The sequence below is a fragment of the Panulirus ornatus genome, chromosome 22 (genome assembly GCF_036320965.1).
Source record: "Panulirus ornatus isolate Po-2019 chromosome 22, ASM3632096v1, whole genome shotgun sequence".
Taxonomy (NCBI): domain Eukaryota; kingdom Metazoa; phylum Arthropoda; class Malacostraca; order Decapoda; family Palinuridae; genus Panulirus; species Panulirus ornatus.
In genome coordinates, this window is record NC_092245.1 from 17587278 (window position 1) to 17731456 (window position 144179).

General features: G+C 42.8%; 1 protein-coding gene and 1 long non-coding RNA gene across 3 annotated transcripts; one reads left to right on the forward strand and one right to left on the reverse strand.

Moving 5' to 3' along the window:
* Nucleotides 1-11556: 11556 nt before the first annotated feature.
* LOC139756584 (uncharacterized) lies at nucleotides 11557-37041 on the forward strand. The gene is made up of 4 exons (XR_011714394.1): nucleotides 11557-11716; nucleotides 11936-12083; nucleotides 28606-28842; nucleotides 30132-37041. It is a non-coding gene; the product is annotated as an uncharacterized lncRNA (long non-coding RNA).
* An 8821-nt stretch (nucleotides 37042-45862) lies between these two features.
* On the reverse strand, nucleotides 45863-64992 carry Syx18 (syntaxin 18). Of its 2 annotated transcripts, none has more exons than XM_071676216.1 (7): nucleotides 64847-64992; nucleotides 62789-63064; nucleotides 60287-60484; nucleotides 58146-58287; nucleotides 56127-56398; nucleotides 50942-51067; nucleotides 45863-48066 (listed from the first exon to the last, which is right to left on the reverse strand). In XM_071676216.1, the coding sequence occupies exons 2-7, from the start codon at nucleotides 63062-63064 to the stop codon at nucleotides 47962-47964; spliced, it is 1119 nt and encodes a 372-aa protein (XP_071532317.1). In that variant the 5' UTR covers nucleotides 64847-64992; the 3' UTR covers nucleotides 45863-47961. The 2 variants fall into 2 exon arrangements, with proteins under 2 accessions (XP_071532317.1, XP_071532316.1); XM_071676215.1 differs by having other exon boundaries at nucleotides 56127-56410.
* Between the last annotated feature and the right edge of the window lie 79187 nt (nucleotides 64993-144179).

Here is a 144179-nt window from a genome sequence, read left to right on the forward strand (position 1 = left end):
TCGTGTCCTTGATGGACCAAGGACGTGTTGCTACTACTGCTGCTGCTGCTGCTGAAGCCAATTACGAGAAAGCAGATGTTGATGCCGCGTACGAGAAAGCAGATGTCAAAAGCAGATGTCAAAGCTTAGGTTTGGTTCCTGACCCACTGGACACTGTTGTCTGAAGTCATGATGGCCTGTGTTGCACCGTTTGCTTCATCCAGGGAAGGTATAGCTTCCTCCAGCAAACTTATAGCTTTCTCCAGGGAACTCATATAGCTTCCCACAGGTAACTTACAGCTTTCTCTCAGGAACTTATAGCTGCGTTAGGGAATTCATAGCCACCTCCAGTGAACTTCTCGCTTCCACCAGTAGCTTATAACTTCCTTCAAGGGAGATTATAACTTCAATCAAGGAATTTATAGCTTCCTCTAGGGAACATGTAGCTTCCTTTAGGGAACATATAACTTCTACTAGGGACCTTATAGCTGCCTTCAGGGAACTTAAACTCCTTTAGGGTATTTGTAGCTTTATCCAGGGATCACAGCTTCTCCCAGGAAGAATAGATATGCTTGACGCTAATGAATCAAGACGAAATGTGATCAAATGATCAATTACCACACTGCAAGCAACACACGATTGAATTAAGCCAAATATTTACTATGTACAAGATAAGGACCTTCGTGGTGTAACGGTTAGCGTTGCTGACCATTTCTCATGCCCAGAGTCGAGCTTGGCATAAGTTCGAATCCTGATGGTGGAGGCTAGTCTACAGTCGACCCAGCTGTTCATCCTTCCTTTGGGGTTTGGTTGATAATTTGGATACCCCGGCTTGAGCCAGGATGTGTGTGTGTGTGTGTGTGTGTGTGTTGTGTGTGTTATACCGTTTCAGCTTACATAAGAAAGCAACTTCTATAAAACATAAATAATAATTTCTGACAGACAATCATCACACATTATCTCACGGATGGAAACACACGTGAAAACACATACACACACACGCACAAGATCTAAACAACATATATTGTCACCCATGTGACCTGACCTGACCTGGGGTGGCACGCGTCCGTCATCCTATGGGTCAATCAATCATTGACGTCATCGACATCCTCGCTGAGCCCCTAGCCACCGATGTCTCTCTTATCTCTTATCTACATCTCTCGAGTCTTACCTCGAACTCGTACATCTATTGTCTCTAAATACCGTCCATGAAAGATATCCCTCACTGGTTACTTTTATCAGTCTGTCTTTTGATTGGATATGCTGTGTTTTGTTATGTGCCTCTCCCATCTCGCAGGTTTGGTGCTTTGATTCGTTATCTGTCGTATATATTTTTGTTTGGGTCTCTCTCTCTCTCTCTCTCTCTCTCTCTCTCTCTCTCTCTCTCTCTCTCTCTCTCTCTCTCTCTCTCTCTCTCTCTCTCTCTCTCTCTCTCTCTCTCTCTCTCTCTCTCCTCTAACTTGTATACATACATACATGAAAAAACACACATATACATGCATACATACATACATACATACACACTTACTTATATACACACATTGAATGACAACTAGAGAAGTGGAAGATGAAAGTGGAGATGAGAGTTTGAAGTGAAAGCAAGAATGAAATCAGGTTTAAGGGCAGGAATTAAGGCATAGGTGAGTTTAAGGGTTATGGCAGAGGATGAGAATATAGTGATGAGAGAAGAGCTGGAGGAACTAAAGGAATTTGGACAAAGTAGATCAATGAGTGAGACATGGGATGAATGGAGGCTTTGAGGGGAGCAGGAGGGCGAATGAAGATGTAGGGAGAGAGAGAGAGAGAGAGAGAGAGAGAGAGAGAGAGAGAGAGAGAGAGAGAGAGAGAGAGAGAAGAGAGAGAGAGAGAGAGAGAGAGAGAGAGAGAGAGAGAGAGAGAGAGAGAGAGAGAGAGAGAGAGAGAGAGAGAGAGAGAGAGAGGGTCAGAAGTCAGGACAACACTGGGAGATCAGAGAGGAAGTGAGAGGGATTAGGGGTGAGGCTGGAAGAGGGGGGGGGAGAGTTAAGAAGAGGGTGAGGAGGAGAGGAGGAAGAGGAGGAAGAGGAGAGGAAAGGGTTGCATCTGCTCGGGGTCTTCCGGCCGATCCATCACCACGTGACGTCACGGGGTACCTACTGGCTGCCTGAGCCCTTTGCTTGGTCTCACGGTGTTTCCCCTCCCTCACACATACTGACGTAGAGACGACCTTAAATCAATAGCGTAGTTCACAAGTCTTCAGAAAAGTAATTCAGACCCTTTGGAGCCGTGGGAAGCCCATAGGGTTATGCAGAATAAGGTGGACAATAGGGGGCGCTACATACACACACACACACACACACACACACACACACACTATCCCCCTCTGCTCCTCGTACCCACATCATCCCCTCTTATCCCTTGTATCGTGGGCTGGGGGTCGCCCATGACCAGGTCAGTCTTGCATAGAGAGAAAGATCGCCAATTGACAGGTCGCGATGGATGGGCAGCTGGTTGTTTTGCCTGCGCCCAGGAGGTCATCAGCCGTTACCAATAACCTCCCTCCCCAATCATAAAGTGTATTCGTTATCATAATTATCATTATTAACATTTATCCCTAGGGAGAGAAAGAGGAGATAGAATGCTATCCACGTATCTCCTGAGTGTCGCGAAAGGCATTTTGCGACTAAGACGGGCAGGGAGCCTGTGAAGTTTCTCCTTTCCTGTATTATCGCTCCCGAGAATTTAAAAGAGGATGAGCAAAGCAATTATATTTCGTCTCGAAAGGCCCAAAGTGTTTGCTCCTGACGCTACCTCGCTAAGGTGGGAAAAGAGTGACAGTTGTGAGATTATTATTGTTGTCATTATTATTATCATTATTATCATCATTATCATTATTATCATTATTATCATTATTACTATCATTATCATCAATATTGCCATTATCATCATTATTATTATCATTACCCACATAACACTCACCTTCCCCAAGGAACCACTGTGTATAGACTTATACACTAATAACATAATTATTCTAAGAGATCTTTAGTACCTATAGAATTAATCCCTCGACTGATGCTAAGAGAATTATCAAACAGTACCAACCAAATCCATTCAGTATTACCCGCTGTCAACCAAAGACGATTGCACTGACATAAGACATGATGCTGCCCTTCTCCTTCATCATAACACTGAGTACATCGAAGTACACAGTCAATCCTTTGCAGATTCACCCCACGGTATAGCCCCTCCCAGGTTAGCTCCCCGTTGCACGTGGGAGATTCGGTTTCCGGCCAATCCATCAGGGTCATGTGACGTCACGGGGTCAAGGAGGTGATATGAGGTCCCAGCTCCTGCTACTGATGCCTCCAATGATTCTTGTGTCTCTGCTTCCGTGTTGTAGGGAGAGGGGGAGATGATGCGTGGTGGGGGAGAGGTAAAGATAGACACGTATGTTGGGGAAGAGTTGGAGATATTGTATGCTGGAGGGAAGAGGTGAAGAGATTGTATATTGGAGGGAGAGGCGAAGATATTGTATGCTGGAGGGGGAGGTAAAGATCCTGTATGCTGGGGAAAGAGTTGAAGATCTTGTATGCTGGAGGTAGGGGTGTAGATTCTGTATGTTTGAGGGAGAGTTGGAGATATTGTATGTTGGTGGATCTAATGGTTTGGAACAGCCAAAGCTTGATATGCTAAAATGCGTAGCATTTAGTCACAATATACAACAAAGTTGAGTAATATGAAAAGGAATATGAAACACCTTTGAACATACACGTGCATATGCAGGCACACATACACATATATCAACAGCAAACACAAGCAAAACACATGCGACATGACAGGACCAAAGGGAAAAGCAGTAAAACCCATTAACCTTAAAAACTCTACAGCAACAGTGGCAACTGGAGTATTGCCGATATTCTGACAATCTTCTGCAAAAATTGTAGTGGTCTGTGACGAACTTGGACACTGGTCTGAGTTTCCTCTCAACATTGCCGTAAGATTTACGTTCTACGTCAAGGATGGTGGGCTTTGGTTTCGGTACATTATATATGACAAGGAGAGATTGGATGTGTGCAAATGAGGCCATTGTTCGTTTGTTCCTGACGCTACCTCGCTAAACTAGGAAAAGCAATTAGGTATAAACAAGACGTATGCATAGATAAATCATAGCTAATGGAGCTTGTAGTGAGAAGATGAAGGACCTCAGGTGATAGATGTACGAGCTGAGGCTAATAATTCTATAATCTTAGTGGTGATGATTACATTTCTTTTGTAAAGTCAAAAGATAATTCTGGATACCATTAGCATCCGTCTAAGTCATAAATGGAATGTTGAATTTGCTCACTACACCACCAGATCTTAACATCAAGTCTCCATACACAAAACAAGTATTGTAAGTAGAATCTGCATAATTAAAAAGAGAGAGAAAAAAAAAGACAGGGGGTAAATGTGAAATGGATTCGTTCAACAGATCAAAGAGTGTAGATTAACGACAAAACCACGATCTGCATTTACCAATTGATTTCATTGTACATTACAGTGTCGACTGCGTATCTCATCAATGTCTTTCCCTTTATATCAATTTGACACACTGATTCTCTCCCGTATAAGACGGTGGTAGCCTTCTGGCGACCCCATATATAATTCTTCTTGACATTCACGGATATGGCAACGGCGGCCATCTTGACAACACAATACTGTCTCCCTTGTTACTTGACGAGCAACAAAACAGCGTAGGTGCTCCTGGCGTTCCTCCCTCCTTCATCCTTCCCTCCCTCCTTCCTCCCTCCCTCCCTCCTTCCCTCCAGTTACCCCCCTCCTCCTCCTCCTGCGTTCAGGTCACATCCCCCAGCGAGGTCGCGTTGCATTAATGACCTCGATTACTGAGCCCATCCGTCATCACCTCGACATGCCGAACTTTGACGCGACCTAGTCTGACCTGGACACTCGGGATCCTTCGCTGAAAAGGTCAACACCGCCGGAAATTGGCTACAGACTTGGCTGCTGCTGCTGCTGCTGCTGTTGGTGGTGACAGTAGTGGTGGAGGGTGGTTGGCGGTGGTGGTGAAAATGTGGAGGTGATGGCGAGGGTGTTGAAACATCCGGGTGATTGTGGTGAGTGTGGCGGAGTTGATGGTGAATCGTGGTGGTGATAGTGGCGGATGTCTGGGCCATGATGGTGGTGGGGAAATTAAGCCAATGAGAGGTTTGTGGTTTGTAGTGAAGGCTATGAATGTGGACTTCAACGAATGGGGAAGCCCTATTTCCAAGATGTAAGATGCATTATGAAAACGACTGATTGAAAAAATACTGTCTATTGGAACTTTTAGAATTACTTCCTCCTGTAATCTTTTCTTTCAAATCTATTCTTTCAAACATATGTAACTCTGGTCTCTGGCCAGCCGATGTTAAGATTTGAGGTACACATTGGTGTTTGCTCATACGAAGACATTTGACTTAAGAACTGTTTCAAAATAAATGAGATTCTGTGAAATGTGACATCTTGTGATTTATATGTTACTGTCTCATCGGAGACCTGACGAATATGGAAGACCTGCAAGACATCGAAGACCTGGCGAATATGAAAGACCCACTTTAGATATTGAACACCTGAAGAATATGGAAGACTTGCAGAAAATGGAAGATCTCAATACCAGAGGCTGTCAGATTAGGGGGATATTTGCCAGTGCTGAAGACTTACTGAATATCAATTTAAAGACGATGTATCTGGCAAACTTTTGTCTTTCTATTTGCCAAGGATCTGGGATCATCCTCTCTCCATGAGCTGCAGTCACAGCCTGTGTTGTGCCCAGCAGGTAGCAGTCTGTACAGAGTTCAAGAAGTACTTAAGACCCTCACCTCACGGAGATGGTGTGATGGCAGATGTAAGACCATCAACACATTAACAGAATCTTGAAAGCCATGTGTATCATAACCCAAATATAATATTTTTTTTAGGCCATGGCTTTCACCGACTTTAGGCCATGTCCAAGAATTAACTGCTCTCAAACCATGGGTCCCAGACCCAAAGATGCGATCATTATCAAACGTTAAGTGATTACAGTATTTTTCCATGAATGTAAATAAAGGTAAATCAACAGAAAAAAAAATAGCATTATATCAAACCTAGACGGAGGGATGAGAGCGTGACGCAGGGGAAAGAATGAGAGAAAAGTAGTTGAAGATGTTGAGGACGATTGAGAATTTTACAAATGGGAGAGAAAAAGAATCGAAGGAGACAAGAGGAACTCAAACCCATATTTCCACATGGGTGAGAGAGGAGTTAGGATGGAAAAGTGTATGTAGCTATAGGAGAAGGATACATAAAAGAACAGATCTTTTATGCGCCATTCTCCTAAAAGATGGAGGATGCTGTCCTGTATAAAGAAACGTGCCACTGCAAGATCTACAGGTCCGTTTTACGAAGGTGAGTGTGAGGGATGTTTAAAAACAAACCTGTGCTACTCAGTACAGACGGAACTTAAGTCTGAAGGCGTCAATCGCAATCTGAGCGATATCGTACACTCCTTCAACGGACAAGTAGAACGATATTCACCTATCAACGATGATATCTGCAATATTCCCAATATCTAGCAATGCAAGTATAAGCTATATATAGCGACCACACACGCTAGAAATGTTTAGCGATTACTCACTCCTGCGAAGGACAGCCATATATACAGAAGTCGTAACTCGTAACGACGATCTTAAGCGATGTTCAGAGTTCGCGCTTGCAAGAAAGGGGGCATACGAGATCTAGTAAGGGAAGAGTATGAAGCGATATTTGTAAATCACGTTTGTAATAACTTCTAAGAGATGTTTGAACAACTTGCCCGAGAAAACGATTAATATTGGTCACTTGAGCCTCATTGCCTTCCAGACAACAGTGAGCGATCTTTATTTGTCAGACTCATACGAGAAACGTCAAATTTTGTAAGGGAAATAGATATTCAAAGGTGTTACCCATTCATTATCCAACCTTAACATGTAAATTGTTTTTAATGCCTTTACTAAGCCCGAGTCTCAAACTCTGGTCCACATAAACACAACCACATCGCCACGGAACCTCATATGAACTAATCGTCCTCTAAAAGCACAAAATATACATACCTATCTCTAATTGCATCTAACTGTAGATACAACTTATTTCCTTTGTTTTCGAATCGATCCATTAAAGAGCAAACAAACCCAAGGCAGTTGTAGCGCCACGCTCCTGTCGTCTCGTCCGAACGGAGGCAGACAATGCGGCCTCCGTCTTGAGGGAGGTGTGGAGGTGACAGGCGTACACAACACCTTCCCTGCCGCTCACTTGCCAGTGTTTACGATCTTGATCTCCCTCTCCTACGCAGAGAGAGAGAGAGACAGACAGAGACAGAGAGAGATCATGTAAAAGTATGATTCCCATTTTTCATTTTTCTGTCCTTAATAGAAGGATTTATATTAATCTTTGTATGGGTATCAGCAGTGTAATCTATTGTTTGGTGTGTGTATGCGTCCGGTACTCCGGGTTCAATTAATCTATATCAGAAATCTTTTTCCCTCACGCATATATCAAGTCGGCTTATTTAGCACCACCGTCCGAAACGCATCCCACACCTGTGCTAACACCTAGCTATAAGTCGAAATCTCCTTTCTCAACGCTGGTCAACATCTATAGCTCAAAAAGAACTAATCATAACACACAATTCTATTATCATAGATCAATATTCTAGCTTACAAGACGTATGTCGAAGCTTAGAAATCAACATTTCAGAGAAAAACGTATAAGACATACTTGAGACACAGCCATATCTCATGGCTGGGGGACTAGTGCCCACACATCAACCTCATTTGCATTGATGATATAAAAGGCAAGAAGATAATGGATGTGTTTAGCAGTAAGCAGGGCTTTATTCTCTTTTTTTTTTGGATGGATATAATCATAGCTGTATTTCCAGTCTAAAATTAGATGCTCCTTTTTTTTCTCTCTCTCTCCTAATCATACACGTATAAATGATGTTAGTATCTTCACCATCTTTATTTTTTTTATGTTAGATATGATTATGGCCTTTACTCTCCGAAGTGCAGAGAAGTATATAGTTTTCGAATCATACAGAGAAGAAGTGATGTTCAACCCCAAGCGTCTCAGATAGATCATGATGATAGATCCCACATTCTGACGAAATGATTTTTAAAAAAACATTAGCAGTGTTAAAATAAAATTGGGGTGGTAATGGTCTAAACATTCTAGCTGCGCACAACACCACAAACTCCACTAGAAGAGGCGTTAAGATGAAGAAGACGAAGGGAGTTGATGGCTAAGTGAGAGCAAGGGCAATAGACGCAATAACTCTACCAGGAGTAGCAGAAGAGAAGGGAGGATTAGAAGCAGGAACGGTAGCGATAACTCTAGCAACCGCTGGTGAGGAGGAACTTAGAGGCTGCTACAGCAACAGTGGTGGCTGTAAAAAGAACAGCAGCCAGGAACAACAGTATGACCGCAGCGGTAAATACAGCAACAACAATAGCAGCTTCAGGAAGAAACAGATGAGGTTGAAGCATCAATAACAGAATAAAGCCGCTGAACTAGACTCATACCAAATCATGTTTGTAATTGATGATCCCAAAGCCATAAGAGAATTGAGGAATGCACAAGATTACAAGGGAACCTAGACAATCACTTAAGTCGATCAAAGACGAGGTCATCATTAATAAAAGTCATCAGGATGAGACAAAGTGAAAGAAAGCTTCGATGCAGATATTGTCGAGTAGGATACAAGCTGTAGGAATCTCTGTGAGAGGGATTTAGCTGCAGGAATCTCTGTGAGAGGGATTTAGGAGTCGACACACTGTATCTAAATTTCCGCCAGAGCTACACTTGAGGATGGCTGTTGCGGAGGCAAAATCTGGCAGCACAGAATCGTAATTAAGTATATAGATCAGAAAATGTTTAGCAAACTGTTCACAGAAAAACCACAAAATACTCATAGCATAACAAGAACTACAATAGAGGATAGTGACACGCGAAGATAGTATGAAAACAAAGTAGCAAACCACCAAGGAAAAGACAAAGCAAGAAAAGAAGCCGATGATATATGAAGATACGAACATAACGAAACACCAAAGAAATAATACTCCAAGTTAACGAAATACCAAAGGAACAATACTCCAAGTTAACGAAATACCAAGACAGTGACACACCAAGATAATGAAACACCAAGGAAGAGACACAGAACAACAAGATTCCGACACATTAAGAAACCAAGACATAAAGACAACGACGCATGAAGACATCGACCCACTAAGACACCAAGACGCTGAGATACGAACGAACATGACCCTCTCTCCTAACACCCAAGTCAAGTGTTTCACCCATCTAAACCTCACAGATTTTCTCTTAAGTTTCTTATTGCTCATACGAAGCTTCCCTCAAGTCCATAGACATGGAGTAAACTGGCGTTCCTGAGGATGTGTAAACACTCCTCGAAAACTCAGCTGCACTCGGTCATTTGTGAGACTCGAGAGAGAATAAGAGGTAAAGCTCGAACGAGATTTGAAATACTAGATTCATTACAAAGTCTCGAACCGACGCGAACAACGGTTAGGAGCCTATGTACGTATATCATAATCAAAGTCTGAATAGCATTTCTAGAAAACAAATGCTATTCGCTTTGACGACGGAAAAAAAAAGTAGTTCATGTCGGACGTGCTGGTGTAAGAAATACGCATCACTCGGAATAGAGAAAAACAAGTGAACATCTGCTGGCGTTATTCGTCTCGACCGCCAACACTCAGACGCCGGGTGTCGAAGTTCGACCAAGACCCGCTTCGCTGTGGCTATCAATAGCCTCTCGCTGATGTAAATGGCATAATATCTGTCTATATAGGAGCGGTCCGGGGGTGTAACAAATGTCTATTTAACCGACGGGTACGGAAATAAGTGGGTATATCGGGGCGGCTTTCTGGTGCGGGTCGGCTGGAGACTGGTAAGAGGGGGCTGTCGATGCCTTTGATGGACGAGTCTCGAGGGACGAAGCGCAGGGCGTCGGTCTCACACACACACACACACACACACACACACACACACACCTAACTCTCTCTCTTTCTATCTATCTCTCTTTCTCTCTCTCACTCACTCTTCCTTTTCTCTCATTTCCATCATTTCATCCCATGTCTTCGGCTGCTACTGTCTAACGTCTTTGTTAGTGATAGTGTACATACTAAGAGAACTTTCGGTTGGTTGATCTGAACCGTCGAAGACCCTGAGAGGTTTGTGTTGGCAACTGTGTACAGTCCAGATGAGGAACAGTGTTGCCAGTCACTCAGAAGATGCCCGGATGCTTGTAATAACTGAAGCTTTGCCTCTCAAAGTCGAGACAGAAAGAGGCCTTCCGATATATACATAGATGGATAAATAGATAGATAGATAGATAGATAGGTAGATAGATAAACAGATAAATAGATAGATAGATAAATAGATAGATAGATAGATAGATAGATAGATAGATAGATAAACAGTTAAATAGATAGATAGATAGATAGATAGATACAGATATAAGCAGCAATAGACCACTAGGCCCTAACGGAGCTGTTTGTGGTTGCGGAAAAGAACAGACACTCATGGATCAGTGTGGTAGGAGTACAAAAACACACAGCAAGAGAGGCGAAAATAATGTCTGTTGCGGAAATGAAGCGAAATGTTTATCATGTCTATGTTCAGACGTATCTATAGTACTGCTCCAGACTACTCTGGTTGGTTAATGACATAGAAAGGTAGTTTGATGGGTAAACATTGCAAATATCTTTTCTTTTTTTCCTTTATGCCTACTCGCAACTCGCTGCAGCATGTGCCACAGCTTCCCAGGTCAGATGAGGTGGCGAACGAGTGACCAGTTAGGTCATTAGTGTGGCTTTGGTGTGCAGAAAAAAACATCCTCACTTCTTATAATCCATCTCCTCTCCCTATGAATCAACTTGGTCTCGAACCTTAGTTTGACACCGATATATTCACACCTCTTTCACAGTCAAGTGACTCCCCTCTATCACCATCTCCAACTACTAAACCCCCATGACCACCACCATCAATTAAGTTGGGAAGAGGAGGAACATAAATGCTTCTCAAACACAAACGTATAAACATGTATTGCGGTAGAAATGTGTGAGGTGTTGGGGTGGGGGTGTGACAGGTATCATAGGTGGGTGGGGTTGGGGGGAGATTGGACTAAAAGGTTAAGGGTTAAGGGGTTAAAAGGGGTTCAGAGCAGGTCATTAGGCCACACTGGGCGACTGGAGAATAAATCTCAAATGCAGGTGTCTTCAAGGTCGTGTTTTTTCGGCTGGTTACAGCGGGAGAGGAAGCATTTGTTTCGTTCCCTCGTACCTTGTCCTGTTGAGACGCAGTCCCTCTGGCAGACGAGGTCATTATAACCAGCCAATTAACCAATATTATCATTATGATTAAATCATCATTATGATAATCATCATTATTGTAAGTACAAGTTAATCAGTAAATTTCATTCCCTTCGGAAAAAGAGATATTATCATACCCGGGTGAAATGTAAATGCTATAAGGGAAAAGTGTTACGTCGTCATTCCGTAGTAACTGAGTACGCCACTTGGAGCGCCACCGTTTGTTTATACTCTGGTGGCCTTTGCGAAGACAGTGTACACTGGGAGCACCCTTGTGTGACCATAGTCTCGTGGTCAGAACGGGTAAAACTCTGATGAGGTTTACTGTGGATCAAGCTAACTGTATGGAGGCAACTGCTTAAACCGACAAGGTATGTACAGTTGAGTGTGATCGCTAGAAATTAGTAGAGAAAACGCTGTGTCTCTGTGTTAAGCTTAACTGCCTCAAGCAGGTCTCGAAAACAAAAAAAAAGGCGAACGTTTTGTATATGGTTTCAAACTAGTTCAGTCAGTAAATAACTGGCTAGGTAGTTCAGCTTTTGTGTGATTAGTTTATAAACATTTTGTATACATGGGTATCTTTTCGGCAGCCGCTGTCCACAAGATGGGAAGGAGGGCAGGCCAAGTCCGTCGAGTTCTATGGACAAGATTCGAAATAGTTCGAAGCTCCGAAATATCTGTTCGATACTCGTAGGATCAACCAAGACTGCCGTAATACTACAAAAAAAAAAAACCCAGGTATGTGACGTATTAAGTTCCTTGTAAAATACAATTATTATTGTTGCTATTGTTATTATTTTTATTATTATTACTGTTATGATTATTATTAGTAGTATCATTGTCATTATTGGTAGTTATATAATCTTTGTCATTATGGTCTACATCATTTCCGTTAGTTGAGTATGGAATGAAGATGCATTACGGAGTGTTGTAAAAGTGTTCTCAACTGGTATGTGGGCATGGCTGAGTGCTTTTGATTAACTACTTGCTGTGGTAGGGGTATGTGGTTTCCCTATGAGTAAAATGTTCTTTGACGAGACTACTCCCTGTGATATAGCATCTCTATAGGTGATTTTTCACTACCGGTGTACCCTAGAGCGGGGGGAGTCCGGTGACACCTATAGATAGATAAATAGATAGGTAGATAGTTAGTGACGTGCCACGAGCTGAAACATGCGCTAATCATGGCCATCTCGGGTGAATGAAAATAGAATACGATATAATGAACGAAATAGATCGCTGTTCCTTTATTCTCTGTAGGACTGAGTCCTAAGGGTAGAAATGTTGTTGAGAGATGCAAACTCGATAGATGGAGGAAAAAAACACATCAGGGGATTTTCCTCCCTTACGTTCTAGCAACGTGATTTTTCGGTAACTGGGGTACACGCAGTATCTTGAAACAAACCCAAATATATATGTTTTTGCAGCATGTATATTTGATTGATATGCACGCCGTGATTTCTAACATGATCAGTCATCAGTCAATAGCCATAAAGTCCAGCAGTAATTTTATAGTTTCTGCACAACAGAGATTAATCAGTAGGCGATAGTATAACTCTTAATCTAGTGAACCTAACCTAACTTAACTTAAACCTAACCTAACTTACCCTAACCCAATCTAACCTAATCCAACCCAATCTTACCTAACCTCACCTCGAGGTTGAGAGTTCCTATCCAGGCGCTTCTTAGAAAATAGATCTATGGTCTGCATATAGCAGGAACTTCATAACTTGTGTGGGGCGTAAACCATAAGAACACCATTCTCGACAAGTTGTGTAAATCTTACGCAACATGGAAACTTCAAATGAATCTTAACAGTGAAGCACCCGGGTTGAGCCATAGAATCTCTTTCCACTCCTTTTTTTTTTCTCTTCTTTCCTTCTCTTCTCTTAGCCTGCACCTTCTCACCACGCTCACAAGAACCCTCCAACAAACTCCCACCCAAATCCTTCAACTCCCAAAACCCGTCTCTCTCTCTAGTCACCAGACAAGAAAGATATATTCATAGCTTTCCATTCAGCCAGCCACCTGGAACACTCGGGGACTCGTAACTGGAGTCCCAGGTCATCCAATGTTACCCACTCCCTCCTCAGTGTCCCTTTGCGTGTCTCTCAGTCTCTCTTTATATACTTTACCTTCTTTAGTCTTTCCTTATATACCTTATTATCTTTGGTCTCTTTATATACTTCATTGTCTTTAGTCATTCTTTATATACCTTTTTATCTTTAGTCTTTATATACTTTACTGCCTTTCAGTCTTTATATACTTTATTGTCTTTAGTCTTTCTTTATGTACTTTACTGTCTACATTTTCTTCAGTGTCCCCTTACTTTTTGCAGTGTCCTCGGACTTCCTTAAGTATCTACTTACTTCTAAAAGTCCTTTGATTTCCTTCAGTATTCAGTGACTTCCTTCAGTGTCCCCTTACTTCATCTTTCTTCTGTGTACCCTAATTTCCTTCATTGTCCATTCACTGTCTTCAGTGCCTCCTGACTGTCTACATTGTACCCCAAAGGAACTAAATGAGATGTTGGCTTTTCGGGAGAGTTGACTGTTCATTAGGCAAGAGAGTGTGGTCTATGCGGGAAGGAATGGCTAGAAAAGAAGAGGCGTGGTTCTACGGGAGAGGGAAGTGGTCAGTTAGGAAAAAGGATGTCTGTGTGGGAAGGGTGTAGTCAGTGGGGAAGAGGGTGTGGTCTATGTGTGAGGGGAAAGGCCTGTAGAAAGGGGTGTGGTCTGTGTGGCAAAGATAGGCCAGTGTGAAATAGGGTGTGGCCATTGTAGGAGGAAGGAGCTGTTATCAGGGAAGGGAACGTGTGGCCTGTGCGGGAGGGGCGTGATCAGGAGGGAAGGGAGGTGTTGTCTGTGAGAGAGAGAGAGAGAGAGAGAGAGAGAGAGAGAGAGAGAGAGAAGGTAGTCAATGGAGGGAGTAGTGGTCGGTCACTGGGGAAGACTTGTGGACTCCTCATTCTCGATAGTTTTCAGATCATTTGTTCTTCAGGAAATTAATGATGCTTCGACTAGCAGGGGAGGGCAGGATGGGTGGAAGGGTGAGGGAGATCCCCTGGGACCTTAGCCCCACCACCAACCCCCTATCTTTAGCTTACCCCTCCCTCCTCCTCTCCAGAGTCAAAGCTACAAAAATAAATTGTCTTTGAGTTGGTCGAATTACACGTCGAGAATGATGGGCGATTGGAGGCTCTAGGAGGATGGATGATGTTGGGGAGTGGAAAGGAAGAGGGTTGGGAGAGAGCTGAGAGTGATGAGGTGGAGGAGGAGGAGAGGGGTAAAGGAAGGGAAAGTGGAAGGGAAAGAAAGTACTTGCTTATTTAAGAGTAATTTGTTAGAAGACAAAATATAGAGGTATGAGTTACGAATTATGAGTCGTGTGGGTTACGTGGTCAAGTGTTATGTATGAGATGGAGAGGTTGTATGTTTTGTGACTGAAATCTAACTGCCCACTTACAAGTGAGGCAGGTAAAAAGATAAGACAGCTACTTGGGCTAAAGGAGTGACACTTGACAGCCACTGAGGTGCTGGCACATGACGAAACCGTCACCAACACTCCCGATGCCCAGGAAGGTAGTGTCGGTAAAAGACAGCTCAATCATTTTCTACTGAGTCGAACACACACACACACACACACACACACACACACACACACTGTAGTGTAGAGACGAGTATGACTGACCATGAGTCAGCACGGGCCAGCCTGGGATCGTACCAACTTGTGTTCGAATCCTGGGCATGATAGTGGACCCAAAGCCAACCTCAGGTGTTCATTCTACCTTCGGGGCTGGTTGATAGATGGGTACGTGTGTGTGTGTGCGTGTGTGTGTGTGTGTGTGTGTGTGTGTGTGTGTGTGTGTGTGTTGCTACGCAATTGCCTAATTGTTTATAGTTACCTATTTCTACTGTACGGAGAGGGTGGTTTTACACTCGTAAGGACCCCATCTCTCGACCACTCTCTACTATCATTCAACCTTTTGAATTCATGTATACTGTCTGCATTAACCTTCTCCTCATTTCAGTCAGTGTGTTCCAATCATCCACAACTCTTGTACTATAAAGGTATTTCTCTACATCATCATCTACATATTTCTAACTTCATGTTGTATCCTCTGGTTCCTCTATTCTTACACATCTCAAAATACTCTCCACTGTCCATCTCTTTTGAAACTTAAAGGCTGTGATTAGATTACCCCTCACTCTTCTCCAGCCTTTCCCTGTGGCTAAGTATTCTTAATGCTGGTGCCATCTTTTTTGCCCTTCTGTGGACCTTCTCTATGAGTTCTTTGTGCTGTGTGTACGCGTGTGTGTGTGTGTGTGTGTGTGTGTGTGTGTGTGTGTGTGTGTGTGTGTGTGTGTACACATGTAGAAGTAAAAACACTGTGCATATGTACAATTTTAGGAGATGGGACAACACGAGTGTAAAAGTTTCTCCCTACAACACACACACACACACACACACACACACACACACACACACACACACACACACACCTAACAAGATTACTGTTGGTCCGTTAACTGCGTACGTGGTTGGTTCATAGTTATTTTTTGGGCAGCTTGGTAGTGTACCGTTTGCTACATAAAGTACCCATGAAGGTCACTGTTGGTACGTGAACTACGTGGCAGAGTCAGTGCAAGTACCCCTTGTACGTGGCGAGGTTCCTGTTCGTAGGAAGGGTACGTGGTGAGACTCTTGTTTGTATATGAACCACGACGTGGTTAGGGAAGGGGTAGGGTGGTAGGGTTGCCGATGGTGCATGATCAATATGGCACAGTCAGCCAGGAAGGTCTGTGGGGCCGTAGCTCAGTAGAGGAGAGACACAGTCATCCTCTCTTGCCTAGAGACAGTGAGGGAGAGATAGAGACGTTACCTTCGATGCAATCCCTCCCTCGTAGCGAGAGATCTTTGCCTCAACAGATTCTCTCTCTCTCTCTCTCTCTCTCTCTCTCTCTCTCTCTCTCTCTCTCTCTCTCTCTCTCTCTCTCTCTCTCTCAAAAATGACTCCTCCTCCTCCTCACCCCCTCGTGTGCAGTCACCTATGCACAGTGCCCCCTCCATTCATCATCGGAAGACCCGCTATTTGCTGAACAGCTGACTAATAGCCTAGGCAAGACGAGGTGAGCTTCAAAGTGGCCGGCGTCTCCTCGACTCTGTATCCGTCACTATTAGGAAGCGTGGAGTGTTTGGGGAGCGGACCCGAGTGACGTGGAGGGCTCTCCTCAGACGCGGCCACTAAGGCTCTCAACGCAGCCCCGTCCTTCCAGGAGATCGGGGTGGGAGGTAGCGGGTGAGGATGGGTGGTGAGGTATAGATAAGATGGGGAGGCAAGGGTGTGTAGCTGAAGAACAAGAAGAACAGGGAGGAAGAACTAAAGGGGAAAAGAGAGCATACTTATAGGTTTGCCCATTTTGAAAACAGGTGCCCTCTCAAAGGACAGACTTGTTGGAATGGGGAAATGTCACTCGTCTTAAAGTTATGGCAGGCTTGCCTCGCAAAAGAAGATGGATTGTAGGAATCGTGAGGAACGTGAGATGGTAGAGTTCTACAGTCTCGCTGTGGAGGAGGAGGGGAAGAAGACGTCAGATCTGCTCATTCTTAAGTAGACAACGCTCATAGTTATCTATGAGTTAGTGTCCTCTGTCGGAAGGCGCGTGATCCAGCTAGATGAAGGGGTATGCAGGCTGTCAACCCACGGGTCTACGTAGAAGCCAAAGCGTCATCTGCCAGAGAGAGAGAGAGAGAGAGAGAGAGAGAGAGAGAGAGAGAGAGAGAGAGAGGGAAGAGCAACATTCCAGCCAAAGGTACGGAGGTTCCAGTTGAGTGGAGAGAAAGATGGAGAGTTGATAAGGCGAATTGCTTTTGACAGAACTCTGTCGAGAGGAGAGGTGGATGTGTGAGCAGTACACACTGTACAGAGACGAATCAGCCAGGTGTTTAGCTTCAGTAGCTACTCTGAAGAAAAAGACAAACTTAAAGAGAATCTCGAGTTTTCTCGAAAGCTGACTTACCTATTACAGCAATATGGTGAGTCCAAGAAGTATCAAAGGTTATGTTAATGCCTAGTTTGTTGATGATAAAGTCGAGGGATCCATTAACTAAATCATTCAAAGGAGGTATGTTTAGAGAGGAATTTTAGGAGAAAAAAGAAGAAAAACTTTGCATGGGAAGTAGTGAATCTAACTAGAGCACGTCCACCCCAAAGATGTTGTCCAAGTGTGATCTGGGGACGAGACCAGAATCAGGCGAAAGATGAAATGAATAACTGAGGTGGAAGCAAAGTCACTGATAAAATGAAGGAAGGGAGTAGGGGACAGAATATATCCTTGAGGGACACTACCGCTGATGCGAAGTGAAGGAGAGAGATCGACCTATTGCGAAATGGATGTGATTTTACGGCAAATGGAAGAAAGTTGACGGATCGAAGTATGGAAATGAGACACCTGTGTCAGAAGCTATCATATGCTTTCGAAATATCGATGGCCACAATGTAACGTACCACAAAGTCCCAAAGAGAGGACGTTCAAACATAAGCAATATATGATAAGTAGATATTCTGTCTGAAACGAATCGAAAGTCAGATGAAATGTCTCAAGGAGATCGAAAAAGAGATTAGAGGGAGGAGACCGAAAGGCATTTGTAACAGTAAAACTTAAAGTTATCAGTTGATAGATGGGTCGGCGTGATCTTTCTTCGGCAGGAGCAAACCCGATATGTATTTCCAAAAGGAAGGAAAAGTGCAGATCCTGTGGAGAAGGCAAATCAGATGAGCGAACACAGGCTCAGGCTTAGATACACACTCCTACAGGACAAGAGGAGTGATGCTGCCTAATCTGAATGTCTTAGTTGGATCTACAGAGGGAGGGAGGGAGGGAACTACTCTCAGGACCTTGCCACTGGAGAGTGTTGGCAAGAACAGAGGGATAGTGAAAACTAAGTCATGAGGAGGGGGAATGCTGCAGTCGTCCAAAGTAAAGCTAAGGATCAGAGATGGTCTACTGTGCCAGTGGGAAAAAGAAGACAGGTCTACACACTTGGTTTGTGTAGAAGAATATCTGACCCCACAAATATCAAGTGTTTCACAAGACTTAATGGAAATAGAGGCTGAGTTGTAGGATAGAGTATCACATGCCTGTCCTCACAACAAGAGCATCATACAGTGAATGAGGAAGCAGTCGTGGAGGAAAAAATGAACGTATGCCACAATACCCACAGCTTCATCTGCGATTGTGTGTCAAAGAGAGGAGCATCTCGAGAGGAGATGCACTTGTCATCCCTGAGACTCGGACAAGAGAGAAAATACTTTCAGCTTAGCCCACTTATCCTACCTCAACCGCCAGACTTATTGCTGTACAGCAGTGATCCTCATCCACGAGTTTTACTTAGTTGCTTTAGAATAGTCGATATTTCAGACAATGTTTACATTTATACGTAGAAGGTGATCCTTGCTCAGGGCAGCAGGACCCCACTGTTAGCGATGGGAAGGAACTCCAGTTACGGAAGATACACAGATGATGAAATAAGAACAACCAAAAGAGTTGTTACTTTTGTTGATCTGTGGTTGTAGCTGTTGTATATTCTGCCCTCTTTCATTATCTTTTTTCCATGACTAATGTTTTAGTTTTAGTTCTAGGTTGTGATTTAATATTCATTTATTACTTCCGTGTCCTTTCTGTTCTTCGTTGCTGCTTTAGCCATACCTACCCACGTAACATTTGACCTTGTTAATGTACTCGAAGCTCTACTGAATTCCATTTGTTTTTGTTGTATACTAGAGGCTGCTGTATTTCACATTTTCCACGTTTTAGTTGTAGTTGTAGTTATAGTTGTTGTCTGGTTGTCGCTGATGATTTAACTGCTGTTGAGAGAGGAGCCAGCATGGTATTTCCAACCCACACAGTAGCTGTGGTAAAGCAACGGTGTTCCTCTTAACTGATGGTGTGGTCGAGGACACACACACACACACACACACACACACACACACACACACACACACGTCATACTGAGTGTACAGGTACAATAATGTACGATGTCCAAGAACTTTTGTATAGAATTAGGTAAAGTGCAGACCACCAGTATAGATCATCTCGAACGCCTTCCAAAGACCCACGCGTCTCGTATGGTTTCTGATGACCGTACAGACGTTCTAACGCCCATACAGGGACTTCTCTCATATGTATATAAAGGATCCCAAACATCCCTATGGGATATCTAACACCTATATAGTACCTTTGGCACACTTGTGCTAGATCTAACACACTACTAGATCTCTCTAACACCAATGCTAAACCTAACACCCGTGCTAGATCTAACACCCGTTCAGAACATTTAGCACCCGTGCTGGACCTAACACCCGTATAGGATCTCTAGCACACGCCAAGATTCTCTGACGTTCGTGCTAGAAATAACACCCGTGCTGAGGCTCTACCACACGCGCAGGTCCTGTAGCACACGTAGAAGGCCCCTAACACCTGTTTCTGACCTCTTAACACATGTACATGATCTCTAACACACTTACAATACCTCCTACGCACGTACAGGACCTATAACACACGTACACAGTCTCTAACACACTCATGGGACTTCTAACACAAGCATAGGACTCCTGACACATGCACAGAATCACTAACACACGTACTTGACCTCTAACACACGTACTTGACCCCTAGCACACGTACAGGACCTCCAATACCCGTTCGGGACAGGTGTGACACAGGCGAGGACAGCGGTCGTGACCTGAGAGTGATCCATCACGTGACCTGACTGGCTCTTGCGCAGCCGCCGGGAGGATCTCGACAAGGCAAACAGCAGCAGCGACGACAACAGCAGCAGTGGTCACAATAGCAGCAGCAGCAGCAGCAACAGCAACAGTAGCAGCAGCAGCAGCAACAGCAACAGTAGCAGCAGCAGCAGGAGCAGTTCCAGCTGCAGGGACAGCAGCAGAAGCAGCAGCAGCAGCAGCAGCACAGCAGCAGGAGGGACAGCAGGAGCAGCGGTGCATCTCGCCTCTGGTCCACCTTATCTTGGATCAGCTGTTCTCAATGTCGACCTCATCCTTCATGGTGCAGACGCCTCTCTCACCTCCGTGTCCACTATGTCCCTCCGTGTCCACCACTGGCCCTCATCTCCACCACCATGTCCTCCAAGGTCTTACGTGTCCCTCCATGTCCACATTTCTCCCCAAGGCTCTTTTTCTCCTTCCGTGTTCACCATATCCTTCTTGTTTGTCGTGTCCCTATTTCGTCGTCTTTGTCGTATGATACCATGTCCAAGGTGTGTCAGCCATGTCTTCCTTATGTATCATGTCCCCCCAACCCACCCATGTCATCCCGTGTTTCCCATGTCCATTCATGTCTTCCATGTCAACTATGCCCTCAATTTCGTCATGTTTCTCTTCTTGCATTCATGTCTCACCCAATGTCCCCGACCCCTTGTCAGTGTGTGTCCCCTCCCACCATTCCCCCAGTGTTTCCCGTATTTACCTTGTCCTCCCATGTCCCCTCTATGTCTCCCTGTGTCCGTTAGTGTTGCTCGTGTTTGCTATACTCTCCTCTCGCGTCCCACACCGTGTCCAACCACGTCCGTCGTGTCCTTCCATGTCCTCCTCCCATGTCCCCCAGATCTTTTGATGTCCCACAGCCTAAATCTCTAGATCCTTCCGTGCCCCTAGACTGTGTCCCAGATCCCCCCATGCTCCCAGACTGTGTCCCAGGTCCTCCCATACCCCCAGACCGTGTCTCAGGTCCTTCCATGCCCCCAGACCGTGTCTCAGGTCCTTCCATGCCCCCAGACCGTGTCCCAGGTCCACCCATACCTCCAGACCGTGTCCCAGGTCCTCCCATGCCCCCAGACCGTGTCCCAGGTCCTTCCATGCCCCCAGACCGTGTCCCAGGTCCTCCCATACCCCCAGACCGTGTCTCAGGTCCTTCCATGCCCCCAGACCGTGTCTCAGGTCCTTCCATGCCCCCAGACCGTGTCCCAGGTCCACCCATACCCCCAGACCGTGTCCCAGGTCCACCCATACCCCCAGACCGTGTCCCAGGTCCTTCCATGCCCCCAGACTATGTCCCTGGTCCTCCTATACCCCGGGCCTTATCCCCAGATCCTCCCATGCCCCCTCACCCAAGTCCTCATGCCCCCAGCTCGTGTCCCCAGTGTCCCCAGGTCTCGGGTATCAGTGACGCGGGCGAGGGAGGAACTCGGGGTGTGAGCGGCGGGTCTGCCGAGGTGCCCACCGCCGCTGTCACGACCCCAGGCGATCCATCATGATGCCTACCCCTCCCGTGACCTGCCGTGACCTGCTCTGACCTGCCCCAGCCTCCTCTCTCCCCCACTCCCTGCCTACAGCCTCTCCTGCTGTGACCTACCTCTGCTACCCCCTGCCACCACTATAAACTTTATATCGTTCCCAGCCGCCACAAACCCAGCTTCCCCTGTCGCCGTTCGTAAACCTTACCTGTAACACCACCAAAGTCTTCCCTGCCATCACTACCACCCTCGCCCCTGCCACCACTACACCAGCCTCTACTTCGAACACTTCAACCCTTCCAGCTTCTTCATCTACATCCTCGTTCCCCAACACTACCACTCCCTCTCCTGCCACCACAACCACACTCCCTCCTGTAAACACAACCACAACCTCCCCTGTCCTCGTTGCCACATCCCTTCCACCATTACCAGATCCTCTCCTGCCACCACTGTCACACCCTCACCTGCCCCCACTACCACACCTCCTCCTGCCACCATAACCACATCCTCCCCTGCCACCATTGCCACATTCTCTCCTACCACCATCATCAGATCCTCTCTTGCCACCACTGCCAAACCCTCTCCTGACACCATTGTCACACACTCTCCTGCCACCACAACCACACTCTCTTCTGCCACTGCAATCACACCATCTACCATCACAACCACACCCTCTCCTGCCACCACAACCACACCCCCTCCTGCTACCACAACCACAGTACTACCATGCTCCTCCTTGGTACTATAACCATATTCTCTTCTGTCACCGATATCACATCCTTACCTGCCATCTCAGCCAGCATCCTCCATTACCACCACTTTATGACACCATTTCCTGACACATTTCAGACTCCATTCTCTGCCACTACCAGCCTCCTGCACCACTGTCACTACACCTTCCCAGCTACCAGTACCACACTTCTGCCACGAACTCCATACCATCATAACCAAACCCCTAACTGTCAACATTGATATAACAAACCCTGCCAACACGAAAACGTTCTCCCTGCCAACAATACCACACTTTCCCCTGCTACCACAATCACTCTTTCCCCTGCCGCCACAAAGCCCCATATCATTACTGCCACAACCATATCCTTACCCCTGCCAACATAACCACACTCTCCCCTGTCATCGTCTTATATCATACCACCACTAGCATAATTCCTTTGCCACCACCACCACCACAAGCTGACCCACCAACCTCCTTATCATATTCAATATAGATTTTCTTTTAACATTTCATATGACAAATACTTTTCTGTTTTGAATTCAAGGCTTTTATCTTTTGGGATCAGTTGTCAAAAACATAATAACCCCCTAATTTCTGTAGCCTAGTACCCGTCAATACACTTATAGATAAACACATATATCTGATATCAAAAACTGTACACATAGCTGTTTTCATAAGTAGTACTTCCAAAGGCCAATTATTTCAGGGACTTATATGACAGCCAAATATAATTTTCCGTGGGAGGAGAATTAGGTCGCAATTCACCGTTATCAGGAGTTTAGAAACAGTTTAACAAAAGTTATATTAGGATTTCTACATTATGCCTATTTTACTCTTGTTGCTTATCACTGTAGTGTCAACAAATGTGGCGTTTGTTAAAGATAATATTATATATATATATATATATATATATATATATATATATATATATATATATATATATATGTATATGTATATGCTCACTAGCTTTATTATGACCAGAATCGAGAGATTTATGATGTATGAGACTTCCTTTGGAGAGTCAGCCATCAAGTGGGGAGCGAAGGAGCACCCAAAGGATGTGTCCGACGCGCGAGCAGCAGCATTCTTCGCGAGAGTCGTGATGTAGCAGGTGGTCTCTCTGTATTGGCTAGCTGGAGAGACCTGTATGTAACCATTCGTCTGTATTATCCATCGTTGGCCGTCAGATACACCAACCATCTCACGACTGCGTGCGACAGAGTTTGTCTTAAAGGTTGAAGTACACGGGACGAAAACGATAGATAGTTATGTATATACCTGAGGTTAGAATGCCGTTAGACGGGCATGATTTGATTTATCTGACGTTCAATCTCTCTATTCGAGTTTTGGTGGTCGAATATCCGGATTTCAATACGAAAGAAGGAAATGGTTATCAATAAAGATACATGGCAGTGTTTGCTCTCGTGTGAGGGATGGTGACATCTGGCATATCATCATCGTTGTGTCGAGATAAGGGGAGAGATAATCTAAGCCAGACAGACTATGGCCAGTCTCATGAGCTATCGTAAATCACTTTATTCTTGTGAAATAAGTGCAGGTGAGTGACGGAGGAACAGGAAAATGAAAAGCAGATAACAATAATCTTAACATTATGCCTACGGCTTATTGGCAACTGACTACTGTAACAGGAGATGCTGCATGTCGTCAAAGATTTTGTGAATGTAACATTATCTTGTAACCTTAAAACTTGAGCAACCATTGAACGCTAGATAAAATATGGAACACTGTTATCAAAGACCTTCATCCACTGCTGAATGTGTAGCATCAGAAAGAAATATATACAGGATGAAACCTGGTAACTCTACAAATATTTACCCCAAAAGCCATTCACCTACGCTGTGGAAGGCACTCTGATTGGTGGACTAACCAGGATGGACTGGCTGGAGGCGGAGACTTAGCGCTCTGAACCATCCCATTGGCTATTGCTTAACAGCCCTGAGCTCGAGGATTGGTCCGCAGTGAAATCACCCTCATAACTTAAACAAGATGGTGGACTGCATACACAGCAATTCACATGCACACTCTCAAAGTTATTCAGAGTTCATGCCATAGTTCACGTGGAAAATAAGTTGTGTACAGTACGCAGGTGCTGGGGGCTTCCACGATAGGTTACACACACACCTTCCAAAGGCCAGGGATCGGACTGTAATTCTAATTCAAAATTGCCTTATCACTGCATGTCATGAAGTCAAAGCAACATATTTGACTGGACTGGTTCTTCTGTTTTTTCATATTGAATTGAATAATGTAAAATAGGTGTCTGACACTTCAGTATAAGTACGGTATAAGATGATATCTATGATGAGTGTTAGATATCATGATAGCATCATGATGATACTGCTAATGCTATATTCTTGTAATTTAATGATCTAATTATAACAGGGACTGATTGCCTTAATTATATTCATTAGTGGATACAGTAGAATTCGTCGAACATGTCATTATGCAGAAAATGTTACATTATTCATTTCTTCCTTAATTTCGAATGAGGTTTCTTCATTTGTGTAAATCTTCAGCCACCCAATCCTCAACCACTCAGCCCCTCATCCACCCACACACGTCACTCATCCATACATTTATTTCTCTTCTCACATTTCCTCCCTCCACACCTGGATCCGCCTATGCTCTCATCCTTTGCATCCTCACTCATCCATGTATACCTCATCAACCCTTACCTTCATCCAGTGAACTTCATATATATTCATCCACCACACTCATCAATCCACACCTTCACCTGTCTCCAATTGCCATCCACCAATAGTCCACCTTCATCCATCTACAACCTCATCCATTTACACCCACAAACGCCAATATCCTCATCATCCTTCAACTATCTTACAATTACACTCATTCAGTCATCCAAACCTTCATTCATCCCAGTTATACACTCGTCTACATCCTCATACACCTACAAACGCCCTCACTCTCTTACACTCACATTACTCATCCATAAACACACTCATCCAAACACCTCCTCAACCAAACCCTGAACCATCTATGCGTGGCCTCATCCAATAACATCCTCCAGCATCCATATCTATCCACACACACTACTTAGATACATCTACACTCTTGTTCATCCACACACAAAGACACACATACACACACACACACACACACACACACACACACACACACACACACACACACCACTTTTTCTTCCCTCCCCACCTACACACACACATACACCCTCACCACCACCACCATCATAAAGACTCGAGACTTCCTCCCTGTGAGGCTGTGGACCAGGAGCAGGTCGTGGTGTGGTCGTGGTGTGGTCTTCATGCCACACTGTCACCACTGTAGGTGTGGTCCCTCCCTCCTACTCCTCCACCACAGCCCACTCACCTCCCTACATGGAAATCCTCTTGTCACGAGCAGTTTCCTTTGTCTCTGTCTTGCCTCATCCCTCGGGCGCGACGGTACGATCCCTAAGGACGCCGGTACGATCGTCGAGCGCAATGGTACGATCCTTAAGCACGACGGTACGATCCTTGGGCACGGTAGTACGGTCCCTGAACGTGACTATGATCCTTGAGCACGACGGTACGATCTTTGAGCACGACGGTCCGATCCTTGAGCACGACGGTACGATCCTTTAGCACAACAGTACGATCCTTGAGCACGACGGTACGATCCTTGAGCACAACGGTACGATCCTTGAGCACGCCGTTACTACTCCTCCACCACAACAGCATGAACAACATGACCTTTGACCTAGCCCATCGGGGTCAGGTCAAAAGCCAGGACATCATACCCAAACGTCATACCATCGTACTCAAGGGAATTAAGTTAGTAGGTCTTTAAGTGAATGAGATAAGTAGATAGATGAACGATAGATGAACGAGCGTCGAGCGCATTTTTTTTAATTCTGTTTGTAGGCTTTATTTTGATCTATTATTTATCAATTTATTTATATACTTATATATTCATCAATCTGTTTATCTGGAGGGAAGTGAGATACGACACGAAAGTATCTTCGTACAGTTGCGTCAGGTTTTGGAGGTTCTGTGGGATTTTTGTTTTTGGATAGTTAACTGTTATGGACGGGCAGATACAGAGAGGAGATCTCAACACTCTACTGCTTAAATCCAGTATTTCTCAATGTTTCTCACAAATAGAAAAAAATGAGATTCTATTCGTTTCTTAATATTGCACTTAAGTGTATTAAGATATTTCCAAAAGCTATACAGACTAAGAATATTTACATATACATGATCTCATTGTCAGTTGACTCAGACCCACAGTGCGTTCAGTAATTTAACCAATGATGGCAATATAGAAACCTTCTTTCATTCTTTCATAAGAGCCATTGTAGACGAAGTGTTAATGAGGTTCATAAGAGTAGAAATGACATAGTGCATCAGGTTTTGTTCTGCTCAGTGTTATCTGTCGTGTCGCACTTACACATAACTCGAGGAGTGAATGTTGCCACACCCAAGAGACGAGTGACGACGACCAGCAGTTGACTGTCTTGGCAAACTTCGCCACTCCCTGGGGCATTGAATGTCGAGTACGCTTCATTGTTACGATTATATCGTCCAGATTGCTTTTCGCTTCCTCACCGCTTACTAATGATAAAGTGCGTGTCTGTACGAGCGACGGCCAGGGTTGCGTTCGTGGTGGTAGGTGTTGATGTGGCGCTTTACAGTGATTTATGATTCTGTCTTGTTCTCTTTCTCAAAAACGTACCCTTGGCTGCCAAGTTGGAGCACTCCCTGAGTGCCCCTTGTCCCTGAAGCTCATATCTGGGTGTACTACCAACATCAGATGCAAATCAGGTATCTCTTCATCAAAATCTAATTTGTGTTCATTTGCACATAATGTCTTCCAAGGCCTACTTACGTCTGAGTACGAATTCCGTGCTTAAAATTTACTTACATACGTCAAATGAAGTTTTTTCTACTTCAAAACTGAAGATGCCAAAGAAGATCTGTGCGTTGTAAGCAAGCTCTTGGCATCTATTTTTTTGATCACGCCTTTAAGCGTTATCAGATCTTTCATATTGATGATATCCGAATGATGCCAAGTTTAGAGGAGAATTTTACACTATGTCTCTGTGACTCATTATGCTAACATCTGATCAAATTTCTTCTGTTCTTGAGAACTTGATGAGGAAATTTCCTATTTTAACTTGAGTCTTTCGGCTGTACAGTTGCGCGTATAAAAAGTTACCGGACTAAGTCTGCCTGACGTAACACCACGAGATGGAAACTCGTCTTCGGCGAGGTTGTAACATCGTCAGTTGCCGAAGACTTAGTCTCCGGCAAGGAACTTCTCGTTTCAAAGGAGTTCATCATTTCCCTGCTTCCAATTGTAGCGCAGCCCCGAAGTGGCATGAGTCCCATGAAAGAACTAATGTGGCATATATATATATATATATATATATATATATATATATATATATATATATATATATATATATATGTATATGTATATATATATTTGTGAGTGTGTGTGTGTGTGTGTGTGTGTGTGTGTGTGTGTGTGTGTTTGAAGGGTAAATCTTGTTGCTGATTTCAGTCATGTTAACAAATTCTTCCTCCAAGTAGTTTTGTATGTTGTCATTTCTCTTCAAAGGCAACAATGATATCTCTAGTATAAGGAAGCATTTGGCATGATCTTCCGGTGGTGTGGTGTTTAAAGTCATAGGATCTTTGAAGTATTACTGGAAACTGGATAGATGTGATCTGTCATTCTCTGTAGTAGATGCAAATCTATATGTGCGTCATTAGTGGTCTCAGAGCATACTGATAACATGCTGACACTTCCAAAATGAGAGTCGTGCTTTAGAATTCATCCTTTGACCAAAATATTTGAGCATATGAGATATAAGACGATGGTTCTACCTACTCAGAACCTCATGCAATACGGGATATACATTTCTAATGGTCTTGCTGAAGGTTCTGCTCAAGACACAATATTTTCATAGGGGTTTTATTAGCCACATACTAGATATTCAATCTAGCTGGTGATAATTGCTTTTTTCCAAAAAGGGGAACTACACTGTGATGGTGTAGTATAAAAATTAGTATTATGTATGAGTCTTAAGAGCATTGTTGTGGTCACTGGTAGCTGAAATACCTTTAGGGTCCTTTATGGTGTCTTCAACTGAAATATCAGATTCTAGGATCGAGTTTCATATAAAGAAAAGATGTCTTTGATTGTAGCAAACTGCTGTTATTTAGATAAGACATTTATGAAGTTTTTCATAATCTTAACATTACTGTCTCATTTGAACTTTTACAGCCGTAAAAGAACCCAAAGACTGGATGAAAAGAACGGAGTGACAAGACCTCCTCTGTCTTATCATTCTTACCATTTGGTCGCCGCTAAACACAAGTGAAAGGAGAGGAAAAAGACACATCAGTTCCTGGAGATTCCAAGCCTAAGAGAGTGCATCCACTGCAAGTGCTGAAATGTCAGAATATGGAGAACCTGAGGGACTTACCAAGCTCTTTCAGGAATGCAAGAGCCACCACAAAGGTATTACCAGATCATCTAAAGTCGTGGAAGGACTTAATTCACACTTTGTCGTAAAAATTTGCTCTTGGTTGAAATGAAATGCCAGTAAACTTGGTTTGTCCACAATTTAATAGTACGGGATTCTATTAGGTGATGTACAGGTATCAATAAAATGTTTACTGATTCCATAATAGATGCATAATGCCACTGAGCTATAGAGTAGAATTTGAACTTACCCTAGCTAAAAGAGCAAGGAGCCTTTATGATATCAAGATTGCTTTAAGTACCAGAAATAACAATCTGATAATTTGAGGAGGCTTCACAGACATCTTAAATGTGAGAAAGGGAGACAGACTCTCTAGCTCAGATATAAGTTTCGGAATGTCTAATGTAGGATCAACTAATCCAAGAATATTAAGATTTAGATGAAGGACATCTCCAAGGTTAATAGTACAGTGGTACAACATATAGATTCAAGGTGCATGATATGGAATTCATGAACTAATCATGGTAGAAACTTCAATGTCTCAGCACAGGTTTTACGAAGTACAAGAACCCACTAGTTTGAGGACAGCAAAACTCTTAACCAACCTTTCTCATTCCAATCTTCATCCTTAATGCTGTATCATTTTTAGAGGCTAATCACGGGCGACATAGCTAATGAGCTTTTCCACCGAAATTATTCATTCTTTTGTGTATCAATAAGATCTTTCTGTGAATGTGAGTTTACATGGGAAAAACATAGTTAATAGGAGACCTGTTAGCATGTAACAAGGTTAGGTGCTGAAAGGTTCCTACCCGCCTGTTCGTATACGATTGCACCCATTTTCTAAGAAATTATGATCTAGTCACTTTTTGAATGTTTGAGCTGTGTTCACATTTACTACATTATTGTGAAATTTATTTCTGTGTTCAGTTACAGTCGTCTAAGTGCGAAATAACGTTTTCCTGATTCTATACTACATCTTTTCCTCATAAGTTTCGTTCCTTTATTTCTTATCATCTGGTGATCTTGTAGCTTTAACATATCTTCGTGATTAATTTTGTCTATTTTCTTTTATCTCAAAAGTCTTTGTAGGACTACTCCTTAGTCTTTGCTTTTTGTAGGGAAAATGGATTCAGTTCTCCAAGTCTTTCCTCATCTGGCTGGCTTTTCAACTCTGGTCCTAATCTGATAACTTATCACTGGAATCATGACCTTATTTCTATTCAGACTCTTTATGCTGACAAAACTTCTTTGTGAGAAAATATTTAACTGGTTGTAGTGCCTTGCAAAAAGCCATTGAGACTGATTAGAGTTTCTCTTTCAGATGAGGTGGCAAGGAATGTTTCGACATGCCAAAAGTAGCCACATGCTCAGGTAAGCTTGTATTACTCATCTGGCAGCCACAATGGACCTCAGACCGGTGCAAAATGAGGAAACCTGGTAGATAACTACTCATCAGTCATTTCTGTACAGCTTTCATAGTTCAATATGACCACTGGCTTTCAGCAAAAGAAATTTTGATATTTTTGCTATTGAGAGACCATTTCATATCTTGTAGAAGCCATCATTGATGCTGCATCACCACTAAATGAGGAATCCATATAATGAACCATCCATAGATCATTTCTGAAAAAGTTTAGGTTCAGTTGGCCAAGTGGTCTCTGAGATTATTGAAATGTGAAAAGTTGTACAGAAGGATTACGGACAACGCATGACAAAGGAAGCAAAGTGTTGATAAGGTAGTGCACCAGAGGAGCTAGTAAAACATTGGATCTTAAGACTGAGAAATATCTATACAGTGGTTGGATGTGACATCGAGGCGTATGATAATTCTTATATGAGACTTTTATATTTCACTTAGATTTGTAAGCATGATATAGACGTCTCCCTCCACATCCAACAGACATAGTGTTAATCAGTTTATCAGTGCTTTAATCAAATACACTAATTCATAATCACCTCATGACCAGTTTCTGTGAAAGAGTCTTGGTGTTACTCAATACCTTCCAAAGGCTGCGCTACTCCTAGTAACAAAGAAATGTAAAATTCATAGTGATATGTTCTGTAATGAGACTGTTTTCCCAGTGATACAACCTTGCCAAAGGAAAATCTTTACTTGCAGTGTAACCTCAAGCAGGCTTTGAACATAATGAAATTCATACAAATCCTTCAAACAGACACATAAATATTACAATGCAACATCTGGATGCCATCTAATCTATGTAATAGTATTTGCTCCAACATCCTGCCAAAATGTGGTTAATTACCTTTCTGTCTTAATGATATGATGGCTCTGAGGATATTCTGACAGATCCCTGTTCCTAAAGAGGGATCTGAATCAGTTATGCATCAATATGAAGGCATTTGACTTTAGCATGAATATGTAGATAACTATCAAAAGTGGCAGAATGATGGAGCTAAGACAGATAAGATGGTCTTCATATGTAAGTAGTAGTTGGTAGGAAGCCACCGACCAGGAAAGTATATTACTGGGACTACCATCTAAGTATCGTGATGGTTGTCTAGTTCACTATGTTAGTGATTGTCAAGCTGCCCTCCTTTGACCCAGGTAGATGTCTTTCCTTCCTGCCTCACCCACATGTGGACTGCTGGCAATCTGTTCACAAACATAATTCAGCCTTGTCACACATAACACTTGACAATATTCAAATCACACAACTCCAGCTTTGTAACTCTAAATTTTACCGCAGTAAGCACTGTGCACTAGCCCTGCCTCTTGGAAAAATGGCTGGAGCAATAGATAGAAGTATTAGGTAGGAGCATCTGACAAGAGCATTAGGTAGAAGTAGTAGGTAGGAACATAGGCAGGAGCATTAGGTAGAAGTAGCAGGTTGGAACATCATTATGTAGGAACATTAGGTAAAAATAATTGGTAAAAACCATAAGCAGGAGCCTTGGGACACTCTGCACTAAGGAGGTCCTCTGCCAGTGGCCTGTTAAGGTGAGACACTTAAGGCTGAGAAGTGGCACTATAAATCATCAGATATGGAGACTTTTGCCATGGCCACACCCATGATGGGGCTCCTGGAGGGAATAGGCACCAGAGATATAGATAGATGGATGGATAGGGCTAAGGATGCCAGAATGGTGAAAAAATGGTGGGAAATGAGCTGAAAGTAAAATTATGAAGGTGACTAATATAGAGATGATTGTACAAAGTGAAAGATAATTACCCTTGATAGCCTATAGGATAAAAAATTTTGATAAAAGTCGATTAGCTGAGTGATAAGGAATGACTGTAGTCCAGAAAAGCTGTTAGAGGGACATTTTTCTAACCATAACAAAATAGATTTGAATAAAAGTGCTAATTTTGTTGAAAGATATATAATGAGCTTGATTATATATGTAAATACTGAATGTGGAATGCAGTAAAATGTAATCCATATGGACATAAGAACTGTTGAATACAATTAGTAGTTATAAAAAATAACATTGGAAATATCCTATAGTCCAAGACAACAGAAGCCACATGTAATGACACAAGGAACAAACCTATGTGCATCTTTCATGGACTTTCTTGTCTGTAGTTAATATGGGGGTAAAAATGTCACACACCTGAGAGTTTGAGCATACAAACGATGTGCATGTTAATGAAACATGTACTTATAATTATTCTTTATTTCCTTTACATTACCATTTTGCCTATTTCAAAAAAATATTGTAGAGAGAGCACCTTTGTAAATTTCAAGTATTACAGAGTAACAAATAAAAAGTAAACATATGGTATACAATGAATACAATTATTCATACTTCAAGAATAATTATCTACAAACACACTGCATTGTTCACTAAACTTCATTCATGAAAAATGATCCTTTATGTTATTTTACTACAAATCCTGTACACCAAGATGTATTGTCCTGGGTCACTACAACCACGTTCATCTCTTTAGTTTCAAAATCAGTTTTGTACATGAATCACTTTATGATTTCTATACATCTATCAGTACCATACACGGGAAGTTACTGGATTTTGCCTGCTTGAGGTTATGCCAGGAACAAGCTACCTTTGGTAAGATTGTATCATTGTCACAGGACAGAAAGAAGTAGAGCCTCATCAAGGATCTTCCCACTCGACTGAAGGTCATCATTTCCCTGTTACTGTATGAAGTGCAGCCTCAAAGCTGCAGAAGCCTTATGAAAGAACGATAACATTGTACAAGATTTTTGCTCCTGTCACATTTCAGTTAGTAAACCTTTCTACATCCTCAGGTGTCAAAAATTCCCAAAACAATGCTAAAAATATTTGCTGATAAACTGTGCACAAAAGTTTGATATGAGTGAACCTGGTTGCTATTGGCTTGCACTGAGAAAACAATCTAAAATCATTGGATGATTAGGATCCCACATCTTTTATATAGCTTCATATTTTCCATTATCTCATATCTAATAATCCCTAAAGATTTTCCTCAAAAAACTAAGTGATCAACACAGTGCTTGTGTAACTCTTCACCTCTGTCTCACCTCCATATCTTTATACAGGTGACAGCATTTCCATTAGCAATTCTTGCTAAAAAGAAATATTCACTTTGTTTACACTCATCCAATTCTCACCACTCGGTATCATTCTAATACTTGCAATACAGGTATCTACAGGTGTTCTTTCATTTATGTACGTAAATGAATCGGCACTCGCCAACCTCCATTTCAAAATATATTAATACCACATACATGATACAATAAAAGAGCTCTTTACTCACCCCAACATTGAACTTATTATAAAAACTGTAATGCCTTACAACACAGTGAGAAAGTCATTTTTGTGAAAACCTTCACAGTCACCTATTACAGCATGAATTATGACATGTAGATCTTCAAAATGTGTGGAAGGCAAGAACATTATCTTGGAAAGCAAAAATGGCTATGTTTGAAGGAATAGTGGTTCCAACAATGTTCTATGGTTGTAAGGCGTGGGCCATAGAAAGAGTTGAGCGGAGGAGGGTGGATGTGCTGGAAATGAGATGTTTGAGGACAATATGTGGTGTGAGGTGATTTGATCGAGTAAGTAATGAAGGGTAAGAGAGATGTGTGGTAATAAAAAGAGTGTGGTTGAGAGAGCAGAAGAGGGTGTTTTGAAATGGTTTGGTCACACGGAGAGAATGAGTGAGGAAAGATTGACAAAGAGGATGTGTGTGTCAGAGGTGGAGGGAACGAGGAGAAGTGGGAGACCAAATTGGAGGTGGAGAGATGGAGTGAAAAAGATTTTAAGTGATCAGGGCCTGAACATGCAGGAGGGTGAAAGGCATGCAAGGAATAGGGTGAATTGGAATGATGTGGTATACCGGGGTCGACATGCTGTCAGTGGATTGAACCAGGCATGTGAAGTGTCTGGGGTAAACCATGGAAAGTTTTGTGGGGCCTGGATGTGGAAAAGGAGCTGTGGTTTCGGTGCATTATACATGACAGCTAAAGACTGAGTGTGAACGAATGTGGCCTTTGTTGTCTTTTCCTAGTGCTACCTTGTGCACATGCAGGGGTAGGGGGTTGTCATTTCATGTGTGGTGAGGTGGCGACGGGAATGAATAAGGGCAGACAGTATGAATTACGTACATGTGTATACATGTATATGTCTGTGTGTGTATATATATGTATACGTTGAGATGTACAGGTATGTATATATGCATATGTGGACGTGTATGTATATACATGTGGATGTAGGTGGGTTGGGCCATTCTTTCATCTGTTTTCTTGCGTTACCTGGCTCATGCAGGAGACAGCAACAAAGTATAATAGAAAATATGAATAGATCTTCAAAACTTACAATTGGGCAATTTTCATTATTATGCTTTGTCGCTGTCTCCCGCGTTAGTGAGGTAGCGCAAAGAAACAGACGAAAGAATGGCCCAACCCACCCACATACACATGTACATACATACATATCCACACATGCACATATACATACCTATACATTTCACTGTATACATACATATACATACACAGACATATACATATGTACACATGTACATAATTCATACTTGCTGCCTTTATTCATTCCCGTCGCCACCCTGCCACACATGAAATGACAACCCCCTCGCAGCGCATGCGTGTGAGGTAGCGCTAGAAAAAGACAACAAAGGCCACATTCGTTCACACTCAGTCTCTAGCTGTCATGTATGATGCACCAAAACCACAGCTCCCTTTCCGCATCCAGGCCCCACAAAACTTTCCATGGTTTACCCCAGACACTTCATATGCCCTGGTTCAATCCATTGACAGCACGACGACCCCGGTATACCACATTGTTCCAATTCACTCTATTCCTTGCAAGCCTTTCACCCTACTGCATGTTCAGGCCCCGATCGCTCAAAATCTTTTTCACTCCATCTTTCCACCTCCAATTTGGTCTTCCACTTCTCCTCGTTCCCTCCACCTCTAACACACATATCCTCTTTGTCAATCTCTCCTCACTCATTCTCTCAAGGTGACCAAACCATTTCAAAACACCCTCTTCTGCTCTCTCAACCACACTCTTTTTATTACCACACATCTCTCTTACCCTATTATTACTTACTCGATCAAACCACCTCACACCACATATTGTCCTCAAACATCTCATTTCCCACACATCCACCCTCCTCCGCACAACTTTATCTATAGCCCACGCCTCGCAACCATATAACACTGTTGGAACCACTATTCCTTCAAACATACCCATTTTTGCTTTCCGTGATAATGTTCTCGGCTTCCACATATTTTCCAACGCTCCCAGAACTTTCATCCCCTCCCTCACCCTGTGACTCACTTCCACTTCCATAGTTCCATCCGCTGCCAAATCCACTCCCAGATATCTAAAACACTTCACTTCCTCCAGTTTTTCTCCATTCAAACTTACCTCCAAATTGACTTGTCCTGCAACCCTACTGTACCTAATAACCTTGCTCTTATTTACATTTACTCTCAGCTTTCCTCTTTTACACACTTTACCAAACTCAGTCACCAGCTTCTGCAGTTTCTCACATGAATCAGCCACCAGCGCTGTATCATCAGCGAACAACAACTGACTCACTTCCCAAGCCCTCTCATCCCCAACAGACTGCATACTTGCCTCTCTCCAAAACTCTTGCATTCACCTCCCTAACAACCCCATCCATAAACAAATTAAACAACCATGGAGACATCACGATTCCCTGCCACAAACCGACATTCACTGAGAATCAATCACTTTCCGCTCTTCCTACTCATACACATGCCTTACAACCGCGATAAAAACTTTTCACTGCTTCTAGCATCTTGCCTCCCACACCATATATTCTTAATACCTTCCACAGAGCATCTCTATCAACTCTATCATATGCCTTTTTCAGATCCATAAATGCTACATTCAAATCCATTTGTTTTTCTACGTATTTCTCACATATATTCTTCAAAGCAAACACCTGATCCACACATCCTCTACCACTTCTGAAACCACACTGCTCTTCCCCAGTCTGATGCTCTGTACATGCCTTCACCCTCTCAATCAATACCCTTCCATATAATTTCCCAGGAATACTCAAAAAACTTATACCTCTGTAATTTGAGCACTCACCTTTATCCCCTTTATCTTTGTACAATGGCACTACGCATGCATTCTGCCACTCCTCAGACACCTCACCATGAGCCATACATACATTAAATATCCATACCAACCAGTCAACAACACAGTCACCCTGTTTTTTAATAAATTCCACTGCAATACCATCCAAACCTGCTGCCTTGCCAGCTTTCATCTTTCACTACCTCTTCTCTGTTTACCAAATCATTCTCCCTAACCATTTCACTTTGCACTCCACCTCAACCAACACACCCTATACCTGCCACCCTATCCTCTAAAATTCAAGAAACCTTCAAAATACTTACTCCATCTCCTTCTCACATCACCACTACTTGTTATTACCGTCCCCTTCACCAATGCTCCCATTTGTTCTCTTGTCTTATGCACTTTATTTACCTCCTTCCAAAACATCTTTTTATTCTCCCTAAAATTCAATGATACTCTCGAACCCCAAGTCTTATTTGCCCTCTTTTTCACCTCTTGCAGTTTATTAACTATAAAAGTCACATTTAAGGATTCAAAGTAATTAAAGGTAAATCAATACATGGCAATCATATTTCACTGTAATATGTCTGTTGGACTTTACATCTTTTGTCACCAATAACACAGTTACATGTCATTCCTTTCTGCAGACTCATATACAGTATTCCAATAATATCAATAAAAGTTCTTTCAAACAATTATGCCTTTCCCTAATGTGTCTGAGAGAATGATTTATTCCTAATTAATTTTACAAATATTAAATAATAATCTGAGTGTCTTATACATCACCAGCATTTAATCTCATTACTGGAATCTACCTGCAAGTGTTGACACTGCATGTGAGAAGTCACTTCAAGTGAGCCTGTACCATAACTAAAGGATAAAAAAGAGTACATTCTCATCAAGGATCTTCCTGCTCCAAAGGAGTCCACAAATTACCTTCTCATATGCAGTCTCAAAGTTGCAGGAGACCTCTTATGAATTTGTTCTGTCAAAGCCTTGTTTTTACATACAAAATTATCTTAGTGGTTGTAGCTCCTACAGAGAAATGTATCAAAACATGTAGGAAAGATATGTACTTGTAGATCTGCTTGAACTTCACTAGAATCTTCACTGAGTTTGTCCTTTCCAGTGAAAATAGCTTTATACCTGTTTCAGGAAGGACACTCATGTAGGGAATTACAACAGTGATAGATACAATCTGATATCTGCTAAGGACTTTAACTCAAAGTTCAACAATTGTAAAGACATTTGGTAAAAAAGAATGGTCTTCAAAGAATCTTATAAATATCCTAGTTTTCACCACTATATCTGTGCACTGAGTGAAAAACAGAATGTACATAGAAGAGTGAAAGGGAGAATATGGTGAACTGTGGGGAAATAGCGTGTGACTGCAATCTAGGTAAAATTTTGTATTTGTACCTTGCTGCAATTGCAAAAAACAATCATTAGGATAAAGACATCAATCAATATGTGCTCACTTGAAAGAAATATCCAAGAGAATTTTATGGGCATTGAAGCACACGAAGTTGATAGTTTCCTACCAAAACCACTTGGACCTGATCAAATGTAAATTCCACATGTAAATCTTAAGATAATCATACTAGCAATCTCAATTATTTTTCATACATATTCATCATTTCCCGCATTAGTGAGGTAGCGTTAAGAACAAAGGACTGAACCTTAGAAGTAATATCCTCACTTGGCCCCCTTCTCTTAATATTTATATTATTTATTTATTTTGCTTTGTCGCTGTCTCCCGCGTTAGCGAGGTAGCACAAGGAAACAGACGAAAGAATGGCCCAACCCACCCACATACACATGTATATACATACACGTCCACACACGCAAATATAAATACCTATACATATCAATGTACACATATATATACACATGTACATAATTCATACTGTCTGGCCTTATTTGTTTCCCATCGCCACCTCGCCACACATGGAATAACATCCCCCTCCCCCCATCATGTGTGCGAGGTAGTGCTAGGAAAAGACAACAAAGGCCCCATTCGTTCACACTCAGTCTCTAATTGTCATGTAATAATGCACCAAAACCACAGCTCCCTTTCCACATCCAGGCCCCACAGAACTTTCCATGGTTTACCCCAGACGCTTCACATGCACTAGTTCAATCCATTGACGACACGTCGACCCCAGTATACCACATCGTTCCCATTCACTCTATTCCTTGAACACCTCTCACCCTCCTGCATGTATATACATACATGTCCACACACGCAAATATAAATACCTATACATATCAATGTACACATATATATACACATGTACATAATTCATACTGTCTGGCCTTATTTGTTTCCCATCGCCACCTCGCCACACATGGAATAACATCCCCCTCCCCCCATCATGTGTGCGAGGTAGCGCTAGGAAAAGACAACAAAGGCCCCATTCGTTCACACTTAGTCTCTAATTGTCATGTAATAATGCACCAAAACCACAGCTCCCTTTCCACATCCAGGCCCCACAGAACTTTCCATGGTTTACCCCAGACGCTTCACATGCACTAGTTCAATCCATTGACGACACGTCGACCCCAGTATACCACATTGTTCCCATTCACTCTATTCCTTGAACACCTCTCACCCTCCTGCATGTATATACATACATGTCCACACACGCAAATATAAATACCTATACATATCAATGTACACATATATATACACATGTACATAATTCATACTGTCTGGCCTTATTTGTTTCCCATCGCCACCTCGCCACACATGGAATAACATCCCCCTCCCCCCATCATGTGTGCGAGGTAGCGCTAGGAAAAGACAACAAAGGCCCCATTCGTTCACACTTAGTCTCTAATTGTCATGTAATAATGCACCAAAGCCACAGCTCCCTTTCCACATCCAGGCCCCACAGAACTTTCCATGGTTTACCCCAGACGCTTCACATGCACTAGTTCAATCCATTGACGACACGTCGACCCCAGTATACCACATTGTTCCCATTCACTCTATTCCTTGAACACCTCTCACCCTCCTGCATGTTCAGGCCCCGATCATTCAAAATCTTTTTCACTCCATCTTTCCACCTCCAATTTGGTCTCCCACTTCTCCTCGTTCCCTCCACCTCTGACATATATATCCTCTTGGTCAATCTTTCCTCACTCATTCTCCCCATGTGACCAAACCATTTCAAAACACCCTCTTCTGCTCTCTCAACCACACTCTTTTTATTTCCACACATCTCTCTTACCCTCACATTACTTACTCGATCAAACCACCTCACACCACATATTGTCCTCAAACATCTCATCTCCAGCACATCCACCCTCCTACGCACAACTCTATCCATAGCCCACGCCTCGCAACCATACAACATTGTTGGAACCACTATACCTTCAAACATACCCATTTTTGCTTTCCGAGATAATGTTCTCGACTTCCACACATTCTTCAAGGCTCCCAGAATTTTCGCCCCCTCCCTCACCCTATGATTCACTTCCACTTCCATGGTTCCATCCGCTGCTAGCTCCACTCCCAGGTATCTAAAACACACTTCCTCCAGTTTTTCTCCATTCAAACTTACCTCCCAATAGACTTGACCCTCAACCCTACTGTACCTAATAACCTTGCTCTTATTCACATTTACTCTTAACTTTCTTCTTTCACACACTTTACCAAACTCAGTCACCAGCCTCTGCAGTTTCTCACATGAATCAGCCACCAGCGCTATATCATCAGCGAATGACAACTGACTCACTTCCCATGTTCTCTCACCCACAACAGACTGCATACTTGCCCCTCTTTCCAAAACTCTTGCATTCACCTCCCTAACAAACCCATCCATAAACAAATTAAACAACCATGGAGACATCACACACCCCTGCCGCAAACCTACATTCACTGAGAACCAATCACTTTCCTCTCTTCCTACACGTACACATGCCTTACATCCTCGATAAAAACTTTTCACTGCTTCTAACAACTTGCCTCCCACACCATATACTCTTAATACCTTCCACAGAGCATCTCTATCAACTCTATCATATGCATTCTCCATATCCATGAATGCTACATACAAATCCATTTGCTTTTCTAAGTATTTCTCACATACATTCAAAGGTAAGGTGAGTGGGGGAGGAATGGGATGTATTTAGAGAAGCAGTGATGGCTTGTGCAAAAGGTGCTTGTGGCATGGGAAGCGTGGGAGGTGGGTTGATTAGAAAGGGTAGTGAGTGGTGGGATGAAGAAGTAAGATTATTAGTGAAAGAGAAGAGAGAGGCATTTGGACAATTTTTGTAGGGAAAAAATGCAAATGAGTGGGAGATGTATAAAAGAAAGAGACAGGAGAGGAGGTCAAGAGCAAGAAAGGTGCAAGACGTGAAAAAGAGGGCAAATGAGAGTTGGGGTGAGAGAGTATCATTAAATTTTAGGGAGAATAAAAAGATGTTCTGGAAGGAAGTAAATAAAGTACGTAAGACAAGGGAGCAAATGGGAACTTCAGTGAAGGGGGCTAATGGGGAGGTGATAACAAGTAGTGGTGACGTGAGTAGGAGTTGGAGTGAGTATTTTGAAGGTTTGTTGAATGTGTTTGATGACAGAGCGGCAGATATAGGGTGTTTTGGTCGAGGGGTGTGCAAAGTGAGAGGGTTAGGGAAAATGATTTGGTAAACAGAGAAGAGGTAGTAAAAGCTTTGCGGAAGATGAAAGCCGGCAAGGCAGCAGGTTTGGATGGTATTGCAGTGGAATTTATTAAAAAAGGGGGTGACTGTATTGTTGACTGGTTGGTGAGGTTATTTAATGTATGTATGATTCATGGTGAGGTGCCTGAGGATTGGCGGAATGTGTGCATAGTGCCTATTGTACAAAGGCAAAGGGGATAAGAGTGAGTGCTCAAATTACAGAGGTATAAGTTTGTTGAGTATTCCTGGTAAATTATATGGGAGGGTATTGATTGAGAGGGTGAAGGCATGTACAGAGCATCAGATTGGGGAAGAGCAGTGTGGTATCAGAAGTGGTAGAGGATGTGTGGATCAGGTGTTTGCTTTGAAGAATGTATGTGAGAAATACTTAGAAAAGCAAATGGATTTGTATGTAGCATTTATGGATCTGGAGAAGGCATATGATAGAGTTGATAGAGATGCTCTGTGGAAGGTACTAAGAATATATGATGTGGGAGGCAAGTTGTTAGAAGCAGTGAAAAGTTTTTATCGAGGATGTAAGGCATGTGTACGTGTAGGAAGAGAGGAGAGTGACTGGTTCTCAGTGAATGTAGGTTTGCGGCAGGGGTGTGTGATGTCTCCATGGTTGTTTACTTTGTTTATGGATGGGTTTATTAGGGAGGTGAATGCAAGAGTTTTGGAAAGAGGGGCAAGTATGAAGTCTGTTGGGGATGAGAGAGCTTGGGAAGTGAGTCAGTTGTTGTTCGCTGATGATACAGCGATGGTGGCTGATTCATGTGAGAAACTGCAGAAGCTGGTGACTGAGTTTGGTAAAGCGTGTGAAAGAAGAAAGTTAAGAGTAAATGTGAATAAGAGCAAGGTTATTAGGTACAGTAGCGTTGAGGGTCAAGTTAATTTGGAGGTAAGTTTGAATGGAGAAAAACTGGAGGAAGTAAAGTGTTTTAGATATCTGGGAGTGGATCTGGCAGCGAATGGAACCATGGAAGCAGAAGTGAATCATAGGGTGGGGGAGGAGGTGAAAATCCTGGGAGCCTTGAAGAATGTGTGGAAGTCGAGAACATTATCTCTGAAAGCAAAAATGGCTATGTTTGAAGCAATAGTGGTTCCAACAATGTTGTATGGTTGCGAGGCATGGGCTATGGATAGAGTTGTGCGCAGGAGGGTGAATGTGCTGGAAATGAGATGTTTGAGGACAATATGTGGTGTGAGGTGGTTTGATCGAGTAAGTAATGTAAGGGTAAGAGAGACGTGTGGAAATAAAAAGAGCATGGTTGAGAGAGCAGAAGAGGGTGTTTTGAAATGGTTTGGGCACATGGAGAGAATGAGTGAGGAAAGATTGACCAAGAGGATATATGCGTCGGAGGTGGAGGGAATGAGGAGAAGTGGGAGACCAAATTGGAGGTGGAAAGATGGAGTGAAAAAGATTTTGAGTGATCAGGGCCTGAACACGAAGGAGGGTGAAAGGCGGGCAAGGAATAGAGTGAATTGGATCGATGTAGTATACCGGGGTCGACGTGCTGTCAATGGATTGAATCAGGGCATATGAAGCGTCTGGGGTAAACTATGGAAAGTTCTGTGGGGCCTGGATGCGGAAAGGGAGCTGTGGTTTCGGGCGTTATTGCATGACAGCTAGAGACTGAGTGTGAACGAATCTGGCCTTTGTTGTCTTTTCCTAGCGCTACCTCGCACACATGAGGGGGGAGGGAGATGTTATTCCATGTGTGGCGAGGTGGCAATGGGAATGAATAAAGGCAGACAGTGTGAATTGTGTGCATGTGTATATATGTAGGTGTCTCTGTGTGTGCATTGAGATGTATGGGTATGTATATTTGCGTGTGTGGATGTGTATGGGGGTGGGTTGGGCCATTTCTTTCGTCTGTTTCCTTGCGCTACCTCACAAACGCGGGAGACAGCGACAAAGCAAAATAAAAAAATAATAATAAATATTCTTCAAAGCAAACACCTGATCCACACATCCTCTATCACTTCTGAAACCACACTGCTCTTTTCCAATCTGATGCTCTGTACATGCCTTCACCCTCTCAATCAATACCCTCCCATATAATTTACCAGGAATACTCAACAAACTTATACCTCTGTAATTTGAGCACTCACCCTTATCCCCTTTGCCTTTGTACAATGGCATTATGCAAGCATTCCGCCAATCCTCAGGCACCTCATCATGAATCATACATACATCAAATAACCTTACCAACTAGTCAACAATACAGTCACCCCCTTTTTTAATAAATTCCACTGCAATACCATCCAAACCTGCTGCCTTGCCAGCTTTCATCTTCCGTAAAGCTTTTACTACCTCTTCTCTTAATATCAAATAAAAAAAAATAGTGATGACAATTAAGCCACAGCTAGTAACATGTAATGTCTTTGTGACTTTGCCATGGATGGTAGCCTCTGGTTTTGGTAGTGTCAGTAACATCAGGCTACTATTGTGTGTATTGATATCAGTCTTAAGGCGATTGAAAACTACAAGAATATATGTAATGTTAGGGATTACTGTTTTGATCACAGATATACGAAATAAGTATTCATACTACATCGTGAATCTGGCTGCCATTGTGACACTATGTTTGCATCAGATTTTTGCTGAAAGGCAAGAACAGTAAATATGTTTGCTTATCTGTTTCGTTCTGGCAAGCATCATCTGAGATTAAGTAATGGTGTTGCAATACTGAAACCTCATTAATTCCATAACCGAATGTAGTGTACTATCTTACAATATCTTCCTAGAAAATATCATAAATTTGGCAACCGAATTCATGATGTACTATGAATGCTTATTCCATATATCTGTGATCAAAACAGTATTTCCTAAACTATACATATATTCTTTGTTTTCACTTGCCCTAAGACTGATGTTAATATGCACAATCTGTATATTCCTTTACCATTCATTTTCCCCTAAACATCCTAAGACTGATGTTAATATGCATATGTTAAAAATAATGTGAACATGAGTGTGAACTTAGCATATACTGTAAGATTCACTTCAAATATAAAGTCACCACTACAAAAATAATTGGAGCTTGTTTGGGGATATCATTTCAGTCATGTTACATGAAACAACAGCTAGTCAGTTATGCCAACAATTCCTGTTCTAAGACCAATATCATATATCTTTCAATCTATCTCAAAAGAATATGTAATACCATTTGCATAAAATGTAATAAAATTGAATAAATGTTAAATAGCACCATTACTTCTTTTTAAATTGGCTTTTATGTTTCCCTACAACACTTTTAACTATGTTTTGGTACAAACTTCTATACCTAACTGGTGAAGGTATATGCACGTGTTACAGAACTGTTAAGAAACATGAGCACAGTCAAAGATACAGGAGGAGAGCTAAGCAGGAAATTATTAAATGGGGACCTATACAAATCTAATAGAGGATGATACTATCAGGTCCATTATTTGAAAATGACTTTACACACCTCAGTGTTCAAGGAGTGAGTCACATTCACAACTTGACCCTTAGTCTTTACTTTTTCATCTATTTGGATCCTACCATCTACTTTATGATACTATGTCAAACAACATACTAGAAGACTGTCATACAAATTATGCAAGACATAAGCAACTGAAAATAGAACTTCTTACAATGAAATATTACCCAAAATTTACATAATCTACAATCCTTAACATAAATGAGGAAGATTCTATCATCCTATCAAATAGTGTAACTGTCTGTCTTTAGATTCATATACTAAAATGCTTACCAATTATTTACTTTATCTATCTTACTTTGTCGCTGTTTCCCGAGTTAGCAAAGTAACGCAAGGAAACAGACAAGAAAATGGCCCAACCCACCCACATACACATGTATATACATACACGTCCACACACACAAATATACATACCTATACATCTCAACGTATACATATATATACACACAGACATATACATATATACACATGTACATAATTCATACTGTCTGCCTTTATTCATTCCCATCGCCACCCCGCCACACATGAAATAACAACCCCTCCCCCCGCATGTGCGCGAGGTAGCGCTAGGAAAAGACAACAAAGGCCACATTCGTTCACACTCAGTCTCTAGCTGTCATGTATAGTGCACCAAAACCAGAGCTCCCTTTCCACATCCAGGCCACACAGAACTTTCCATGGTTTACCCCAGATGCTTTACATGCCCTGGTTCAATCCATTGAAAGCACGTCGACCCCGGTATTGCACGCCTTTCACCCTCCTGCATGTTCAGGCCTCGATCACTTAAAATCTTTTTCACGCCATCTTGCCACCTCCAATTTGGTCTCCCACTTCTCCTCATTCCCACCATCTCTGACACATATATCCTCTTTGTCAATCTTTCCTCACTCATTCTCTCTATGTGACCAAACCATTTCAAAACACCCTCTTCTGCTCTCTCAACCACACTCTTTTTATTACCACACACCTCTCTTACCCTATCATTACTTACTCGATCAAACCACCTCACACCACATATTGTCCTCAAACATCTCATTTTCCACACATCCACCCTCCTCCGCACAACTCTATCTATAGCCCACACCTCGCAACCATATAAAATTGTTGGAACCACTATTCCTTCAAACATACCCATTTTTGCTTTCTGAGACAATGTTCTCAACTTCCACACATATTTCAACACTCCCAGAACTTTCGCCCCCGCCCTATGATTCACTTCTGCTTCCATGGTTCCATCCGCTGCCAAATCCACTCCCAGATATTTAAACATTTCACTTCCTCCAGTTTTTCTCCATTCAAACTTACCTCCCAGTTGACTTGCCCCTCAACCCTACTGTACCTAATAACCTTGCTCTTATTTACATTTACTCTCAGCTTTCTTCTTTCACACACTTTACCAAACTCAGTCACCAGCTTCTGCAGTTTCTCACACGAATCAGCCACCAGCGCTGTACCATCAGCGAACAACAACTGACTCACTTCCCAAGCTCTCTCATCCACAACAGACTGCATGCTTGCCCCTCTTTCCAAAACTATTGCATTCACCTCCCTAACATCCCCATCCATAAACAAATTAAACAACCATGGAGACATCACACACCCCTACCGCAAACCTACATTCACTGAGAACCAATCACTTTCCTCTCTTCCTACATGTACACATGCCTTACATCCTCGATAAAAACTTTTCACTGCCTCTAACAACTTGCCTCCCACACCATATATTCTTAATACCATCAACAGAGCATCTCTATCAACTCTATCATATGCCTTCTCCAGATCCATAAATGCTACATACAAATCGATTTGCTTTTCTAAGTATTTCTCACATACATTCTTCAAAGCAAACACCTGATCCACACATCCTCTACCACTTCTGATACCACACTGCTCTTCCCCAATCTGATGCTCTGTACATGCCTTCACCCTCTCAATCAATACCCTCCCATATAATTTCCCAGGAATACTCAACAAACTTATACCTCTGTAATATGAGCACTCACTTTTATCCCCTTTGCCTTTGTAGAATGGCACTATTCAAGCATTCCGCCAATTCTCAGGCACCTCACCATGAGTCATTATTTATTCATTTTATTTTGCTTTGTTGCTGTCTCCTGCATTAGCGAGGCAGCACAAGGAAACAGATGAAAGAATGGCCCAACCCACTCACATACACATGTATATACATACACGTCCACACACGCAAATATACATAACTATACATCTCAATGTATACATATATATACACACAGAGACATATACATATATACACATGTACATAATTCATACTGTCTGCCTTTATTCATTCCCATCGCCACCTCGCCACACATGGAATAACAACCCCCTCCCCCTCATGTGTGCATGGTAGCTCTAGGAAAGGACAACAAAGGCCCCATTCATTCACACTCAGTCTCTAGCTGTCATGTAATAATGCACCGAAACCACAGCTCACCATGAGTCATACATACTTTAAATAACCTTACCAACCAGTCAACAATACAGTCACCCCCTTTTTTAATAAATTCCACTGCAATGCCATCCAAACCCGCTGCCCTGCCTGCTTTCATCTTCCGCAAAGCTTTTACTACCTCTTCTCTGTTTACCAAATCATTCTCCCTAACACCACCTCGACCAAAACACCCTACATCTGCCACTCTATCATCAACAATTATACTAGTAAATTAGATGAGGGAACATTCAACATCTTGATTAGAATCTATAAAAATAATGAAAAGGTAGTCTAAGATTGCCTTAGCCCTACAGAGAGAAAATAAAGGCATGATACAATCAAGCATTTACTCTGCTTTCCTGGAGCATGACCATGTTAAGTATCTATTCAAACACCTTCCCAAACTAAGACAAAAGGAATTTGTTGTACTAAGGCCCTACAGAGAGAAAATAAAAGCATGATACAATCAAGCATTTACTCTGCTTTCCTGGAGCATGATCATGTTAAGTATCTATTCAAACACCTTCCCAAACTAAGACAAAAGGAATCTGTTGAAAAGTTAACTTCAGTCTCATGGTGAGAATGTTATTATCACATTAATGACTGAAAGAGCTTGCTGTGAGGATAATCTAACTGCCTCATGGAGAGAATTGTATCACCATATTGTTGACACTGCATGTTACTAACAGCTGCTGAACTATTACTGACTTTCCAAGAATATCAATATGAATAACTATTTAATCACTAAAACATAACAAAGAACTTACAGTTCAGTAAGGTCCAACTGGTCCATCATGTACTACTCAAAGTTTAAATGAATATGGCATTAGTGCCTTGTATTGAAAGTAATTTCCAAGACTATACATGCAAATGTAGGCGTTTGCACTATATTCTAGTAATAATAAAATTCTTGAAGAGCCATTTAATTGGACAAAATCTTTTCCCCCTTTTTGTTCACCAAATAGTACCTCATTCACAGAATGAGACATTTAAAACTCTTAAAAGCAGTCCATATCACCTGTATTAGGCGCTCATCTTCAACCATTGTACCAGTCAATGAAAAGGACCGTACATGACATTACAATGAGGAAAAACATGATCCATACTCGAAATCCTGCATCCTTTCGCATAGCCTCACGAACCTTTAAAAACAAACAAAATTATGTTAGTCCTAAAATTAGATTTTACATTAGATATCTTTAACTTACAAATAAACAATAGCTGTAATACATGCTGTATATGAACGCTTTTGCCCTCAATAGAGATGACACTAAAGTTCATGACCATCTGCTGTAACTAAAGGTCGACATTTGTACATGATGTTGCACAGTGATATTTAGTATTGGATACCCAAACTCATTATCAAGTTAATTTTCCACATGTTTAAGATCTGTAAGTCAGAGCTATTCACCACTGGCAACCTCAGATTTCCACAGAAGCACTACTGTAGGTAAGGGTTCTTCAAAAGAAAGGTATGTATAACCCAAGCCACTGGTTTGCGCAAACTGAAGAGGAAATTTCCAATGTATGTGTGGCCCAAAATGAGGTGCCTAAGCGCTGGCAAAATACCTATATAGTACCACTATTTAAGGGCGAGGGGGACAAAAAAGAATGCTTGAATTACAGGAGTATATGTCTGTTGAGTACACCTAGTAAGTAATATGGAAGGGTGGTGACTGAGAGGGTGGTGGTATGCAAAGAAGATCAGACTGGGGAATAGCAATGAGGCATCAGAAGTGGTACAGGATGTGTGGACCAGGTATTTGCTATCAAAAAGTTTGGTGAAAAGTACTTGGATAAAAGAGAAGGATGTGCATGTGGCATATGTATAAGTAGGAAGGGAAGAGGGTGAGTGGTTTCAGGCAAAGGTGGGTCTACATCAAAAATCTGAGACCACCATGGCTGGTAAATGTTTAAGGACTGGGTAGTAAGGGAGGTTAATATGAAAGTATTGGAGAGAAAGGTGGATCTACATTACACTAGGGATAAAATACCTACTGAATGTTGGAATTACAGATCCATGAAAAGATCTGAAAAAGCTAGGCAGAAGTCAGGTTTTAGAGGTATTAAACCTAACAAAGGTGCATCTACCCCACTGAGATATCCTGTCCAAATCTGAGTTTATAAAAGAAATTATGACAAGACAAGAAGCAAATCAAATGGGAAAGGATGAAATAGATCTAAAGGAAGTGGAGTATGGCAAGAGTAAGTCAACAGTATATAAGTGCATTTGGTTATATGATGAAGAAAGAAAACGGCTGATAAAAAGGAAGAAGACTTTGGGAAACAGAAAGGAAGCCAGATATGAGGGAACTAAGTCAGGGATAGAAGCTAAAAGATGGGAGCTTCAAGTTGAGACCTTGAAGTCATACCCTGTGTGAAAAGCTTTTGATATATCAAGATATACAACAAACAAATCTCCAAAGTCTCTTAGAGATGATGACAAGATATTAGTAGCGGGAGAAGATACTATTTGTGGACCTCATACGTTAAAGGTCATACTGATGACCAGAGATAAGACTCTGAGATCTAAGAACTTCAAGAAAATGAAAGTTGAGGAGGGATATAAACAGCTTTGAAGAAAACATAAGTCAATAAAACAAGACAAAAACTGAAAGGGTTATAACAGTTTATCCTCTTTAGGAGAGGTTGTTCCAATGTATGTTACCAAAAAGGAAATGTATTATCTTAAAAAGAAGAATAACTAAGCAAGCACAGGTGCAAGTGCAGATGCATAGTCTTTCATTACATGAGGATGGATGTCATCTAGTACATACACCTTGTGTTCACAGCAAGAAGTGCTTCTGAACTGTATTGAAAGATATTATAAGGAGGGGTATAGAATTACTAAGAGGAGTACCAAGGAGTGAGGTCTAGTTGGCTTTTCTAGTTGACTAATTTTCTGTTTATCTTTTCTTTACTTATCATCATAGCATCCATTTGGGTTGGAGCAATACAGCTTCAGGAATAGGTGACAAATTGTGGATCAGGTGTTTGTTCTTAAGATTTTCTGTGAGAAATATTCAATCACATGATATGGTTAACAGAGAGACCGAGTAGAAGGTGCTATAAATATATGGTCTGAGAGGAGAGCTAACAGAAGCAGTGAGGAGTTCTTTAGGGAGAAAAGGGCACATATACAGAAAGCTTCCATGCAAAGGTGGGACTGCATCAAGTGCATTTGGTGTCAACACAGCTGCTCATTCAGCATGTGGATGTGATATTGAGGGAGGCTAATGTTAGGGTCTTGAATAGAGAGGAAGGTCTATGGTATGCTGAAGCCATGGGGGGGTCAAGAAGGTGAATCAGTTGCTGTTTGCAGACGACACGAATCCCGTGGCAGACTCGAGAGAGAAACTACAGAAGTTAATTTCTGAGTTTGGAAGAGTGAGTAAAGAGGAAGGTGAGTCAATGTGAATAAAAGTACAGTAATGATATCTACCAGGGAACCTAAAATGGATAATCTGAGTGTAAATTTGTTTGGGGAGAACCTGTAGAAAGTGAAGTGCTATCGATATCTGGGAGTGGACATAACAGCAATTTGAACTCCAGAGGCTGAAGTAAATCACAGGATGAGAAAAGACAAAAGATCCTAAGTGCCCTGAGGAGTGTATGGATGGAGTTTACAGTTTGCAAGGCAAAGATGAGTTTGTATGATGCTACAGTAGTTCTCACACTGTTGTATGGATGCAAGTCTTGGGCTCTACATGCAAAAGAAAATGAAACTACTGAAAATAGCCTAAGGTTCGAGTAGGGTTGACTGTGTAAAGAATGACAAAGTATAATTATAATCCTACAGAGTTACAATCATAATACTATAAAGTTACAGAACTACAAATCTCCCTTTAACAAATGAAACTGCTACATCAACGGGCAATATCCACTAATTTGGAACTTTTGATAATTCTAACTTTGGTTCTATCCCATTCAGTCCGAGTTAAGTAACCATGCTGACAAAAACAGTGCACTTACACCTCATAATCATATGAATACACTGTAACAAACCTCTTAACTAACCTGCTCATTGCCTTCACGAACATTTTCAGTGGCTGCCATTATAGTTTCCTGGATCTCCTCAATTTGATGAGCTTGAAGATCAACATTCTCTGACAAAATATCTTGCATCTGACCCAGCTCAACAACCTGTTGGAATATGATAAGTTATTTCAGTTAACATTATCACTGATAGCCAACAGTATAGTCACACCATATTAAGAATATTTTTACACACTTTACAGAAGCAACGATGAAACAACTTATCATTCTCTTCTTAATTTCTTCAGTGTCAAATCTTCCAACTATCTCATAAAACATCAAAAACCAGACTACTATAAAATGTAGGAAGACTATTAAAGATGAAGTATGTAAGGAGTCAGAAGTTGCAGCAGGTGGTACATACAGAACCTTCTTATACATTTTGCTTCATTCAAAACTTGTCATCTCAATAACAGTACACTGATTATCCAGTTTAAAAATGGATATTGAACTGGTTAGTTTGCTCACCAGATAACTATTAAAGCAGCTATCAAAATCTGATTTGCAGCACATCCCATGCTTCACCAGTTCTTGACCCACCCAGCCCCATGCAGTCAGACTTGCCTTTTGAAAGGAAAAACAGACCCCAAGTAAAATCAAGCCACTTAACTAATGGCTAGCAAGATACCATCAGTAAAGATTCAATTTGATATGAGTGAATCAACCACATCATATGCTATCTGAGCTAATTCATCTTACTCCATCATCCCTGAGAGTAGCTCAAACAGCAGAAACTAATAAACAAGCTGACTCCTTAACCATATTTTCTTTCTAAGACGAGCTAATGATAGGAATTAGTGGGCCTATACCATTCAATAAATCACTGTAGTCCATGACTCACATCTTTCAAAAAACTAAATGACCTAAATCAGAATTATGCCATGTACTTCTCTAACTTAGAAAGATAACTTTTCTACATGCAGAACACAAACAGGCAAAATATGTCCACTAATTGTCACTACCACAACATTTTTCTGGGGAATTTCTCATGCCAACCCTGTGTCAGTAAAGTGGTTTGAAGGTACAGGACCTCCCTCAGCTTCCTGGCTTATAAAAGGATGAGTTGGGAAGGTTTTACAACATCAACCTTATGTAATCATGTGCTTAGGCAAATACATTCTACTCAGTTAATAGGTATACAGACTTTCCTAAACAGGAGGACTAAGTCCTCATTTTTTTGCCAAAAAATTGGACAGCCAAGCCCTGCATCTCATTTCAAAAACCTGTAAATGTCAAAACAAAGCTATTTTTACTGTCATGTCAGACATCCAAAAATTAAGCAAAAACTTTTGGAGAACAGAGAAGTCCCTTCAAGATTCATTTACATAAACCTGAAGCCATCATTAAAGTCAAGACAATAAATGTAGTTGTCCCCATCTCATCACTTCTTCCCCATATCAATCTCCACAGCAAGTCAACACATGATCGATAATTTGAAATATATGGATTAGAGAATTGAACACAAATGAGCTAAAATTCAATTTCATCATACTTTCAACCAATAATTTGCACTATGTAAACATAAAAAGCCTCTGAAGTTTCTCTTTCACTCAGAAAAATAACCAAATCCATGTTTGAAATCCTGAAATGCTGTACGACAAAGTTATTAGATTCTATAGAAAGAAACATTCACCTATTGAGAGAATCTCAAAGACTAAAAGGCTTAAGACTTCAAAAACATTTCTGAAGTTTGAGGTGCTTATGATACTTTTAATACTTCTTTTTTATCCTCCGACAGGCAGCAACCTCAACTGGATACTTAACATTTTAAGGAGTAGATACATTCAATCACTGAAGTACTTGGAAAAGATTCTATAAGTGCCACTGCTCAATGTATACAGTAGTAAATGAAATGAAATTCAAATATAAAATGCATACACTGTATGTAAAGGATGTATGGAACATAAATAACACTGAGGGTAAGGGCCCTTTTCACATAACAGCATAACACTTCTTGGAGCAATTTAGGAGCACTAGAATCAACAATGAAAGCTCATTATTTTAATTTATCTTCTTTAAGTTAAAACACCCAAGGAATGGTGTAAAATCATATGTAACTCACTTTCACTCATCCCTTTTCTTTGTTTTTCATTTTAATCTAATCTCTCCCCTCATATCTTTCTTTCATAACCACATCCACATTCCTTTTCCTCTTAATAACCTCTACCCTCTCTCTCACCCTTTCTCCTTTCTAACTCTCCCTTCTTTTTTTCTTCTTTTGTAACCCCTACCTCCTCCTCACTTTTCCTCCTAATACCATCCCTTATTCTTTTTTCTCCCTCTCCCTGATTCATTTTCTTCTTTTGAATCCACTTCCCCAGTACTGATTTTCTTAATGTCTACCTGTCTATCAATATCACTAACACCCGTTCCCTTCAGGAACTCCCTCAACTGGATAGCTACAGCAAAAGAATTTCCATAGCTAGCGAACTCCAGTGCCTCACCTTTAACAGGCCACTGGCAGAGAGTAACCCTAAAGTAGTGTTTTCAGAGGTTCCTGTCTAATGTTCCTACCAACTATTTCTATCTAATGTATTTACTTAATGTTCCAACCAACAACTACATAGTCGGTAGGAACATCAGGTAGGAGCCTCTGCAAACACCGTAACCGAGCTGCCCTTTGCCAGTGCTCTGTTAAGGTTGGGCACTACAAGGCTAAGAAGCAGCACTGAAGTTCACTAGTTATAGGACTTTAATGCCATGGCCAACCCCTTGAGGACGTTCCAACTGGAACAGGCATTAGAGAGTCTCCCGCGTTTGCGAGGTAGCGCAAGGAAACAGACGAAAGAAATGCCCCCCCCCCATACACATGTACATACATACGTCCACACACGCAAATATACATACCTACACAGCTTTCCATGGTTTACCCCAGACGCTTCACATGCCTTGATTCAATCCACTGACAGCACGTCAACCCTGGTATACCACATCGCTCCAATTCACTCTATTCCTTGCCCTCCTTTCACCCTCCTGCATGTTCAGGCCCCGATCACACAAAATCTTTTTCACTCCATCTTTCCACCTCCAATTTGGTCTCCCTCTTCTCCTCGTTCCCTCCACCTCCGACACATATATCCTCTTGGTCAATCTTTCCTCACTCATTCTCTCCATGTGCCCAAACCACTTCAAAACACCCTCTTCTGCTCTCTCAACCACGCTCTTTTTATTTCCACACATCTCTCTTACCCTTACGTTACTCACTCGATCAAACCACCTCACACCACACATTGTCCTCAAACATCTCATTTCCAGCACATCCATCCTCCTGCGCACAACTCTATCCATAGCCCACGCCTCGCAACCATACAACATTGTTGGAACCACTATTCCTTCAAACATACCCATTTTTGCTTTCCGAGATAATGTTCTCGACTTCCACACATTCTTCAAGGCCCCCAGAATTTTCGCCCCCTCCCCCACCCTATGATCCGCTTCCATGGTTCCATCCGCTGCCAGATCCACTCCCAGATATCTAAAACACTTCACTTCCTCCAGTTTTTCTCCATTCAAACTCACCTCCCAATTGACTTGACCCTCAACCCTACTGTACCTAATAACCTTGCTCTTATTCACATTTACTCTTAACTTTCTTCTTCCACACACTTTACCAAACTCAGTCGCCAGCTTCTGCAGTTTCTCACATGAATCAGCCACCAGCGCTGTATCATCAGCGAACAACAACTGACTCACTTCCCAAGCTCTCTCATCCCCAACAGACTTCATACTTGCCCCTCTTTCCAAAACTCTTGCATTTACCTCCCTAACAACCCCATCCATAAACAAATTAAACAACCATGGAGACATCACACACCCCTGCCGCAAACCTACATTTACTGAGAACCAATCACTTTCCTCTCTTCCTACACGTACACATGCCTTACATCCTCGATAAAAACTTTTCACTGCTTCTAACAACTTTCCTCCCACACCATATATTCTTAATACCTTCCACAGAGCATCTCTATCAACTCTATCATATGCCTTCTCCAGATCCATAAATGCTACATACAAATCCATTTGCTTTTCTAAGTATTTCTCACATACATTCTTCAAAGCAAACACCTGATCCACACATCCTCTACCACTTCTGAAACCACACTGCTCTTCCCCAATCTGATGCTCTGTACATGCCTTCACCCTCTCAATCAATACCCTCCCATATAATTAGAGATATAAATGAATGTATACTTCATCTACCTGATGCTCCCATCTAATGTTTCTACCTATCACTTCATGTTTCTCCCTAATGCTCATATCTAAAGTTCTTAACTACTATTTCTATCTATTGCTCCTATCATCTTGCCAAAGGTAGGGCTAACACATAGCATTCACCACAGGAAAATTAAGTTCCAGAAAAATGAATTGCGTGACAAGTTTTGTCAAGTGTTGTGTGTCAAAAGGAGAGATTGCATGTTTGTTGACAGAATGCCAGGAGTGAGGCAGAAAGAAAAGACCTGCAACCCTGGTCAAAAGAGAGAAACTTGACAACCACTGAAGTGCTGGCTTACTACCTTCTCATTCTCTTGTCTTTCCCAATACCTATGACCTGGCACAGTTCAAAAGACAGGTCTTTCACATCCTCAAATATTCGTAAATACTTTCCCTTGTCTTATTTTTCCTGTTTCATAATTCTCATTATTTCAATTAAGTGCTGACCATGATGTGGACTTTTGTCCATGACTGGAGCCTTCAAAACATATAAAAAAAAATCCTGATACTTAGATGGCTGCCCACTAACTGCTACCTACTAATTTTCTTAAAATCCTCCTACATTCTTTTTTCTAATCCTCATCCAATTACTTTCATTCCACAGAATTTACTTCAATTGGCCATGCAGTATTTGCAACACTTTTGTTTAAAAGATTCAAATAAATGGAATTTCCATGGAATTTATATTTCCGAGAAAAGGAAATATCATTAATTGAGCAAAAATAAAATCTATGTTAGAAAACAGATTTCTTCAAGTAACATGACTTAGATGATACACCATGGGAGGTTTAAATATCAAAATTTTTCATGAAAAGTAAAATTACAAAATTCTCGTGAGTCTAATTTAAAAAAAAAAAACTCACCTGGAGAGTCAAATACACAAGAAATATGGGTATGAATACACGTACAAATTGATTAATTAATACCTCAGCTTTAGTGATTTACTTTCACCTACCTGCCTCGTAATCTGGCGTACTTCTTCCTGATTTGACATGAGTTCCTTATAGAGATGAGCATTTTCCTCCTCTAGCATCTGCCTCTCCTCAGCACTCAACTCCCCAAGAACTCTTTCCATTTCTTCCTCTAAGAAGGATGAAGAAGTTCGACTTTTCTCAGAATCTGCAACTCCATTCCCCTCTGCTTTGTTCTCACCTGCTACTTCTTTCCTATCACTGCGCTGTGGACTTTCATGACTAAGTTGTTCTGTACTCTGGCTATCAGCAGACTCTGTCGGAAAACCTTTGAAACATGAGAAAAAAGTATCACTCAAGTTCAAAATATGCCAATCAATCAGTGCCTTTGACCAATTCAGCCTTTGGAAAGTATTTTTTACCTTTCTACATCCAATATGAAAACTTTCACTGACTGTCAGGCTGGGATTTACTTCCTCTTTATTTCATCGAATAGTGATTCTTTTTAATGTTATCAACATTTGTAACTCAAAATTTCTTAAAATGTCAACTTGATACATACTAATGAACCCGCTCTGCTAAACATTTTTGACAGTGCAATTGGTATGCCAGTGATAAAAGAAAAATGACATTGGATATCATCTTTAACTGAATAAAAAGTAGGTTACAGGGTGGGGGAGGGGGCAAAGGTTCTGGGAGCAATGAGGAATGTGTGGAAGGAGAGAACATTATCTTGGAAAGCAAAAATAGGTATGTTTGAAGGAATAGTAGTTCCAACACTGGTATATGGTTGCAAGACATGGGATATAGATAGGGTTGTACGGATGTGTTGAAAATGAAGTGTTTGAGGATGAGGTGTGAGGTGGTTTGATCAAGTAAGTAATGGAAGGGTAAGAGAGATGTGTGGAAATAAAAAGAGTGTTGTTGAGAGAGCAAAAGAGGGTATGTTGAAATGGTTTGGACATATAGAGAGAATGAGTGAGGAAAGATTGACAAAGAGGATACATGTGTCAGAGACGGAGGAACAAGAAGAAGCGGGAGACCAAACTGGTGGTAGAAGGATGGAGTAAAAAGATTTTGAGTGATAGGGGCCTGAACATACAGGAGGGTGTGAGTCATGCAAGGAATAGAGTGAACTGGAATGATGTGGTATACTGGGGTTGACATGCTGTCAATGGACTGAACCAGGGCATGTGAAACGTCTTGGGTAAACCATGGAAAGCTCCATGGAGCCTAAGTGTGGATAAGGAGCTGTGGTTTCACTGCATTACACATGACAGCTAGAGCTTGAGTGTGATGAAAGTGGCCTTTTTGTCTGTTTTCCTGGTGCTATCTCACTGAAGCACGGGGTAGCGATGCTGTTTCTTGTGGTGGTGGGGTAACACCAGGGATGGATGAAGGAAAGCAAGTATGAATGTATACATGTGTATATACGTATATGTCTGTGTATGTATATGTAAGTATATGTGTATATGCTGATGTGTATATGTATATGCATGTATATGTGTGTGTAAGGGAGTATATGAGTGGATGGGCCATTCTTCCTCTGTTTCCTGGCACTACTTCCCACATATTCCCAGTGTATCATAGAAGGCAACTAAAAGGGGTGGAAGAGAGAGGTTGGAAATCGTCCTCCACTGTTTTTCACTTTTTCAAAAAAAAAAGAAAAAAGGTGAAGGGGGCCATGCGAGGACTTCTACCTCTTAGGCTGTCATCTGTTCTTGACACTGCTTGCTAACACAGGAAATGGTGAATGTGCAGAAAGACAAATATACATATATATATACCAGCCAACTGCTCCCACCCCTCTTAATCCCCTTCTATGACATGCAGGGAATACATGGGTAGTATTCTCTGCAGCACTGAACAGAAAAAATCGAAGAAGCTCATGAGCCCTGATCAAAGTGAAAAAATATTTCAGCCACAGTTAAAGGGTAAATTAAAGAAACTATGTGCTTCTTCCTTTGTCCTCTAAAACATCCCTCCCTCCATTCATAAATCTTATATATTTCACTAGACAATAATACTCCCTTTTAATAGACTAAACAATTCAGTATCATTACCAGGACGTGAATCATCACAGGTCTCAGGACTAGCCTCCTTTCTTCCTGACTGGGCTGGTCGTGGTGCTTTATAAGACTCTTCTGAGCTACTGCTGGACCTTTTCTTAGATCCAGCTGATCGTTGTAACCGGAACAAATTATCCTGAGAAAGGAAATTTCATAGAAGATACTCCTGCTAAGCAGAAATGGGGACAAACATGAAAAAATATATGAAGCTTAATCCCAGTTAACATTATAACAATCTAGCTTATTGTTTACCTCGACTTTAATGATAGCATTTATCAAACTAACAATCTATTTAGTATATGCCTTTCTTATTAAGGGTACAGTTATCTCAAGGCATCTAAAGATGTATACATCAGCCAAACATGTAAAACAGAAACTGAGAGATGATATTGGTACTATAATTCAGTACACAAGGTGACCAAAGTAATGCTATTGCTAAACACTGACAGTCACCCTGGAGACCTTAACAACTCAGTCACATTGTACCTCTCACTGTACTGTACTAACCGTAATGTCAATGAATCTGTCTTACTTGATAATATCAATAACTTTAATCTGTCCCCAGGTAACTTTAAAGCCACCCAATTATCAATTAAATCATTATGAAAGAATTATCAAAACAAGTTAACACAAGGAAAGTAGATGAGCATGCATCTTGCTACCCAGGCCAACCACCCCCACACAATCCCCCTCATCCAGAAGGCATCCCCAACATTCCCTTTAACAGTTAGGTCAGTGTATACTCTGCCATGGTGGTAACAGGACATGCTTGTGTTGGGATTTGAAACCTTATAAACTGTTTACAACTGATAAGGTGGACTGTCTCTGCGAAACAAGCTGAGTATTGTGTATTGTAAAATACCAATAAAGAGAATTATATGAAATCTACTGAGGTATGATTTTGCCTCCATGAATATCATCACGGACAAGCATGATCATCATATCACCATATATATACATATATATTGCAAGAGCTCACAGTGGCGGACATGATCTAGTAAATGCATAAAACTACAGAAAAGTACAACACGATAAGTTCCCAAATGCACTTCTGTGTAATGATCACATCATCAACAGAGATACAAGAATGAGACAGAAGACTTGGAACAGTCAGTTGATATACAAAGAAACTGTAATATGTTTTATGTTGGACAGACTGGTAAAGATCTTTGTTAGACTAAAGTGACATAAATATGGTATATGAAAAGGATGAGAATCAAATGCTTTGCTTAATCACATAAAAAATCATGATCATTGTGTTGCCTGGAGTAATACCAAGTGCAATGTATCTTAGGGAACATCAGGGTTAGCTTTTCCTGATAACATGTTATTTGTGTGTGTGTGAGAGCCTCAAGCCCCAAATGAGAAGGAAAAAATAGGAAAAAAGTTCTCACAGCAAAATGTCAAATTCACTTGGTCAACAGGTGAAAAACCTACTGCAGGGTAAATAATCTAATACAAAAACTAAATAACTACAGGATGAAAGATTAATCATCTGAAAAGTTCAGTAGCACTCATCAACTGGTTGCATCCTGAAAAAATATACAAAGAAGATCACCATGGAAAAGTGGGTTCAGGCTTTGCTATCTACCTTGTGACAGGTAATCCCTGCATGGTGATTTTTTTTCCCTTGTTAAACTTAATGCAAATAGATTTTGCAAATTATGTTGTATGAGATCTTGCTGGTTATGAAAATGAAACTGTGCTGTAAGAATCACAGTTTTCAAAAACATGAAAAAATCTTCCTTATTAACAAAAGTCATGACAAATGGTGGTATATTTCAGCAAGCTACAAATATGAAATTCTATCTCATTTGTATGTTCCCCACAGCAATTCATTACATATTTTGTAACCTAGAGTTGTCTATTCATTCCTAATTCTGCATAAACCTAAAAACTTTAAACTTGTTTGAATGCCAGCAAATTCAGAAAATCCTTTCAAAACCTTTCCATTATTTGCATTTTTTCATTAACTTATATCTTAAGTTTGCTAAATACAAAGCCTTCTCTTAATTTGTGCAATGAGTACATGTAAGGGGTTGAAAAACTCTGATGGAAATACTATATGTAAGGTAGTGCTTCTTTTGAGATAGATCCCCAACAAAGAACAAATTGTACTCCTTTTCTCTACATACCTTCTCTTTTTGCTTTTTTCTTCTCATCTCTTTCATTTGTTTGAAAGTGGAATTTATTTCCTGGAAGTTTATCTTTAAGATTGTCATTATATTTTGCTGACAATCACAAGCATCTTTGGAGCCTTGTTCTTCGTTCTTTAATTCTGTACCTAATGTTCGAATATTGTCATCAATGATGCGAAAGTTTGTGTTCACCACCTGTGGAGAATATCTTGTAGTTATTAAGGTAGATTTGAATGTTTAAAACATTCAGGATGTTATACTTGTATAAGAAAATTTCATGCACTCTAACCTAATTGAAAAAAATTTACATAACAAAATTCACATATTGGCTATACTAAAGTTTGGCTAGGCTAACTAAATGTAAGTTTAAATGGAGAAAAAATGGAGGAAGTAAAATATTTTACATATTTGGGAGCGGATATAGCAACGAATGGAACCATGGAAGTGGGAGTGAGTTACAGGGTGGGGGAAGGGGCAAAGGTTCTGGGAGCGATGAAGAATGTGTGGAAGGAGAGAACGTTATCTGAGAGAGCAAAAATGAGTATGTTTGAAGGAATAGTAGTTCCAACAATGTTATATTCGTTGCAAGGCATGGGTTATAGACAGGGTCGTATGGAGGAGGGTGGATGTGTTGGCAATGAAGTGTCTGAGGACAATATGTGGTGTGAGGTGGTTTGAACAAGTAAGTAATGAAAGGGTAAAAGAAATGTGTGGAAATAAAAAGAGGGGTAAAAGAAATGTGTGGAAATAAAAAGAGTGTGGTTGAGAGAGAAGAGGGTGCGTTGAAATGGTCTGGACATATGGAGAGAATGAGTGTCAGAGGTGGATGGAACAAGGAGAAGCAGGAGACCAAAGTGGAGGTGGAAGGATGGAGTGAAAAAGATTTTGAGCAATCGGGGCCTGAACATACAGGAGGGTGAGAAGCGTGAAAGGAATAGAGTGAATTGGAACAATGTGGTATACCGGGATCAACGCGCCATCAATGGACTGATCCAGGGCATGTGAAGTATCTGGGGTAAACCATGGAGAGGTCTGTGGGAGCTGTGATTTCGGTGCATTATACATGACACCTACAGACTGAGTGTGAATGAATTGGCCTTTTTTTGTGTTTTCCTGGCGCTACCTTCCTGAAGCAAGGGGAAGCGATGTTGTTTCCTGTGGGGCAGGATAGCACCAGAAATGGATGAAGGCAAGCAAGTATGAATATGTACATGTGTATTTATGTATATGTTTGTGTATATGTATGTATATGCATGTACATGTTGATATATACATATATGTATGTATATGTGCGTGTATGGGCATTTAAGTATATTTTTTTTTTTTTTTTTTTTTTTTATACTTTGTCGCTGTCTCCCGCGTTTGCGAGGTAGCGCAAGGAAACAGACGAAAGAAATGGCCCAACCCCCCCCCATACACATGTACATACACACGTCCACACACACAAATATACATACCTACACAGCTTTCCATGGTTTACCCCGGACGCTTCACATGCCTTGATTCAATCCACTGACAGCACGTCAACCCCTGTATACCACATCGCTCCAATTCACTCTATTCCTTGCCCTCCTTTCACCCTCCTGCATGTTCAGGCCCCGATCACACAAAATCTTTTTCACTCCATCTTTCCACCTCCAATTTGGTCTCCCTCTTCTCCTCGTTCCCTCCACCTCCGACACATATATCCTCTTGGTCAATCTTTCCTCACTCATTCTCTCCATGTGCCCAAACCATTTTAAAACACCCTCTTCTGCTCTCTCAACCACGCTCTTTTTATTTCCACACATCTCTCTTACCCTTACGTTACTTACTCGATCAAACCACCTCACATCACACATTATCCTCAAACATCTCATTTCCAGCACATCCATCCTCCTGCGCACAACTCTATCCATAGCCCACGCCTCGCAACCATACAACATTGTTGGAACTACTATTCCTTCAAACATACCCATTTTTGCTTTCCGGGATAATGTTCTCGACTTCCACACATTTTTCAAGGCTCCCAAAATTTTCGCCCCCTCCCCCACCCTATATATATATATATATATATATATATATATATGTATGTGTACAAGAGTGGATGGGCTATTCTTCATCTGTTTCTTGGCACTACCTTGCTGATGTGGGAAACAGTGATTAAGTATTGTAAATATAAAAATAAAAAGTATATATATATATATATATATATATATATATATATATATATATATATATATATACTGGAAGTTTTTACTTTTCAAATCTATGGTATATTCCCCAAATATACTAATTCTGGTAATGATCTAAAAATTCTAGAGCACTGGTACAGTTCTGCTAAAAAGGAAAAACATCAACAGAATTCGATTAAGCACTGATACATACTATAATCAATTCATCTGACTTCTAAAAGAAGAAAAGTGTTAATCATATATTTCATCTGCATCCAGTAAAACTTGGACTTTGTAATCATTTGGTCTTAATGACTTAAAAGAAAAAACCTGGTCCTGGACTTACCTTTTCCATGTAACTTCGTTCATAGTCTGACATACCCTGATCTTGGCCCTGAAGGTACTTTTTTCTATGGTCTCTAAGTAAATTGCGATGACTTGCTATATTATTCATAACATCCCTTGCTCTTGAATAGAACTGAGAAGAGGGGGTTGGAGCACTAGGGAATATCTTAGTTTGGGGTAATGTTACCCCCATTGCCTTGTTACGAGTCCGGATAGTTTTCACACATGATTTGAAGAGTGTGGTGAGATCTGCACAAGCAGTGGTCTCTACTGTCATCTATAAAATAGGAAATAACTTTTAAAACATTCTTGTTACAAAAATATGCATATTGACTTTGGCAGCAATGTCAACAACAGTTCAAAATGTTTTAATACAAATGGTGTTGAGGATGGAGAATGAATCTCAGAATAAAATCAAGCTTTGTTCTGCATTGGAAAGAGTATGATTATAGAAAAGTGATGGGTGTTCTATGGGAATAAAGTGATATGAAAAATCAAGTAAAAATAACATAAACTATATCCATCTCTCATAATCTGTATGCCCTTCTTCATAATAAAAGCAGGACACAACATGGCACCTGATTTACAAATTGCTAATATTGTATGCTGATACTAGAATCACCAGCAACATATATGTATGGTCCAATATGCACACACAGCCACAGCCTTTCATCAATACTGAGAAGTTATTTTCAAGGCTTAACTAAACAATAAATCATGAAATAAAAAGCCATACCTTCAACTTAACTGCACTCATCAGACCTTACTGACCTACAATGAATCCAAGATTGACCTAACTAGGAAAATTTTAAAATATGCTAATGACAAGGAATTAGTTAAAGGAATACTGCCTCAAGATTCAAAATCAATTAGACACCTAATGAAGCAGTCAGACACGAGAGATGGACTTGAGTGAAGACAAGTTCAAAAAAATACATTGTGAAAACAAAACTATTAATAATAAATACATAATACTTTTTTAATAATACTAAGCAAAAAAGAAAAAGAGACCAGACTGTTCATCAGTACTGACAGGTCTAAGTAAATGCCTTACTGCATATAATAAAGCCAAGGTTCCTATATTTGATTGCTAGATATAGTACCTGTAAAGTGAATACAATACTGATTCCTTTTAATGCTTTGATCATCTAATTTGGAATACAGGTCATCAAACTCAATCAAACATAAAAAGCCACAGCAAACTCATAGGAAACGATGAATTTAAATTACTTAGAAATAAGCTTATGAAAAAATCAAAGAACATTCTAAAAAAAATGTAGACTCCATAACAATTCAGTATCAGTTCCAAACTACTACACAATATTGAAAACATTATAAAATATCTTAACGGATAGAGATTTAGTAAACAGAATTGCTGTCATAGAATAAAAACAAGCAATATATCCATAATTTTGTCAACTATAAAGCTGCAGAACTGTGAAATACATTACATATCATATAAGGTACGTTGATAAGTGCGTATACTATCAATTCCTTCAAATCATGCTAGACAAATACCCAATAATACAGTACTTATCATCAGTATATAAATCTTTTTAAAATAGAGAAACAAACTTCGAATATGCGGTCAAAAATCAAACTTCCACCCATTTCTAATTTGAGCCTCTGCGGAGAAACTCACGGCAGTAAAAAAAAAAAAGCTCTTTTCCCATTCACAGTCTCTGTAAAATTTCCATGAGAGAATATTCTCCATAAAACATGGTATTTCTTTATTTTCTCCTCTTGGCTGTTGTGCTGGAGAGAGTAATGGATGGGGAGGTGTCTTTTGCTTTACTATCTTGTTTCTACCATAATTCTGATTGTAAGCACAGTTAAACACGTCATGGAACACCAGATCTCCTGTTATCTGCCCTTTCCATTTACCCTCTCCCTTTACTCCGTTATAAGGTTGATTAAATCAAAGCACAATGACCAACTAATGTGCCATTAGTATGACAAACTCAGTATCAGTTATCCCCTGGCAAATATTACCATGTCAGCATCGTTATATCACCATGTCAACCTTCGTGTTACCAGTAAATAACCATTTATCACATACTTTTCTTAGCACTTCCTTTCCCGTCAAGCTGAAATAGTATACACGTCATCCAGCTGATGCACTACCACTCTCGACCAGCTGAGAAGGTATTGTTGTCATCCAGCTGAGGCTCTGGCTACTACCAGACCAGCGAACACCTTCAACAAGCTACAGTGACAAAATATCAACGCACATAGTTGTTAACGAAAGCACTCGCATAACTGAGAGTGAAAGCATTTAAAACACTGCTTCTAAGTCATTTTTTCATTAGTACTTATCGAAAATATTCTTTTAAAGTGAACTAAATTATGGTTATGCTCTGATTTATCACAAGGCTGAATGTAAGTGTGCGTTATCGAAACTGGTTGACGGCAAGTGTCCGTTGCCTCGATAGCTTCTCACGTCAATACACACTTATCTCAGGTAGATAATCAAGGTAATGATAACATTCAAAAGGCTGTGTGTAAAATCTGCAGGACGCATACAGTCATCTCCGACCAGAACTGAAATACAGTGCTATATGAAACCTGAGGAAATTGAAAATATTCTTCTTATTGATTTCATTTAGCAATATCTCTCAATATCAAATTCAGACTTATCTTGATCATATTTTGAGTAAATAGACAAGCCAAAAGATATAAAGAACAGGTTACATATCTAGTATTGAGGGCATTCTATGTAATTTTCTGAGTTTATCACAAGTATGATTACTTAATCAAGCGACGCAAACATTAGACAATGTAAACATTCAAGCTGGGTTTTAAACCTGAAGTGCTGGATTTTAATTAAAACCTGAAGTGCTGGATTTTAAACCTGAAGAATAATGAAGTTTTACTTAGAAACAACCTCTGAAAGTACAAGACTTTGTTGTATGATAAGTTCATTATACAAATATAACACCTATTCAGAAAGATCTGCTTCTTAAAAGTGAAATAATGTTAAACTTGGACCATTAAAGTGTCAGTTAAGAAATAAAGGTCTCATGATGAATATTGATAGGGTAATTTCTTATTAACTGTGAGGAAAGATATGAGTTCTAGAGAGTTTGTTGGTAATATCTAGTCGTTAATATATCTTTTCTGTAGTAACTTATTTCCATACATGTAACCAACCATTAAGATATATTCAGTAAATGACGGCCAGACCTTGAAAGTGGGGGGAAATTAAGGCTTACAACGTATCAGATGATATGGACATAACTACATTACTTATATGACAGTACAATAACTTTAGTTTCATAAGATAATGTTACAGACGGTGTTTGTAGGCCTGATCCTACAACAGCATGAGAAATCAGGTGTGTTGGAGAGGAAGACATGTATATTAATGTTCAACTAAAGGCATGCCACCTTATCAGCGGTAGAATGTAATTGAATTTCTTAGTGAATGATTATGTCTTGTGAGAATAGGAGATTGATACTTAATTTTCAGTGTTTTAGTCAAAATATACCAACATCATCATAGTATCCTTCTACCCACCAAAAATGCTTGCTGTGATGATATATTACCAGTTTAGCCACAAATCAAAGCAAATTCTGGAATATAGAGTAACTTCTTTCTGTATTGACCTTACAACCTAAAAGCTGCAGAACATTATTTAGTGCCTTACATTTTATTCTGTTGTAGTAATTTTGGTAGTAGTGGTAAAGGTTATGAATATCACAGAACTGTGGGTTTGTTAATGTAAAAGTAGGTTAAAGACTTGTAAAATCAATCAACAGAACTTATAAAAACCTCATCTAGCTACCCCAATATTCTAGATTTGTAGCAGAAATATACCAACATCAGTGTGGTCTACTGCTGGGGACTGTATAGGAGTGGCTTCTTGTAGGTAGATCAGGCAGCAGTGCAAACAGCTCCTTGGTATGTTATCTATTTGTTGGCAGTAAGTACGATGCTCAGTCATAGATGTGAAGTATACTTCAACCAGAATAATGAAAATTTTGACCGTGGATGCAAGGGAGGTTCAATAATGTTTCCAAATTTTCTTTTGATTGGAAACAAACGTTTCACTACACTTACATTGAATAATCTCACATTCTTCCTGATATTCATAACAATCATCACTGTTGCCTTATTTCATATCACAGAGGGAAGTGCTCTAAATCATGTGCTTTAACGTTCATTCTACTCTTTAAACTCTGTATTGCCATTGCAAAAGAAACTGTCTAATATCCAAACCAAAGTTTCAATGCATATCTATGCTAGTAAATTGTCCACTGGAATTTTGCTGAGTCTTTACCATGCCTCTCAACATCTCTAAAGCATTTGACAGGGTGTGGCTTAGGTTTTTCTACTTACTGAACTTCCTCCCTTTGGCTTTCCTGTTTCTCTTTGTTCTATAATGCATAATTTTCTTTCCAGTCATTCTGTTACAGTAGTTGTTGATGGTCTCCTACCCTATCAGTGATGGTATCCCTCTGGGTTCTTTCTTATTAATTTCTTTTTTCTCTCCATAAAATCTTTTTTCCAACTTCTATCCCTGGTCACTCTTGTACTGACAGTACCATAGTACACACTTCAACTCTGTCTCCTTCATCTTTTCAGGCCCAGTCTGTCCACTTCAACTCACTTTTCCTTCCCTCCTCAATGTGATATGTATTTTTGTATTCACATTGAACAATGAATATATTTTCTTTGTTAATTCATATCTGTAAGACATGATAGAATAGGGAAGCAGAAACCTGGCTAAACTCAACAATGCAGAAATGCAATTTCTTTGTATATCTCTTTTTAAATCTCTTTCACACATATCTATTCTTTTTTCATTAGATTTCATCTCAACCATGCAATACTGTACCATAACATTTTGGGGATAACTATGTCCTTCCCCATATCCTGGAAATCATACATAATCATTATCACCTTTAGTTAACCCTAAAGTTTCCCTGATTTTCAAATCCTTCACCACAATTAACTTACTCACAGACATAGAATAAAAGAAAATGTAATACCACTACCCCAGTCTTAAATTGAGATATGCAATCCTACAATTTCATAAGGAATTCTGTTTGAGTCTCCAGGTAATCAAGTCGTATGCCCTGAGTAAAACATAACTGAAGACATTACAAAAGAGGTGAGATATGAACTGATTCATGCAAATATGGGAACTCTGATGGAATGGTGTGTGATGTGGTGTCAAATGTTGGGTACAAGCTGTTGAATGCTTTGGAAACTCTGCATTACAGTACACGCAAGCTTTGAAGTGATCATATGCTGGATAATTGGATGAAAGTGATTGTTCCACTTTATAGAGATGAAATAAGATGGCTTGTTAAATCTAGGAGCACCAACCTTTGCAAGCAAATGCAGTATGTCTCTCTATCCCCCACATTACCACTCACCAGCATTCTTACAGTGGACAGAAACACCTACAAATGCATTTTCACAATGCCTTGGTAAACTCCATGAACTCATCTGCACTTCATCTTCACTTAACCATTGGCAAATACATGTTCTTTTCGTCCTCTACAGGATTCACCATACCCTTATGGGCTAGGTCAAAGACCAGGGTTATGTTGCTGATTACTGCAAATAGAACAAAGAATAGAAATAAGAAGATACAATATGTTTTCTCTCCCATGGGCAGAAGTGTGATAGCATGATGTATGGGTATGACAGTGAATGATTATATTAAAATGATCAGCAAAGCCTTTATTGTTGAAGATTAGGATGAATGTAAGAAGAACATGGGGTGTGTAGACTAAATTTCTGTTCTTAAACAGGTATTAAAGAAAGTTCAAGAGAAAAAGCAAGAATAGTAAGCAACATTTATGACCCAGTAAAAGGAAATATTAAGATTGTCAGGAAAGTACTTTGAGAAGTTCTGACTCTCACTAGTGTGAATGGAAAACTTTTAAAAGCAGTTAAGAGATCTGATAATAGAAGGCATGCTTGTGTGAGAGTGTGTTGCAGTATGAATGAATGGTCTGTAATGAATGTGGGGTGTGACAAGTCTGTAATTTCATTAAGGTTGCTTGAGATTTTCATGAATGGGGTATAATTTGAAATGATATGTGAATGCACTTGAGTGATTGTGGTATACTGCTGAAGCATAGAATATTATGGAAACTACCAGGATGATCGGTTAACTTTATCAGAGGAGTTTGATAGATGGTGTAACCACAGTGCAACTACCACATTGAAGGGCTCTGAACACTTACTGATCAGTTGCCTTGCACTCTTCCCACATAGAGACACACACAGCACCAGTACAGTGAATGACCTGTGGTCACACCCACTGGATGTGGCCAACTTCCTGCACGAGCTCATAGAAAATAGAAGAGATTCCTTGGGCAGGGAAATTAAGGCATGAGTTTACAATGGTATTGAAAAGTCAATTTCAGCAAAGTTGTATCACTGTCAGTGGAAGAAAGGAGTATAATCTTGCTGAAGAACTTGACACTCTAAAGGAATCCATCATTTCCTTGCTGCTGATCATGACACAACTTTGGAGCTGTAGGAACCCCATAGAAAGGGTTATGGTATTATATGATAATCTACCTCAACTACTCTTGGCTACACAAAAACAGATCCTCAATAAAATGGGACTTCCTCCAACCATCCTATAGTACTTTTATTCTCAGTATCCAAAGTCCGTGAAAAACTAATCCACAATAGAATCAGACAAAACATCCTACTCACACAGCATAGCTTCAGACCCAAACACTCTTCCACCACACTCCACACTGACCTCAAACCACATATATCCTAGATAGATTCAGCCAACCAAAGTACCGCCCCCTCCCCCTCCCGCACAGTTCTAGTAGCAACATACATCAAGAAAGCATTTGACACAATCCCCAACACATCCTGACCCAGAAAATACTTGACACCACCCTCCACAACAATGACTAAAAGTGGTCGACCAATTTCATAGCCTGCCGCCATTGTAAGAGTCACTCATAATGACGCTACCATTGTTTGTGTGTCATCAGTACTTTTGATTACTATTTCTGTGTTACCAGGAGGGAGTTTTATACTTGTGTTGCCCCTTCTCTTAGCCTTGTATAGATATACTCAATGTCTTTATTCCTATGTTTGTGCACACACACACACACACACTCACACGCACACACACACACCTCAGCCGAAGTCATGTAGTAGGTACCCATATATCGAACAACCCCGACGGGACGACGAAGAACTGAGATTCGCTATGAGCCGACTGCCGCTTCAAGGATTCGAACCCATGCGGGGACGACCCCGGGCAGGCTGGCCCTTATCAAAGCCAGTAGCGCAAACCACTGCTCTGTGTGTGTGTGTGTGTGTGTGTGTGTGTGTGTGTGTGTGTGTGTGTGTGTGTGTGTTACTGAACTCCACATTCTAGTGGTTACACCTAGTGAGAAGTCACCTCCGGCAAGCCTGTATCATCGTCAGTGGGCGGGAGAAGTGGGGGGATAATCTTTTCAAGGAATCCCAGTCTCCAAAGGAGTCCATCATTTCTGAGCTCCTGAGTAAAGTGCAGCTTCATAGCTGCAGGAGCCTCTTAAAAGTAATACTCGGGTTATATGATATATATATATATATATATATATATATATATATATATATATATATATATATATATATATACACACACACGAAGCCATTTCATTTGTCTGTTGCAAGGAGGTAGATGTATGCCTTTCCTTATATGAGCAGGAAAGTGTAATTTATGGTAACATTAGGGTAATGGCGAGACAGTTTTCCAAGGCTAAGTTTGGGGTCGGTTTATCACGGGAGAGTCAGGAGAGGTAAGAATATCACGAGAGTAAGAGAGAGAGAGAGAGAGAGAGAGAGAGAGAGAGAGAGAGAGAGAGAGAGAGAGAGAGAGAGAGAGAGAGAGAGAGAGAGAGAGAAGAATACCGTGAGTGAACTCTTGTCTCTCGTTATTGTAATATAATGATGTCTGCAGGAATAGCTCTTGAGATATTTTAGCCCCAGTTGAGGATGGTGTGTGTGTGTGGGGGTGGTGGGAGGAGGAGGGTTTGGAAAGCCGCTTCTCTCCTTGTCGTGCTCAGAAATGAGAATGGAAGGAGAAAAAGATGGTTACCAGACAAAGCTGCGCCCCTTCTACACCATAAGGGATTCTAGGTTAAGATATTGTGCACCATTCGATATTTACAAAAGATATATATATATATATATATATATATATATATATATATATATATATATATATATATATATATATATATATATATATTTTTTTTTTTTTTTTTTTTTTTTTTTTTTTTATACTTTGTCGCTGTCTCCCGCGTTTGCGAAGTTAGGCGAATGAAATTTCCGAATAGATTAAGATGACTTGACATTGGCAACCAGGAGAGATGGCTGCTCATCATGGCTACCAAAGAGATCTAGTTACTACAGTATCAAACCAGCTCAGAGTCGATACCACCCTTTTACTCCCAGACGTCATCTCATTCGTGGGGATCGACGTAACTCAGATGCTAAGTTTTATGATGTTCTTTTGCACTCGTTTCTCCCCCCTTGCCTTGCCATTTATAACCCCCTGGGAGGACTGTTTTTATTCTTTTATGACGATGATGCCATCCGTTTGAATGCCGAGGACGCGTCAAAATGCTTCCTGATTGATTCCTTAATTGAAGAAGGCTTCCAACGTGGCGAACAGGAGGAGGATACCTGCAGGATTGATATGTCTGGTAAAGGTGCTCGCTCCTTCCCCAAGGCAAGGTGAAGAAGGGCAGTGCACACACAAGAGGCGAAATGGACATTGATTACCTTGGCACTGGGTCTAGGGACTCACCTGTAGATAAAGAAATGAAATGCGTCAATGTGTTTTCCTCACAGTCATCAAATCATTTCAGTTTCCGAACATTATTGATACGACGAAGAATTCTTCATCGCTACCCAAGACGAAACTTTGCCTCAATTGACACTCCAGGTCCATTGCCTGGACAAGTAGCCAATTGAGGTATCACAAACTGACTGACGTAGATGTAAGTCGAGTTGAATGGTGGTACTGGCAACAATAGTGCCTATAGTAAAGCAGGTGGTGGCAATGACAACTACAACTGACGAAAGATGGCAGAAGAACAGGTAGTGATGCTGATGAGATCAGGTGATGAAGGCACCAGTCTCTTAGAGAGTGGATGGTGGGGTTACGGGTCATGACAGCAGCTGGCTGTCATTCAGGTGTTCGAACAATTACAATCCAAAGATGATATTAAGTACCAAGGAAAAATATACACTCGATGTGGTTGAATCCGTTGGAATACAGATGTGAAGGAGAGACTTTGTAAAAGGGAAAAAAAAGAAGCGTATGGGATCTGGCCACTCACTCCCAACTACGAGTGAAATAGAACACAGTAACCACTTAGATATGCAAAGAGGATTACAACTTCTGAACTGATGTATAAGTTAATCAGCTCAACTGATTCCGGACTCCCTTGCTACGCATTGTTTATTCAGAAGCAGTCTCTATGGATGAGGGAGATTATGGTGAAATTCCATCATAACTATACACCTACAGAGGTGGAGGCAGCCTGCAGCGCAGGAGCGCGGCATCGCTCATGGTGGGTTCTGTCAAGCCAGACCAACCCAGGGCAGGACACGCCCTCAAGGACACTTTAGTAATACTCGCAGTAAACATGCATCCCAACACAGGGGTATTTCCCCTGAAACACGAAGGGATATTCCGTTGGGTCTGAAACAGTGATGTTCCTTTGTATTCCTCCTCACGCGTTTCCAAGCCGTCTGCTTTAAGCTGATTCATCAATGAGGTTGTTGATATTTTGTAAAGAAAGGTGAAGACAATGGGGCTATTTGACAAGTTTATGCAACCAGGGAGCGTCAACAGCACAGACTAGCTCTTGGGTTTAGATCCGACTTCATGGTTTCGTTTAGCACAGAACCAGTCATCTAGACACTAGACTCTGACATCCGGATCTTTGAAATGTTTTCCAAGACGAGGATCCGGAGACTGGGAATATCTAAATCACAACCCATGGCAGACGTGGGATGATATAACTCGTCAGGTTGTGATTTTTGATCAAGTATCGTCAGACTTAGAAGGCCGAAGGTAATCAACGATCCATCCGATCAGAACTATAGATGAGGACAACAAATTTAACTGTTGGCGGGAGTGGAACGGAGGGATAGCGGTGGCGAGCGGCACTAACCAGCTTCGTTACCAGGCTCATGCACTGCTGCACACCATAATGAGAGACTTTCACAGTGCCTCAAGAGGTCCTGGAGGGAGGGAGGGAGGAGGAGGAGGAGGCCGGACCAGCATGGTGACGCTCGGGCCAGCCAGACCCTCACGACACAAACAAAGGCCGCGTCTCTTCCATGCCGAGTGGTGGGGGAAAGGGGAGGTGGGTCGACGTCCCTCTCCCCTGTTGATGACACAACACTGGCGCACACCACCAACACACACACACACAACACTGGTCCCAGACTGATGGGGCAGGCAGCTCCCACCACACTCGACACTGGCCCTAGGATGATGGAACAACTCTCATCACACACATAGCACTGGTTATAGGATGGTGGAGCAGCTCTGGACACACACAGCACTAGTCCTAGGATGATGGAACAGCTCCCATCACACACATAGCACTGGTTTTAGGATGATGGGGCAGCTCCCAACGCACACAACACTGGTCCCAGGCTGCTTGGAACAACTCTCAACACACACACAACACTGGTGTAGACTGAGGCAGCAAAACCCACCAACACATACAGCACAGAGGGTAAGCTGGATGATGCAGTAGCAACCATGGAGAAGTGGTAGACAACAGGAGGTCCTCACAGCTCACCACCATCTCCATCCTCACTCACCAGGTTCATCCTGGCTTTGCTCATCCTGTCTTTGTTCCCATACGTGAAAAAAAGAAGGTGAAATCCCACTTCTCTCGAGGATATAGACAGATAATACCCGAGCCTTCACTGTGTCTCCTATTCTTCCTTGACAACTCGTGCGATATTTGCATATTCTGTCGAATGCATAAACTCGTCTCAAACCAAAACTTGGTTCTCCTCTGCCGGACAAGAGGTCGTCCACCCCAGGATTCTAAAAGCAGCGAGAATAATGAGAAATACATCATCCAGCGGCAACTACAATTTGGCCCCCTCAGGTGACCTCATTAACATGAATTCAAAACACGGCGGTGCATCACATCGAGTCTCAGAAAGTTTCGTGCGCGTTTTACCAGCCATCGTGAGACCGTTGCAATATCTCATCTGTTTATTCTAACCGCATGCGACATGTAAAAGGGATCTTGGGACGACATAAAACTTATTGTGAAAGCCTTGTAACGTCAAAAACACCCCCCCTCTGGATTATACATGCGCATTGGGGCATTTTCTTGGAAGAACTGAGATTCAACAGTGTGTAGAAAAAAAAGATTTTCACTTTGTATGACATGATTCTTGTCGTAGACCCAGAGGTTTGCGACGGTAGATGGCGTTGCATTCTTAGTCCACCACGTCCGAACTGGTGTCTAGGATGATCATTTACAACCATATGTGCTGTGCTGGAGCACTGCCTCTAACTACCGGCACGGTGATTCAAGTTCTTATCTACGCAAACGAGGCACTAACTTTCCCCTTCCCTCGCTCTCTTGAACTGACACATCATTCTCGGGTACCTTAGACATCGAAGAGAAGACTGAATGTATAGCTGGAGGTTTGGCCATGACTGAATATATGATAAACGAAAGAAAAGATGTGGATAGAATAAAGAGGAAGGACAAGGAAGGTGAAGAGACGTGAAAAACAGCAGCTGAAATTGGCGAAAAGCTTGGACAACGAGCAGGAAATTACGGAGGGAGACAAATAGCAGAGTTATGAATATGAACACAAAGCGGAGGATGAGGAACTGCAAATAGTAACCTGGGAAGTGAGAGAATGGTGCTGAGAAGAGACTCTCGGCTTTCGTGCTCAAAAGAGGCACGTGGAAACCCGAGACTAGAAGACACAGGGGTCTGTTCACAGGCATTCGGTTTGGAGGGCAAATAAGTTTATTGATAAGGAAGTTAAGTAGGTAAATACGTAGACAAGGAAGTAAGAAAGTATGTAAGTAAATATGCTGGTAAGTAGATAATACTTAAGTATGAACGTGGTTAAGTACAAGGCAGGTAGGAATTTTGGTAAGTACTAGTTAGAAGATGAATACATAGGGAGTCAATGATGTGAAAAGTTGAATAAGCAGGTAAACTGTAAGGATGGTAAGCAGGTAAGGAGGTAATAGGTATATGAGTAGGCAAGGAAGCAGGTAGATCGATAGATGAGAAGACAGATGCTGTAGTGAGATCTTGAGGAAAGGAATTGAAAAAAGTAGGGCCTCTTTCATAGCTGATATGGCCTAAGAGATTACAAGATGTTGTAAGATAAGGATGGATGGAGGTCGGGGAGTGAGTCATGCATAAAACTTAACGTGACTATATGCTTGAGATTATGAGACCCGTGAGGACTTTGTGGCCGTTGGCAACATAAGGCTATACAGTTGTGACGTCTGTTTTCCATGAATGGCGAAACTTTGGAATTCTTTACCATCTCGTTTCTGTCCAAGCAGCTACAACAACCTTGACCGTTTTTAAAAAGGTAGGTTTACCACGTTCTTGAAATAAAAAAGATCGAATCATTTTCCCTCATCTTTGCTTCTAAATACTTCTAACTCTTTTAATACTGTAATCTATTTAGGGCTTGATCTCATTAAGGAATCTTTTGTCTGTGACTACAGCCTTCGACACAAAGAAAAGTCGAATTACATAGACTTACACACACACACACACACACACACACACACACACACACACACACACACACACACACACCACACTGACCCAAGGAGCTGAGGAACTGATTGATACATGTATACAAGAGACACGTCAACTCCGGGGCTCTAACAAGACGTGATGCAGGGCAAGACCTGGTGGGCTCTCTCCCTGTACTCCTCACTCACAGACGAAGGGGGTCTCAAGTATCACACCTGCCTTTGAAGCTGTGTGGTAAGGCTGCTATTATCGCTAGTCCACAATTTCTGGTATCACACACACACACACACACAGACACACACACACACACACACACACACACACACACACACACACACACATACATACACACACACATACACAAACACACATATACATACATACATATATATATATATATATATATATATATATATATATATATATATATATATATATATATATATATATATATATATATATATATACTGCAACAATAAGCTACAGCAGAGCTTAGGTTATTCTAAGTTAGATCTGGGTCAGGTTTGGTAATGTTAACATTCTCCCAGACTCATGTAGCATGTTGCTGCATTCAATGTGTCATGACAGCAACAACATATCTCGTTGCTGGTGCCTGCGAGTACACACGCACACACACACACACACACACACACACACACACACACACACACACACACACACACGCCAGCATTTTCCCCCCACATATCTTTTCAGTTGATTGTGTCATAAGTCTCCAATCAATCTTCACCACTTGTCTCTTCCTTTTTCCCTCACTTTGCTGACCGGCCCTTAACTCACTCATCTCTCCCTCACCAGCTGGTGTGTGTGAGCCTTTCTACCCTCGCCCGGACATGCCAAGCCTCCTGGTAATCATCCTCGGAATAATTAGTATAATTAAACAAGTTCTCGCCCGTAATCTTGTCTCAGCGAGAGTTTTGGATATACATGACTGGAGGAGCATTAAGTTAGCTCATTAGAAGTTAGAATGGGTTTTCTGGACAGACTCGTTTGAGATTTCTTAGCTGGAGGGGAGGCGAAGAAGGAGGGGTTAAACGTGGGGGAGAGGTTGGAGGAGGTTGGCTGTGGAGGAGAGGTTAGAGGACGTGATTAAGGAGGAGGGATTGGAGGCGGTGGTGGCTGACGATAGGTTGTAGGATGTGGTTGTGGTGGACACGTCAGAAGGGTGGGTTTGGTTGTGGAGGATAGGTTAGAGGAAGGGGGTTTGGTTGTGGACGATAAGTTGGAGGACGGGGTTGTGGAGGATAGGTTGGACGACGGGGTTGTGAAGGATAGATAGATTTCGAGGGACAGATGTGATAGAAGAGACTGAAGGGGGGGGAGGAGGTTGAAGGATGTGAAGAAAAGGTTTGAGGGGGTAGATGGTGAGGAGAGGTTTGAGTGGGATGAGTGTTGAGGAGAGCGTGGAGTGGGTGCGGAGGGGGAGGGAACTGATGTATTCTCTTTGGACATCTACCGGTCTTTTATAGATTTTCTTTTAAGGTGGAGAGACAGGGACGTTGCACTTAATGATACTGAGTTTTTAGATCGTGAAATTAATGCAAATCCTAAGAATCATTATGAGAAAGATTAGGAAATATGAAAAAAAAAACATTGTAAATCATGAGATTGAGTCTCATAGAGATTAGGAAATTATAAAAAACATGATAATAAGAACAATCTTACAGCCTTTGACCATAAAGCGAACAAGAAATCTCTTGTTCTAGAAAACCAGAACCTCCTTCTTTCTTTTTTTGGCTTACAAAGAAAATGCAACAAAAATATTTGCCAGAAAGAGGGACGGAGGGAGAACCTACCCCCAGCCCTTGACCTCAGCTTTCGCTGGTGTTTCTAAAACGCTTGATTTACGGGACAAGTTTCCCACAGCGCCATGCTGGCCACAAGGGGGAAGCAGTGCACTACATATGATAACGAAACTCTAGTGTTGTCAGTAATTTGACTCGCCACAACTAACGGGACGAATTAAATTGTATCACTAGGTTGCCAGTGGGGAAAACATCGACTCACAACATCAAGATTCTCACTCCAGCCTCGGGTATGGCGAGTAGGTATATATCTTACATGGGTAATGGTCTCTGCCTTGTGAGGAGAGACCAGAGTGGGAATATGTGAGAGAAAAGGGTCTTACTTTAGCAAGTAAGATCTCGTGAGATTCTAGTGGGGGAATCATGGAAGCTGTGAGGTTATACGACGGGTGAAGGACTTATGAGGCCATCCAGACTGCCCAGTACATACACCACACACGATAACTGTTCCATATACCATCTACCATATGACTGTCCCATTCGCTGCATATCTTGGGAGCTCCATGTGCTACACGCACCCGTTCCATACATAACAGAGCGACATATCATATGTCTGGTGGAGTTCCCAGTGGTCCTCATCGACACTCCCTCAACCTCCAGCCATCCATCCACACACACACACCCACACACACACCCGTTGGCTCCTCTCTCTCTCTCTCTCTCTCTCTCTCTCTCTCTCTCTCTCTCTCTCTCTCTCTCTCTCTCTCTCTCTCTCTGTTACCCACCCGTCTCCCTGTCGGCCCATCTGTCCCCCCGTGTGATTCCCAGCGTCTGTCTGGACTTCGATGGTCGCGTCTGGCGGGAAGTCATCCCCATCAGGTAGGTCTGCGTGTGTCTTGTTTACCCGCTAATGTCCAGGGGCGCACCGCCTCTCACTGCGTTAATGATCCAGTTGAAATGGTGGAGTTGAGGTTGAAATCCTGAGGAGGCAGTTGGGATGGGCATTTGGGGGAGACGGAGGGATCCTAGAAGGAGACAGACAAGTGGATAGCAGTCAGGAAGGTGAGTGTGGAGACGCTGACGGAGGTTACTATAGAGATGGGAGAGGTGAGTGTGGATGGGATGGTGCACGTAGGAGAGGGGGAGAAAATAGAGAGGATACTTGGGGAGAAGAGAGATGGATAGGGTGGTAATGGGAGAACTGAGTCGAAAGTTACTGAGGAACATGAAAGGGGAAGTTAAAGGAGAAGGATAGAGAAGAGCCAAATGGGTAAAGAGTAGAGTGAAGGACTGAGGTGAGAGCTTTGTAAGATGAGTGAAGAGAGAATGGGGAATGGAGTGTGGTGACAGTCGCAAAGTGAGTGGAGAGACAACGGGAAGAGTGAGTGAAGCGAGAATACGAGAGGTGAAGAGGGAGGAGGGAGGAGATTATGGAAGATGTGTAGAATGACTAAGAGATGAGTAGGGAGAGTCAGTGTAATCCAAAACCAGATGTATCTTCCTCCCTGCATCTTGTGAGTACGATAGCCACCAACTCTGGCAATACAAGTCTAATCTAGGACCAAGCAACGGGTTTCTCAGTCTCGTCCAACCATCACCTTCTCTTCTTACTGCCTAGGTATGATAGACACACTCCATTGGAATTTACCTCCCTCATGAGCCTCTGTTTTTGCAAGCACAGGCTCGCTTGCATACTTTGTGTGAAAACCTACGCCCACGACTCTCCTCTTTTGCTTCAGTTGGGTCGCCAGGATCCTTGCAAGGAGGACGAGTGTTTCATGAGGTTAGTACCACAAGCTCGGATTATGAAGAACGTTGTACATTTGCTTTACACTTAAGCTTGTAAGTTCTAGAAAGCTTCGCTGTTGCGCCCCAACGCAAAATGCTACAAAGGGGGACTCATCTCGTTGGTGTCAGGCCTCTAGATACACTGTCGGTGTTGCGTCTGTAGATTTATCAGTCTCCAAAACTGAAAACGCCCTGTATCTGTTCAGGAATCCCTGAGATATCTTGTTTTAGATTCAATAAATGCTTAAGTGTGCTCCTGGATCGTCAGTAGCCGGGCTTTGATCACCTGATGGAATAAGGATGAAGGAGAGAGAGAGAGAGAGAGAGAGAGAGAGAGAGAGAGAGAGAGAGAGAGAGAGAGAGAGAGAGAGAGAGAGAGAGAGAGAGAGAGAGAGACAGGACGACGAAGGAGAAGTGGAAGAAGCGGGAGAGCAAGAGGGAAAGTAGGTAGGTAGGACATGCGACGACGAAGGAGCAATTGGAAGAGGAGAGAGATGATAAGAGGGACAAACACATAATGAGGATCACATGAAGGATGAGAAGCGAGGATTAAACTTGTCCACAACGGTAACTAATTGTCCTGCTAATGGCCACCTCATTAACCAAAGAAGGATTTGTATCAATATTGTCCTCATTAAATCATACAAATTCTTGGTACGTTTGGAAGACCCATTTTCCCCCAGCTGGCCAACCCATACGTAAGTGTCTTTCAGTCTGTCTGTATGCATTGTCAGTCGGGTATTAAAGACACACTTCCTGGTGGCGATAGAGTCAGTGAGGCCACAATAAAGAACGGTAATAACAGCTCGGGTCGTCAAAACTCTTTCCCGCTCTCACATTCTTACTGTCCAACAAACTCTCACTCTTGTTGGCCCGTAAGTACTCTCAACTCCTCGCCTTCCTCACTCCACTCTCTCGCTACGAAGTTCGTGCCTTCAAAACAGTACTTAAGAGTTTTTCTTCATAACTCCAAGAGAGCAATTCTGTCGTGGTCTGTCTCTCCTCTTTGCTCTCATTATTTCCTTCTTTACGTGTTTCTCACTCTCTCTCTTTTCCTGTTTCTCCAAGTTTGTTTGTTTATCTGTCTATCCTTTCCTCTTTCTTTGACTCTTCTATTCATTCTTCCCGGTTTAGTTCTTTCTCTCTCTTCTATCCTCTCTGTTCTCATCTCTTCTTTGCATGTCGGCGTTTTTCATATTTCCCTCTTTTCCTCTTCATCTCTTTGTGTACCTCTGTCTTGTAATTACTCCCTCGTTTTCCTCAAATGAGCTTCCAGTGTTCCTCCACAGTTCGTCCTGTCGTGTCTCCTGCGTCCATGATTAAGGATTCTGTGGATTTGCCCCCACCACAGTCTCTGCTCTTGACTCTCCCATAGCCAAAGAGGCTTATATTTCTGGGACGTTCCAGGAGACACAACATCCTAAGAGGCTTTGTTCCTGGGACGTCCTGGGAAACACCGTCATCTGCAACTTCGCGTACGTGAAAATCTACACACAGCCATCACAATGGCTCCTTCGTCAGTAGAGGTTGAATCCAGAGGAGGCAAGGTAACTCGAGGCACCTCCAGGAACCGTAGCTTGATGGCAGGCTACCTCGGCGTGGCCTCCATCAGCATCAAGTAGAGGAGATAAATGAAGCAAACAGTAATTAGTAGGCCGGGTCGTTGTCCTGGGCAGGCGAGGGTCAGTACGTGAGAGGAGGTGAAGAACAAGACTAACAAGAAGGAGGGTGACATGACGTGAGTAACAGGACCAACAGCAAAAGATTGACGGATGGTGAGCAACAGGACCAACAGGAGGAGAGTGACGAGAGATGAGTCACAGGAACAACAGGAGGAGAGTGATGGAGGATGAGCCACAGGACCAAGAGAAAGACAAGGGACCAGAGTAATGGATGACAAGTGATGGAGGAGGATGTCTGGCGACGCCTGAACTGTGTCACAAACATCCTGGGGCTCTCCCGAGGGCAGGACGGGGAGAGGTGAGAGGCTGTGAGGGCAGGACAGGGAGAGGTGAGAGGCTGTGAGGGCAGGACAGGGGAGAGGTGAGGGGCTGTGAGGGCAGGACTGGGAGAGGTGAGAGGCTGTGAGGGCAGGACTGGGAGAGGTGAGAGGCTGTGAGGGCAGGACGGGGAGAGGTGAGGGACTGTGAGGTCAGGACGGGGAGAGGTGAGAGGCTGTGAGGGCAGGACTGGGAGAGGTGAGGGGCTGTGAGGGCAGGACGGGGAGAGGTGAGAGGCTGTGAGGTCAGAACGGGGAGAGGTGAGAGGCTGTGAGGGCAGGACTGGGAGAGGTGAGGGGCTGTGAGGTCAGGACGGGGAGAGGTGAGAGACTGTGACAAGGAGAGGCGAGAGATTGTGAGAGGAAGGCACAATGAGGTAAGAGGTTATGAGAACGGGATCCGGAGGGGTGAGAGTTCGTGAGAGCAGGGTTGGAAAGGTTATAATCATGTGGATAAGCCTGGGAGAGGTGAGAGCTGCGACACCAGGACGTGACGATGAAGAGAAATGTGAGAGTAGGATGAGGACACAGGAGAGGTTGTAGGACCAGGACAGGGAGAGTAAAAGAGTGGGATGGGGCGTAACGTACACACCAGAAAATGAGAGTGAGTGTAGAAGTAATACAGGGACGAGAGAAGGAACCAAAAAGGGGCAAAAATTGGAAGAAAAAATCATGAAAGAATGAAAAGTGATTATCATAAAAAGAGTTTATTGACAACAGATGATAAGGGGAAGAAAAAGAGACAGATTATAGAGCCAAAATGGATGAAATGATATATAAATGCCATTCAGTACGAGGAAAAATATCAGAGGCTGCTTACCAAGCAGAATGAATTATTTTAAGCTGGAGGCACTGAAATGGCGGAGACAAAAGAGACGAAAAACACAGATGTTGAAGAGGAAAGAAGAAGGGACATAAATAAACAGTAAAACAGAAAAAAAAGACACGCTAAAGATTGAAAGAGAGAGAGAGAGGGGGGGGGGGATGAATAGGCAAAAGATGAAGGGATTGGAAGGAAAGGAAGGAGAGAGAAAAATATAAAAAGAAAGGTGAGTGCTTCGTTGGATAGGGAAATGAACAAAGGAACAGGCAGAGGAAGAGTAGGAAAGGGGAATAATAGGTGAACAGGCAAAGAAGGAAAGGTAGTGTCATGAGGGAAAGACAAAAGGCAAATAATGAAGGATTACTTATCTTGTAGCTAAACATAAACTTAAGTGGAGAAATAGTGATATCCACTGGGGAGTATATAGAGAAGGTAGAGAGGAGGGGAGGGTCGTATCGAATTACTGGGGAGCAAAGCAAGAACTGGGTAGACCGTAAGGGGAAGGGGGAGACAAGGGACCCAAGACAGACAAGGAGGATGGGGAGGAAGAAGGACGACTGATGGGATGTAATATGAGGAGCTAAGGAAAGAAGAGGGAAGGAACGAGAGAAATTTCAGATGTGGATGGCGTGGCAGGGAAAGGATTCTGGAGAACCAAAGTGCCACGCTGAAAATGTTCGAAGCAAAATTCATTCGAAGGCACGTGTGCTGTCGGCTCTGTCTTCAGCCTTCGTTCCAACATGGTCCGTGTGTGGGTCTACAGTCGCACTCCTCCATGGCCTGTGTGGGTCCACAGTCTGTATCTGTGCTCAGTTTCTACGTATCCATATAGTGTGTCCGTGTCTGCAGCATTGACGTGATTACCTTCATGTAATTACCCTATTTGTAAGGTACAGATAGGGAGTTTCACACCCTCAAACACTCCATCACTTCAACTTTCTCTGGTATCATACGACATTTTATCTTTTACGTATTCCAGTCATTGTTCATTACGTGTTCCATTACATTGTTCTAGTCACTTTACATCTTCCCCCCAATAAGTTTCTGCATTACTTTCATTTTCTACCTTCTGGTTGCTGTCTTTGTATCTTTCGAAGAATTTTCACTGTTTCCGTCATGAAAATGGTATTTAGACTTATAGTTCGTTGTAACTCCTCTCTCTTCCATGGTGGACAAAGTGAAGACTCTAACCTCTCGTCATTCAGCTCTTAATTTAGGTACGATCTTTGATTCGCTCCTCTGGACCTTCTCTATGGTGCTTCTGTGGCTAAACTTGAGTTTATTTTTTCTAATTTTGGCCTAATATACGACGCTTTTTTGACCCGTTAATTAGCCAGTAAGTGTCCACTGGCTGCATTGCTCACATAAACCATATATCGAAAGTCTGCACACGTTTACAGCCTCAAGTTGCCCATGGCTTGTACGAAATCACAAGTTTCCTGTATATACAACCTGTATACAGACGGACGGACGCAACCTGTAGGTGATATAAGCGTATACGATACACATCCTATGTTTCTATATTTGCATCTGTCTACGGCTCATTATCACCCATAATCTGCACACTTCTATAAACTACCATAGGCAGACAAATGCTGTAGGGTCGCCTAACATACCTTAAACGTCCGTGCTCTACTTGCCACCAGAGAAAACGAAAGAAAACGTAGTTGTAGTGCGAAGATTGATGGGTAACTGCGCTAAGTTTCATCCCCAACTCTGAGTATGTGAGCATCGCATTGAATGCATTCTGGTACGTTCATTAACTACAATATGATACTGAAAATTATTTCATAAGACCCAAACACAAAAACACGTTGATATAGAGATCTGCCGATGAAGTATGCAAACAAAAAGAAATAGATAAACTGGAAAAGATGTGCATACGAAAAAAAGATAGAAATATACTCAAATTTCATAGTGGAAGTAGGAATGCAGTAAGCCTTTGCATAGTCTTAAAACTACCTTGGGAACCTGAGGGAGATACTCAATTTTTTGATTGGTGGTTATATAATTCGCCCTAGAAACAAAAGAAATAGATAAACTGGAAAAGATATGTATACGAAAAAAAGGATAGAAATATACTCAAATATCACCGTGGAAGTAGAAATGCAGTAAGCGTTTGCATAGTCTTAGAACTACCTTGAGAACCTGAGGGAGATACTCAAATTTTTTTTGATTGGTGGCTATATAATTCACCCGAGACAGCCTCAATCCCTCCCCTGGCAGTCGAGAGACCTAAAGCCTATTTAATCTACCAACCAGAAAAGAGCAGACAAAACCCAGCTGTTGTATAACCAACTATCCAAGAGGAAAGCTAACCATCTGGCACAAGGAAGGTATCGTGTTATTAGGATGTTTAGGAAACTCTTAACAAGTTATGCCAAGAGACGTGTCATATGAAGATCTAATTGTGGAGTAGCTCAAAGTGTCGATTCTCTTGATCCCAGGAGGAGAAAGAGAGGTACGTAGATATTATATATATATATATATATATATATATATATATATATATATATATATATATATATATATATATATATATATATATATATATATATATATATATATATATATATATATATATATATATATATATATATATATATATATATATATATATTGTACTTTTGCTTCACTATTATTTACATCTTGTCCTCCGTTGTACTAGTTATCATTTTCTTCGTCTAATCTTTGTCTACCATCAGACACACTCACCATCCTCTGATACCGTCCCTACCACGATTTTCTCCCCTCCTCCTCTCATGCTATCAACCTCCTCTTCCCTCTACACCTGCTCCTCTCCTTCATCATATCTCTCCATGCTCATTTTTCTTCATTAGACCCCATTCTCGCAACACCCCCGTCCTTGCGCATCATCCACTCTTCCTCTCCTGGCACTAAATTATTCCACCTGTGTCTTTTACCAGGATCCCCCTCGTGTGTCCCGTCTTCCTCACCTCTCTGTCATCAATATTCCCCCTTTCCTACGCGTCCATTATGAGGCTCTACAAATTCTACATTATCTGAATATTCAGTGGTCGTCCAGCCTCGAGCTCGAGGTAGGTGAAAACATCGCACGAAGTGCACAGAACACCCTCGTCTTTGAGGGTCCCAAGTGCTTCACTGACAAGCTCCTCACTGGGTGATCCACGACGCCACGTCGCGACTGGGGGTTCGAAACGCTCATGGTATCTTACCAGTGATGTACACAGGGACGTGAGGACCGGGGTTCGAAGCATATATTTAGGCTAGCGTTTACGCGGTGCTTGATGCCCAGTGGGAGAACAACAGACCTACAGACAAGCCAAATGAGTCGAAGACATAACAAAGACGGTCTTTTAAAGCACCATACAGACCTGATGGCCTGTGACCAAATCATATGCTGGAGAACACTAGTAGCAGTAGTAGTGTTAGTCTAAATTCCTAATCTGTTTAGGTGAAGACAGGGCAATAAACCTAATTAAGGGACTGGATTAAAACATGAGATGAGACATGAATATGACACAAAGGAAGGTGAAATGATTGTGGTGGAATGTTATTTCAGTCCGTATGTAAAGAGGAGAGAATCTTTTAAGCTTAAGAATTGAGGAGAGGAACATGGAAATCCTGGTGAGGTTCTGCTCTGCTCTACAATAGCTTGGCTGACACAGTGAGCATCATGTCACCATGGATGAAGCAAGGTACAATGACATTCGCACGACTTAAGGCGGAGGGCAAGGACACGCACGCCTCACAGTCGCACTGGTAAAGAGGGTACTTCACAGTGCAGTCCTAGAGTGAGGTGGTGGAGTACAGACCACTCAGCAGGAGGCGCCGACAGAGCAATCAAGAAGGGAGTTGGCGGGTGAGCGACGGAGTCTGTTTACGGTGGCGTAATGGTTGGCTTGGAGGAGGAAACCTAAATACTCTGTTCTTTCCTCACGTTTTCTTTCTATTTTCGCACGTGTCCTCTTTCTGGTACTCAGAGGGCCATGTCTGTTTACCTTTTTTTCTCCTTTTGCGTCTTAAATTTTCCTCGTGAAGGAAGTACGTTAGGTCAGGAAGCTGATGATGGAAGGCGGTTAAGACAAGAAGGAAGGGAGGGAGAGAGAGAGAGAGAGAGAGAGAGAGAGAGAGAGAGAGAGAGAGAGAGAGAGAGAGAGAGAGAGAGAGAGAGAGAGAGAGAGAGAGAGAAGGGGGGGAAAATAAATTCTCTGGTGCAGGAAGGGTAAATTGATGGAAGAGGTGGACGGGGAAAAAAATGAAAAGACTTCACAAGAGACGGGAGAGGGAACTTAGCTCCAGACGGAGGAAGTGAGAAATGAAGGATGAGATGGTGGTAAGGAGGGTCGAGAAGTAACACTAGGGAAGTGAGGTGAGTTGAAGGAGATGAGAGAACCTCGTCAAATAAGGTCTTGAGATGCTTGTGTGTCCTTCTTAAGTCTTTACGTTGAAGAATAAGACTCTTTGCATACTCTCTCAACTGACTGTCTCTATTGTGACAATCCAGGGCAGCATATTGCCTTCTCGGACCTGCAACACATCTTTACCTGTTGTCGAGGCTGTCTCCCGTTGCATATTGCCCGGTCGGTCGCTGAGCGAAGGTTTCACATCTTCGGTAACTGTTGTTCGTCTGGTTCCTCTTGTCACGAAGGCACGAGCACCAGCCAGTAATGACTTTCTCCTCCAGTTCTGGTCGTCCGGGTCTGACTGATGATGCCCCCAGGATGTCTACTTTAATCCGGGTTGTCCTTACGTTGCAACTCTCCATTTTCCCTCCAGATTCTTCATATTTCTCAAGGTCTTCTTTCTTCTGTCACTTACGAGTTTTCAAGGCTTTTTATTTGAGCTAACATAATTTAAGTATGTGCGTTATTTCTTCATGGATATCGAGTTCTCAGAAAATGCAAATTCTAGACTGCAGTTTCCCTTCACATTATGAAGTCTCTCCTGATTCGCCTTCTTTTTACCACCTTTTTCTTTTTCGTCTCTTCCTTCTTTTATCTTTCTACCTCATACTATCTTCCTCTTCTCCTTTGTTTTCCTCCCTTTCTGTTGTTATGCAGAGCTTTCTCCTTTCCCTTCTCCTCTGTGGCCATGTCGTGTGAAACAACACAATTCCCGGACCTAGAATTTCTCAGTCTTACACAACCTCCTCACAAGCCACCAGGCACCACAGCGACCTCTCCACGCCTCTATCTATGCCACAGCTTTATCTATATGGCCTCTAAGATAAGTAACTACTCTTCAAGTCGTTGCAATATTGTCATTATTGTCATTGACAAGACCTCCTTCCTGATTGGAAGAGAGGGCACGTTTGAAAGGGCCTTGGTTCTACCCTCCGTCGCTTTAGTCTCGTATCCTAACCACACATAGTGTTTGTTTATCTCTCTCTTCTGACTATAACCTAGTGTGTTTTTTTCCTGCCATCTCCTTCCCACCCCCATACCAAGTGAGTAAGCAGGACTCAGCAGCTCGTTTTCTTTATCTTACATCCCAGTGGACTCTCAGTGTGTTTATCTTACGCTACCACCGACCGCCAACACCACTAGCAAGAATAACACTCTCGTTCCCCTCATGCACCACCTGCAAAAATCTCAATAGTTCGAAAAGACAAAGAAGAAAATATATAAATTTTAGACTCGAGTTGACGTCAGATCCTAGTCATTTGAAGGGTTCGTGGTGTGTGTGTGTGTGTGTGTGTGGAGTCTCAACTACCATCAGGGCGTTGTTTACTTTAGTGGATCAACAGGAGGGGAAGGAGAGAGGGAGGATACACGAACTTGTCGTTTGTTTAAACGTAACTTAATCTCTGACGGGAGGTTAATGAGTGCGGGTCCGACGACGCCTGCCGTGCCTTGGGCAACACGTAACAATATTTGACCTGTGTATTACCTGGTAGTAGCCGAAGGGAAACATTTGCTTCCTAAGGGAGAATTTACGTGCTTAATTTCTTCTATGTACGTAAGCATATGAACCATGTGCTTCCAGAAGGCTTCTAACGTGGTTGAAGATAGAATAACATCAATTTGGAATATAGAGGAAAATATAGTAAGGGAATAAATCATGTTGGGTAATTTCGCTTCTTTTTTTTTTTTTCTTTCGTTTGATATGAGTTTTAGGTCGCCGCTTTCATGTTGGATTTATGTGCACTACAGTTAGAAGTGTGGAATATGAACGCAAAAATTGAGGTAGTGTAGATTTCCATCGTGTTCATATCTTTTTACGTGGTCGTGATGAAGAAAAAAAAAAAGGCCATGTACGCTTGTCTCGCTTCCTCTGAATTTGGTGACGAGGTTGTATATCGGTAACGAATTTCACACCAGTTTTAAACCACACGTACAGGAAGACTCGTCACTGATTCTTCAGTCGATCATGGTAGGGAGAACAGAGTTCTGGCTACCTCAGTGGATATGTTGGTCACCTGACGTCTTTCTCTTCGGAATCAATCACGAACGCTCTTGAACGGATCTTATCCACAACATTTGCTTAAAGTAGATTCAAAAACCTTTCAAATTTACTGTAAGGACTAACTTTAGAATCAGAGTGGGTTCTAGTTACGTTCCAGTCTTCTCTTAGATATAAACGCATTGACATGTACTATGTATAAGATAGAGAACCAAGCAATACCAATGGCTTCAAATTTTGGAAAACCTTAGCCACTGTTCTCAAATGAGGTTTCATGGGAAGTCCATCCTTAGCAGTCAGCTGAAAACCATTGTGACGGAGAAAGGTCTTTAAGCAAAAGGAATTCGTGGTATAAGACTAAGCTTCTGATGATGGAACCTCTGCAGTCAAAGAAGGAAGCATCTCTGTTCTTTACTGAATAGTATAATGAAGTCAGACAATGTGATTCTAGACGAATGAATACCCAGCGAAAAGTGTTTCGAAACTACTTATTACCACTTCGTGTTTTTTATAGACTTTTCTATGTATATGATCCATAGTGACGATTTCTGTAATTTATGAATTTAGATAATTCTATATAATATTTCGAGTTGAATATCATGCAACGTGCATTAGTAGGAAACACTTATTAGTCTTTCTATATACTCTCATTACAAAAGCAAATTAATCATGTCTTTTTTACAGAGTATATGATTTTTCACACATATGCCATTTAATATATCAAAACGTTGTTGTGAGGGATATATATATATATATATATTTTTTTTTTTCAGTATTGGTGTTCCGAAACATTAGCTAATTAAAAATGTGTTGCTGGAAGTTTTGTGTTTTACACACACACACACAAACACACACACACACACACACACACACACACACACACACACACACACACATTCAAGTACATAGATTAAGGAATGTTCATCAAGCTCTTCACATCAAACATTTGCCCCAAACTAAAATACGTTCCTCAAGTTTGCTCACTGTATTCAAAGAAGCACAAAAAACACGTAGAGAAGGACCGCAACAAGGCAAATAAGATAGACCATAAGATTTAGAAAGTTACAAAAAGGAAAAAGTTCAGAGTCCCTTAATTTGTTCACAATAGGAGAGAGAAGAGTTTTGGGTGAGTTGATGAGAAACCTTAAGTTTCCAAACCAGTTTGATGACACAGACGGTAAAGAGATCTTCAATAGATGCCAAATAACAACAGACAGATGCCATAGTATGAAATCGAAACCAAGAAACTTGTTAGAAAAGATACAAAGGCATGCTATCACAGGATAAGAGCCATGGACGAATGTTTAAATCGAGAGAAAATAATGCAAAATACTCACAGCGTACTGAAGCTGAAAGAGTTGCAGTAGTAGAGATAGCTCAAGAGATGGGACTCCACGAATGTACAACTCCCTCCCTGCAAAACACAAATGGTTCATAACGAATAGGTAATTACACACAGGGTTGGGCTAATTATGGGGTATTCACCAACAGATGGGTCAAAGGGAGGATATATATATATATATATATATATATATATATATATATATATATATATATATATATATATATATATATATATATATACATATAGATATAGATAGATTGAGAGAGAGAGAGAGAGAGAGAGAGAGAGAGAGAGAGAGAGAGAGAGAGAGAGAGAGAGAGAGAGAGAGAGAGAGAGAGAGAGAGGAGAGGTATCGTTGTATTCGGGGGGGGGGATGGTGTAAAGTGTACAGCTCAGTGGAGGAGGGTGAGGTGACTTTTGTCGCTGGTGACATGAAACACAAAGGCTGGGAAAAGGTAATAATGGAATTACTCTCCTCTGTAGGTAGGGCTTCAGAGGGACGAATGTAAGTGGAGAGGGTATTGCTGCTGTGATGCACAGGGGGGTGTGTAATCTGCATGGCGTCAATGTCACTGGTTCCAGCAGTCATGTCATGCACCACAGTGGAGTGCTGATGGTAGCCATAGAGTATCTCTACCTTACGTGATAGCTGGGAGTGTGAGGGAGTAGGTGATGGTCACTGGAGTAAAGTATATCCAGTGGTGGAGTGTTATTTAGCCTTGAGGTGTGTGTGTGTGTGTTGTGTGTGTGTGTGTGTGTGTGTGTGTGTGTGTGTGTGTGTGTGTGTGTGTGTGTGTCAGCACCTGGAGGAGGTCCAGGAGATGGTAGAGGAGACGTGAGGATGTGTTAGTGTTGTGGATGTCTCCAAGTGGAAGGTAAAGGAGTGTGAATGAGAGAAAGTTGTCTTAGAAAACGGGTGACTGAGAGGATGAGTGAATCTTTGAATGAGGAACATGAGGAAGAAAATGAGAGCTGTGGGGAGGAAAAGTCATTAGGGACGATGTCATGACTAATGGAAATGATGCAATCAAATTAACGGAAATGAAGTACTTAAACTAATGTAAATGAGGTAATTAAATTAATGAAGTAATTAAAGATAAAAGAAATGGCCTGCTGGAATAAGAGGGGTGGGGATGGGGGGAAAAAGAGAGAGAGAGCGTTGTCAGGATAACAAAAGACGTATACAATGGTTCTTTTTTTTTTTTGCAATAAGGAAAGAATGGTTTTGAAAACATAAGTGAAGTGACGTAGGAAAGAAAACAGATAATGTTTGCAGGAAGAGTAAAAGAAGGGGAAATAAAGGATTAGATCTTATAATTACTCCTGAATTCGAATGTAAATAAAGAAATGTGCTGGACAGGTGCCGATCAGATTCAGATGAAGGAACCTGTACCTTTCCATAAGGACACAGATGTTAAGACCGACTGTAAGAATTATACGAGGATCAGCTGCAGGAGAGGTAATATGGCAGAGTTATGGTCGAGCGGATCTAAAGGATTACATTTCATAAAACGAGGTATAATCAGGGTGGATTTATGGAGGGTCATTGTTGTGTGGTTCATACATTCACTCTGAGAATAAATGCCGAATAGGTTGGGAAAGATATTCTGTCTAACATTGGAGAAGGTATTTGGTAAGCTCCCATGGACATGGGAGTGTCCTTTGTGCAAGCTTTTTACGAAGTTGTGGGGAACGCTGCTGCTGCTGCTGCTAGTAATATGGGTTCCTGCAAAGAGACTAATTGAGTATCTGTATGAGTAATAGTCTAGGGTTGAATAGGTAGTCGTAGGGATTGAGCTGGGAGGTTGCGCACGAGTGGTTTATGGTTGACTGGGTAAACTGTGGTTGAGAGGGTAGTCTGGGGTTGAGCTGGTAGTCTGGGGTTGAGCTGGTAGTCTAGGGGTTGAGTGGGTAGTCTGGGGTTGAGGTTGAGATGAGAATGTGGAAGGGGAAGGCGTGAACGGAGTTAATTTGACTCTCTTTTTATGCACCATCTTCCGGGATTATGAGGCTACAATGGACGACTTGACAGGAGGGAATGTGGTAAAGAATAACAAGATATATAAGGATTTAAGTGATTAGAAGACGGGGATGGAGTATGCAGATGACACTGTGTTAATGAGGGCGATGGAATACGAACTGAAATGCAAGGAAGGGGGCGAGATGGCAACAAGGGAAGGCAAGTCTTCTCTCCGAGGTGTGTGGGCGTCCCCTGTCCTGTTCCAACAGCTTAAGGGGTTAAGGATGAAGATTTCCAGCTACGGAAGATTTAATTCCCTTTGGCTCTTTCCTCTCTCTCTCTCTCTCTCTCTCTCTCTCTCTCTCTCTCTCTCTTCTCTCTCTCTCTCTCTCTCTCATCACCCTCACGTATATGGCAGAGGGATAGTGTAAGAAGAGGAAATGAAAGGCTGAATGTAACAAGACCTTGGTAGGTATGCTTGAGGAGGGAAATCAAGTGTGTCAACTTTGGTTGAACGTAAGAAAAGGATTACTATTTTTTTTTACTTGAAGGTTGTAGAGTTGGATTTTGGGATATACGAGAGGTTTCGTGAGAGCCAGGCAAGTTTTTGGTAAGTTAAGGAAGGGTGTGAGTATGGGTGAAGACGTGGGTGTGCAAACCCTGGGAAACTTCTTGGAGAGAATGCTTTCTCTCAAATTGATATACGGGGGGCGAAACCTGTTTCTAAGAATCCTGTACAAAAAAATAATCAAGGTTATACAAATGTATTTCGTACAATATAGATGTGGAATGAGAAAACTGTATAGATAGAAGACTAGAATGAAGCATCTGGTATAGATATGAACGTCCAAATAAGGGAAGAATGGGAGATTGAGACTGAAGGAGACACATTTACAATAATGACGATAATGCGAAGGAGTAAATGGAAGAGGGACAAGTGGAAGGAAGTTGGTCATGAGAATAGAGTATATGTGTAAGTGTGTGTGTGTGTGTGTGTGTGTGTGTGTGTGTGTGTGTTTGCTGATAACTCCTGGGAAAACTTAAACACAATAACCTCGTGGTTATCAGTCAATACTAGACCACTGTGAACTCCTGCAGCAATATATATATATATATATATAAATATATATATATATATATATATATATATATATATATATATATATATATATATATATATATATATATATATTCTGGACATTCATTTTTGGCTTGGGTTGGCACGTTTCCATGCCAACAGTCCCGTCTGCTGATAGGTGGCAGGTGGCAGGCAGATCCATAAGTTGGACTGGATCCTGTTTCCCCAAAACGGATGAATATCGAGGAATTCCTCCCTCGGGCGACCGTCCATTGTAAGATATACACGGCTGACGGCCGGCCAACAGGCAGCTGGAAATCCAGAGACGGGTTCGAATGCTCCCAATTGTTGGAAGTCGATGGTAAAAGGGATTTAAATCATTTATTTTTCCGTCGTTTGGTATCTTTTATTTTTATGTTTCTTGGGGGAGGATCTTTTTTTTTTCTTTCCCTTTGTTCACATATATATTCACATATCTGTTAGCTGTATGTATTTATATATATATCTTGGGAATTGGGAGAAGAATATGGATGGTACGAAGCTTCACTATTACTTTACATCATAATTCTGAATTTTTTTATACCTGTATATCCTTCAGGTATATAATACATTTATATATTCAATTTCTATATCGTTTTATAGCTTCGTACATGTTTTTACATCCTATGATCGACATTTTCTACATCTTTTTATATCCCATGAACATTTTCAACATTACCTTTTGTGGTTTGATCACTTGGTATGACATCTTCTCTGTGTCTGCCTGATGTCATTTGTTTTTCTTGAAGAGAAATGATACGATCAGTGAGGCTTCTGGCGTCGCTGTGATCCCTCGCCAATCAAAAGACAGCGTCCATCATTTCATGTAATTGTTTATGATCTTGCTGGAGATGATGACGACATGAGGGAACATCTGTCAACACATCCATCTCTCTCTCTCTCTCTCTCTCTCTCTCTCTCTCTCTCTCTCTCTCTCTCTCTCTCTCTCTCTCTCTCTCTTCCATGCTCTGGCCTCACAGGCACTCAGCATCGGACAACAGAAGGAACAAGATCGCCATCAGCGAGAGGCTGTAGTAATGTTGGTAGTAGTGGTGGTAGTAGTGATGGTAGTAGTGATGGTAGTAGTGGTGGTAGTAGTGATGGTATTAGTGGTGGTAGTGTTGGTATTAATGGTGGTGGCAGAGGTGCCTTTTGGGTGAGGGTGATCACCCATCACTGACTGGGGGCCACTACCAAACATTATCTCACGTCCTAACTTCTGTTTCCTCGTTGTTCCTGGACACCTCGACACACCCATCCCTTTGAGAACCTCCCTTGTAACTGCTATGGGTACGATCCTGTCCCGCTTTTTTTTACGTGAGCAGTCTAGAAATCATATATCAACCTACCCAACAGCTTTTTTTGGTACTGAAGGATCTAGAGACAACATCAACCAACGAGACTTCAGCACTATTAACCTGGTGTCAACATCATGAATGTATTTCAAGTCGTCTAATATCAACATTGTTAAGAGTTTCGAATTTTCATTTCCACGGGAGGTGGAGCAGCAATTTCGTACCAATAACAGAGTCTTCCTTGATTTGCTTTCGAGCAGGTGATGAGACGTGACCATAGCCAGACACTGGGGAGCTAGGGTTGATATTATAGATCTGCATATAAATAGGTTGGGCAAATGACATTTGGGAAGGTTGGTCTCGCATGGTGCCTAAAGTTGCAACAGCAGCAGCAGTAGCAATAGCAGCAACAGCAACAGCAGCAGCAGTAGCAATAGCAGCAACAGCAACAGCAACAGCAGCAGCAGTAGCAGTTGCAACAGCAGCAGCAGTAGCAATAGCAGCAACAGCAACAGCAACAGCAGCAGCAGTAGCAGTTGCAACAGCAGCAGCAGTAGCAATAGCAGCAACAGCAACAGCAGCAGCAGTAGCAATAGCAGCAACAGCAACAGCAGCAACAGTAGCAATAGCAGCAACAGCAACAGCAGCAACAGTAGCAATAGCAGCAACAGCAACAGCAGCAACAGTAGCAATAGCAGCAACAGCAACAGCAGCAACAGTAGCAATAGCAGCAACAGCAACAGCAGCAGCAGTAGCAATAGCAGCAACAGCAACAGCAGCAACAGTAGCAATAGCAGCAACAGCAACAGCAGCAACAGGAGCAGCAGAAGCGGTGGTAAGGGGGTTAGTGGTACGGCTGTAAGAGGCTTGTGTTGGTGTCTTTGCAGGAGATTAGTGGAAGTGGAGGAGGAGGTAACATGTGGAGGTGCAGGAGGAGGAGGAGGTAACAAGTGGAGGTGCAGGAGGAAGAGGTGGAGGAGGAGGTAACAAGTGGGGGGTGCAGGAGGAGGAGGAGGTAACAAGTGGAGGTGCAGGAGGAAGAGGTGGAGGAGGAGGAGGTAACAAGTGGGGGGTGCAGGAGGAGGAGGAGGTAACACGTAGAGGTGGAGGAGGAAGAGGTGGAGGAGGAGGAGGTAACAAGTGGGGGGTGCAGGAGGAGGAGGAGGTAACAAGTAGAGGTGCAGGAGGAGGAGGTAACAAGTGGAGGTGCAGCTACAGATGACGAGTGGAAGTGCAGGAACGAGGAACATCTGAAACTGAAGTACATAAGAATTACCAAGCTCCGGTTTATAGCAACTTAGTGTGAATTTTCGTCGGATTTTTTGTCCATTTTTCTAGTGCCAGTATTTGTGTTATATGGATTTTCTCAATGCATATTCAGCTTTGAGCTGCAATCAATTCAATAAGCCTATTATTGTTATTACTATTATTATTATTTCTGACGGTCTACATCGTCTCCTTGGTTGTAGAAGGAGGTGTGGTGTCCCCTTTCCACTGACAGGAAGAACCCTGAGCAATATCAGAGGCGACCTCGCCCAATTAATCGCTAAGACGCAGAGGAGGAAGCCAAGTTAAAAGTGATCATCTCGACGAATCAGGTTACCAAGTGGTCCTCTCGTTTTTTGGGAGAGTCACGTCTTCTTCCCTCTTGGTACCTCCAGCATAGAGAGATTCAGAATCGTTTTCCATCAGAGGTGTTCTTGGTTCTTGATAAGATACACGTAGAGGTATATCTATATATAGATGATAAAGTGGCTAGTGGTCCCTTCAAGGGATTGTGTCTTCAGCCTTGCGTAAAGGCAGATAGAAGGGCATTGCTTCTTACTACTGCTGCAGGAGAGACGTAAGGACATCATGGCCTTGTGTCATATAGAGGGCAAGGTCGGAGATCACTCCGGGTGGATGAATATGAATGACACAACGTGTGCAGGCTTACGTCTCGCTCACGCTACGTCACCGCTCGGAACATCAGGACGCAAGCACGCAAGCCTCTTACGAGGGAGGAGAGAGAGAGAGAGAGAGAGAGAGAGAGAGAGAGAGAGAGAGAGAGAGAGAGAGAGAGAGAGAGAGAGAGAGAGAGAGAGAGATACACACCAGGAGAGGGCGTTCCCTCTCGTCACAGAGATACAATCGCCAAGCCAAGGCTACGGCAGGCTTGCCAGAGCGAAGTCACCAGGACTTCAGAACTCACACACGAATTTATTTCGTATCAATAAACATTACTCTGCCAGAACATGGGGACGAGGTCATAGGCACACTGTGCGAACTGGTGAATGCATATAATTGGATTAGGGCTAATTCAATTAGGGATAATTTTAGTCATTCAATTATAATTCACAAGTAAATAAATGCTGTAATTAACATCAAAATGGTTTACGACTGGTTGACATTCAACGTGAAATTTATAGCAGCTTCTCTTTGAACATTTGTACGTAGTTAGTACTGGATGTATAGATGTTATTGGAGTACTGGATGTATAAATGTTATTGAAGTATAAGTCTCTAGTAACATATTTGTCAGATGAATAATTTGGTCAGATAAAGAGGCATTGGCTTCAGTCTTTGGGAGAGGCATTGGTCGTATCGACATCCTCTACGAGAGGTTCCAAACCTACCTAATGTACTTGATAGAGTACACTCCGAAACAGTTCTACTTACAAACTCCCTCAGTGTAACCTCAAACCTTCACCTAATATTCAATCCCCTACGTTTGAGAGTTGGTTCTCTTTCCCTCTATTATATAGCTATTACTTCGGTTTCTCCTCCTGAGAGCTTGGCTGGTTGTGTGTTCCCTCCAGATAGACCATGATATACTCGGTGAGCCACTACATCACACGATGACTTTGTGGCAACACAAGGATATGTTACTGTTACGTCAGCACCCTTCGAAGGACATTGAGACCTTGTTGGATCATGTGACTTTCGTCCCAAGGAGACAGCATGTCGCTTTTGTGCGATGAAAGAAACGGATGCGTTCATGTTGAAAAGGGACATATGGCGTGGAAAATGTGAGGGGGGGGGGTTCTACAACGCATGACACGGATAATGTGATGCCTCAGTGATGGATAACTTGGATAATGTGAAGATTTAACAACACATAACCCGGATAATGGAAAGATTTAACAACACATAACCCGGATAATGGAAAGATTTAACAACACATAACCCGGATAATGGAAAGATTTAACCACACATAACCCGGATAATGGAAAGATTTAACAACACATAACCCGGATAATGGAAAGATTTAACAACACATAACCCGGATAATGGAAAGATTTAACCACACATAACCCGGATAATGGAAAGATTTAACAACACATAACCCGGATAATGGAAAGATTTAACAACACATAACCTAGATTATGGGATGATCTAGCAACATATAACCTTATACTTTGAAGGTTTAACAACACATAACCTCTATAATCTGAAGGTTTGATAGCACATAACTTCTATAATCTGAAGGTTTAACTACACATAACCTTGCTACTGAGAAGGCTCACCAACACATAAGTCATATAACACACAGCTTTAACGACACGTAACCCAAATAATGTGAAACCTTGAACAACACAGCTCGAACACCTTTGAAACAACACAGCTCGGATGATATGAAGCTTCGGCGACACATTACCCAGGATAATGTGAAGCCTCAATAACTCATGTGTCGTGGTTGTAATACCCAGTTGAAATTTCCCTTGGGGTTGCCAGGCAGAAGAGAGAAGAAATATTTGAACAGCAGTAAGTGAATTTTCCTCTGGGACTCCAAACAAAGTGAACTCTCCCCCGGTCCCAAAATGAGTCTTCCAGTTGCTCTTAGGATAAAGTGAACCTTCCCTGAGGCTCAACATAAAGTGAACCATCGTCCGGTGTTTATTAAAAAAAATCTGAGCACAGAATAGATTTACATGGCTTACTTTCTTTTAAGCTCAGGAGGGAATAACTACACCCAAATATCAAGTTAGGGAAACGAACACAGGGTTCTTCACTGGGGCTTGGATTCTGTTCTTGTTACTGATATATAACGATATATATATTGTTATATATTGCTATACGTTGTTACGTATCGCTATACAATGTCTTATATCTACTCACGATGACAATATGTATACTTCTACACTTGGTGAAGGTGAGAAGTACCTTCCTATTCCCCATTTAGGTCGTAAGCGGAGAGGAGATCGAAACCAGTGTCTGTTGATTCAAGATGCTGCTATCTAGCCACATGACCACTCTATCATTATACTGAAAGTGAGGAAAGTTATCTCAGAAAATTATTCTCCATCTTCGGGAGCTTCTCAAGATTCCATAGTTGGGTTGTACTTGGGTTCGTTTCTTCATCTACAGCATCCAAGGCCGACCCGACCCTCACCCTCGTCTGTCATGGATGTCACTTTAATGACCCATCCACTCACCAATCCATGTGTCTCCTGGGAAAGCCACCCGCTCATCCATGTCTGTCCACTGAAGAAACCTGCTCATCCATGTTTGCTCACTCAGGCTACCCATTCATCATTTTCTGCCCACTCAGGCTACCCACTCATCATCTTCTGCCCACTCAGGCCACCCATCATACTATGCCGCCCACTCAGAGGTCTAACACCCACTCCCGCCCACTTGAAGACGCCCATTGTCATCATCACCAGAGGCATGACGGCCCTTTGGGCTGTGTGACGATGAGACACCAGGATTACTGGTTCATAACTCTTTAACATGGTCCATCGCAATCATCCATCCCCTCTCTCCTCCTCCTCCTCCTCCTCCACCTCTCCCCTGTCGCCCGTTGCCTTAATCATGTGTAATGAAACGGTGGATGATACGGTGTCTGGCGGAGGAATGACGGAGGGGTGAGGATTATAGTGGGGGGGGGGGGGGGGGGGAAGGACGAGGGGAATATGACGAAGGTAACTACCTTGATGTAGAGTACATCATTACAGCCAAGAACCCAACGAGACGAGCAGTAATTAGACTACCTGGTTATTTCCAGCCATCACTTTAAATCCTTCTGTCAACTCCTGTAAACTTTTAGCATTTGATGATTACGTTTCCTCACTTCGTCCCGATCTGACATCCAAACCTGGCCTCCAAGCTATCTATATATCGATGGCTGGTACAGGCACACTCAAACCTCTCGTTTTGGAGACCAAAACCTCATCTATCAAACTAAAGTGATCCAAACCTGACGTTAACCTCGTTGAACAAACACTCTCCTTTAGTAGCCTTAACGTTGGAGACAAAGAATTGAGCTAAACATCCACCTAATTACAAGCAGACTAGCTTGATGATGATACCCCCTTAACAAAATCCCATCAGGCTTGATAATGCTTAGCGCAGATTAGCGTTCGGTGGCAATTCATTCGGTCCCTTTCATCATCTTCCGGCAGCTCTGACTGGCTGAGTCCTCCATCGTCTCGACAGGAAAATTAAGCTGTCGGTCAAGCCTCCAGCGAGCCACCCAGACGTGACTTTGTTCTCGGCAGTAATCACATGGGCTCGCCCAGGAGACTCTGGTGGGTATTAGCGTTGCCTAGACGTATCATCAGGGGAGTTTAGCCCACATGAAAAGCTCTGGTAGCTATGAATATTACTTTCGCGAAGGTATATTCATCGTGAGCATATATATATATATATATATATATATATATATATATATATATATATATATATATATATATATATATATACGAAACTTCTACATGAGTGCCATGGTCAATATTGCAATCAAAAACAATACGTTCGCTGAAGACTAACAGCTTCCCATCTTCTCTCAATACCTGAGGAGAGCGAGACCTGGTTAATCAATTCAACAACACTGAAACAATATTGCCCACTGAGGGAGCCAGGACACCTATGGGATACTCAGCAAAACCTTTACGAGTCCATGATGGAAACTGATTAAGAAATTAAGAAGGTGATCCATCCACCACACCGTCGTATTCGTGCACGTTGCCCCAGTCGCCCAGTCCTTCGTCTTCTGGTTCTCTGCCGTGATCCCTGTATCATTCTTAAAGACATGTTTGACCCAGGCATCTCACGTCCGTCAGCAGAAGACATGATGAATGAGGATTAGGACTCCGTATAGGTTAATGGTACTCAAGAGACCACATGATTATCATCATTTGATGGCGATAATGACTTCGAAGAAAGGAAACTCGAACGAAAGACATGTGTTACCGGAAATGATAACATTCCGGAAGACCACGAAAGTTGTCGTCAACGAACCACTCATGTGATGAGTGACAGTGGATGTTTACTTCCACCACTGTCTGCCCTTTGGGAGAACCACATATTCTCTCTCTTCAATTTCTCTCCTTCAGCATGACGGTACGATCTCTGAGCACGACGTTACGCACCCTTAAGGACGAGGGTACGGTTCTTGACCACGACGGTACGCACCTTTAAAAGACGAGGGTACGGTTCTTCGAGTGTACCATCCTTGACCACGACGTTACAATCCTTGAGAATGAGAGTACGACCAATGGGTGTGATGGTGCGTGACCCTGCTCAAAGGGTCATACTCAGGTGCTCAAGGATCATACAATCGTGCTCAAGAGTTTGGGTACAAAGGCTCCGGGCCATGAAAGGGCTTAACCAACAACATCTCTCTAAGGCGCGTCGAGTGTATAGCTAACAAAACCGTCGACCGGCCATAGCGACCCGTGGAAAATACCTTGCTAACGATGTCCATTTCTCTCCCAGTGCGAGTCACGACTGCGGAGCTGAAGACCCGTTTTCTGTTTTTGTTGTGTTTTTTTTTTTCCTTGGTGCCCTTCGCCTTTTTCAGTTCTTCCCGAACGTAGTGCATGTGTGTGTTGTGTTGGGCAGCTTTCATCCAGGGCAAGATGAAGTCATTAGAGAGAGAGAGAGAGAGAGAGAGAGAGAGAGAGAGAGAGAGAGAGAGAGAGAGAGAGAGAGAGAGAGAGAGAGAGAGAGAGATTAAGGAAGAAGGGAACGAGATGAGACAGAGAGACAGAAGAGGAAGAGGGGAGGAATGACAGATAAGTAGAGGGAGGTGGAGGGAGGAAGGAATATAAAGGTTAGCAATCCTTCTTCTTCTTCCTCATCCTAAATGTCCTTCTATATACCTATTGCATCCTGAGAAATCTTTCATCTATCCATCTTTCTAATGATTCCTTCACGTTACCTATCCTTCTCACACTTTCCAACCTTATATCCTTACTTTATTCTAACCTTAGTATGTAATTCTTCCATCTCTACCATTCATAGTTCTAACAATTTCTGACGTATGTGAACTTGTGGTTCACGTCCAAGCCTCAAAAGATTCATCAAGTACTCCCTCACGCAGGCTTTGCCACGCTCATTCTCTCCCTCCTCAGAAAACCTTCACTGTTTGAAGTTCAGCAAGACAACCCGAATCGTTCAAAGGACCCTAATGCTCTCTCTGTGAATTCCTGCAGGACCAGACTCCATCGGTATCACAGATATGGACCGTTCGTTCACAGTCTCGAACTCCTCCCACGGCGACACCTGTGTCTTCTATATGCCTCGGGCGCGCCATCAGAATTAGGACCCACAATGTAATCTTCTTAAGAGATGTCCCATTAATGGAACCTAGGCGGCTTACTAGCAATAAAGAATGAGGGGCTATGAGGCCCAGTTTGACATATTCAAGTGTGTGAGTCGTCGAGTTACCAGAGTGGAGGATGAGGGGTGGTAAAGTCATGACCTTTGACCTTTAATTATAAGGTCAAAACTATTGTAGCCAATGTCATCTCGACTACTGATGAATTACTTTGTCTTGACAAGGGGTTTTTGAGATGCTTCAGCAACATTATGCTTCATCAGTGGTTAAGTCAAACGACTGAGGACGAATGTAGGGAAAAGTACACACACACACACACACACACACACACACACACACACACACACACACACACACACAACACTTATCCCTCGGTGCAATGCGTTTGTCTACCCTGGTTAAGCACCAAGCAACATTCCCTCCTCCAACACGGTTATGTACACTGGCCCGAAGAATGAGGGGGAAAAAAAAATCCATAGAGCTCATTAAATCTCGATTGGTGGCAGTCTACGGCGCTGTCCAATAACTTGATTACAAAAATAACTCTCGAGTTCTAATTACTGCTGGGAAAATCACTCTCAACATAACCTTATATTAGTCTGTTGGTTATGGGGGCAACAGGTGGCCAGCTTGAGGGGCTGTGTTGGGTGGTGCGTGACGCAGTCTCTCTCTTGAATTTATTCCAGCATCTACACCTCCTTCTTGTGGAGGATCTCGATTTCCTCCCCTCTCTCCTGCTACTCCATTACGTTCTTCACCCTTGGGTTCCTCTCTCCCACTCCCTTGCCTCTCCCATAAACCTCCTCACCCTCGACTTTCTCCTCTCCTCTCCCTCCCACAGTCAGCCTCACTCTCGACCTCCTCCCCCTCTTACGTCTCTCACCGTCCTCCTCACCTTCAAGAGTCCAAGTCTCGTTCTCCCTTCGTCTGGGACACGAAGTTCCCTACCCATGGCTCTCCCTCTCACTTTCAAACGTGCCTTTTTATCTCCTAGAATCACCATCCTTTATTCCCCTTTGCCCCAAGATGTCATCACTCCCTGCGTCACTGCACCAACCTCTCTATACATTCCCAGCTCCACATTTACGTCACCTTAAGTCTTCCTCTTCGCTGTGACGTTACATAATCTCTCTCTCTCTCTCTCTCTCTCTCTCTCTCTCTCTCTCTCTCTCTCTCTCTCTCTCTCTCTCTCTCTATTTCCTTTCCCCCCCCTTCTTCCTTTTCTTTTTTTCTCCTCTCCTCTCCTCTCCCACCCCTTCCTCCATCTATTTTCCCCTCCCTTCTCTCCATTTCGCCATGCCTGGCCGCTCCCATCCATCAGTTTTAGGCACGCCTCCCAGCCCACGATCTCGTGTAATCCTCCCTTTCGTCCCACAGTTCGTTCAACATCGTTCGTCAGGAAGGTTCTTATCACGGTGGTCACACGCCCTCTCACACAGGAGAGGGAGGGAAGGAGGGAGAAGCAGCAGGGAGGCAAAACGTGGGGCAGGTTAAGGGCCACCCAGGTCTGCTCGTGTTAATTAAGGGCGCGAATGATTGCAAAGGTCTGGGCGCGTTAAATGTAGTGTCTCTTAGCACGCTTAGTCGTGTTAATGAAATCAGTGGACCGCTTAGCGAGAGGATTACAGCGGTGCTCAAAGTGCTCCATCTCGCTACGTCGCTCGGGAATAAAGGTTTCGAATGTTTTAAAAGCTGTACAGCGCTTGGCATATGTTTCTTTTTTGGAGGTATCGTACAGTATTAGAGTATACTGCCTAGGATTTGGAGATGTCATGTAAAATTTGAAGGATACGACATCGCATTCATGCGTTTTTCTGAGAATATTATTGCATGGGGATTTCTGAAGGATATTCTCTTCGTATTTACGCGTTTCTCCAATGAATATTATTTCAGGGATTTTACCAGATTCCTTGTTGACATGAGGATGAATAGTGTAGGAGCTTATCTCTGGCTATGCATGATGTGTGATGAAGTATTCATTGACAATCAACTGCTGAGCAGTCGTTAAAACAGGCTTCGTCCTTGTCAAATGTATTTTGGAAAAAGCTGACAAGGAAGCAAGGGTTGTTGGGAGGTGGTGAGGGCAGAGGTGTGGGCGTGACTGGTACGACTCAGAAGCCACAGTGTACCAGGGAGGCGGTGGTGAGGGCGATGTGTGTGACCTCCTCCTCCTCACCCTTGGCGCACCGCTGAGGCTGGAGGAGGAGGAGAGGAGGAGTAGATAGCGAAGTCACTCATCTCATGAGTCGTAAACTTTTATTAATGATCCCATGTCTCAGGTCACTTTGTGGATCAGATTGTTTTGACATGATTCTCTCTCTCTCTCTCTCTCTCTCTCTCTCTCTCTCTCTCTCTCTCTCTCTCTCTCTCTCTCTCTCTCTCGTGACAGTGAAATAAGAAAATGTATCTTTAAGGCAGCAGTGAAAATGGTTCTCTACCATGGTTTATTATAATCATCTTTAGCATTATTCCATCAAATTCAGTTGTGAAATCCTGCTAGACGTGTGCATCCACAATGACCTGCCTGAGGAAGCCACTGGCATACCAGCCACGTCTCAAACTCTGCAAAACATATTCGTCCTTGTGCCAGACGACATCTCCTTTCATATGCTCTCTAACTTTGCAGGAATTACCTTACTGATATTATCGGTTGGACGAAATACGACAGACTAAAACGATTGTGTCAGCAGCGTCCGCAACAAGCGAGGACGTTTGAACTGTAGTGTGAAGGCAAAGTGCAAGCTGGAAACACTGGGGAATACTGATTCTTTAATGTTACTGCCACCAACCCAACTTCAGCATCCCTGCCCCTACTCATCAGTCTCATTCCTCATGTCCCCATCTCACACCAGCCTGTTCCTCACCTCATCCAACTAAACCTCAACCTCATTACTCCATTCCTCTTATCCCTACCTCACCACTTCGTTCCTCACCTCACTTTTAGCTAACCCTCTACCTCTCTCCATTCTTCACATCCCTACCTCACCACTACGCTCCTCACCTCACTTTTAGCTAACCCTCTACCTCTCTCCATTCCTCACATCCCTACTTCACCACTCCGCTCCTCCTCCTCCTCTCCACACTGCCTCCACTCCAACCCTCGCCCCTGGCAGGAGAGCCTAACAAAGGCAACATGACAGAGCTCCTTCAAGTTATATCAAATGCCTCACATACCTTCAGGGGCTCTGCTTTGTGTGTGTGTGTGTGTGTGTGTGTGTGTGTGTGTGTGTGTGTGTGTGCATCTCCCACGAGGCGTGCATGGCAGCGTACACAAGTGTACAAACATGCAAACAACGCTACACCTGAGGGAATGTCGACAGGTGTGTACCGAGCCAACACGAGAGATACACATGACCTGTAAGCCCACAGGCGTCTGGCAGTGTTCACCTGTAGTGGAAGCCACGGTACAGTGGGTACAGTGATGAGATTATCGCAGTCCAAAGTTGTCAGCTGTGTTTATGGAGGCTATGGATAGTGAGGTATTCATCCCAGGTTCTCAAAAGTGAAAATGTCTATCCTAGATGGGTAACGTCCTATCTATCCCAAATTTTCAATACTGGATATTATGATATATATATATATATATATATATATATATATATATATATATATATATATATATATATATATATATATATATATATATATATATATATATATATATATATCCTGGTTAAGTGTGAGTCTGTTAATGTAGCCAAGAGCTGTGCTTCTATTTCTCCATTCGTTTGTGAGGGTAATATTCATCACAGTCATTGGTGATGTCTGTGGGCGTGTTTTGGTGTGTGTGTTTATGTGTGTGTGTGTGTGTGTGTGTGTGTGTGTGTGTGTGTGTGTGTGTGTGTGTGTGTCCGTGTGTGTGTGTGAGGTGGGGGAGGGAGGATGGATGTGTGGCACCAGACTAAGAGGGACAAACTGACTCACTATGTCTTTCTCAGGATGTCATCTTTCTCTCGACATCCGTCATATTTACGTTAGTGCAACTCTCTCTCTCTCTCTCTCTCTCTCTCTCTCTCTCTCTCTCTCTCTCTCTCTCTGGGTCATTTAAGGCGCCACAGTGACCTAGGCTGCAACGCTTCCTTACCTATACCATCGATTTCCCTTGCCCTAGTAATATTCTCTCTCTCTCTCTCTCTCTCTCTCTCTCTCTCTCTCTCTCTCTCTCTCTCTCTCTCTCTCTCTCCCCCCTCAACACGCTCGACGTTCACTGGCAATTTCCATCAAAACTGCTGGTCGATTTTGTCCCCCTCCACCACTGGGGTGAAAAACCCGTGAGGGGTACGGTTGGAAACCCTCGACCATACCATAACTTCATCACGGTGGTTAATTGATTTCGTGACGCTCCATGATTAACCAGTTGCCAGAGGAAATGAAGCCACTGGATGAAAGATAATAAAGATATCTTTGACATGAGAGTATTGATAGATAACAAACGATCTGATGGTCTATGACGAGGTTATGATACGGAGGTCAGGACATGGGAGTACATGGGATAGACAGAGAACAGATGACGTGATGGTCTACGACAAGGCTACCCACTGGAGACTTACCCATTTGTTCTGTGTCGCCTGCAATTCATTCATCCAGGGTCGAGTCATCACCTAGGTAGATAAACCAGCCCAACTTCAGATATAATAAACAAGCCCACAACCAACCCAGGTGTTCATCATCCCTTCAGGACCGGTCGATAATTGGGTACCTGGCTTAGGCTTGGGTGGACATATCTATGCATGTAGTGTGTCTGAGATGGAGAGACGATTAGGGAAACTCAGTCACCCATGCCGTCTCAGCCACCATGATAAAAACTTAATACTGACAGTAGACCAAGGCGTTAAATCATTGCCTTAGTCCAATTGAGGAGGATCAAGTGCCATTTAGAGGCCAGATGACACAGTCTCAGTCCACGGGGCTATGAGCACAGTACATAAAGTTATATTGCCTCTAAACGCACACTTAATGCGTCCCCGACGCCTCTCTTCTTCCCCACAGAAAACGTATGAGTATGAACCTAGAAGACTGTTAGACACATGGTCAACAGACCAGGCTTCGAGCTGACCCAACGTGAACACTGTCTCATCCAACTCCGCCCCACAACATACAGCCAGTGACCCCTAAACTGGCTTACTTCATCCAGGAACTAAGCGGACCCAGAGGTAAACTTAGTTGGTTTAACTCAGCACAACTGAGCTAGTTAAAAGCTATTCAGTTGTCCCTACTTAAAAACATAATGCAGTTGAGGGCCAAGCATATTAGTCATTAAACTACCCTCGTTGTGCAAACTAAACTGGTTTATTCTTGTATTCCATGGAAAGTAAATTGGTTTTCCTGACATGGAGCGTAATGAAGGTCGAATTGGTTTACTAAATATATCTCGCCGTTTCCGTGAAATTGGTTTGCTCAACGGAGCGTCCAAGGCACGTTAAAACAGGAATACTAAACATAACATGAATAGCTCACCATACGGACCCAAGCCACAAATAACCTCACAAAAATGATTCACGCTCTTTGTTTTATGTGAGTTTTTGTAGAAAAACTGTTTATTCTATAAAGTCATATAGTTATAGAAGCCCAGTTCATACCCATATATTAATTTTCGAACACTGATGGATTGGTCTTGTCTCTGTTTATTGTATGATACCAGTTGCTAATAATCTTAAAGGTTCTCTCCCGTTAAATCAGAGTGTATTAACGAAGTATCCCACGTAAGTATGCCCGTTTTCTATACAGTCTCTCGAGCAGACGTCGATTCTTTGTTGGGTTAGTGTTGTAGAGTTGGTCCAAGGAAGCCGAACTGGGAATAAGCTTTCCGAATTACGTATAGGAAGGACTGTCTTCCTTCTACCGAACTTACAATACCTTCCCAACTCTAGTCTTAACATATCCTGCCTACCTCGCTAACCTACATCCCTCTCTCTTCTCCACAGTCACAGTCCATGCCCTTGTTCTAAGAGAGGAGAGAGCCTTGAGACAAGGACTTGAACTTGAGGCAAATCGCCAGCGTTTCACCTCACTCGACTTTGCGGCAATGATGCGTAGCGGCTCATACCAGCTAACGTCCCTAAAGCGGGTCAGTGAGGTCAGGATTATTTAACCTGTCAGCAAGTTCATATTAGCTGGGTTGACTAACACTGAATTAATACAGGGCGTTGCATTTTCTTACTTAATATTAAATATCTCTTTATGTAATCGTAATCCATGATAATCCCCTTGCAACAATTTAATACAACATGGCTTTTGATGTGATGATACTCGCTTGTTAGAAAACGTTGATGAATTTGGAATTAACGTGTGCTAACGTTATACAATATACGATATACCAGGTTCTCAACTCATGGTTGAAGGTGGCTGGCGAGTCATAAAGTTGGTAAGGGCAACTAAGGGAGGGAAGGGACACATAACTAAGCCCCTAACACCTTACTAACGCCAAGTTTACCACATCATTAATTACTATAATCTACCAGGGAGAGAAGGCCTCGTTATGAGCCATTAACATCTTTTTAAAGTGGAGTTTACGTACCAAACATCGGCCAGTCGGCATCACCGTTGTTAACTGGCCCCCGTACCACAATCAGCTGAGCTGTTTAATCCTTTATTGTCGTGTGGCGTGTCTGCAGCAGCAGTGTGGAGAGGCGGCGGTCTGGGATAGCCTGTAGTGAAGGGAATGGCAGTGTGGAGCCTTAGCAACGAAGAGGATAGCCGTGTAAACAGATATCACTGATGAGGAAGGTGGTGTAGAGGTGCATCAGAGGCGAAGATGGCATTTCAGACAAACTAACATGAAGAGGATAGACGTGTGGAAGTGCGACCGTGAAGAGGGGTGGCAGCGTAGACGGACGAGAGTGAAACTGTCTGTGCGGAGGGGCGTCAGTGATGAAGATGGTAGTTTGGAGGAGGGTTACTGAAGAGGAAGGCTGTATAGACGAGTTACAGTGAAAACGATGGCTGTGTAGGTAAGTGACGGTGATGGCACGGACAGTGGAGGAGGTACAGTGAAGAGAGGTAGCAACAGTGAGGGTAGTGAGTGCTATGAAGCGTAAGTATTTGGAATGATAACGAAAACCAACGCCACAGAAAATGATACTTTACGAAGATTTTATAAGATATCCACAAGTGCAACAGTTTCCAAATACGATCGTCTCGTCCATGGCATTGTCTCAAGTCGAGGAAGGCGCGGTGCAGCAGCACCTGTACGTCTAACGTAAACTGAGTTTTATGACCACCTCCCTCTGTAGTGATGGCCCTCCGGCCTCTCTGTGTTAAGAGGGTATTGTCCTGCTGTGAATTGGTGGCTGTTCTCCTCCCTCACCGCCACACCCTCTGGGTCACGGTGGCCTTGGGTGGATGGGCGTGGCGCTGAGGCTTTACCCAACTCGACGAGATGTGGGAGGTAGATGTTTAGTGTAGATGTATGACTATCAGGGGAGTTTGATGTGGCTTGTCTATAGCCTGGTGAAAGTGGACTGCCATGGCCTCTCTGTTTAGCGCCATCAAACTGGGAGTAGCTCCATATGACGAGACATGAACTTAGATTTTCAGGTTGAATAATGCATTGGTGAAAGTTATTTAGAGGATTGTGTGGTGGAAGGAAAGTGACGGAGGGGTTAGAAGGATGGCTCGGAGGAAGGCTGTGTGGTGGAATGTGGTATGGTGGTGGGTGATGAGGCAGAGTGGACGGAGATGGTGGGGTAAGAAGGAGGCGCACCTGTCTCCTCCATCAGGTGTGAGGGAGGTAATGAGAAGCCCCCTCCTCGTCGTCATGTAAGAGTTAGTGCACAGCAATAACGATGACTTCTTACCAAGATAACTTTTGATGTAATCAGGCCAGAGAGAGTAATGTGAAGGATACAGTGTGCAAAAAAGTAACAATTGTGACCGAAGGCTGACACCTCTACACACACACACACACACACACACACACACACACACACACACACACACGCACACGCACATATTCCGTTTTTACTGCCGATTTGTAAGAGGAAAAAATGCAGTCATTGCACTTAGCGACAAAAAGATGTTCACTTGCCACCTACAGCCTCATTCTGTCAGTTTGTGTGTGGGAGTTATGCAGCTGTTGGCATCCAACATATTTCTCTTTAATAGTTTTATTTGCCAGGTAAGTGTCGTCTGCAGGTTTTGATACCTCACAGGATAGCCTATTTAAATGTCATTTATCTAAATATATGTCATAGAAAAAGCAAGCCAAAGACGACTGACCCCATTTGGAGATGTGACCAGTCATCACTTCACTTTCTGCTTGGACAGTCAAACCACTTTTCTAACCACTGAAGTATAAGAGCATCTACAGTGCAGATCTGTGGTATAGACTCTATGCCATGTCATCTAACTTTTCTAACCAATGAAGTATAAGAACATCTACAGTGCAGATCTGTGGTATAGACTCTATGTCATGTCATCTAACTTTTCTAACCACTGAAGTATAAGAGCATCTACAATGCAGATCTGTAGTATAGACTCTATGCCATGTCATCTAACTTTTCTAACCAATGAAGTATAAGAACATCTACAGTGCAGATCTGTGGTATAGACTCTATGCCATGTCATCTAACTTTTCTAACCAATGAAGTATAAGACTATCTACAGTGCAGATCTGTGGTATAGATCCTATGCCAAGTCATCTAACTTTGTCTTGTATCCTCGGATGTGGGAATTTATCAAATGCTCTCCGAGTATCTAGATAAATGACATCAATTACTTAACTTTCATCCCACGTAACATAAATCAAGCGGCGGAACCACCATAGGATGATAACAATTACGTTGACAACCCATGCTGGACATCTTTATAATCAAGTGGTGATCCTCCAGATCAGTACCTGAGTTGTAGAATTCAAGTCCATAACATGGGATTGCAATCATTGGGAATGTTCAAGCTATCGCACAAATAAAGAAACAAAGAAAGCATCACCTTATGACCTTATATCCTACTCAACCCCTCAGTAGAGGGATCCAAATCCGTCTTACAGGACTCAAATCATCCGGAATGCCCATAGATGGGATGTGTCAGAGACGATCACCATCTATCATGTTCCGTTTGAGTTATGGGCCTCGATCACAGACTTGGGAGTAAATACTGGAAACGGAGGAAGATGTACTTTTCATTTTCTTAATGATACATTCTGGACACAACCAGGTCTCACCTGAGTCCCTGAAGGTAGTGGTCGATCTTGCCTGACACCCTATGACAAAACAGGTCTTAATTGAGCCCCTAATGATAATGCCAGGTCTTCCCGAAGCCCCTGACGATAATGCCTGGTCTTCCCTAAGCCCCTGACGATAATGCTAGGTCTTCCCTAAGCCCCTGACGATAATGCTAGGTCTTCCCTAAGCCCCTGACGATAATTCTAGGTCTTCCCTAAGCCCCTGACGATAATGCTAGGTCTTCCCTAAGCCCCTGACGATAATGCCTGGTCTTCCCTAAGCCCCTGACGATAATGCTAGGTCTTCCCTAAGCCCCTGACGATAATTCTAGGTCTTCCCTAAGCCCCTGACGATAATACCAGGTCTTCCCTAAGCCCCTGACGATAATGCCTGGTCTTCCCTAAGCCCCTGACGATAATGCCAGGTCTTCCCTAAGCCCCTGGGGATAGTACCAGGTCTCGTCCGATCCCATGACGATAGCATCGCGTCCGGCCTGTGCCCTCAAACGATAGCGTCCAGCACATAACACGTCGATGCTGAATTTCCAAAATATCTGCAGATACCTCCGATTTCCCTCCGTCATATATTTGGGAGGGTGTTCCAGAGAGGAAATGAAATGTTATGGAAGGCCAAGCTACATTTCAGGTACCATATTTTCTTGACTACTGACTTCAAACATTTAGAAACAATAGTTTAATGTCGGTAATAAAATATGTGCGCAGTTCCTCTTCGATATATATCTGTAATATGACATATATGTGAGGGCTATAGATGAGTAGGTAGAGGACCGTGTGGCTCAAATTATTCACTATATCTCTCCCTCATATATTTGCCTATCATCATATATTTGCCTATCATCACTTTCCTATCTGCTCTTCTCACCGTTGCCTCTATCTGTTCTCTTGATTTCCTCCCACTATTCACATCTCTCTATGATATTTTCTTATCCTCTGAAGTTCCTTGATAGTTTCTCATTCCAATTCTCATTTACTCTCTTTCTACATCTCCCGTCCCTATCACTTGATCTCATGTAATTTTCTCTCGTACTCTTCCCAGTCGTTTGCACTCGTTCTCTGTAAGTACCGTCCATTCAACTTTTCTTTCCTCTCTCTCTCACTCGTGATTTAACTTCCTCATTCCACCACTCACTACTCTTTCTCATATTTCTACATCCCACACGCTGGGCGCTGTGGTAGCCCCATGAAAGGGACTCCTGGGGCAGGAATTGCAGGTAAGGTAATCTCTGTCTCTCTCTCTCTCTCTCTCTCTCTCTCTCTCTCTCTCTCTCTCTCTCTCTCTCTCTGTATAGACATATATATATGTATATATATATATATATATTTTTCATACTATTCGCCATTTCCCGCATTAGCGAGGTAGCGTTAAGAACAGAGGACTGGGCCTTAGAGGGAATATCCTCACCTGGCCCCCTTCTCTGTTCCTTCTTTTGGAAAATCAGAAAAAAAGAAAAAACGAGAGGGGAGGATTTCCAGCCCCCCGCTCTCACCCCTTTTAGTCGCCTTCTACGACACGCAGGGAATACGTGGGAAGTATTCTTTCTCCCCTATCCCCAGGGATATATATATATATATATATATATATATATATATATATATATATATATATATATATATATATATATATATATATATATATATATAAACTGTCTCAGGTTCCACCCTGCTCATGTTTCATTAAACTTCATAACACTGTCATGTTATGACTCGTCTCCACGCACCAGAAGTCGGGTTCTAGTTGACAGGCACATATCGCCCTCTGGAGGAAGACAAATGATGAGAGATGGAGATGGAAGGAAGAGGGAGGAAAGGAAGGGAGAGGGGGAGGATAAAGGGAGAGAGAGAGAGAGAGAGAGAGAGAGAGAGAGAGAGAGAGAGAGAGAGAGACAAGGAAGGGGCATAGGCAGGAGATGGGAAGGAACAGGGTAGAAGGTGAAATTTGTCAAAATTTATTATCAATTTTGCCACGCGACCCCTGGGTGCTAGAGAGAGAGAACTTATCGATTGCGTGTTGAAGGGAAACTGAGTCTGTTTTAGGTGACGAGAGAGAGAGAGAGAGAGAGAGAGAGAGAGTGGTGGTAGGGGACGGGGAGTGAGTAAGTGTGAGAGGAAGCGAGTAAGATGATACGTAACAGAGAAAACAAAAGATCGTGAAAAGGAATTTTTGTCAACTGTATCATGGTCATTTAGGCACATGGTGGCAAGGTATAGCCAGTCATCACCTCCAGTTTTGCGAGCTGCAAAACGTTACTGGAGTAACGTGAGATTGCGTCAGATCGTCTGGGGTTACGATCGAGTGCGCTGCGTATTTTCACTCTTGAAAACCAATTTTTTTCTGCTTTTTTATACTTATTTATCTACAAAGTAAAACAGGAGCGGGGGAGCAGACAGCAGAAGGCGCAGCGTGGCGGTAAATCAGTCACAGTGATGTAGTGAGGCGAGCTGGCCTGCCGCGGGACATGACCCCTTCGTAAATTGTTCAGCCGCTGGTTCACTCGAATGTTGCATCTGTCGCACACCACATTCTCCTATTCCAAATGCACCTGTCCCACTACACGCTCTCCTGTTCCTGCTACATCTGTCCCACTGGATATTCTCCTGTTCCTGCTGCCTCTGTCCCACTACACGCTCTCCTGTTCCTGCTACCTCTGTCCCACTGGATATTCTCCTGTTCCTGCTGCCTCTGTCCCACTAAACACTCTCCTATTCCTGCTACCTCTGTCCCACTACATAGTCCCCTGTTCCTGCAAACTCCGTCCCACTACACACTCTCCTGTTCCTGCTACCTCTGTCCCACTACATAGTCCCCTGTTCCTACAAACTCCGTCCCACTACACACTCTCCTGTTCCTGCTACCTCTGTGCCACTACATAGTCCCCTGTTCCTGCAAACTCCGTCCCACTACACACTCTCCTGTTCCTGCTACCTCTGTCCCACAACACATTCTGGGCTTTCTGTTGTTCCCGTCCCAAAAGACATTTCATGGGATGAAGCTGTGGTACGTCACATGACGTCCTAACCAGAGGCTTCCAATTCAGATCTTGTTCCGGTCCTATCCCATCAAATACACATACACGTACATCAAATAAATATCACTCAGACAATTAGTGTATGTATATATATATATATATATATATATATATATATATATATATATATATATATATATATATATATATACTGAGTAAATTCGTTGGAAAAATAACACAGACTCTGCAAGCTTTCGACTGTGTATTTCAAGCCATTTTCAAGGTACCATTGAAAACGACTTGAAATACAGTTGAAAGTTTGCAGCTTCTATTTTTATTTTTCCGAGTTTCCTCATATATATATATATATATATATATATATATATATATATATATATATATATATATATATATATATATATATATAGATAGATAGATAGATAGATAGATAGATAGATAGATAGATAGATAGATAGATAGATAGATAGATAGACAGATAGATAGATATAGTGGGTATCCCTGGGGATAGGGGAGAAAGAATACTTCCCACGCATTCCCTGCGTGTCGTAGAAGGCGACTAAAAGGGGAGGGAGCGGGAGGCTGGAAATCCTCCCCTCCCATTCATAATTTTCCATAAGAAGGAAAGGAGAGGTGGGCCAAGACCTGGATCTCTTGTAGAATGCTTTCTACTTCGGGAAAAGCGATGGAAGCGAGATTTGGCACGAACAGTGTAGCAGTCTAGTGAGCAGCTATGCAGACATATGAAAAAAAACAATATAGAAAAACAGTAGGGAAATATAGCCTGTGTATAGATGTGGAGGGTGATGAAATATGGTCAAATTACCCTAGACTCATGTTTAGTTATAAGGTGGTAAGGTAATGAGTTGTAAAACCCGTAGAGTGTATCTGAGTTCTGAGTGAAAATAGTCTGGCAAAGACCATCGAATTGTTGCTGGCGCTGTGAGGCGGCGAGACGTGGTTGGCAGAGCCGGTGCAGTATGTGTTGAGGTGGGTGTGTGAAGCGTGAGCAACACAGTCTTTTAGAGTTTATATTTGCTGCAAAAGTTTTTCGAAATATGTGACAAAATTCGAAGTGATTATACCATCGATTTAGTGAAACGTGGATGGCATTAACCGTAGACTTTTTTCACAAAATTTCCTGTGATGTAATGAAACAAGGCGGGTAAAAACCGTAGAGTTTCGCACACAAAAAAATCTACTTGCACTGTAATTTGTTCTACGACTATCACTCTCTCATCACTGATCCATCTTCTCTACCAGGACTTGGAAAACGATCTCTGAGGTATGATTTCAAGTCTTACAAAACATGATGGCGTGCTGACCTGAGCATGATAGAGAACTGTAATGAACACGCCGGGGAAAAATCTATGACTTTTATTACTTTCACATATTCGTTGCAATTCTGAGATTTACAGCGAAGACAATATACGGCCATTAACGTGAAGGACTGCATAGCCCCTTGGTCACACTGGTACGATCCTTGAGCACGACGGTACGATCTTTGAGGACGACAGTACGATCTTTGAGCACAATGGTACGATTTTTGAGCTCGACGGTACGATCCTGAGGACGACAGTACGATCTTTGAGCACTAGGGCACGATCTTTGAGCACGACGGTACGATCTTTGAGCACGACGGTACGATCTTTGAGCACGACGGTACGATCTTTGAGCACGACGGTACGATCTTTGAGCACGACGGTACGATCTTTGAGCTCGAGAGTACGGTCTTTGAGCATGAGGGTACGATGTTTGAGCACGACGGTTCGATCCTTGAGGACGACGGTACGATCTTTGTGGACGACGGTACGATCTTTGAGCACGACGGTACGATCTTTGAGCATGAGGATACGATCTTTGAGCACGACGGTACGATCTTTGAGGACGACGGTACGATCTTTGAGCACGAGGAGTACGACCCTTGAGCACGACGGTCCGATCCTTGAGCACGACCGTACGATCCTTGAGGACGACGGTACGATCTTTGAGCACTAGGGTACGGTCTTTGAGCACGAGGAGTACGATCCTTGAGCACGACGGTACGATTCTTGAGCACGACGGTCCGATCCTTGCGCACGACGGTACGGCCTTTAAGCACAATGGTACGATACTTGAGCATGAGGGTAAGAACTATGAACGCGACAGCGCGATCCTTGTGCACGACGGTGCGATTCTTAAGGGCGACAATACGACTCTTGAACAAGAAGGTACGACCTTTGACCTGACCCCCTAATTGGCAAGACCAGAAGTCATGGCACCATATCCAGACGTCGTACCCGTGATGCTCAAGTGCCATGCCGGTATGCTGAAAGTCCGTACCGTTGTGTTCGAGAACTTCTCATGAAGCTGAAGTGGTTAAGGCACGAGAGATAAACACGAAGTTGAAGTGTGATAACAACCTGACTCAACAGCTCCACGTATATATATATGGTCACACAATAAACAAGAACCTGATTGAAGTGCTTTATGGTCGAGTGATGTGATCATGATCAGTATTTTCCAATCCAATTCATCGTCTGTTCATTAATCCTGTCGCTGATCATGAGCATACATTAATCATTATCAGTTTAATCAATCAGATTGACTAGTTAAACAAAGGGGACAATAATCATGTACACGAATTAATTTATAGGTAAACAAATATATATCATACGGGTATTCATGTAATCTCATTTGTGAAAAACAATGCAATCATATTAACAATGTAGTACATATGATCTACAAATGCACAGGAATATTGTGAGCCTAGTACTCATATGTCGAGCCATAGGAACCTCCTAACTACTACTCACAAACACCACCTCACCCTAAACAATTGGGACGGCAGAATATCTCTTGCAGGTATTCGTCTTCATGATTAGATACAGGGACCTGTAGACGAGAACCTGTATGGCAGAGGAACCGAGGTACGTATGTCTTTATGTCTCGTCTTCAGGACTCATTGATTATTTAGAATCATCTGCTGTGCCATAGCATTTCGCTTCTGGATTCCTGAAGATCTGAACCTTGGTCATCTTGCTCTCACTAACTTCTAATATAATACTGTGGGTTTGCTAACAACAGCTAACTGTGAAGTTTACATGGCTCGTAACTGCATAGAAAAGGTGATTAAGATCTTCATCTTGTTTCAGTGAAATACACTGGCATGATTGTGCATGTTTCAGATTACTAGCTGACGTCGAAATTTGACAGCAACTAGTTTCAGAGTACATTAAAAGTTGTCTCAGATTTTAACAGAAAATGAAACCAGCTGCTTTCCTTTTTGCGTTTGTCGTAGCTTCCAACTTGTCATGTATGAAAGCATTTACGTTCAGTGCTTGTTGCTACAAGACATCTGGCGGTGGCGAGCCTACAGATGTAAACTCTGAAGCTGGATAGAAACGCAGGTCAGCAGTAGTTTGACTATAAGACTCCCGTCTCTCAAGAGACTTCAGGCCAGTAGAAGACTCCTCCCCAGCAGAAGTCTCCCACGTAATAAGAGACACATCCACCCATAAGACTTCCATTTACCAGTAAATTTAACATCTACAATGAGACTCCCACAGGCTGAGATATCATTCTCACCATAAGACCACAGCCCAGAGGGAGACTTATACCCATTAAGATATATCCATATATATCCATCCATTTACAGACTCCTCCAGCCCACGGAGTCATTCCAATAATGGTTTCCTTCTGTCTCTCACACCAGTAAATCATGCTGCTCCGGATTATGTGTTTGACGACAAATTTCCGCAAATTTTTGCGAAGTGAAAAGCTGCCCGAATTAAACCAACTTTTTTTTTTTTGTCCTCTTCATTGCAGTTTCACGGTGTGTGTGTGTGTGTGTGTGTGTGTGTGTGTGTGTGTGTGTGTGTGTGTGTGTGTGTGTGTGTGTGGATATGTCCGTGCAAGCGTGTATTGGTGGATCGGTGCACTTTTGAGGGAGGGTAAGGCCATCATATAAAGAGCAAGGATTGCACCCATACACCTTGAATGTCAGCAATATACAGTGAAGGGATTACATGTAGGTATACGAGACACCAAAGCCCAGCAATCACACCCACTTGTCCACGACACATCACGGAATGCAGTCAGCTCTCGACTAGCACCCACAATGGGCAGTCGGGCCTTCACAAAAGCGATCCCCACAAGACACGCGCCTCGTCTCACCACGGGACCTCACCCAGACTAGAAAGAGAATGAAACGTTCATACCAACTCCCGAAGCACAGGCACCCCGCTTCGGATCGGTTGCTCCATACACACACACACACACACGACCCGGTATCCAAGCGAGGAGAAAAAAACAGAAGGCTCGTATGGTACGTCTAGGTCTTATGGTCTGTATACCTCCTCCTCACTCTGATGCCAACTCTGCTCAAATGAATCGCACGTAAGCAACAGGACGTCAGCAAGTAAGGCTCACTTTACCACTAAAGGTTATTGAACTGCTAATACTAAATGCTCTTTACATCCACAAACTCATGAGCATCCAGCTACCGTCTGCGGCGTCTGGACACTTCCCTCCCGCAAAAGTTGAGCAAATCCCTTGAGCCACGATTGTCCCCTGACATCCCAAAGTCTCGTGGTTGTGTGGATATACACCAGTGTGTGTCCGGTTAAAGTTTATGATTACTTTTTCCCTCTTTATTCAGACACTTTCTTTTTTATTTTTGGCCTGTCTATATCATTCACCATTGTTTCTGAGCTGTCTACTCCCTAGAGAAACTCTCTCTCTCTCTCTCTCTCTCTCTCTCTCTCTCTCTCTCTCTCTCTCTCTCTCTCTCTCTCTCTCGCCCCATGTCAGCTGCTCCTCCCTCTCCCTTTGCCCTCTTCAGATCTGCTCTCCTACACTGGAGCACATTATGCTGCTGGTGGTATGCTGAATTACCCTCTCTTTTTTTTTTCATGTTGAAGGCTCCAGTCACAAACAAAAGTCGACATCAAGGCCGGGCCTTAATTGAAATAAAGAGAGAATTATGAAGCGGGGAAAGAAAAAACAAGAGAAAGTATTTATGAATTTTTGACGACGTGAAAGACCTGCCTTTTTGAAAAGTGCTCTCATTTCCCTGAGACACACTGCACAGATCTAGATTACGCTACATTTTTCTGGAAGTTTGTTGTTCCCCCCAACAGAGCTCTGGGACGTGTTGCTCTGCCTCTAGACATACTGCATACCAGCGCTCGCACTGTAAATTGTAATTGACACAGGAACGTTTCACAGGCCACCCAGCAGACCTTTTATGACAAACCTTGTATTGCCACAAGCCTCAAAAAAAAAATCTTGCCAAAAAACGTCCACGTTACTGGTAGAAATGACTATATTTGAGTACAAATATCTGATCATGTGACTCTCCTTGGAGGAAGTGAGTAGCAATAATGTAGCACTGTCCTGACCCACTCCCAATCCTACCCCTTAGTCTTAGCCTCCCTCACCCTTGCTGTCGGGGACGACAGCTCTACCAGCGTACTTCTGACATCATCCTCTGTCGTAGGGCAAGTATTCTACACCCTCTTCCCTCCGCCACACGCGCCATTTAACCCAGTAGAGCACCTCGCCTCAACTCCCATCACTCGGCAGTGGACCATAACAATCTATTCTGAATTTTAGGCTTAAGCAGCAAGGATATGCTCTAAGGTGTTCTTGACGTCCATTGCTCTCTCTCTGTCTGTCTCTCTCTCTCTCTCTCTCTCTCTCTCTCTCTCTCTCTCTCTCTCTCTCTCTCTCTCTCTCTCTCCCCCTTCGTTATGCCATCAGGGTCAGACCCCCCTCCTTCCCTTACCAGTTCGTTGGTTGGAGTGCACCAGCAACGACTTCACATCACTTAGGGTAGATGTATGACCTCTTTATTGTATACTACACCTAAGTAACTCAACACTCTTCCGTACGAAGAAGTGAGAATGACACGCTGGCCACAGATCATACATAAGAAAGATTTTCAAACCCTCTTTCAAGCAGTGATGATTTACCGAGAACGAGCAGGATTGACTGCAAGACGACAAACTGAAGGAAATGAAATTGAAATGTGCAAAGTCGACTACGTGTTAAAGCTATGTGATTGACAACTTTGAGACCAAAAAGTAACTGTAGTTCGTTCGGATGGTGATTCGTCGCGATGATGACGTCAGTCGCTGTTATAATGATAATACCACCTATCTCCAGCCAGATGGTCCAATCGAATAACTAAACTGAAACACAACGCGACCCGAGCCATGACTCTACCATCGTACGACAGTATTCAGGTTCACTTCACCCAAACCTATTCCTCCTGTAGCAGTATACATGGCACACAGAGGTCCTCACAGACCAACCTCCCACACCAGTGGTGGGAGGAACACCAACATCCCATGGTAGAACATCCTCTAAACATCCTTCTTGCTCTCTGAAACAAGAGTCGTACTTCATAACACAACATCCTCCACCTTGAACGTTCACCAGCGTCCTAGGAACGAAGAAACATCTCGGTGCTCCATCATCTTACATCTCCTCAGTTACCTTCATTTCCATCCTGTCTCCTCCGCCTACAATCTTTTTCCTCATATCCCTCGCCTCCTCATATCCCTCGCCTCCTCATATCCCTCGCCACCTCATCTGCCCCTCCTTAACGTGTTCCCTGGACACACCATGATGACGTCCTGTCCAGCATCGCTCCACGCTTTCCAGCGAAGCTGTGCTGTCCTTCACTCAATATCCTAAACATTCATTCATTTATATTTCACTCGTCAAAACTTTATTTCTTCCATGATCATTTAAATGTTCTTGCTTGTCACTTCCAAATTAAAGAAAGAAAAAAAATCGTGAATTTTAAAGGACAATAAACTTTTATGAATGGCATATTTTTTTTTTTCCAAGTGCCATTTGAAAATCCACCATTTCCTCTTATCTAGGACAAAAAAAAAAAACATCCAGTTGTATTCATCGTAACCCCACGCATCAGTAGAGATTCATTCAATGAATTCTAAAGCTCCACAAGTTCTTCATTTGACTCACCCTAGTCAGGTTCCTGGCACATAATCCCAGGCACTCTATACACTAGTTCTTCCCTACCCCGCCTCTAGTGCCACCACACCTTCCACGCCCTCAGGCTGCGTACTAACGCGCCACCAGGTTTACTTACGAATAAATTTGAGCAAATGCTCCGAAATGTTTTTCACCCTCTGCTACACACATACATTCCACTGCAAAACAAGCCGAGCTAATTGCAAGATCTTTGTCTATTCACATACAGTCAGTGAATGGCACTGAGGGTCCTCAAGATGTGTTCTATTTAGCGAAGGCCATAAGAGCTCAAACGTGCATAAAATCCACGCCACAATTGTACATGAAAAATTTTGGTGTCTGGTGAATAAGGGTGTAGGAAGGGGGGAACTCATAACGTGATCAATAGCAGCTTAAAGACCTGATTCACCAGCAGTAGACCTGCATTTCTTGACATGTATCAAGTACTCACAAGAGGTCGCATGTCCTCTCTCTATCCGTAGGTGCCAAGGGTTATAGTTTGATCTATGACTAAAATCCCTATTTAGTGAGGCAATAGAACATTTCATGTGGACGGCCACGCACTATAAGAACCTCTCGTTGCTCCTCGTCCAGTTCCTCCTCCAGCATCAGCTCCACGAAACTCACTCTCTCGCATCCAATAAAAATATCCCTGAACACTTCAGCAAACTCGCCACTCCACTCAACTAGACTTATGCGATAGTCATGACCCCGATCGTATCAGTGTAACGCCACAATCAGGGGGAGCTGGAGGAGCAGCAAGTTTGGGGAAGAAGGAAAATGGTACGTAGGTCGTAAGTATCGAAAAAGAAGAGAGGTAAAGAGGAGGAGGAGGAAGAGATGAAGGAGGAGGAGGAAGAGGAGAAGCAAGGGTTGTGGTGAGACAGATGTTGTACCTGGTTGAAAAAGCCAGCATGGGACAGTGACAGAGACGGAGGTCAAGTGACTGGTGTCTCTTGAGATGTTTCGTCTGATTTTGCTGCTCTAAAGTTGAGGAGAACTGAGGGATTTATTCCTCTTGCTCTGATGTGTCCTCCTCTCAAGTCTACCGCCTCCCTCACCTTCATCCACTCCTCTCCCTTGCACCTACTCTCTCTCTCTCTCTCTCTCTCTCTCTCTCTCTCTCTCTCTCTCTCTCTCTCTCTCTCTCTCTCTCTATCTATCTATCTATCTATCTATCTCTCTCTCCTACTTTTCCTCCTACTTTTCCTCTTGTCTCATAATCTTCTCTAGTAGAACTGTGCCCTTCGTCTTGTGCATCCTTACACCTTTTTCATTTACGTCTGGGATACAAACCTATATAATCCTGGTCGCCACTTCCTCCAATCTTTTCTTTTCTCTCCAGACAACCTACGTCTCTCTATATCTTTCTTCCCTGTTGAGCTGCTTCCATCTCTCCTCGCCATTGCGTTTAGTGCCTTACTTCCACACCTCTTCAGTGCCCCACTCCCTCCTCACCCACTTCCAAGCCTCACACCTCCTGCTAGTTTTCCTCACCCCCTCCACGCCTCCCCACCAATCAGAAGGGGCGCTACGAGGTTAACGTACATGAGTTTTGTAAAAATTTTAGGGCGGGCCGAGTGTAGCTCGTTCGAGCCGCAGGAGATACGAGGCTAATTTCGCGGCAACATAAGACTCCACGCCAGACGCTGCCCGAGAAACCTAATGTTTATAACTGTGTACGTGACCAGGGAGGGTCTGGGAGAGAGAGAGAGAGAGAGAGAGAGAGAGAGAGAGAGAGAGAGAGAGAGAGAGAGAGAGAGAGAGCTGTGTTTCTTAGTTACACAGATACACAGACCACACAGAACCCCAAAGTCTCAGCGAGAGTGGTCAGGCCCAAACGCTGCTGAAAGAGATGCACTCCTCCTGAAAGTAGTAGAAGAAAAGGACAGCAAAGCAGAGAGAGAGAGAGAGAGAGAGAGAGAGAGAGAGAGAGAGAGAGAGCTGCGTGAGTGAGGGGAGGCAAGAGATGGGTAACCGGCAGAGAACGAAGGAGGGTGCGTTGTGAACGTGGAGTGAAGGAGCCATCAGGAACTTAAGTGAGGGTTATTAAGCAGTGGCTCGAACCTGAGTACAAGCTGGGAGTACATGGTGACGTGACTGTGGCGGAGCGTCTAGGAGACTGGCAACATAACCTTGACTTAAACTGAGCAGTTGAGAGAGAGAGAGAGAGAGAGAGAGAGAGAGAGAGAGAGAGAGAGAGAGAGAGAGAGAGAGAGAGAGAGAGAGAGAGAGAGAGAGACTCCCAAAGTGACTGTAAATTAGAGTGGTGATGCACGAGCTCCTCTGAGTGTTGCTACAAGTTGATGTAGAGGATGTGGGAGAGTGTGGCCCATCGCCGTGAATCATAATATGGATCTGAAAGACCAGAAGAAAAATGACTATGATGAAGGTGGGAAGGCTTGAGAAGAACTAAGAACACCGAGGAAGAGACGTGAGCTTATAATTGGATCTATGTGATATTCCCTGGTACAAAATAATAATATTGACCTTCGTTTATATGGCTATTCTAGTTTAGATATTTTAACATGGACTTATCTATCACTCATCCAAACACATCTATCACGTGTGAAGTCAAGGTAACTGGCTTATAATGGTGAAAGAGGATCATCCTCTGTTACAAGATCCAATTCTCTTTTGTGAATGTTGTTTCTCGTGTCATCTCTCACACTGCCTCACTTGTAACATCATCAATTTCGTTCCCAGTATTTTTGTCCTTGAGGGGGAAAAAAACATTGGGTTGGAATGCCGTCCGGTTATGGAGTTGAGTTCTTTTTGCACTTTTTAGATTCAACAATTGCTCTGCCTATATCATTTTCCGATATCCCAATATCTGTGATTGCATTGTCAACATGTTGGCGAAACAGTTCATCATCGAAATTCTCATTGCATTTTGAGCTGAATACTGAATGATTTGTATTTTTTTTCAGTTAACGTCTTTCATATAAACTTAGGGAAGGAGGGTGGTGGGGTGGCCCATTCTCATACTTTTCTCTCCCTTTATTGAGCCTAGAGAGAGAGAGAGAGAGAGAGAGAGAGAGAGAGAGAGAGAGAGAGAGAGAGAGAGAGAGAGAGAGAGAGAGAGAGAGAATGGGTAGCACAAGCGAAAGAAAGCGTGAGAACTTGTGAGTTTTGTGAGAGGGAGAGAGAGACATTACGGATGGGTGAGAGGCATCCGTGTGCCTCACCTCGCTGGGGACTCGGCTCCTGCCTACACGATGAAGAGTGAGTATGTGCGGGGGAAGAGCAACTACTGCTCGTGTGGGAGCACCCGCCACGGCTCCTGGTGTGTGGGAGGGAACGCCAGGAGCTCTGCTGGTGTATATACGCGTAGGACGGCTTTATATGCCGGTTTAAGAGGCGAACGTGTGTCAGACAGAAGTATTAAGTATTATTCATCGCAGGAGTTGTAGCATATACTCAAACAGATGACCAAGTGCAGAGGACTAGTGTCTGGAAATGGTCAGGAGGAGTTATTTATGGCTTCCAGCTTTCCAGAGGTACTGTTTTCCACGTTTTGTGTTTATGTGCGTGTGTTTGTTATCTAAATGATCAATTTTGTGGAAGGATTTTGACCTCTGTGTGTGTGTGTGTTTGTTTGTTATCTAAATGACCAATTTTGTGGAAGGATTTCGACTTGATTTCGATGGTATATCAAAATCATCAGTTTTCGATTTTGTGAAATTTACGATAATGGTTAAGGTCTGTCATATCATAAAACGAATTGTACGGCCGACAACAAAGTTAACGTTAGGTCGGCCGGGACGCGCGCTGCCTGTAGCCGACTAGAGGCTGTTGTACTCCTCTGAGAGTCATGGACTCTGCAAAACGCAATCCGATTTGTAGTATAACCTTGTGACTACAATTCAACGTGAAATATCAACACGGATATAATGATGCATGAGGCAAATGCAGGTATTAGAAAAGAAAAATCGAAGTGAAAGACATCCTATATGTATATATATATATATATATATATATATATATATATATATATATATATATATATATATATATATATATATATATACAGACGTTATATGATAGAGATGAATGGAAAATTACGGTATTGGTTGAACTTTTCTTGATATTATTGGTTTACTGAAGCAAGATCATAGGGAATTTCGGGAGCCTGAGGGTTTCATGTACGGGTCAGGGTTAATGAGAATAACAAGATGTGTCGGTCGTAACGCTTGTGGTTTAGAGATGAATTGTGGTATGATGAAAAATGACCAGACTTTGAGATAAGAAAATGAAACTCATAAGATAGAAAAAGGGGGTTTGAGGGAGTGTAGAAACGTGTAGAAAACTGATATGGGAAGATATGTTAGTGTTCTTGAATGAAGTGAAAGAAAGAAAAAAACAAGAGAAGGTAGAGAATGAGGTAGAGGGAATGAATAAAAGAGCAGGTGGGAGAACTTGAGACGAGACGTGTTGTGAGACTTCATAGACATCCCTGATGTACATGATGTACCTGCTGCAGACTGAGAGAGTCTCGTGTTTCTGTGTTACAAGATTTACCATCGAGAGCATAATGCAAATTATCTAGGGATGAAGCAGCTATATGTATGTACACCCTTGAGGCAGAAGCGCCGTTTCTGTGACCGACAGAGAGAACACAGTGCCTGTGACGGCATCAGAAGAAGTCACACCGAAGAGTGGGCGAGCAGGAACAGAAGCAAGAGCAGCGATGGTTAGTGGTAACCACAGCAACAGCAGCTGCAGCACCATCAACGGGGTCAATAACTGTATTACCCACATCATGAATAGCAGGAGCATCGATACGGTAGGATTAACACTATTGGAAGTAGCATCACCAGCGTCCTTTTTAGTATCGGGATCATTAGTTAGCGGCGATAAGACCGGCTTTAAAATTTGCAGTAGTGACAGAAGCAGCACCAGTATCTGCAGCAGAGGGAGCAGCATCATCTGCCGAAGCAGCAGAGGCAGCAACAGCAGCAGGCGCAGAAGGAGGAGTGTCAGTATAAGACGATGGGTGTTGGATGGTTGAGGTCACCATGAGGCAAGAGTGGGTAGTGTGTGGCGACGCCCCAGCTGACGGCGCCGTGTGTGTGTGTGTGTGTGTGTCGACATGAGGGGACCGGCGCCACTACTGATGTCATAAAACCGGAATCACACTACTAAATACGGGTCCCGCCGCGTGTGGGCGGGAGATAAACACCAGTGATGGGGCGAGGCGATGATGCCAGCCGGCCAAGTAGTGAGTGTAGGTTGGTCGAAGGACTCCATATTGTTATGTGAATCAATAACTACGATTCTGTCTCTACTCAAACTGACTAGTGGGTTACTACGATATATGATTTATCACGGAGCAGAAAACTACCTGATCCTGAAACACACTTCGTCTCACTTTGATGCTCGTAGTAGGCGACAGTACAAGTAGCTTTCCAAGGGTTTAGCACCTGTGGTGTGGCGAGGCTGAGAACCGTGAGTGAGAAACTTTGCCAGCCAAGACACGTACCCATCCCTGCGGTCACAGGTGGCCCCATACTCTGAGGGCACTGTACCTGACAGCTTCTTCTCATCTTTAGCAGGTTATCAACAGTGAGTTAGACATTCTCAACAGCCTCGGGAGGAGGAGAAACACCATGTGCCTCACGCACAATACCTGGAGGTGTGTAACCCCGAGAGTCCTATTCTTAAGACGCAAGGAGTTCCACTCACAGGAAATATGGATTCATGATTCCCAAGCCGTCTAACTCAAAGTTCGGCACCAGCTACCTAACAAGGCCTGCCATGAGGGTACCACTCACAACACGAAGCCAACCACCTGGGCCACATCGGCTACAGAAAAGCCAACCAAAAGGACCTCCACCACTACATAGGAACCCAAAGCTCCCTTGCTAACAAATCAGACTCCCCTCCTCCTTCTCCCCTACTTTGGTCTCTCCCACCACCCATGGTACGAGATCCCACCACGAGATGAAACACAAGCACTGTTGCCAGCATTTTGGTAAGTGGTATCAGACACGTATCTTTTCTCTGGACGAGTTAATGCTCGCGGTGGTCGGGCCATTTACGCTCATATGAGCACTTGCCTCCTTTGCATATTATATCCTTGGCCTAATATCCTCATAGAAAATATACATGAGGGTTTTTGGCTGACGATAAATGAAAATCCTGGATATTTCTGTTTGGTAGTCTCTCTCTCTCTCTCTCTCTCTCTCTCTCTCTCTCTCTCTCTCTCTCTCTCTCTCTCTCTCTCTCTCTCTCTCTCACACACACACATACACATGCATATACACAAAGATACATACGTATATACACGTACATTCCAGACTTGGAATCATGCATTTTGGTAACGTCTAACAGACTGTGAAGATGACAAATGTCCCGTGTGACATAAAGAACAAAATCACACAAACTGGCAATTGCGAGTTTGCAGCGTGGTATGAATACGGAAACATGAGCGATCCTTGAGGGAGCCTGATAGACACCGGAGCCATGCCACAAGCAAGGGTTATCTTAGCTTCGTACACTTGGCTTTACGTTAACCTCAAGGAGGAGCTTTTACTCTCAATCTTGACTTTCGTTTATCTTCGTTTATCTTTCTTTTCTTTCATACTATTCGCCATTTCCCGCATTAGCGAGGTAGCATTAAGAATAGAGGACTGGGCCTTTGAGGGAATATCCTCACCTGGCCCTCTTCTCTGTTCCTTTCTTTTGGAAAATTTAAAAAAAAGCGAGTGGGGAGGATTTCCAGCCACCCGCTCCCTCCCGTTTTAGTCGCCTTCAACGACACGCAGGGAATACGTGGGAAGTATTCTTTCTCCCCTATCCCCAAGGATAATATATATATATATATATATATATATATATATATATATATATATATATATATATATATATATATATATATATATATATATATAAACTTTCAGAGCATTAAGGAAAGAAGTTCTAGATCACGATCGGTACTGAAGTTAGATGCTCAGGTATTCCACACACACATGAGCAGACAGCACGTACAATCTGTCACCTCCGCGGATGTTTTCCAGCGGGGAAGAAGAAGAAGAAGAAGGTTTAGGTAATGCAATTCTCAGGCGCGAGAATCTCATGGTAATATGAGCAGCCAGAAAGTTAGGGAGGAGATGCAGAATATGTCGCAATACCACTTTCCCCTGACAGCTTGCCTTCCATCCAGACCCATGGGAGTCGTGTTCCACATATTTGAATACAACGCCAGGCTGAACGCAGCCTCCTAGCGGTCGTGGTCACACTTCGACGTTGTATTGCGTCCTATGTTAAATCCAAGTCAGAGATGGGGATTGCATGGACGTGTAAGTTCACTCACCACGACTATAGCTGCGCTAATCCGAGCTTAACACAGCTATGAATACTCATTCAAATTGACAGCTGGATATTCTGATGTACAAATATAGATTTGTATGTATGATCATATATCAAAAGTAAGTCGCAAATATGTATAACCATAGACTAGCTTGGGCTTGAATCTTGGATGAGACAGTCGGCCTATATCGAACCCAGTCGCTCATCCTCCCTTCGGGTATGGTCGAGAAATGGGTACCTGGCTTAGGCTGGTGTGTGTGTGTGTGTGTGTGTGTGTGTGTGTGTGTGTGTGTGTGTGTGTGTGTGTGTGCACTCACATATAAAGGGATGAAGATATGATACATATATACAGGGTGAAAAGATGGGCAACACGGGTGTAAGACTCTCTCCCCCATAACACACATATAGTGATCACACACACACACACACACACACACACACACACACACACACACACCACATCCACTTCACATAACAATTCGGGACACAAACGTACAGAACATTGGTCGGTCCTCCTATCGCAATCTGCTACCTGCTGGGCTACGAGGGAGCGCTCCCCAGCTGGTAGTGAGACCACGGAGGTGATATTCCCCCGGACTCCTCTTGCCATGATGTATGCTCACGACACAGCCTTTCTTACACAGCTACCACCACCAAGACCAGAAACCATTCTCAAGTGGTTTACTGTTCGGTTTTCTGCTCCACCTTGGCCTCCAGGGAGGGACAGTGGGAAGTGTGGAGGGAGGGGGTGTTTAATGAAAGCTAGTGTGAGGCTGGTTGGTGAGGTGAGGTGAGGTGAAATGAGGTGAGGTGAGGTGAAGTGAGGCTGCTGAGAAGGGATGAGAGAGAGAGAGAGAGAGAGAGAGAGAGAGAGAGAGAGAGAGAGAGAGAGAGAGAGAGAGAGAGAGAGAGAGAGATGTAGAAAGCAGTGGAAAGGACAATGAACGGGAAGGGAGTAATGGAAAGGGTGTAGGAGAGGAGGATCTGGTTCGGTGAGTTGTGAAGGAAAGGGAGGAATGGGTGAAGGTGCCAGGGAGATACGAAATGGGATGGAGATGAGGGTCAGATGGAAGTGCTGGTAGAGGGAGAGGCAAAAGGAAAAGGAGAGTAAAAGGGAAGTAGCGAAAGTGAAATGGAGAAAGGGAAATGATGATAGAAGAGAGAGAGAGAAGCAAGAATGAGTAGATGTGAATGATAGAAGGGAGGAAAAGTTGTTGATGAGAGAGAGAGAGAGAGAGAGAGAGAGAGAGAGAGAGAGAGAGAGAGAGAGAGAGAGAGAGAGAGAGAGAGAGAGAGAGAGAGAGAATGAGAGAGAGAGAGAGAGAGAGAGAGAGAGAGAGAGAGAGAGAGAGAGAGAGAGAGAGAGAGAGAGAGAGAGAGAGAGAGAGAGAGAGAGAGAGAGAGAGAGAGAGTGAGAGAGAGAGAGAGAGAGAGAGAGAGAGAGAGAGAGAGAGAGAGAGAGAGAAGGAGAGAGAGAGAGAGAGGAGGAGAGAGAAAGAGAGTAGGTGAAAGCAGTGTAGATCGAGACACACAAAAAGGATAGAATAAGTGAGAGTTAAAGTGAGAGTGGGAAATAAACTTTACCCTATGAGAGCAGTTCTCTCAAGTACAGTAATGCAAGACGTGCTCCCCGTGTCCGTAAGTGCTGGTGGCCATAAGGAAGACGTAGAGATGCCACCCATGGTAGTTTTAATTTCCTCAACAAAAGCTTTGTATTCGACCCACGACAATGAGGCGGACGACACGCGTGGAATACCCCAGCTCTGCTCACCCTCTTTCACAACCTGACCCTGGGTTACCTGATGGGGATGTTGCCGAAGTAAAACTGCAGAAGATAGTATACCAGAGGGACTTAATGTTTCATCTATCGACGTAATCTTCAGCAGGTGTCAGAATCAGTTAGCATATAGTGCACAACAATTCTATAAACTTTAAACTCGTAAGAAAATCATATAAACCCTGACTAACTTCGTAATGCTCTCACTCTGACTCTGTTTTTTAGCCTGTCTGAAGCAATTCACACCCTTCCCTTCCTTTGTGGTGACCTTAAAACCCTTTTTTTGCACTGACCGTATTTTTCGCGTGATCTTGACCTCTTATTGCCCATTTAGCACATACCATCGTATAATTATTCATGTTATCCTGACGTGATCTTAAGTTCATCTGCACATCATCTTCGCCCTATCTGAACCTCATCCTTAGACTACCAACAACCTGATAACAACAGACCAATAACAGCCAGGAAGCAATAGAAAAGTAACAGCCAAGAAACAATAGACCAGTTACAGCTAGAGAGCAACTGACCAGTAATTAGCTACGAAGCAATTGACTAGAAACAGCCAGGAAGCAAAATAAGAAACTCATGTCTAACCTGCTGAGGGAGGAGTCTTCGGCAGCGCCTTCCGATGGTGGACGCCTCCTCGTCTTGACTGGATACGGCTCCTCCGATCCTCCAGCCCTCTGAGGGTGCTGGAACAGCTCCAGCAGCGGATCATATGGCTGTAGGAGCAACAGTTGCCATGAGAATAGAGAAACAGCAGCTGTCAAGCAGCTGAAGAACAGCAATCCAGCAATATATCAATAAGAAACTAGCAACAGACGGACAGGCAAACAGACAGGCAAGCAGAAAGACACAAAGAGACACCACTTAACTCCAGACGCTTCACAGACAATAGAAACAGATATTTGGTGAGGGAAGACAGCGTATGGTGATGGGTAGTGAGGAAAAGAGAAGGGAAAAGAGAAAGAATGAGGAAAAGGCAATGAAAACCAAGAAAAAAGGAAGGGAAAATGGAAAGAAATTCTAGGAACTGTGATAATATGTGATAAGGCAAGAGGGAGGGGGTGATAAAGAGGGGAAATAGATGAAGGGGAAGGTTTAGGTAAAGGGGTGATAAGAAGAGAGATAAAGGAGCTGATACATGATACAGGATAAAGATGAATGGCTCAAGGAATGGCACTCTCAAGGAAGATAACCCAAGTATCTTCATACTCAAAGTAGTGGGGAGGTGGAATGAAGAAAGAACAATGGAGGCGGAGGAATGGGGAATGGAAATGGAGGAAGTCATACTCTCATTCATCCTCATTTACAGATAGGAACACACACTCACTTAACAATCACCAGTACTTACTCATTTACAATCGCACTCACTCAAAGAAAGGCATACTTACTCATACTCATGTTTACAGGCAGAAACGCTTTATCACTTATACTCACATTCACGTATTCACACTCGTGCTGACCTACAGACAGAAATACTCACTTATGGTCACTTAGAAAAGTGTAGTTACTTAGACATGCTCAATTTCAGAGAGGCACAGTCACTCCCATTATTTCACACACACACACACACACACACACACGGGTCCTGGATAGTAGCTTCACTTTATTAGTAAAATACTCTGGCCCCAGACAACAGCTTGGTAAGACCAAAATTACATTTACATTTGTAAAAAACATAATCCAACCAAATTCAATTTGCTTTTGTACTTTCCAATGTTCTTCCCACCATGAATATTTGATTGATTAACAGAAACTGGAGTAATTTATGTAATTACCTTTTTTATACATGCTAAACATTGAACAAAGGATTCGATAATGATAAACACAATTTCCTTTTTTATGAAAAAAAAAGTCCCATGGAATATTCATAATAACAATGGTGCCTTTTTTTTCCTATCCACTGTCTGTGCTGAAGAAAAAGAAAATCTCATATGAACGTATATTTCTTAGTCTTAGACTATGGTTCCTTATCTGTTTCCCTGAAGCTAACTTTCTCTCTTGCAAATGACATCATCCTAGTAACCACAACTCGTAACAACTCGTAACAGCTCCCTAGGACTCCCTAAACCGTCACAGCTCCTAAGGCCAATATGATCACCCCAGGACCACCAGCTCGTAAACAGCTCCCCAGGGCGAGACATGACACGGTTCCAGGTCGCTCCAGCTCCCCAGGGCGAAACATGACACAGGGTTCCAGGTCGCTACAGCTCCCCAGGCCAGGATAATCACCCCATGACCCGTAGTTTGTATCATTTCCCCAGGTCAGTATGTTACCCAAGTCCTACCCCTTGTTACAACTCCCAGGTCAGTACGTCACCCTGTCCCCCCAGCTCGTCACAACTCCTCAGGACAGGTCAATCACCTAAGAAACCCCAGTTTGTATCAATTCCCCAGACTAGTCCTTGATACTGGACCCCGGGTCGTAACAGCCCCCATGGCCAGTTGAGTCATTCCAGGACGCCTAGCTCGTTACAGCTTCCACGACCAGCAGAATCACCCCAGAACCCCAACCTTGTCAGGGTACCCGGGCTAGTACGTCACCCAGGACCCCCAGCTCGTCACACACCTCCCCAGGCAAAGGCAATCACAGGAAACAACAAGTTATTAGATCCTATCCATCATAATGTTCGCTCTGAACCATCTGGTTGTTCCCTCAGCTCATGGAATGACGGTGGGAGGGCAGAGGTGATGGAAGGGGTGTGGTTCGTGAGGGGAGGGAAGGGGGAACTGGATGAATGTGAGGAGAGAAATGATAGTGTGAGGGAAGGGGGAGTGGCGATGAGAGAGCTAGTGGAAGCGGGGGAGGGATAGAGAAGGAGAAGTAGATTCGAGCGTGAGGGAGAGAGGAGGAGAAGGGGGAGATGATAATGATGCCGGAGGGAGAAGGGAAAGGGGAAGGAGGGAAGGGAAGGGAGAAGGTGGTTGGTGGACGGAGGTGAAGTGCTTCAGGAGACCATAGTCACAGAAGACCACAGGACGAAAGAGACCACAGTCGTAGGGGCATACAGCCACAGGAGACCAAAATCACAGACCCCAACAACAGCAGACCATGGTCACAATCCCACAACTCTAAGAAGCTCAACCATGATAGACCCCCCTGCGAAGGGTAAGTAAACATTTCTGATGTAAAGTGGGCAAAACTCAGATGTTTACATGAAAAAGTAAAATGTGTTTAAGAAGTCTATTCATAAACGACAGTGATGGAAAGCAGAGAAGCTGAGGGGAGAGTAATGCAAGGCAGAGGAAGTCAGAGTTTACTGAAAGCTGTGGAGAGAGGAAGATAGCGGGCGTAGAATATATTTTTGAGAGTTCTAGTGGATGGTATGTTGAGAGTAAAAGCAGCCTTAAATTTGCACAATGGGTTCGGCTCTTTGGACATGGATGTGAAGCCTCTTATCCAAGGTGAAGGTATATAGAAATAAGGTTGGAAGATGCTAATGATCTATTCCGAGTAGGAGAGCACAGAAGAACTCTATAGAACGGAGGAGACTTTAGGAACTCAGTGAGGCGATAAAGTTATTCAAGAGACGGATTGGTCAAATCTTATTTAGTCGTGACGATGTAGCTCTCGCTGTATAGACTAAGGAAGGGAAGGTAGAAGACGACCACGTTGTCAGATCGATGGATATCTGCTGGAGGAATGACTGGTGTTCCAGGGTATGTTAGATCAATGGTTCTCAAACGGTGAGACGCGAGAGGCATCCAGCCAGTACGTGATGTTCAGACATAAAAGAAATACCAATACAATCTTGTACTGTCGGAGACTGCATACTACACATATTACACATTACTTTGTAAAGTAATGCTGTGAACGTAATATTTACTTCCATTCTTATTATTTCATTATGATTAAACAGAGACCATGAATATATGACGCTACATAAGGCGGAGGAGAGACAGGTGAGTAGTACGCCACTCAAAAAGGGTTAGAAACCACTGCCTTAAATGATGCCCATGGAATAACTGTAGGTAGTATGTGGTAGTGAAGTCTCGGTTGAACATATGGCGATGCAGATCTTATCCAGCAAATGACTTAAGTGTGTATAATAAGTAATGATGAGGCCTCTTTGCCATATGGAGAACTACTTACATTCTCATACTGTGAGTAAGTAGAGGACACACTGTAAGTACAGGACGCAATGTACATAAGTAAACGACATACGGCACGTAATTAAAGTATATACTCTATGTAAGTAGAGGACACAGTATACGTAAGTAAAAGATACACTGTACGTAAGTAGAGGACACAGAGTACGTATGTAGAAGATACACTATACGTAAGTAGAGGACACATTGTACGTACGTAGAGGACACCGAACGTAAGTCGAGTACACTTCTTAAATGAGATGCGAGGCAATAGGGCCTAAGTCCAACTCATATGATAATGCTACAAACTGCCATAAAAAAAATTACAAAAGTTTTCAAGACGTCGGTATAAACAGATCTTGCCTAAAGCGTCTCTTTAGGGATTTCTCGATGGGCAGTTCCGTAGAGAATGTTCAGTACTTGCCAGTAACCAAGACTGTTACGGAAGGATTTAGAAATGCTGGATAAACGGGAAGTAAAGCATAATTAAGAATATGGACAAAGATAGAGATATCTAGGAGTAAGAAATAAACAGACAATACTATAAATGGGGATGGTAACTAGAGGAAAAGGTGATTAGGGGTAACGTGATCAAGAATAAAGACTGGAAAGGCAAAAATGACAGGGGAGAGAGAAGAGAGAGAGAGAGAGAGAGAGAGAGAGAGAGAGAGAGAGAGAGAGAGAGAGAGAGAGAGAGAGAGAGAGAGAGAGAGAGAGAGAGAGAGAAAGTGGAACAGCTGCCAGATATTGACATACAAGAGCTACCTTAGGAAACAGTTACACAAACTCTGTCCCTAATGAACAAATTGAATTTACGAGGTCCGACACAAGTTGTGAGCAATTGAAAGGTTGGGAGGGGAGGAGGGAGTGTGCGGTCGAGAGAGAGAGAGAGAGAGAGAGAGAGAGAGAGAGAGAGAGAGAGAGAGAGAGAGAGAGAGAGAGAGAGAGAGAGAGAGAGAGAGAGGATGAGAGGAAGTGAGAGATGAGTAAGAAGGAAAGGGAGATAAGGCTGAGGAATAGGGCAAAATCAGGTAGGCGTAAGGCAGGCGAAGATGGGAGGGAAGAGAGAGGAGTAGGTAAGTCAAGGTAAGCGTATACGTCAGCCATGGGTAAGGAAGAAGATTTAGAGTAAAGATGGGCAAGGCAGATAAACAGGTTAGATCAAAGTAGGGCAGAGGAATAGGTCAGACCAGGGCAAGGCAAGGCAAAGCAGGAGAATAGAACACTAGACCTTTGCCTCTATACATAGCTGATCACCTATACTGTACTGGGAGGGTGTTCTATACTCTTTGGCTCCCATCGCGAAGCGTCTCTACAGTCATACAAGTTTTCAAACTCCTCTCTGCTTTACACACTCAAAGTTTCGCCCCTCAGAGTATTCCATTCATCCACTACTCCTATACTATAAAAGAACTTCTTTACACTATCTTTGAAACATATCTTTTGGTTTTAAGATGTTCTATCTCCCTGTTCATTGACGATAACAGATTGTTTTGATGATAAAAAGGTTGTAACTGGGTTACCCCTTACGCTTCTCTCTATCACTGAGGAACACCGAATGGCCTCTTCCCTTCTCCTTTAACTCAGCCCTCTTTATTCTGCCCTCATGTGGACCTTCTCTATTAGTTCTCTGTGTTTCTTTAAGTGTAAGTACGTGAGTGTTTATGTGTGTGAGCGTGTGGGGGTAATCGCGTGAGTGTTTGATGCCCTCGCATTTCGCTCAAATGCCTTGGAAAAATCCACAGTCATAAAAACTGTTACATCAGTCACTTGTCTCATTGCAAAAGCTCCGAAACACCAAATGCATTCCCTAAGGATGTAGCCAAACATACACACACACAAACCACTCACAATAGCTTTGCCAACACAAGAGACTTTTGTGGTGGTGGTCATCAGCAACACAGACGAGTGCAGAAAAATATCTGACACACTGAACTTAACAAGGGAAGATATCTTCTTGAATAGTAATCAAAAGAATAGTTAGGAAAAAAATGAAGCAACAGAATTTCCTTTTAGTATATCTTGCCCTCCGGATACGTTGTTTGATGTCTTGCATGGTGAGCAAAGACAAGGAAATGAGTCGTGTGAGTTATGTATTGTCGAGTGTCATGTGTGAAGTGGATAGAGCGTGTGTTTCTGGACTGAATGCTGTCAATCCCCGTGTGTGGCTGTGGCAGGGAACAAGAAAAGACCACAATCTGAGCCATGGGATGGAACTTAACAGCCACTGTAGTGTGTGTGTGTGTGTGAGAGAGAGAGAGAGAGAGAGAGAGAGAGAGAGAGAGAGAGAGAGAGAGAGAGAGAGAGAGAGAGAGAGAGAGAGAGAGTTAACCGGAACGTTTTTGGAGGTAGAATAAATACATTTTTTTGTCATCACAGGTGAGAGTACATTGGGCCAATATTGGTGGTACAAACTATAGCAGTGAACTGTGTCATGTTTAACATTTGTATCGCGTGCTGTTCCCTTTGCTGTAGTACAAAAAAAAAAAATATACCAACCGCTTGTTTTCAATATCATAAAAATATTGCATTTACGGAAATGGATTTTAGTGATGCTTTAATTAAAAACTTCTCATCTCTCAAAGCTCTAACTTCACCATTTTATCCCCTACTTTAACATTCCTCAACCTTAGTATTCACTTGATTGATACTCTCTACCCGACGTCCCCTCTCTTACCAGTCCTCTTTCACAGTTTTCAACCCAAATGGTTTCCCCCTCACCATTCCTTCATCACAGTTCCCTACTTCAACATTCTAATGCTAACCCAGTCTCTTATATCACCGGTTTACTTGCTCGTCAGTCCGTTACACAGTATTCTGTTTTGCCAGTCTCTTGCTTCACCAGTTCTCTGTCTCATCACTCCCTTGCTTTCCCAGTCTCTCGTCTCAGTGGTTCGTAATTTCACCAGTTCATCGTTGCATCAGTCTCTTCCTTCACTAGCCTCTAACACCAAACGCCCTATGTCTAAAAACTTCCCCATCTCAGCAGAGTCTTTCTTCAATGGTTCTCTAACTTTCCAATTCCTTGCCTCACTAATCGTTTGCCTCACAGGTTTCCTTGCCTCACTAATTTCTTGCTTCATCGGGTCCTTGCCATACACCCTCTCCAGCCTTAGCAGATCCCTGGCTCACCAGACACCCTCGCTACTCCCAGACCAGATCACCTCACCAAGTCCTCACCAAACATTGTGCAAACATCCCAGGAGTTGGCACGAGGCCCTCTCCCAGGTCCGGAGCAACTTGAGCCCCTTGAGAAGCAGTCCTATTGAGGATGCAACATCAACTCGAGGCCCTGAATACAAGGAAAAGGATAAATGTCCTTCAACTCATCCCATACACAATGGTTCATTGTTGTAACATACCCATCACGTGTCTTATAGACTAGTCATACATTTCCTTTCGCGTATAGGATGTTCCGGAATAAACTGGCATACTAGTAATAGGGAGGGAGGTATTGTGTGAAGGAAAAGGGGAGGAGGAGGAGGAGGAGACGGAAAAGGAGAGAGGGAACGTGTTAGGTGTAGCAGGAAGACAAGGAGGATGAGGAGGAAGAGAGAAATGTTGAGAGAAGAGGTGGTAGCGGCAATGTGGAATGGAAGAGGAGGAGATGAAGGAATAGCGAAGAGAAGGGAGGCAGAAAGAATGAGAGAGAGAGAGAGAGAGAGAGAGAGAGAGAGAGAGAGAGAGAGAGAGAGAGAGAGAGAGAGAGAGAGAGAGAGAGAGAGAGAGAGAGAGAGAAGGAAGGATAGGATGTTGCCCGTACTCCGTCATCAGAGACAGAATGATACTTTGGAACCAGTATGCACTAGACTGTGGAGAGACATGGTACAAATCTGGCTACAGTATACACTAGAGAGATATGGGCCAAAACCGGAATCCGTAGATATTAAATTTCGTTGTGAGAGCATACAGAACAGCTTCCATCATCTATGATATTAAAATTCTTGACGCAAATATTATATAAAACTAAAATATTTACTTAATACAAAGCAATATTGTTGCGCTTTATAAAAAGAGAAATATAGCAAGCTTTATTTTCAAAAATTGCTCGGTAAATTGGGACTTGCTGTCATTGTAAAAATCACAGATTGCTAAACTAATGATTTTAAAACAGACTCTGTTATGGAGTCATTTAATTCATGAAGTCGGATAACTTCGTTGGCAAATAACAGGGATTTAGGCTAATCTTTAAATGTACATAATCGTTTATAATTCTCTCTATACTTTTTAGAGTGCATATTCACATCCTATAATGAATATGAATCCTTATGTACAAACAGTTTTACAGACTCTCTTTTTTTTTTTGAATGCAGTTGTTGTTTCGAATTGATATTTCGCACAATAATTTTTAATTTTCCAAAAGAAGGAACAGAGGGGGCCAGGTGAGGATATTCCAAAAAAGGCCCAGTCCTCTGTTCTTAACGCTACCTCGCTAACGCGGGAAATGGCGAATAGTTTAAAAGAAAAGAAAAGAAAAGGGATCAGAAATGACGCGGCCATAGGAGAAACAAATTAGTTCAAGGGAGTAACTCAGGAAAGCTGTGGGGCAACCATACACTTGCGTGATGCCACCAGATATTGCTACTGCTGCTGTGGTTGCTGTTGTTGTGTGGAGGGGGGAGCTACAACAGACACAGCAGCACCCAGCTGTTACCACCGCTGCTGCTGTTGCTGTTGGTGTGGTGGAGTTACAACAGAGACACCAGCACCCAGCTGAGGTCTGTCGGGGGTGTTTAAGCCATAACACACCCAGCGGTGGTTTAAAGGTTTTAACTTGGTAAGAGTGCGAGTTTTAATAGCTTTGGAAGTACTGCAAAGGTTTCAAGGGATTACTTTACGAGAGCGGGCTTTGAGGGTTTACATGTCCGACCAGGGGATTCGAACGATTTAAAAGCATTTCTACGAATCTGTAACTTTTTTATGTCTGGCCAGAATAGCTGGCAGAATCTTGGCAGGTAAATTGACCGAATGTAACTTTTTACATGTTTAGTTTTCTTAGGAAATGTGTTCAGGGGTTATTCTTAGGTTTATAGGTTGAGTTTTAGGGAACTGTAGCCATGTACTTCTCTGGAGAGTTTTGACAAAGTGTATATATATATATAATGCCACTGAATTTGTTGTTAATAACTTTTGTTCTCAGTATCTATCAATATATTCAACAGCCTATTGATAAGGCAGGCTATTAGAAAATATCAGTGAAATATAAAACTATAACGAGTATTCATTCTATATTCTGGGATTGCGGAACCCATCTCTCTGAAGCAATTGCTTTTTACACTCCAACACTACATATAAGAACTACCAGTGTGACACGAAATCAACTTCTGTCTCACCACTTACGGCATCACCTACACATCACATAACCCACTCAACTTACACAACCCTAGGAAAACACCTAGACATGCTACAGAATAGCAGAATGGTTAGCACTTACAAAATACACACACACACACACACACACATCTCAAACTCCTAAACACTTCACCATAGCCAACATCCCATCTTTCAAACCATGCCATCTCCCACTTAAAGATGAACACTTCAGCCAGCCAGTTTCACACGAACGTATATCAAATTTCTCCCCACAAGTAGCAAAAACCAAAAACCAACGAAATGCACTCGTGCAAACCCCCCCCTCAACGACAGCACAGACCACAGTACAAATCCAAATTCAGATAAAACTCCATTTTCAACTTAATTGCTGAATAAGAAACAGCAAATTGGTATTCATAGCTTAACGCGATGAACCACAGAATCAACAACACTCAACTCTGGCAGAAAACTCGCACATCCCCTTCCCTAACACCAAACCGACCCCATATACACGAAACACTCCTAATCAGACGTAACAACATTCCATCTTCCAAAAACACAGAGACATACTCATGGAACACTGCTCAGATACTGAGCAATAAAACTACCACATCCCAGAACAGGACGATTGTATAAGACCTACACAACATTCACCCTAGAATAACTGCTTTCCCACCTTCCACTCCACCCTACACCAATGATTCAGATAAGACCCAAAAAGAACTCCCCTGCACCAGGTCTTGACAGCATATCAAATCTCCATACAAAACACCTTAGCCCAATAACAGGTTAAGAATGTATACAGATACCTCCAACCGCTCCTGCCTGGCAAATAAAATCCCATACAACTGGACACTTACCCATATTAAAACTCTCTAAACCCACTGAATCCCTTGCTCTTATTACTCCATACAAATATCATCCAATTTCAAATTTCTTCAAAAACAATTTCACAACAGGATCAATCAAAACATTCTCCTCTCATCCAGCCAGAACCGTTTCAGACCTAGACACCCAACTACGACTTGAGATACAAACCCTTGACAACACAGTCTATAAGATTGAAACAGGAGTAGTGGGAACAGACATCAGTGAAGGATTCGGTACTGTAACCTGGCCTATCCCCTTACAAAAGATACCTAACACTGCCCTCCATAGATATGACCAAAAAAAACCGGTTGGTTGATTTTATAGTCAGACTTCTAAAACTCTTAAGGTTTACGTTGGCGTTCTACAAGGAGTTGCTCTTTCTCCGACCCCTCCTCAATCTCCTTTTACATGACTTCCCTCCATCCCCTGCTAGCCAGACAGCAGACACTTCCTCTCATGTGCAGACGATTTCTGAACTACATCATCACGGCGCTCCAGCACCACACATACAACGTGAACATGTAGCATGACATCACATAGCTAGAACAAAATGGGTTGACTACATCCTCATATAAATCCACAAGTCATCCTCTTAACCCTGGATACACACGAATCGAATCTGCAACCCCCACAGTAGCCTGTATGACCACCTACTCACCACTCAGCAACAACCATATTACGTCTCACACACGACACATGGATGGCTTTCACTCCTCACACCAGAAACATCAACATAAAAGCCATTAACATACTGAACGCTCACAGAACACTCACAAACACCAGTGTCAGATAAGGACAAGTATATCCCTTCGTATCCTTCATATACAATCTATTCCCTCTACGTTAAACTATGACTATCGTCCCTGGTCGCTAAACTTTCAAAGGCAAAAGAGAAATTGACGAAACAGACATAACTGGGAAGTTAGAAAAATCACCTGATGTTATACAACCACAAACATACAACAACAACACAACGAAATAAAAACACACTTGTAAGTATAACCTTACGTAAACACACTCCTCCACCCGGATCTATACAACGGTTCTAACCCTCTCACATCCATGACACTTCATAACCACACACCAACTTTCAAACTTCAACAAAAAACCTCACCCCAGCCTCACACTTCAGCAACCTGTATTCACAGAACTCCCTCCACCACCCCCTCTACCTCTGGCAAATACCACACTGACAAAATTCAATTACACTCCAGCGACTTGACAGACAATAAACAACCCTCTCCCGCCCTCCAATCCCAATTTTGAACTCGGTCCACAAGGCATACACACGTCTGAAACTACTGCCAAAGTGAAAACAGAGTCACGCTTTCTCGTCTGTGCTCTGGACACCATCCATCCATGTGATTTGGACAATCACATGTTTACCAAATGGCGTCCTAGCTTCGTCTCTTCGATGTATATCAACTGACTGTTATATTTCTCTCTTGTGTCTCCCCCTGATGATGTGATTATTACACGAAAGTGCACTTGGGAACTTTTCGTGTTTCATTTTCCCCGTGGACTCATAGGAATATCTTGATCACGCGCTAAATTGTGATCCTTTCCAATATATATATATATTCGTTATGGTGTTTGAGACTGTACTGACAAGTAAATGTCCAAATCTACTTCCTTCTTCACCTTTGCTGTATCTTCCTGTGTTTATCATACGCTATCATTCCTCTGGTTCTCGCCTATCACTGTATACTGTTCTGGGAAATATTCTAGCTCCCTCTTTGTCTTTGTTGACATTTACCTCCTATCGCCATGTATTGAGGCTTGTCAGCGAATCGCCAAAATCAGCAGCCGAGGGAGGGAGGTAACTCAGCTAAGAGAAGCTGTAACTCAGCAGGGATTTAAGAAGGGTACGTAAATCAGGAGTGACTCAAGAGGTCCCTAGGACCTTGCGGGGTCGTGTCAGGCCTGCACGTCAAGATTTGCATAATACTTTTCCGATGGTTATAGAATTTTGCCGCATCAGCTGACCCCTGGGTCTGGCTCTCATACTGCTGGGTCCAGCTCACTGCTGCTTCTGCTGTTGCTGGGCTCTGCTGCTGCTGTTATTGCTGCTGCCGCTGGACTCTGCTACTGCTGCGGCAGCTAGCTGTTTCTGCTGGACCCTCTGATCCCAATGCAGCAGCTGCTGCTGCTGGGGCCCTACTGTTACTACTGCTGCTGCCGTCGCTTCTGCTGGAACCTGTTGCTGCTGTTGCTGAGTTCAGGTGACGAGAGGTTGACAGGTAGCCGAATGATCCGCTGGGAGCTGAACCCACGTTGGAGGAAGCGGGTGGAGCAAATAGCCCAAATGCATCTAGACATAGCGATCCACTCGGAAGATAGTGTGGGCCTTACAGGGTTTAGTTCTGAAGGACTAAAGAGTAAGATGAGGGACTGACTCAGACAGCTGAGAGGGACGGGGCGTTGTGCTGACAGCAGGTGAGCCCGATGGCCCCCCTACACAACAGTCTGTACTACCGAGAGGTCGAGGAGGTTGATCAGGTGGGTGAAAGTGACCGTAAATTAGGTGGGCTGAATGGCAAACAGACCAAACATATGAGCTGGGTGGTTGGGTGGGTTTGGAGTAGATGGAGATGATGGTTTTCCAATCAAGTGGATGTTGTAAGTTCCCTCAGAGGGAGGCTGGGGACGCTTACACTACGAGTGGGGGAAACGGCCCACACACACACACACACACACACACACACACACATAGGCGCGCGTTAGGACAGCACCAAAATACCAATACGGGCCCATTGGAAATCCTCTGGGACAATATTGTTTTATGGGCCTCCTTATCTGGCTCTCCCTTGTGGTAAAAGGTGTAGAGGGACAGTAATCTTAAGACGAAGGTTCCCATTTGTCTGTCCAGCACCTTTCCTGGGACGACCATTGTTCACACAATCTCTACAGCCCCTCCCATCTACTGCAACATAAACACCCTCACCTTTCATCGCCCAGGCACATGGAATGGTGGACCACGACCATTCCAGGAGGCTAGAGAACTTAAGGGTCAGGTCCGACCTAGAGGGACACACCGTCAGCCCTAGACCTACAAGGAACAGTATGTCAACACCAGACCTAGCAACAAGGAACGCTAACTCCCGTTCTTCTGTGTTTCTCATCCATCTCCACCAGTCCACCACCATAGCTCATGTTGTCTGCCACACTCCCCTACCACTCTCGTCCCCTCAGTGATCTATCATTGTCTTATTCGTGCCTCCCACATAACATCCATTCATATCAGGTAGACTTTGTAGAGAACAATAGTAGTTAAACTCTACTAATCTACACCATCGACGACGAGTTAGAAACACCAGGTCACTGCCGAGTTATACCAGGTGAGAACGTGGAGCGGGAAATGACCATCTAAATGGCTTATATTACAGTGTAAACTGTTATGGCTAAAACACCTTCAGGCATTAAGTGAAGGGACTATCATTACCAGTGGTCAGGTATGATACTACAAGTTGAGAATAAGTGAGTATCATCACGGGATCTCCAGTCAACAAGTGAGTATGATAAGAGATCAGTGCAATCTGTTTTTCAAGTGGGCATCCGGGAGAGCGCCTCCGGTTTCCGGACCATCCCTCACCAGACGTACTTCCTCCCTCTCTGTATTGCAACAGGGAACACCTGTCGTTCTCTCGTTACCACGAAGTCTTGTTAAATTCACATCTTGTTCCTATATCCTGCCACTGATATGTGCTTGATATGTGCTTCTCTTGATCTGTATCTTCCTCACACCTCGCTCACTCAGTGGTCCAGTGATACGCTTTCCATCTCCTGTGTTCTGCAGGACATACGAGCTCGTCTGGTGTCTCTTATCTTAAATTTATTGTATAACCCGTGTTCGACCCTGTTCCCACCACCAACCTCCAGTATCAGACGCTGTTTCTACCACCAACCCCAGTATCAGACGCTGTTTCCACCACCAACCCCAGTATCAGACGCTGTTTCCACCACCAACCCCAGTATCAGACGCTGTTTCCACCACCAACCTCCAGTATCAGACGCTGTTCCCACCACCAACCCCCAGTATCAGACGCTGTTTCCACCACCAACCCCCAGTATCAGACGCTGTTTCTACCACCAACCCCAGTAT

What these genes read in the sequence shown, in the direction of transcription:
- Syx18 (XM_071676215.1), bottom strand. Translation starts at nt 63,064, where the DNA reads ATGACAGTAGAGACCACTGCTTGTGCAGATCTCACCACACTCTTCAAA. An exon ending in AACGAAGTTACATGGAAAAG is followed by an intron (nt 60,485 to 62,788) that starts GTAAGTCCAGGA and finishes TATTCTCCACAG; the next exon opens with GTGGTGAACACAAACTTTCG. An exon ending in GAAAAAAGCAAAAAGAGAAG is followed by an intron (nt 58,288 to 60,286) that starts GTATGTAGAGAA and finishes TTCCTTTCTCAG; the next exon opens with GATAATTTGTTCCGGTTACA.